General features: G+C 43.2%; 2 protein-coding genes across 6 annotated transcripts; one reads left to right on the top strand and one right to left on the bottom strand.

Moving 5' to 3' along the window:
- Window positions 1–29,995: 29,995 nt before the first annotated feature.
- On the bottom strand, window positions 29,996–96,263 carry LOC115481855 (claudin domain-containing protein 1-like). Of its 5 annotated transcripts, none has more exons than XM_030221313.1 (5): window positions 96,241–96,263; window positions 46,724–47,055; window positions 45,978–46,085; window positions 31,526–31,663; window positions 29,996–30,518 (listed from the first exon to the last, which is right to left on the bottom strand). In XM_030221313.1, exons 2-5 carry the CDS (start codon window positions 47,004–47,006, stop codon window positions 30,298–30,300), a joined length of 750 nt encoding a protein of 249 aa, XP_030077173.1. In that variant the 5' UTR covers window positions 47,007–47,055; window positions 96,241–96,263; the 3' UTR covers window positions 29,996–30,297. The 5 variants fall into 5 exon arrangements, with proteins under 5 accessions (XP_030077173.1, XP_030077146.1, XP_030077181.1 ...); XM_030221286.1 differs by lacking the exon at window positions 96,241–96,263 and adding an exon at window positions 67,254–67,314; XM_030221321.1 differs by lacking the exon at window positions 96,241–96,263 and adding an exon at window positions 67,254–67,274 and having other exon boundaries at window positions 46,724–47,027.
- A 160-nt stretch (window positions 96,264–96,423) lies between these two features.
- On the top strand, window positions 96,424–122,103 carry LOC115481848 (claudin domain-containing protein 1-like). Its single transcript, XM_030221273.1, has 5 exons — window positions 96,424–96,561; window positions 98,968–99,283; window positions 104,439–104,546; window positions 114,893–115,030; window positions 120,347–122,103. The coding sequence occupies exons 2-5, from the start codon at window positions 98,986–98,988 to the stop codon at window positions 120,565–120,567; spliced, it is 765 nt and encodes a 254-aa protein (XP_030077133.1). The 5' UTR covers window positions 96,424–96,561; window positions 98,968–98,985; the 3' UTR covers window positions 120,568–122,103.
- Window positions 122,104–144,179: the final 22,076 nt, after the last annotated feature.

Here is a 144,179-nt window from a genome sequence, read left to right as displayed (position 1 = left end):
GTTGCATTTGTATCCCACATTTTCCCACCTATTTGCAGGCTCAATGTGACTTATAATATTCCATAATGGCGATCGCCATTCCGGCATGAGGAAATACAATTTGGTCTTGCATTAAATATTCATAAGTGAACAAGTAGATTAGTATTCAAGTATAGAGTATTCATTATCGGGATAAGAAATAGAGTGATGTAGTGTTACAGTTCATTCGTGACAAGTTGATGAGGCAATCAGGTATAGAGAGTTCAGTAATGTCCAGTTCTGGTATAGGTTTCGTTGACTGAAATTTAGGATGGATTGTTGTGGTATGCCTTCGTGAACAGGTTGGTTTTTAGTGATTTTCAGAAGTTTGTTAAGTCATGCATTGTTTTTATGATAAAGAGGATGGGACGACTTCCCTATGAGGAAAGGCTAAAGCGGCTAGGGCTCTTCAGCTTGGAGAAAAGACGGCTGAGAGGAAATATGATAGAGGTCTATAAAATAATGAGTGGAGTGGAAAGGGTAGACATGAAGCGTCTGTTTACTCTTTCCAAAAATACTAGGACTAGGGGGCATGCGATGAAGCTACAAAGTAGTAAATTTAAAACGAATTGGAGAAACTTTTTCTTTACTCAATATGTATTTAAACTCTGAAATTCGTTGCCAGAGAAAGTGGTAAAGGCGGTTAGCTTAGTGGGGTTTTTAAATGGTTTGGACAGCTTCCTAAAGGAAAAGTCCATAGACCATTATTAAAATGGACTTGGGGAAAACCCATTGCTTATTTTTGGGATAAGCAGCATAAAATGTTTTGTACTTTTTTGGGATCTTGCCAGGTATTTGTGACCTGGATTGGCCACTGTTGGAAACAGGATGCTGGGCTTGATGGACCTTTGGTCTGTCCCAGTATGGCAATACTTATGTACTTGGGCTGGCTGTACTCTCTATCTGTATCAATATCCCTTTCTTTTAATTTCAAACATATTTTATTAGTGATCAATGCAGAAGTACTCAATTAAGAATTACAGATTGAATATAACCAACTCATTGTACAACAAATAGAAATGTATATAACACAATCTAGACGCTGATCATTTTGTTTTACAATACATACTAAATTACCCCCCTCCCAAACACACACACACACACACACACACACACACACAGCATACCCCCAACATTGCAAAACTGCAAATTAAACATACTATTATTGCAAGTAATCATCCAAACGCTCACATCACTAATTACTACATAATATATTTACCTACTATCAAACTAACCTAAATCCCTGACAACCCTTTCTTCACATTACACCTCCCCACCATAAACCACTCCCTCCCTACATCTCAATTCTACCTTCAGTATGAAACATCCAAACAAGAATAGCAGCAAGGGAACTGGACTCTTATATCCCCTCATCACTAAAACTAAAGCAATAACCAGTGTTACACAAAAAAAGAAAACCCCTCACCCCTAACCCACAACCTAAATTCCCTGCCCTCCCGGGCCACGGGGACATGGGCCCCCACAGATTTAGCCCTGGCCCCCCCCCCCCCCCCCCCGCTGCCAACCCTCCCCCGCCACTTTCGATCCCCCTCCCCCCTTCGCCAACCCTCCCCCGCCACCAGGTACCTTTGCTGGTGGGGGTCCCCAACACCCTCCAGCCGAAGTCTTCTTCAGCGCCAGTCTCCGGCGTCTTTGCTGATCTGTTTCTTTCAGTCCTGACTGCAAACGTCCTGTGTGCACGCCCTGTATGAAGCCCCGTGCAGGACTTGCAAGCAGGACATCAGGAGTCAGGACTAACAGAAACAGATCAGGGAAGGCACCCGAGACCGGCGCTGAAGAAGAGTTCGGCTGGCGGGTACCTGGCGGCAGCTGGGGAGAGTCGGCGGCAGGGGGGGTCGAAAGGGGGGGGTTGGTGGCTGGGAGAGGTGGGCTAAACTGTGCCCCCCACCTCGGGCTCTGGACCCCCCCCTCCTGCCGAGGTCTGGCTACGCCCCTGGGGTAAACACAATAATCACTGTCACCAAATGCCTAGTCATCCACCTGGGGTTACCCCGTGGCCACTTAGAGGGTCTATCTCCAGCACAGCTCAGGTCTGCCTGCACCTGCAGATTATGCTCTACACTAGCACCCTCCTCCCATGGACTGTGTCCCAACTGCCTCTGGGCGAGTCTCCCGTTCTTAAATTATCCTCAGTGATGTCTAGGTTACTGGGGCCAAACTCCCAGGGGTCCCACAGTTCCCAGAAAGCAGAAGGGAGCACCTCGGGGCCTGACATAAGTACCACATACATAGCACCCCTATAACAGCTCTGTCCCCAATCCAAGGCCTGAATATGCAGCTACCCTTGTTACAGTATGTCCACAACCCCATATCTGCTAGAATGTGTTGCAGCCAACCCCCCAACCCATGAGATGACATGAAAAGGGTGGGAGGAGGGGGGAAGCCCTTTGGATAACATCCTCCAGCAACCAATAGAAAAGTGCCCAGTGTGTCACACATATTTACCTAGCACATTGCAGCTGCTATGGCAGGGGAAATAAAACAGTAACCAGATCCCCTGTGTTCAGGGTAGACAGCCCTACACCACATATGTATTTGACAAAGGAGTGTTCAAGGAGGACAGTACACTGATCAAAGAGGGCCGTCACAGTATCAGTTTTGGTTTGGACTGCAGCTTTTTCTGAACTTATCCTACATATGAGAAGGGAGAGGAAAGACTACTTAAAACAGAGGAGTTCAGTAAATGGCTTGAAGCTTGGTGTAAAGAAGAAGGTTTCAGATACACAGGAGGATGGGGCAGCAGGTGGGAAAATAACAGGCTATACTGTAATGATGGGCTACATCTTTCTGTGACAGGGAAAAGGATCTTTGGGGATAAATTCAGGTGGTATGTTTCTAAACATTTATACTAGATACAGATAGGAAGCAAGGGAATTCAAAAAGTCTCCTCCAGCAAAAACATGATAGCAGTGGGGAAGGTAATGTTAATATAGAAAACCATCTAAACTCACTTAACACATGGAAAGCAATGAGCACACATGCTCATAGTCTAAGTAAAAAGGTTCAAGATTTGCAAGCCCTGATGTTTGAGGAAGGTTTGAATATTGTTGCTATTACAGAGACTTGGTTCAATGATTCTCATAAATGGGATGTGACCATACTGGGCTATAATCCTTTTAGGAAGGATAGGGAGGGTTGATGAGGTGGAGGAGTGGTGCTGTATGTGAAAAATAATTTCAGAAAGGCTGAAATGCTGGAGACTTAGGGAAAGTAAGAAGTTATATGGATTGTTCTAGAAAGAGAAGATTGAACCTGTATCCACAAGGGTGTTATCTACAGACCTCCAACAGAAATGTAGAAGCTGGACAATGATCTGATCGAAGTTATCCGTAAGCTGGAATTCGTTGCCAGAGAATGTGGTAAAGGTGGTTAGCTTAGCGGAGTTTTAAAAAGGTTTGGACGGCTTCCTAAAGGAAAAGTCCATAGACCGTTATTAAATGGACTTGGGGAAAATCCACTATTTCTGGGATAAGCAGTATAAAATTTTGGGGATCTTGCCAGGTATTTGTGACCTGGATTGGCCACTGTTGGAAACAGGATGCTGGGCTCGATGGACCTTTGACCTTTCCCTGTATGGCAATACTTATGTACTTATGCACATTCTACTTTCTGCCTTTTTTCTTCTTCCTTACGTCTGTCTTGTTTCTATCCCTTCCCTTCACCTTCATCCATGGGCAAACGTGCTGCATCCACGTTGTCGTTCATGGGAGATGCTTTGAAGGGGGAGGGAGACACTGGATAGAATGGGGAGGGGAAGAGAAGGGGATGGAAAGAAACAGGATTGGGCAGGGGAGTGAGAAGAATTGTTGGACAACAGGGATTGATGGAGGGGACAGGGGAGGGAGGAAAGAAGGGTGAAAGAGCTGGGTTGATATCTCTTACATATTCCCTAAAAAAGCCAGCTCTTTTTCCCTTCCTTCCTTCCTTCATATTAGCATATTCATTTGACTATATATATATATATATATATATATATATATATATATATATATATATATATATATATATATATATATGCAAATGAATATGCTAATATGCTCTGCCCCATTTATGCTCCGCCCCATTTCCCCCCCCCCCCCCAAATGAAACAAACTACGCCCATGATTATAGTCCTGGATAACTGTATGCTGAGTCCCTTCTGTGGTTTGACTGCTGCAGAATTTACTTCTGCTTTGGAGTAATGGCAAACTGCACACTGCTGCATTATCTTCTTGCCAGGACCTCCGCTTCCTTCCCTCCCCACACCACTATCTGCCAAATCTGTTGCTCTCCTCATAGCCATGAACTGCCATTCCACCACATACTCAACGTAAAGGTTGCAAAAGTAACTTTGTTCTCCAAGAGCAGAACTGCTGCCAACACGGTATGATTTGGTGAAACTGATAGTGATGGTCAGAGAGGCAGTAGCAATTATTTATTGGGAAGAGGAGGGGAGACAGTAGGCACAATTCAATAGAGGATGCTGCTTATGTTAAGAAGAGAGAGAGGGGAGGGATGGAGGAGAAGGAGTGAGAGAAAGAGAGTTGGAAAAGAATGGCAGGAGGAGAGGGGAGGAGAAGGGGTAAGAGGATCGTGGGAGGAAAGATGACAGGGATGTGAAGGCAGGGGAGGATGGGATGGGGAGAGTAGATAAGGTGTGAGACTGGAGGGAGAGGACTACGGTATGAGATATTGGGGGGGACTTGTAAGATTTGATCACAATCGTATAGAACATTGGAAATGAGAAAATGCAGAGTAGAGGTAGTTGAGAGGTATAAAGGCACCTTTGGAAAGTGAAAGCTTGCCGTAAGAAAGGATGGGGTAAGGGAAGAGAGTAGAATTTAAAAGAAAAAAAAAGAAAATGAAAAATAGAATAAGTGAAACCATTAAACTGGATCAGCACCTAAATTTTGCCAGCCAAGCTATGTGGCTTATGCTGAAATCTGCTTAACTTTTTCTTTCTCAACCTAACCCTGTTCTTTGGTCTGGGCCTGGGCTTTGTGCATGCTCAATTTCACTAAAACTAAGTATGCGTGCTGGGGGGGGGGGGGGGGGCAGGCAGCATGGCAGCGAACAGCGCTGGAGGAAGGCTTCTGCTGGCAGGGCTTGGGGGCCCCTGCTAGTCAAACCAGCAAATCTTTGGGGTCTCAGGCACCCCCATGGCTATGCCACTGCCGCTGAGGGCAGAGGTTGTTAACCTTTTTTTTTTTAAGTTGTGAGACACCAGAAAAATGATGTTCACATATGTGACACACTATATACAGGACCTCACAGACCTTTGCCCTGATACAGTATAGCAGTTTTTAATATTCAGCCTCCCCCAATAATATTTGTAGATCATTGTTACATAGAAACTATATGCAAACAGAATGTTGCATCTTGGTCACAAATAATACATTCAAAAACACCTAAAATTCCGGAAAAAACTAAAAACAAACCTGTTCCAAAAGGCATACCCCACCGACCCAACATAAAAACCAGAGTACCTACTACACATCAACACCAAGAATGTAATGGACTCACCCCAATTCTCCCTCTTCCTACCTAATGTTCCCCAATGTATCTATCATATATGAACCCTATTCTACCACAACCACACCTTGTACTTTTTCACTTTATATTTCTTCAGACCGTAACCGGCGAACGCCGCTACGGTACTATGTAAGCCACATTGAGCCTGCAAATAGGTGGGGAAATGTGGGATACAAATGTAACAAATAAATAAACTAAAACAACTTTTCTACATGTTCTCCTCTCTCCTTCTGACTCTCCTCTCCTCCCCTCTGTGGGCACCATCTGCTCTGGTCTCTCCTCCCACCCCGTGGGCAGCATCTCCTCTCTTTTCTCTTTCCCTTCCTCTCTATGGGCACCACCTGATCTCATGCTTTCCCTTCCTCTCCTCGGGAGCTCCTGCAGCCTTTTCTCTCTAGCTGACCCGCATTCTTTCCTATCCCCCCCCCAACATACACACACACACACACCAACAACCTTCTTTTCTTTCCTACCACCCCAAGACTCTTTCAGACTCTTCCTCTCGCCTGCATATATTTTTCTCTCTTACCGCTGTCTCCCTCCGTCCCCAATGCTCCCAGAACACAACAATATGAAAAAAATATTCAAACTCATGAACAATCTACTAAAAACACAGGACTTACTAGCGTCAACAGAAACACCACTTACTGCAGACAAATTAGCTCAACACTTCGAACAAAAAATAACAAAGACAAGATCTAACCTCACGATGCCATAAATATCCAACACTGACTTCCTACAAGACTGCCGATTTTTAATTACATGTTGAGTGAAGAAAAATTTTCTCTGAAATCAACAGCACCCATACCATGCAGACAGAATCTGGCCCACATTTGAACCACCACAATAAAAGTACTACTGACTAAATACACGCATGCTAAATGTCTGCTAGAAAAATGCCCCAACTACATGATGTAAAATCCACCAGAATGGTTCATCAAATGCATCACCAAACATATCACATACATGTTAGCAGAAGGCCAATTCCCAAAAGATAAAGGCGAAATCATTCTCACTCCAGTCCTCACGAACACAACCAACAAGATCAGCAATCTCACAAATTACAGACCAGTGGCCTCAATACCACTATTGACCAAAACGATGGAGGAATTGGTCACACAAATAATGGAATGCCTAACAAAATTCTCAATCCTACATAAATCCTACCACACCTCTCTACTCAATCCTACATAAATCCCAATCAGGTTTCAGACCACAACACAGCACTGAAATGGTCCTAACCACTCTGATAACGAAGTTCAGAAGCTTAATAAGCCAAGGTCAGAATATAGTATTAATGAGAATTATCTTACCACATGGCCATTATTTTTTTTTTTTTGGGGGGGGGGGGGTTACTACCTGCGAGAAAAAGGGCCCTGGTGCATGGGAAAAATGACCCCCACCGCTAGCACAGGGCCCCTTTTCCCACAGCTTAGTAACAGGACCCCTAAGGGAAGTGGAGGAGTAGCCTAGTGGTTAGTGCAGTGGACGTTGATCCTGGGGAACTGAGTTCAATTCCCACTGCAGCTCCTTGTGACTCTGGGCAAGTCACTTAACCCTCCATTGCCCCTGGTACAAAATAAGTACCTGAATATATGTAAGCCACTTTTAATGTAGTTGCAAAAAAAAACCTCACAAAGGTAGCGTATCAAGTCCCATTTCCCTTTCCCCTTTAGAACCTAACTTGTACTGTCATAATCACTGCAATTTTGAAAGCATTTAAACTACCTAAATGTGATTAAAGAGTCCCCCCAGTGGCCATACTTAAAAATGCAATCTTATTTTTATCAGTACTCAATTATTACCTATCCCCTCCTTTTAAATCAGGAAATAGACTGGCCGGTATTTCTGTAAAACACATTCATGATGCATGTTTATATTCTAATTTTTCTTTTACATATTTTCTAGACACATCTGTGTATTGCAATTTTTGCTCTAAGTATATAGGAACAGACTGTTAAGAAAACCTCCACTGCATTATAAGGTTTATAAAATATATACCCCCCCTTTTTACAAACCTTTGCTAGCAGCTGCCAGTGCAGTAATGCTGCATAGTCCATTCAAAGTGAGGGGGCTGTGTTGGCATTGCCGCATGGCAGCCGGTACTGTGGCTTTATAAAAGGAGGGGATAGGTAGTAACTGAGTAGATAAAAATAAGATTGCATTTTTAGGTAAGGCCACTTGAGGGCACTCTTTAATCACATTTACTTTAAATGCTCTCAAAATTGCAGAAATTAGGACACTTAACGGTGAATTTATAACACTTTATAAAGGAATTGTGTATACAATTGTGATGTTTATAATATCAGTACAAGTTATATCTTAAAATTATTTTGACTACAATATTCTGGATTGACCAGAGAATAAGTACAAAATATGAATTAATGCCAGTTCCATCTAGTCATAATTAGCAAATTAGCAGCTTAGAATTAAAGCAGCAATTTGATGTAGGGACAGATAAGCTAAATTTATTAAACAAATTTGTTTTTCAGGGTTAAGTTCCCATTTTCTAGATGAATTCAATATATAAAAACATTAGAAATGACTAACGTTTAAAACAGTCTTTTCTGAATAAAAATATGAACTCAATAATACATATTGGAAGAGTTTGTGAAAATCAACAAAGTTTTTGAATATGAATAAAGTAATGAGCACAGAACTTTAAACACATGCACTGGCATTTTTCTTTAGCAGTGCCATTTTTGAATTTCAGCCAGACTCACAGCTGCTCACAGAGCTCTCAAAGCAAGTAGCTCACTTGTTTTAATGGATTTTCTTGAGGTTATGTTTTAGGATATTAACACTATTTTCTGTATATTTTTTTAGAACTGAGTGCCTGCCTTGCTTTCCGGATGACCCTAACAAAGCCAGAATGATAATCCCTGGCAAAATTAGTCCTGTTGGATCGGGAGGAGAGGTTTAAATAACCCTATGCATTTTGCACTAAGGGGCCCTTTTACTAAGCCATGTAGGCACCTAACGCAGGTCAATTTTGAGTTACCACCCGGCTACCGCGTGGCCCTTGCAGTAATTTCATTTTTGATGATCATCCGCTAGGTGCACCAGAAAATATTTTTATTTTCTGGCGCATGGGCAGTAATCAGGTGGTAATCGTCATTCTATGCGCGTAGACCCTTACCGCTAGGTCAGGGGTAGGCAACTCCGGTCCTCGAGAGCCGCAGGCAGGTCAGGTTTTCAGGATATCTACAATGAATATGCAGGAGATAGATTTGCATACCATGGAGGGAGTGCCTGCAAATCTATCTCCTGCATATTCATTGTGGATATCCTGAAAACCTGACCTGCCTGCGGCTCTCAAGGACTGGAGTTGCCTACCCCTGCACTAGGTCAATGGCTGGCGGTAAGGTCTCAGACTCATATCTCAATTTTTTTAGGTATAGGAGACTTTGTTCTACTATGGAAGAATTTAACCAACAGAGTATAGATTTGAAACAGAATTTTTATGATACAGGTTATCCTGCAGTAGATGTGAAAAATGCTTACTGGCGTGCCAAATACAATGATAGAGAGTGGCTACTGAAATACAGACAACAACAGGAAACAGATGACGATGTTTTTATTGTGTAGTGTGTTACATGAGTTCAGCAAGTAAACTAGTAAAGATTTTTAAATAACATTTGAATGTTATCAGAACCCTGTCAGGATTTAACAATAGTAAGCTCTGTGTAGCTTTTACCAGAGAGAAGAATTTAAAAGAACTACTTATTCCAGACAAAAGTTAGGTGCCCTTTAGCTGTGGGTCACGCCCCAAGTTCCTCCTGGTTCTATTTCTGCCATCACCATTACTGGGACTGTATTTGTAAATCCCCAGGACAGGAAGACATACAAACTGAATTTTCAAATTACTTCTCTTACTTCTTATGTTGTGTATTGCATTCAATGTCCTTGCAATAAACTATACATAGGGCAAACTTTGCGTTCTTTTAAAATCCCAATGATGGAACATAAGAATACTATTGGTACACAAAAAGATACATGTCTGGCGAATCATTGCACACCTTTGCATCATGATTTTCATTCTTTGAAATTTATGATTTTGGATCATGTAACATCGTACGAGAGGTGAAGACAAGCATAAACACCTGTTGCAATTGAAGCAGCAGTGAGTGGGTTCACAAATTAAACACTCTTAAACCTAATGGTTTGAATGGTAAAATTGAATGGCACCATTTTTTTTTAATTTAAATGCTGTGACCCCGCCTTCTTCTTTTTGATTGGTGGATTCTCTGCTGGCTTCTGTTTGAAATTGTGGGCGCCTTCTTTGAGACTTTAGCTCAGTCCATATGCAACAGTGAAATAGTGCTGTGCAAGTATGTATTAACATAACAATTATTGTGCGCTTGGATAATAGTTTTAATTTTTTTTTCTTTTTGAAGGTGCTCCAATTCATGCCACCATTCCCTGATGCAGTTTTTTTCAAAACGCTGGTCATCGTTGGTGGCGGATTTGATATTTTTTCAATGATATGAAGAAGAGGGGCATTTCTAAGCTAAGTGCTGCTTCTTTAAAACATTCAAATAAAGTATTTAGAAATTGTTGAAAGTTTGAATAAGTTATCATTGGAGGTTTTTTATGCCCATGATTGCATCTAAACCCAGGATTGACCAAATAATAAAATGGTCAGGGCAGGGGCGTAGCCAGACTTCGGCGGGAGGGGGATCCAGAGCCTGAGGTGAGGGGGCACATTTTAGCCCCCCTCCCGGCACCACCGACCCCCCTGCCATTGCCGACCCCACCGCCACCGCCACCACCAACTTTGCCCCCCCTCCCCCCCGCCAGGTGGCAGGTTGGCAGTGGGAGGGGGGTAGAGAGGGTCGGGGGTCCAGGGCCAAATCTACGGGGACCCAGGCCCCCCATAGCTATGCCACTGGGTCAGGGTTTGCTGTGGCTTTTTCCTCCATGTGATTTTGCAGGATTGGAGTTAATATATACTTGTTTTGAGTTTAGTGAGGATTTTTTTTTATGTTTTATGGGGTCTTTTACTAAAGATTAGCTTGAGTTATCTGCAGCAGGGCCCATAGGAATAAAATGGGCCCTGCTGCAGATACATCAATCTAATCTTTAATAAAAGACCCTGTTAGTGATTTGTAAGTACTTCCTTCCTTTAAATTGATGTCATCCGTGGATTGGTGAGGCAAGATTTCACTTGACTAAATATGTTGGCTTTGTCTTATTAATCTATGCTTATGTACATGCTCTGTAATTTTGTTCTTTATAATAGTCTCTACCATTTTGCCCAGCACTGACATCAGGCTCACTGGTCTACAATTTCATGGATCATCTCTGGAACACTTTTTAAAAACTGGCATCATACTGGCCACCCTCCAATCTTCGGTACCATGCTTGATTTTAAAGATAAATTGCATATTACTAACAATAGTTCTGCAAGTTCATTTTTTCAATTCCATCAGTACTCTGGGCTGTACACCATCTGGTCCAGGTGATTTGCTACTTTTCAATTTGTCAAATTGCCCCATTACATCGTCCAGGTTTAGAGAGATTTGTTTCAGTTTTTCTGTCTCATCAGCATTGAATACAATTTCTGGCACTGGCATCTCTCTCACAATTTCCTCGGTGAAGACTGAAGCAAAGAATCCATTTTAATCTCTCCAATATGGCCTTGTCTTCCTTGAGTGCACCTTTTAACCCTCAGTCATCTAGCAGTCCAACTGATTCTTTTACCAGCTTCTTAATTCTAATATACTTTAAAAAGTTACTATCAGGCTCAATTTTCGAAAGAGAAGGATGCCCATCTTATTTATTTATTTATTTATTTTATTTTATTTATTTGTTTGTTGCATTTGTATCCCACATTATCCCACCTCTTTACAGGCTCAATGTGGCTTACAATACATCATGAATAGTAGGAATACATGAGGAAGTGTACATTTAGTAATGGCAGAAGTGTTTTGGTACATGATAATGAAATAACATGGTAGTATCTTAACAAACAACCATAATAAGAGATATATAGGAGAAGTATAAGAATTAAGGAGAGTGTACATTTAGTAATAACAAAAGATATTTTTTTGGGTGACATGATACTGAGAAAATAAAGATGATAGTAGTTTGGCAAGCAAATATGATTGGGGCATTCCTGGATATATGTATAGAGTTCATGTTTGTTGATCATTGTTGTATGCCTTGTTGAAGAGGTGGGTCTTCAGTAGATTTCAGAAGTTAACTTGTTCATAGGTCGTTTTTAGGTTTCGCGGCAACGCATTCCAGAATTGTGTGCTCAGGTAGGAAAAGGTTGACGCATGCTTTAGTTTGTTTTTGTTTCAACAATTTTTATTGATAAACCAGCATGTTAAACTTTTCCAATACATCAACCTTACAAAATGTGGGATATCCAAACATGCTGCTTATAAACAACATAATATTGTTCCAGATCCAAACTGTTTTACACTTTTCCCCCTCCATCCCCCTCCCAAGTAATGCAGTCCCCACTTTAAACATTACATAATAAGAACCCTATATCTTAACCTGAATTGGTCAATAACTCCACAGATATAATGTATATGGGTCACTTCCCCCTCCCTTCCTCCCCGTACTCTTCCCTTCTATTCCTTAAATCCCCTCCCTCTCCTTGCCCTATCCTACCCGTCCCTCCCCCCCCCCCCCCCCCCCCCCCTCCTGCCTGTTGCCAGTCTCCCAGGGTAGTTTGTTTAGCACATGGCTGCGCGCTCGGGGTGATATCATATTTAGGTATTTCCCCCAGATACTCAAGAAACGCATTTGTCTTTTAGGGGTTAGTCTAGCTCCCCGTGCTTCCCATAGCATTAACTGGTGAAACTTATTCCTCCAATACCAGTAAGAGGGAGGTATGTCCATTATCCAATGATTAAGGACGCACTTTTTTAGTTTGTTTTTAAGACCTTTACAATTTGGGAAGTGAAGATTAAGGAATGTACGGGATGATTTTTTAGCATTCCTGGGTGGTAAGTCTATCAGATCTGTCATGTAGGCTGGTGCTTCTCCGTGAATGATTTTGTGAACTAAGGTGCAAATTTTGAACGCGATACGTTCTTTGACTGGGAGCCAGTGCAGTTTTTCTCGTAGATGTTTGGCGCTTTCATATTTTGTTTTACCGAATATGAGTCTAGCTGCCATATTCTGGGCTGTCTGAAGTTTCTTGGTTATTTGTTCTTTGCAGCCAGCGTAGAGTGCATTGCAGTAGTCTAGATGACTGAGTACCATTGATTGTACCAGGTTGCGGAAGACAGTTCTTGGGAAAAAAGGTCTTACTCTTTTTAGTTTCCACATTGAGTAGAACATCTTCTTGGTTATGTTTTTCGCGTGACTCTCAAGTGTGAGGTGTCGGTCAATGGTAACCCCAAGAATTTTTAGGGTGTCCGAAACTGGAAGATTCAGTTTTGGTGTATCAATGGTAGTGAATTTGTTCGTGTTGTATTGTGAGGTGAGTATTAGGCATTGGGTTTTTTCTGCATTGAGTTTCAACTTGAATGCGTCCGCCCACGTGTGCATGATGTTAAGGCTTTGGTTCATGTCATTGGAAATTTCCTTTAGATCTTGTTTAAATAGAATGTAGATCATTACGTTGTCTGCGTATATGTATGGGTTAAGGTTTTGATTTGATAGTAGTTTCGCCAATGGTATCATCATTAAGTTGAATAGGGTCAGTGAGAGGGGGGATCCTTGTAGAACACCACATTCAGGTATCCATGTAGCTGATGTAGTTGAATTAGATGTTACTTGGTATGATCGTGTGGTTAGGAAACCTTTGAACCAGTTGAGAACATTTCCTCCGATTCCGAAGTATTCGAGGATATGTAGTAGTATTCCATGATCAACCATATCAAAGGCGCTTGACATGCTGAATTGTAGTAGTAATATGTTCTTGCCAGTTGCAGTCATTTGTTTAAATTTATTCATGAGAGTAACTAATACTGTTTCCGTGCTGTGGTTAGACTGAAATCCTGACTGGGAGTCATGTAGTATCGAGAATTTGTCTAAATAATTTGTGAGTTGTTTGGTTACCATTCCCTTCTGTCAGTTTGGTTATTAAGGGTATGGATGCTACTGGTCTGTAATTGGTTAGTTCACTGGCATTCTTCTTTGCGTCTTTGGGAATAGGAGTGAGTAGAATGTTTCCTTTTTCCTTCGGAAAGAGTCCAGTTTGTAGCATATAGTTTATGTGATTCATGAGGTCTATTATGAATTGATGAGGGGCAGATGTCATGAGATTGTTTGGGCATATATCTAATTTGCAATGAGATTTGGCAAATCTTTTGAGCGTTTGGGAGATAAGATCCTCCGATATTATCTCGAAGTTGGTCCAGGTTCTGTCTGCTGAATATACACCAGGGTCTGGATCTAGACAGTCAAGGAGTGCGGCATAATCGGTGGTGCTGGTTGGTATTTTAAGTCGCAGTTGTATAATTTTCTCGTTAAAGTATTTTGCGAGATTGTCTGCTCCTGGTGTGTCTTTATTGTTGGGTTTGCATTTGGTCGTTTCTGAGATGGGCATCCTTGGTTTCCATTATCACCGAAAATTAGCAACGACGAAGTCTAGGGACTAACATCTCTAAGGACGTCCATCTTGTTTCGATAATACGGGTTTCCCCGCTCCTCTACCGGGACGTTTTGCAAGGATGTCCTCAGCAAAACTTGGGTGTCCCTTTTGATTATGCCCCTCTATATGTTTTTGCCTCCAACACAATTTTCTTTTCAAAGTCTCTCTCTGTTTTCCTTATAAGCGTTTTGCATTTCCATATGTTTCCTATTATTTTCCAGTCAGATCCTTCTTCCAGTTTCTAAAGGATTTTCTTTTAGCTCTAATAGATTCCTTCACCTCACTTTTTAATCATGCCGGCTTTCGTTTGTCCTTCCTTCCTCCTTTTTTAATAAATGGAATATATCCGGTCTGGGCTTCCAGGATGGTATTTTTTGATTTTTGAATAGCACCCACACATAATATAAATTTTTGACCTTTGCAGCTGCTCCTCTAAGGGTTCTCTTCTTTTTATCAGAGTCTCCTTTCTGAATGTTAAATGCTAATGTATTAGATTTCCTGTGTGTACTTATTCCAGAGATTATATCAAACCTGATCATGTTATGATCACTCTTATCAAGTGGATCCAGCACCATGACCTCCTATACCAGATCAAGTGCTCCACTAAATACTAGATCTAGAATTGTTCCCCCTCTTGTTGGTTCCTGCTCCATAAAAGCAGTCCTTGATTTCTGCAAGGAATTTTACCTGCCTAGCATGTCTTGATGTTACATTTACCCTGTCAATATCAGGGTAATTAAAACCACCCATTATTATTGTGCTTCCCAGTTTGTTAGCCTCCCTAATTTCTGATAATATTTCTGCATCTGTATTTTCATCCTGGCTAGATGGACAATAGTACACTCCTATTACTATAATTTTGTCCTTTACACATGGAATTTCTATTTATAGGGATCCAAAGATGTTCTTTGTGTCCTGCAGAATTTTTAGTCTATTCAGGACCCTCCTTAATGTGAATGCTACCCCTCTACCAATTTGATCCACCCTATCACTGTGATATAATTTGTACCCTGGTATGACAGTGTCCCATTAGTTATCTTCCTTCCACCAGGTCTCTGAGATACCTGTTATATCTAGCTTTTGATTTAGTGCAATATATTGTAGCTCTCCTATTTTTTTCCTTATGCTGCTGGTATTTGCTTCCTGTGCCTATTAGCTGTGCTTTATACTGATACTATAGTAACTGTAAAATAGCCCTCTTAAATGCTAGCCTATAGAACTTTAACAGAGACTGTATATGCTATGAAAACCTATTCCTTAAATTCCTTTGCTAAGTGAGCAGAATAACTTAAAAGTCCTTGAGGTTACCTATGTAATTCTGTTTATCTTTCCCCAAGTTTAAAAACAATTTCCCAGTAAATTCTCACCAGTGAAGATCTCTCCCTCTCTGGAAGTCCTCTCACACCACTGGAGCATTGTTTCTATGCTCCCCCATTTGGAAGGCACAAAATTGTGGATGGCATATTGATGAAGACAAAATTTGAAAAAATATCCAAGTCTGGCAGTTCCGTATTCATTAAAATCTCATGATCAAACTCTATTGAAAGGACACTAGAAGGTCTGAAGCATGAAATGTGTATAATCACAGAACAATACTTATGTGTTCAGAACCTAGGTGAATCAAAAGAATATAAGCTTCAATTGTACACCACATGTGAGGTGGAATTTGTGGTATACAGCATTCGTTGTCCTAGTAAGAAATTATATATTAGGACAAACTTCCTGAAAATTTAAACTAGGGAACTAAGGATTAATGAACATCATACTTGTTTTAAAAATAAGAGACTGGAAGCTCTGATTGCTCAACATTGTGTTGATGCCGAACACTGTTTTGTCATTGATCATATTCTACCTCTTATCAAAGGGTGGGGGACCAGAAGAGGTTATTAATACAGAGAGAACAATTATGGATTTTTAGATTGAGCATCATGGTACCTGTTGGTCTGAATAGTGCAATTGAATGGCAACATTTTTTTTTTCTAAGAAGAAAGGTTTTTGAAAAGGAAGCTTTCATACAAGAGTTTTTTTGTGTGATTTAAGAAATAATGAAAATCTTTACCGACTGGTTGTTTACTGAGAGCATTTTTCTTAAACCTGAACGCCATTTTGTTTGTTAGTGGGTCAAGAGAAGACAGCAGCATATGTCCTTAGTAAGTGTCAGTATTGTAGTTTTATAAGTTTTCTATAGGAGGGCACTTGTTATTTTATTTTTTGGGATCTTCTAGGGTCTAGCATTTTCCTTGAAGCAATGGTCTAATCCAATTGAACCGTGAAATGTTGGCAATCATTAGGAATCCACATAGTGTAAGAGGAGTATTATTTACAGATAATTTTATGCAAATCCACTCATGTATATTCATTAGGGATATCCTGAACATCAGACCTGCTTGTGGCCCTTGAGGAGTGAGACTGGATACAACGGATCTAAAGCACACTGAACAAGCAGTGTGGAAGGTGTCAGAAGAACTTCAGCCCCTGACTTTTCCAGGAAACCAGATACATCCAGGTTATCAAAACATGGCACATACTACTAACCCTTGGCCTCAGTTGTCTTTTCCCCTTGTAACAGGTCATACATTTTGGACAGGGGGTGGGGGTAGAGGCTTCAGGCACCTTAAAACAGAGTAGCCATACTGGGTCAGACCAATGGTCCATCTAGCACAGTATCCTGTTTCCAACAGTGGCCAAGCCAGGTCATAAATACCTGGCAGAAACCCAAATGGTGGCAACATTCCATACTACCAATCCCACAGCAAGCAGTTGTTTCCCCGTGTCTGTCTTAATAGCAGATTATGGGCTTTTCCTCCAGGAACCTTTTTTTAAACCCAGATACGCTAACTGTTGTTACCACATCCTCCGGCAAAGATTTCCAGGGCTTAACTATTCATTGAGTGAAAAAATATTTCCTCCTATTTTTTTTAAGTATTTCTATGTAACTTCCTTGAGTGTCCCCTAGTCTTTGCACTTTTAGAACAAGTAAAAAATCAATTTACTTCTACTCATTCTACACCACTCAGGATTTTGAAGATCTCAATCATATCTCCCCTCATCCGTCTCTTTTCCAAGCTGAAGAGCCCTAACCTCTTTAGTATTTCCTCATACGAGAGGAGATCCATCCCCTTTATCATTTTTATCACTCTTCTATGAACCTTTTCTAATTCTGCTTTATCCTTTTTTGAGATATGGTGACCAAAACTGAACACAATATTCAAAGTGCGGTCACACCATGGAGTGAAACAGAGGCATTATAGTATTTTCGATCTTATTCACCATCCCTTTCCTAATAATTCCTAGCATCCTGTTTGCGTTTTTGGATGCCACTACACACTGAGCAGAAGATTTCAGCTTATTATCTATTTATTTGTTACATTTGTACCCCACATTTTCCCACCTATTTGCAGGCTCAATGTGGCTTACATGGTACCGGAGAGGTGTTGATAGACTCCAGAGTAAAACAAATACAAATAATGGTTAAGTTGAGGTAGGAAGGGTAGGGACCACATGAAGGAACATGTAGTGGGACCATAAAGAGGATAGCAAGAACAGATGAGATTTTTTGGTGATCAGTACGGACTGTGGTGTTATAGTGTCGCGGAGTTCAGGTATTTAAGTTGGGTTGGTGGGGTAAGCCTTTTGAAACAGGTGGGTTTTTAGTTTTTTCCTGAATTGGAGGTGGTCATACATGGTTGTCACGGTTTTTGGTAGTGCGTTCCATAGTTGTGTGCTGATGTAGGAAAAACTGGATGCGTAGGTTGATTTGTATTTTAGCCCTTTGCAGCTTGGGTAGTTGAGGTTTAGGTATTGTCGTGCTGATGCAGATGTGTTTCTGGCTGGTAGGTTGATCAAGTTCGTCATATATCCCGGTGTTTCACCATAGATGATCTACAACACAATCTAGATCTTTTTTTTTTTGAGTGCTGAACCTCCACGTTGGAACCTAGCATCAGGTAACTATGATTTGGATGTTACTTTCCAATGTGCATCACCTTGCACTTTAACCACTTCAAGAAGGTATCTTTTTAAAAAAATCATTAAGCCACAACTTAAACAGCTTTAGATAAATAGAAAATAGATAGATATAATGTTCATACATCTCTGGCTTGGCTGATATAATCACAAAAATGCAAATGACTGCATTATAATTACTACAACACTGACAGATGCATTTTTCAACTAGCTAGTTTTGTTATATCTCATAAATGATTTGAAAGAAGATTAGAGGGCTGACAACTAATTATGTACATTCATATGAAATGATGTGAGAAATGTCAGCAACATTTCCCATGCTGGCAAACAAAAACAAACAGACCCCCCACACACCACCACCACCATCTCACACACATACACAAAATTTCATGTTTTTTCTTTCATCATCAATAGTGTAAATTCTTCCTAAAGAGTCATCATGCTTTCAAAGGAGTATGCACTATTTGCAAAAAGGGTACACTTTCTGAAAGAGTGCACACTCTTGAAAACACAGCTCCCTTAACAAAAAATTCCCAGAAAGTCCCAAACAAAACAAACATTCCATATCACAGAAAATGACCTGAAAGAAACATTTTTCTGGCTGCACACCTCTACTGCTAATTGGCTTCATTTTCTTATGACATGTTGATTCAGTCCTGGCTTTACCTCACTACACACATGGACTTGTTTTGATTCCTCTATTGCAACCTTTAAGGAAAACAAGACATTTTCCAGATTGCAGTGGGGCAAAATCAGGACTGAATCTGTCTGTCCTGAAATGGTGGAATCAGTTGGCAACCCTTAAAAAAATGTCTTATACTACTAGCTGCCCCTGGTGCTGATTATCTTTTGCACTCTATATCCTCTGCTATGTAAAGTTTGTCATCCTATTATGAAAGAAGAGAATTATGAAACATTTGAGAAGGAGAAATTATGTCTTAACTGATCATTTTCTTTTCTTTAGTCAGAAACACTGTTCAGAACCAATGGTGTTATCCGTTCTTACCAGCTAGCGAAGGTAGAGAAAACTGAATTCTGCCAATGACATCACCAACATAAGCTATGTTGCTCTCTGGAACAATCCAGTATTGTTTATCAGTTTTGCTATACCAATTCAAATTGCAAAGCAATTTCAAAGCAGTTTGCATTTCAGACTAAAATTGATAAAATCAGGAAGGAAAAACACACAACTCACACACAGGAACCTACACTGTAAAATCATGAAGAGAATCAAACAGCCAAGCAAACAAAAAACATGTTCCAAAGGAAAAACTATTTGTTCATATAAGGGGCTAAAATACTCATAGTAATCACTTAGTTGTGCAGGTATTCCACCCGCCACAGAAACCAGCTGGAAAAAAGCAGCATTTAGGAGCTAGAAGGAGAAAATGCTAATTGAAATAGGAGAGTTTTAAGGGCAGTTTGAAATAGTAAGATTTCTCCAATTGTATATATTGAGGCAAAGAATTCCACTGAGCAAGAGACAGAAAATAAAAGGCTGAAGAGCAGTACATTCCTACCTAGCCTTTGAGGGGGGTGGGTATGAGAATTAACCTGTTATCTACCAAAGATCGGAGAGTGTGAGATAGCAAACTTAACCATCCCATATATGCTAAGTATGATGGAGTAGAAGTATGAAGAGCGTTCATTGTGTGTCAGTTAGTACTTTGAACTTAACTGATCAAAGACAGCATAGAAAGAAGAACCCTGTTTTGAGAACCTGAGAAACTTGTGGACCAAATGACAAAAAAGAGTCAACGACTATCCTTCAATACTTAAATGATGAAACAGGAGTTATCTATCAAATAGAGTTGACGTGGAGGGGCATAATCGAACGTTGCCGGCGACCTATTGTGGTGGCGGAGCTACAGTTGGCCGGAACCGTATTATCGAAAAAGATGGCCGGCCATTTTTTTTCCGATAATACGGTTTAGCCCGGCCAAATGGTGTGGATTTCGCCGGGTTTGAGATGGCCGGGTTTGTTTTTCAGCGATAATGGAAAAAATACTGGCGATCTCCAACCTGGCGAAATCCAAGCCATTTGGTCGTGGGAGGAGCCAGCATTTGTAGCGCACTGGTCCCCCTGACATGCCAGGTCACCAACTGGGCACACTGGACATGTGGGTACAGTGGGTTTTGGAGGGCTCCCATTGCCAGCACAAGTGTTACAGGTAGGGGGGGATGGGTCTGGGTCCGCCTGCCTTAAGTGCACTGCGGTACCCACTAAAAGTGCTCCAGGGACAGGACTTGTTGCTGCTGTATAAGCTTGCCACACCAGTTGACACCTGAACACTAATCTCTTTGAAAAAGTCCTTTATTTGAATAAGCACGTTTACTCACAGTTAACTGCAGATCAGAGGTTGTGCCCTACTGGCAAAGAGTCTTCCTGGTACTGAGATTAGCAGTAGGTCAGAGCTGGCAGAATAGTGTACAATGCCCTCTTTCAGTCACATTCAAGGTAAGAACTAAGTTCTCTAACGTGGCTAACGCATAAAAGGGATCTAAAACTGGCTTACAAACATGGCCACTACCTCATGGACTAACGGAAGTAAAACAGGGCACACTCTGACCCAGTTAGCAGGGGGAAAAGCACCATGGGAGTACAGCCCAGTACCCCTACACCCACCACAATGCATTGCTGATGTGATTCTGCAGTGCACCTAACAGAAAAGGTGTCACACTCACCCGAGAGCCACATCACAACCAGGGAAAGGCTGTCGGAGGATAGAACACATTCTGCCGTCATGGAGGTGAGTACAGCATTTGAGGCTGGCATACAGGCTGGCAAAAAAGGTTTTTAATTTTATTTTTTTAGTGTGGGAGGGGTTGGTGACCACTTGGGGGAGTATGGGGAGGTCATCCCCCATTCCCTCCAGTGGTCATCTGGTCAGTTGGGGCACCTTTTTGAGGCTTGGTCGTGAAAATAAAAGGACCAAGTAAACCCGGCGAAATACTGCTTATCACCAGGGGTTTTTTTCTATTATCGGCGAAAGCCGGCCATCTGGTAGCCACGCCCACGCCCGCCCATGTCCCGCCTTTGCTTAGCCAGCGACATGCCCCTTTGAACTTTCACCGGCGAGGCGACGGGAAAGCGGCAATGCTGTCAAAAACGCAGCTTTCGATTATACCGATTTCGCCGCTTTTCCGAGATCGCCGGCCATCTCCCGATTTGTGTCGGGAAATGGCCGGCGATCACTTTCGATTATAAGCTGGATAGTCATAGGGGACGAAAGAATCAGTGATCCTTCTTGATGTATTTTTTTTTTATAGGGGTTTAAGACCAGGCAATGATTCTGAAGCCAGAGGCTACTTCACAGAGACAATCCTTCAATTGAGATTGGATCTGTATAATGTATCAAAAGGAAGTCATCCGTGTATGAGTATGAACTGATACCAAATGTTTGAATAAGTAAAGCCAGGATGCTGGCAGAGATTAAAAAGTGAGGGAGACAGAACAGAACATTGGGAAACTCCGCATGAGAAAGAGCAGGAAGAGGAGGTGATTGATGAATGAGTTACTTTGAAAGAGCGATTGGTCAGAAAAGAAGAAAACCAGCTATGAACTATACCAGTAAATCCCAAGGAATGTAGATGTTGAAGCAAAAGGGCATGGTCAATTAGGTCAAATGCAGCTGACAAATCTAAAGACACAATCAGAACAATCTTACCTTTTCCCAAATTAAAATGTAGCTCACTTAAAAGAGCGGTAATGGCAATCTCAGTACTGTAGCCCAATTTGAATCATGACTGATGAGGGTGGAGAGCATTTACAGCCTCGCAGTGTGATTGAAGTTGTGAGAGGATGATTGCTTCTAGCACCTTAGAAAGAAAAGGAAGGCTTTAGACTGCATGATAATTAATTGATAATAATAGGTCAAGATTACATTTTTTTCAGAATTGGCCTGACCAGGGTTTCTTTTAGAGGCTTAGGAACACCACCAGTTGACAGACTATTGTAAATAATGGAAAACAGAAATAGTACTTTCATCCAACTTGAAGGGAAGGGATCTAAAGAACAATAAGTACTATGCAAGTACAGAAAGATTTTTGAGAGCTCTACAAGAGAAGGGAGGTCAAAAGAACACCATATTGCTGGTGCATAAAATGAATTGACCAGTGAGGTCCAGGCGGATGTTGGAAATGATGCCTGAAATTTTAATTTTCGAAACACAAAAAGTACCTAAGATGTCAGAATTTACATTTTCTACTAGGACATTGCCAAGAGGTATCATAGCCAGCCTATTAAAGATAGAGAAAAGTTGCTTAGTAGAATTAGAGGCCTGTAAAATCTGAGCAGAAAAATAATTTCTTTTTACTAAGTAAAGTTGAGCTGAGTAATACTTTTGGGCTTGTTTATAATTTTTAAGCGAGGTTTCAGTATTTTGTTTATGCCATAGATGCTCAGCTTTGCAACCTGTCACATACATAAAAGTAATCCTAAGTGAAACCAAGGTTGATGTTTCTTGTGCTTGGTGTGAATAGGTTTTAGCAGTGCTACCTCATTTAACGCAGTTCTAAGCGAGAAATTCCAACAGTGGACCTGATTTTTTACTGACATATCTTTGAAATATCAGGGAAATATGTATGAAATGATGGAAGCGCAACAGAGTCTATCCGGTGGAAGTAATGGGAGGTCTGTTTCAAGGGCGCTGTAAAGGTTGAGGGCCGTTTGAGCAAAATTTGAAAATATATAAAGTAATGATAGGACCATGAGACTGGAATAGTTTTAAGGGCAGACAGCAGAAATGGAGAGAATGAATTAGTCATGACCAAGTCTAAAGTATGTGGGAACAAGAATATGCTGACACCAATATCTTCCAGAACGGAGAGTTGCGAAGAGCTGGGATGAGATGAATTATCTATGTATTAAAATCTCCTAAAAGAAGGAGGTTCAGATATTTGGTATCAGTGTCATCTAAAGACTAATGAACACAACTCCCAGTCTTCAGATTTCAGAGAGAAGGTGCATTAAAAAACAAGGATATGACTGTGAGCAGTTGCTGAAACTTACACCAGCAACAGTTCGGGATAAGGTAATCCATGCATAGTAATTTCTTGAACTGAAAAAGCTGAGGAGAAAATGAGGGCTAACCTTCCAATTCTCCCTCCCCTATTACCTACCTGGGAGTAGATAACAGAAAGATTAGGTTGAAATAAATAGGCCTCCTCTTCAGACAGGAGCCATGCTTCCGTTAAACCAAAGAAATCTAAGCGATGAGTCAACAAAAGATCATAAGTACATAAGTATTGTCATACTGGGACAGACTAAAGGTTCATCAAGCCCAGCATCCTGTCTCCAACAGTAACCAATCCAGGTCACAAATACCTGGCAAGATCCCAAAAAAGTACAAAACATTTTATACTGCTTATCCCAGAAATATTGGATTTTCTCCAAATCCAATATAACAATGGTCTATGGACTTTTCTTTTAGGAAGCCGTCCAAACCTTTTTTAGACACTGCTAAGCTAACCACCTTTACCACATTCTCTGGCAACGAATTCCAGAGTTTAAATACACGTTGAGTGAAGAAAAGGTTTCTCCGATTCGTTTTAAATTTACTACTTTGTAGCTTCATCACATGCCCCCTAGTCCTAGTATTTTTGGAAAGTGTAAACAGACGCTTCACGTCTACTCATTATTTTATAGACCTCTATCATATCTCCCTTCAGCCGCCTTTTCTCCAAGCTAAAGAGCCCTAGCCGCTTTAGCCTTTCCTCATGGGGAAGTCGTCCCATCCCCTTTATCATTTTTGTCACCCTTCTCTGCACCTTTTCTAATTCCAATATATCTTTTTAAAGATGCTGTGACCAGAATTGAACACAATATTCGAGATGCGGTCGCACCATAGAGCGATACAAAGGCATTATAACATCCTCATTTTTGTTTTCCATGCCTTTCCTAATAATACCTAACATTCTATTTGCTTTCTTAGCTGCAGCAGCACACTGAGCAGAAGGTTTCAACATATCATCGACGACGACACCTAGATCCCTTTCTTGGTCTGTGACTCTTAACGTGGAACCTTGCATGATGTAGCTATAATTCGGGTTCCTCTTTCCCACATGCATCACTTTGCACTTGCTCACATTAAACGCCATCTACCATTTAGACGCCCAGTCTCCCAGTCTCGTAAGGTCCTCTTGTAATTTTTCACAATCCTCCCGCGATTTAATGACTTTTAATAACTTTGTGTCATCAGCAAATTTAATTACCTCACTAGTTACTCCCATCTCTAGGTCATTTATAAATATGTTAAAAAGTAGCGGTCCCAGCACAGACCCCTGTGGAACTCCACTAACTATCCTTCTCCATTGAGAATACTGATCATTTAATCCTACTCTCTGTTTTATATCTTTTAACCAATTTTTAATCCACAATAGGACACTACCTCCTATCCCATGACTCTCCAATTTCCTCTGGAGTCTTTCATGAGGTACTTTGTCAAATACCTTCTGAAAATCCAGATAACAAAATCAACCGGCACACCTTTATCCACATGTTTGTTCACCCCTTCAAAGAAATGTAATAAATTGGTGAGGCAAGAATTCCCTTCACTAAATCCACGTTGGCTTTGTCTCATTTATCCATGCTTTTGAATATGCTCTGTAATTTTGTTCTTTATAATAGTCTCTACCATTTTGCCCGGCACTGACGTCAGGCTCACCAGTCTATAATTTCCCAGATCTCCTCTGGAACCTTTTTTAAAACTTGGTGTTACATTGGCCACCCTCCAATCTTCTGATAACATATTTCAGCTCCACAGACCTCAAAGGAGAAGGGTAGAAAGTGGGGTTCCCCAGGGATCTGTACTGGGACTGATGCTTTTTAACATATTTATAAATGATCTAGAGATGGGAATAACTAGTGAGGTAATTACATTTGCTGATGACACAAAGTTATTCAAAGTTGTTAAACCGCAAGAGAGACTGGGCATCCAAATGGCAGATGATGTTTAATGTGAGCAAATGCAAAGTGATGCATGTGGGAAAGAGAAGCTCAAACTATAGCTATGTGATGCAAGGTTCCACATTAGGAGTTACCAACCAGGAAAAGGATCTAGGTGTCATCGATGATAGGTTGAAACCCTCTGCTCAGTGTGCAGCGGTGGCTAAGAAAGCAAATACAACGTTAGGTATTATTAGCAAAGGAATGGAAAACAAAAATGAGAATGCCTTTGTATTGCTCCATGGTGCGACTGCACCTCGAATACTGTGTGTACTTCTAGTCATCACATCTCAAAAAAGATATAGTGGAATTAGAAATGGTACAGAGAAGGGTGATGAAAATGATATAGGGGATGGGACGACTTCCCTATAGGGAAAGGCTAAAGCAATTACAGCTCTTCAGCTTGTAGAAGAGCTGGCTGAGAGGAGATATGATAGAGGTTCCATGGTGTTTAAATGTTAAATCCAGAACATTGGGAAGGAGTAAGATGGTCAATAGTTATACATTGCAGATCATCAAAAACATAACAAACGTAATTGCAGTACGTGTCCAATAACTATCCAGGTGGACCATTTCAGGAACGGGTTGACAACAAGTTATATAAATTGAAACATCATACAAACTGTCTAACTCCTAGAGTGATATATCTTATTAAATGTCCATGTAACAAGTTATACATTGACAAGACCACAAGATCACTACATGCGCGCATGGTTGAGCATTGCTCCCGTATCACGCAACAACTGATGGAGCCCCGTTGGTACAACACTGTGTTTGATATGCACATGTTTTTGATGATCTGCAATGTATGGCTATTGACCATCTTACTCCTTCTCAACGGGGAGGTGATATTAACAGGACACTACTGCAGAAAGAATTGTTCTGGATTTACCATTTGAACACCATGGAACCCTTGAGTCTCAACACGCACATGCATTGGGGATGCTACATGTAACCAGGTTGATTCTTTGATACAATTCAGCTGATTTCAGGTTCCGGTTATTCCATCCATTATTTCCAGTTCGTTCATCTTTTAAAAAGTTGCCGCCACCATTTTTTTCAAACAATCAATGGAGCGCATGTTGTAATGAACTGCACCCAGTAAGTACACGCTGTTTTTTTTTGGGGGGGGGAGGGGGGGTTACAAGTTCACTTAGTTTGTGTGGGTTCTCATTATCACTCTCTTTAACAGGACACTACCAGCACGACAGATAGAACCAGCTGTGACCCCTTGATAAAGCGTTCTGCGAAACGGGTGTCTGTCGGGGTCCCGTTGGCAGATAATAGACTGGATAATACAGGTAAGTCTGGCTGGTTTTTTGGATGCTCCAACCTTATTCCCACATAAGTCGCATTTCGTAGAACAGTCTTTTTTGTAATAAATTACATAGAAGTGAATTTGTGCACATCAGGAGAATTTGCAGTGTGCACATCAAGCACTTTTTGGATAAGAAAAAATAATAGCAACATTTAAAAATTAGGTAATTAAAATTTGAAAATATTAAATTTGGTAGGAGGGGGATCAGTCAATGATTATACAAGGATACCACTGGGCAAACACAGGGCACAAAAAGCCATTTGAAAGCCTGTGAGAATTATATGAGACTTGCTTCTTCCCCCTCAGACTAAATTTGAGTCAGTATTACTACTACTACTACTTATCATTTCTACAGCGCTACTTGATGTACGCAGCGTTGTACACTTGAACATGAAGGGACTGTCCCTGGTCGACAGAGCTTACAATCTAATTGCAACACATGGACATAAACTTCTGACTATCATTGGTTCTTAAGCGATTGCTTCTTGGCAATAGATTAGTATTGTGTTTCATACAAATTTAAGGTATTTCTAGGATAAGCAGCATGAAATGTATTTTACTGTTTTGGGATCTTGTCAGGTACTTGTAAACCTGGATTGGCCACTGTTGGAAACGAAATATGGACCTTAGGTCTGACCCAGAATGGTAACACTTAATTTAATAGCACAAATGAAAGACTGGTGTCTAAAATAAGAGGAAAGGAAAACAAAGAATTCTGATAATAGGAAAAGCAATAGTCTTAATCATTGTTAAGTGGACTACTACTACTACTATTTAGCATTTTTATAGCGCTACAAGGCATACAGGAGAAGGACGCTGACCCCACCAAACCGGAACATGGGACATATCTGCTAATGTAGAATTTGCAGACTTGGTCACAATACAAGCCAAGGACAGTGGTAGACAGAGAAATAACACCTAAAGAACAAATACCTCAGGAAATGATAGTGAAACTCAAAGATCACAAAAAAGAGAGGCGACAGTTCGTCCAATGAGCGGACGCCAAGTCCAGGGATACTGAGGAGGAATGGGGCTCGGCCGAACAAGCTCGCCTAAGGAGCATATTCTGCTCCTTAAACATGCTCCTTCGGCACATGCCCATGGCTCAAATGCCTCAGGGAAGCAGATTTAAATAGAAATTTGCTTTGTCACAGAGAGATGACATACAAGTCACGTGACCCAGCTTGGGATTTGGCTTCTGTAGCAATGCAGGGCACGTGACCCAGCATGGGATTCGGCTCTATAGTAATGCTAATTCAGGTATCTGCCTAAGCAGCAGAAGGTCCCTTCTAAAACACCATGTTCCATCAACCACTGCAGCTGTAATGATAATCAAGCGAGCAAAACACAACACAGTGGCACTTGCTACTTTGCATATACCAGGATATAATATCATGGGGACCCATATGACTGCCAATCACAAAATGAATATCTCTTCTTTTATTTTATTTGAAGCACTGAAAAGGAAGCACAGAGCACAGCCAGAACCTCGGGCCAAGGTCTTCCAAGGGCAGGACTTGAGAACAGTATCACCGACTAAAGGAAAACTAAGTTATTTAGCTGTAGCAGATGTTCTCCAAGGACAGCAGGCATATATCCTAACATATGGGTGACACTGCCAAGTGCACTGTCACTTCAAATCTTTGAGGCAGTGCCTCTACCGCATGGTGCCTTCCTGCTTGATGCTTGAGCATGGGACAAGTACTACAGTGTTAAAGCTAAGAAGACAACTCCAAGGGGAGGTGGGAGGGATATGAGAATATATGCATGCTGTCATTACTTTACATTAAAAAATTGTAGTCCACAAATTCCTATTTGGTTCATATGGATCACAATCTATTACTAAGCAGCCCTAGAAAGTTACAATAAGATCCATAATGACAATAACAGATTTGCAAGATCAAAACATTATTTCAATCCTATGGCCAATCGTTATTTGTCTAGTACAAACTTTCTAAATAAATCATTTTTAATACTTTTCTAAAAATCAAATAGTTCTTAGATTGAAGCAATTTTTATTGAACAAATAAAATAACAAATCAACAAAGTCTGAGTTGTTCATTAGTTCACAATATAGTTCAACTCTACATTCCCAACTCCCGCCCACTGAGTAAACCCATACTAAAACAATTGATTGAACACCCAGATAAATCCAACAGACAAAAAAGCATACTTAGATGTTCATTTTCATTTTTGTTGAGAAGTCCAACAGGATCCCTTATAAACCCTCCCTCTGCCCTAACAAAATTTCCCCTCTAAACATACGGGTGAAACTATTAAACAAGCACATCTATAAGACACTAAAGTAAGAAACGGAAGAGTGAAGTCTTATCTCTTCCGTCAGTCTGCTTGAAATGCTAATAAAAATGTTGCAGCCCACTAATCCGTGATGTGTGCAGCACGAGACCCCAAGGAAAAGAAGGAAAAAAACAAGGAATCAGTCTAAAATTAATTAAGAATCAGACTCCTGGTTCTATGAGATAAAGATTGAATATAAACTTCCCACGATGCCAGAAACATCTTTTTCCGCTCAATAGATTACTTTGCTTGTCACTGCTCCAACAACATCAGTGCATGAAATCGATTCCTCCATGTCCAGAAAAATGAAGCACTATCATTGATCCATACTTCCAATTACTCATTTACTCAACAATTCTGCCTCCGAAGAAGATTATTTTTTAAGACAACAGGCTTCATATTTATCTAGAAGCAGTCCTGCCACTGAGAAGGGAGGGCATTGTCCCAAAAGCCTCCCAATATTGCGCAAGATTGCCCTCCAAAAAAGCTTCACTTTCGGGCAGCTAGCTCCAGAAGGCATAGAAAAAAGAAATGATATTTTTAACCAGATCACAGTGGTTGGCCTAACCTACACTCAACAGAGAGTCAGATCCTAATTACATTTCCTTGCCATGTTCAATAAATATGCTTCTTTAAAGTTCTGTATGCCACTAGAAATCTGAACTTCTCCTATAACAGTTGTTCATTTTCTGTTTTCAGCATTATTCAAAAGCTAGAAACAAAAGGAAATGACATAAGACACACACACACTCAGAGAAGGTCAAACCAAAACAGTGAGAAGTAAACAGCAGGGAAAGACCCCACTCCTCAAGTCTCATATACAACTTACAAAATGTATAGAGAAGAGCAACCAAAATGAGAAAGGCTTGGAGAACAGACAGAGGAGAGGAAACATAATAGAGATCTACAAAATACTGAGTGGAGTAGAACAAGTAGACATAAATCACTTATGTACTCTTTCAAAAAGCACAAAAACTAGGAGGCACACTATGAAGTTAGTAAGCAAAATATATTTCTTCACTCAGTGAATGAGTATATTCTGGAATTTGTTGCCAGAGAATATTGTAAATACAGTTATTGTAGCACAGTTGTTTGAACAAGTTCCCGGAAGAAAAGTCCACAAACCATTATTAAGATGGACTTAGGAAAAATCTACTGCTTATTCCTGAAATAAGCAGCATGAAATCTATTTTATTCTTCTGGGATTCTGCCAGGTACTTGTGACTTGAATTGGCCACTGTTGCAAACAGGATACTGGACTTGGTGGACCTTCAGTCTGACCCAGCATGGCAATGCTTAAATGTTTATATCTCTATGGGTTTTTTTTCACAATATGTTTTCAAAAAATGATTTACAATCATTTAGCAATTTATTATGTTATTAATATTATTGGTGTGCATATTATATTTCAGTAACTTATTGTTTGTAGATGTGACTTTTTGTTCGAATTCCTCCAAACATGCACAATGAAGAGCCTCTCCCAACTTTATCCTTTAAACTCAGGTAGCAGACATGTTGTTTTTGAAACATTTCTGGCTGCTGACTGGCGGTTTCTGTTACCTTCCAATAGTAACACCCACGAACATAGCCAGTGAGAGGTGTGGTGGTAAAAAGTGTCAAATGTTCTGCATTTTGAAGATGCACAGAGATAAAATAGCAGTTTTATGCTACATGGTACGCCTTCAGGAATCGGTACTCTTTGTGATTGGTGCACGCAGCCCAGAGGAAGAGAACAGCTGCCATGAACTGCAGTGGGGCAGCAACACAGGCCAAACAGAAGGACCAGCCGAACTCTCCCTGCACATCCTTCGGGACAGGAAGCTTCTGATGCAGGAGTTGCACGCCGGCTGCGTAACAAGCCACAGATCCTAGGGTGCAGATACCTGTCAGGGAAGCAAATACCACAGTCAAAGAATGACCAGACTTACAGAATCGTTCTCCTTCTCCATATCTCCTTTCCATCTGGCTCCAATTAATGATACAATGGGATTGATATTCAAAGGGGTTTAGAGGCTCCTGCCTGGTTACACCCCGCTGAGCTGGCTGGTTGCTGATATTCAGCGGCACATAACCAGGTAGTACCACTAAATATTGCCGTAAAACCGGTCATTCCCTAAACAGCTAAGTTAGGAGCAGTCTGGGGCAGAGTTTGCACAGAGCCCAGTTAAGTTTTGGCTTGCCACACATAGGCATATTCAATAATGGAAGCCACACATGCCCTGGCCTTCAATATGTAGAGGAGTAGCCTACTACTACTACTATTTAGCATTTCTATAGCGCTACAAGGCATACGCAGCGCTGCACAAACATAGAAGAAAGACAGTCCCTGCTCAAAGAGCTTACAATTAGTGTGGCGGGTTGCAGACCTGGGGAACTGGGTTTGATTCCTGCTGTTATCTGATGATTGGCAGTGGGTTAAGATCCTGGGGAACAAGTTCAATTCCCTCTACAGCTCCGTGTCACCCTGGGCAAGTCACTTAACCCTCCATTGCCCCAAGTACAACAGTAGTACGATGTACTACTTAGACTGTGAACCCACTAGGGACAGACCCGGTACCTGTAAAATAAAACTGTAAATCGCTTAGGTCTAAGTTGTATATAAATACTGAAAAGAATGAATGAAATACCTGGGGTTAATTCAGTCCGTGGTTGTGAAGCTGCTTACCACCACGGGCTGAATATTACTCCCAGTGTTTGCTGCTTTCTCCTAGTTCCCTTCTATCTACAGCCAAATGAGCTCTCTAAAACTCAGCATATCTCTGTTCAAACACTGGAGAAGTCTGCAGGTCCTACTAAGGTTGACCTGATGCCTCATAGAACTTCTTGTTCCCCCCCCCCACCCCCCCTCCTCACCACCACCACCACCACCACCAAATCTCAGAATCCTTACCTGCAAGTAAATGGAGTACACCAGTACTGATGGTGGGGTAAAGACTGTGAAAGGTGCATGCACAAATTCCATTCAGTGCCCCGAAACACATCAATCCCAAGCTAATGAGGGGCAGCAGGAACTGACAGCGCCAGAGATCTGAGAGACACAGGAGAGATTAATGCCAATTGCCCAGCGGATCTATCACATCCCACTCTCACACACTCTTTGTACTAATACAGACTGTATTCGAATCACCCTACATCAGTAAAGACTCATCCCGTATCAGCATCATTCCCCTCTCCTTACCCTGCCTGTACATACCCTATTGTAACTACCTACTGTCACTGAAGACCTTACCTGAACCCCCATCATAACCCTCTTTTACTTTGATCTTGGGGAACTGAGTTTGATTCCCACTGCAGTTCCTTGTGACACTGGGCAAGTCACTTAACCCTCCATTGCCCCTGATACAAAATAAGTACCTGCATACATGTAAATCGCTTTGAATGTAGTTGTAAAAAAACCTCAGAAAGGCGGTATATCAAATCCCATTTCCCTTTCCCTTTTATATTTTCCACCACACACTGTGTGTCCAAAATAGGCTTGATTCTGTGTTTTGGCTGCCACAACCTTCAGGGCCAGTCTTAGGCAGGGGAGACAGGAGCGGTTGCACAGGGCCCCGTGCCTCCAGGGGCACCGTGGCGCTCCCTCCAGCTTCCCACCATTGGATCCTCACCTCCCTGCCCTCAGCTTTCCAACAGCCCTCCTTTCCCTCAAGCCTTGAAATCTTTTATTTTACCTCAAGTCGCAGCGGCGGTGGCAGTGAAAGGAAGCAGCAGATTTACCTCTAGCCTTCTATTCCCTCTCAGTGTCCTGCCTTCCTCTGATGTAATTTCCTGTTTCCATGAGGGTGGGACACTGAGAGGGAAAGGAAGGCTAGAGGCAAGCCTGATGCTTCTTTTCGCCGCCACCGCTCCAACCTGAGGTAAAATAAAAGATTTAAATGCATGGTGGTAGGAATGAAAAGGGGGATTTGAGAGAAGAGGGTGGGCAGGTGGGGCTAGGGTTGGAACTGGAATTCAGGGGCTGAAAAGGGGGGCAGGTGGGGGCTGGGGCGAGTCATTGGACATGAATGGGAGGGGAGGGCAGAGGAGAGAGGAGAAATCAGTGGACATGGATGGTTAGAGGAGAGCAGAGGAGAATCGCTGGACAAGGATGGGCGGGAAGGGGAGGGAAGGATAGGGGCAAAGTAGAATTGCTGGACATGGATGGGAGGGGAGGACAGAGGAGAATCACTGGACATGGATGGGAGGGGAGAGAGGAGAGTTGTTGGACATGGATGGATGGGAGGGCAGGAGAAATGCTGGACATGGATGGAGAGGAGGGAAGACAGAGGAGGAGATGACATGGATTTAGGGGAGAGGAGAAATTCTGGACACGGATGGAGTGGAGGGGAGAGAGCTGAAATGCTGGACATGGATGGAGGGGAGTGAAGATAGAGGAAGTGAGATGAACATGGATGGAGTGGAGGGGAGAGAGCTGAAATGCTGGACATGGATGGAGGGGAGGGAAGATAGAGGAAGTGAGATGAACATGGATGGAGGGGAGGAGAGAGAAGATAAATGCTGGACATGGATGGAGGGGGGAGAGGAAAAATACTGGACATGGATGGAGGAGGGAGAGGAAAAATGCTGGACATGGATGGAGGAGAGGGAAGAGAGAGGAAGGAGATGCATATGGATGGAGGGGAGGGAAGAATGAGGAAGGAGATGCATACTGACGGAGATGAGGGAAAGGGAAAAGAGGAGAAAAACTGCCCATGGATGGAGAAAATAGGCACAAGCTGGATCCACTATATACCTCCTCCAGTGAAGTCCGCGGAGGACCCAGCTTTTACCTATGAATGTAGGGCAAAAAATGAAGAAGAAAGGAGAAAAGTAAAGAAATAAATGGAAAGGAAGCCCTGGAAACTGAGTTAAGGGAACAGATAGAGAGCAGCAGAATCAGAGACTGGGACCAACATGATCAGAAAAACAAAGTCACCAGATAACAAAGGTAGAAAAAAATCATTTTATTTTAATTTTAGTGTTTGGAATATGTCCAATTTGAGAATTTACATCTGCTGTCTTTTTTTTGCAATGTATAACAATGTGTTTGTTTCTGTTTTTCTGGTATTGTGCTGCATGCAGAGTCTGTATGCTAATTTGGTTTGTGTCATTTTGGATATACTGGAGCTGTAACAACTTACAGAAATTATTTATAATGGAAAAAAAAACAAGTTATTTTTCTTCTCCTGTACTGAAGTAATATTTTCAATGATTACTGTTTATATATCCGTAGTGTCTACAAGAGTTTATGCCATTGTTTTAAAGTTATACTGTTTATATATGCCATGGCTGGTAAAAGGGGTGTGGTTGAATGTGCCAACATTGTCCAGTTCAGCACACTATTAGCAGCAAAGTACATACAAAGTTAATTATGCTCAGAGGAAAATAAATCTATTGGCTCAGGCTGCTTGAAACCTGAATATTCAATCACTGTTTCATTATTGCTACCAAGTATTACATATTACTACTACTACTACTAATCATTTCTATAGTGTTACTACATATACGCAGCACTGTACACATTATATACAGTTAAGGAGATTCGTTTTAATTCTTTTGTCCAGTCCTTACAGGCACATGATTTTGCTTTTTAAAGCCTAAGGTTTCCTATGATAGCATTTTACATATTTGAATTAGTTTTTCTACACAAGTTTGGCTTGATTTGTCTTTATTTGAAATAAAAAAAAATGTTTAAAACACATCTTGTCACAAGGGGCGGGGCTAGGTGGGACTTGGGGGGGGGGGGGGCACTGAGCTGGTCTGCATAGGTTTGACTCCTGCTGCTGCCTGATAACCAGCAGTGGGTTGAGAGCCTGGGGAACCAGGTTCAATTCCCTCTGCAACTCTGTGTGACCCTGGGCAAGTCACTTAACCCTATGTTGCCCCACATACAACAGTAGTACAATGTGCTACTTAGATTGTGAGCCCAGTTAGGGCACTTTTAGTACCTGTAAACCGCTTAGGTTAAATAAATAAAAATAGTCCACTCCAAGTAAAAGACTGGAATAGAAAAGAGGCGCTGAGTGTCTTGCAACAACAGAAGAGATAAAAGGAAAGCAGACACTGAAAGTACAAACAGGTTTTTTTTTTTTTTTATTCAAACATTTTTATTGCATCAAAAAGTAGACATCAGCAATCTTGGCTTTACAGAGCATGACTTTCAAATCTCAATATAACTATACATCTGCTCACTATCTAACCGGCAGTCATGTAAAAAGAAATTATGCTGTGGAAGAACATTCTAAACCGTGGTAAATGTCCTATCCTCACATCCTTATGCAACAATTTACTTTTTCTCCCCTATCCCTCTATCCCCTCCCCCTCCCCATCCCACAATGCCCTCCCCTCCCTTGGGTGCCAACAGTGTTAAAAGTTTCTACCGGTAGAGAAGTCTCTTTCTCGCCACTGGGTGAAGTGTAATCAAAAATCTGCGCCATACAGTATAGAACTGATGTTTGTTGGTGGCAGAAATGGTCCTGCGCAAGTTACAATGTTCTAATTTTAATAAGTCTATCATGTGTGTTCTCCACACACTCAAGAACGGACCATGCCCCTCTCTCCAACAAAGTAGTATTACTTTTTTCCCCATCAGCATAGAATTATGTAAAAAGTGAGTCAACCCTGATGGGGGCTGGCTCCCCAACTGATATTCATCAAAAAGCATCATAGATGAAATGGGAATGTTCCGCTTCTAGAGTTTAGCTGCTGTGTCTACTACCTGACTCCAAAAAGCTTGGATAACTGGGCAATGCCAAAACATGTGTGCCAGTGTAGCTAGTTCGTGTGAGCATTTCGGATATGTCCCGTCTGAACCCAGCATTGCTCTGAGGGCTCTCCTTGGTGATATATATAGTCTCAGCGCAAATTTGTACTGCAGCTCCCAGTGCCTCGGGAAGACTGCTGGTTTTTGAATTTTGCGCATGTATACTCGGAATTGTTCCTCTGTCAAATTATTTTGTAAGTCCTTTGCCCAAGCACTTGTCAGCTGTTTAAAGTCCAGTTCCTCTGTCGTACCCTTAAGATATCTGTGGTGAAAGCGCAAGGGTATAATATTAGTCGCACCTAGTGTGAGTGCCTCATTGAAAACATCCTGCACATCTTCCGTCAAGGTAGTCCAATCCAAGGATGCAATATAATGGCGTATTTGTAGGTACGCAAACCAGTCTGCATCCAACAGACCAAACGACTGCTTGATATCTAAGAAGGGTTTTATAACCCCTTCTTCTGTGACAAGTTGACTCAGGTATTTTATCCCTTTTGCCTCCCATCGCCTAAATACTTGAGAGTGTTCACTAGCTGGGAAGTCCGGATTTCTGTGTAGTGGTAAATATGGGGTGCTCGCCACCGAGAACCCGTGTCTCCGACAAAGCCATCTCCAGTTTGCTCTGGCAGACAGCAATAGTAGGTTACGCACCAACTCTTTCACTTGCTTGCCAGGTATTGTATGGAGAAGCCAACTAAGATGAATGTCCGGCACTAAGGCAGCCTCTGTTATTCCATCCGAAAAGTGATTAGTCTCCATTAGTCAGTCTCTCATGTGTCTCATGGAACAAGCTACTGATAGGTATTTAACATTTAACAATCCCATTTCACCTTGTTCTTTAGGTGTCTGCAGCACTGCAAGAGGCAACCTGGGGCGCTTTCCCCTCCACAGGAAACCTTGTATTGCTCTATGCAAGGCCTTTTCTTCTTTGCGCCGCAGTGCTAAGGGTAACATTTGAAACATATAAATCCAACGAGGCGCTAACATCATATTAAATAAAGAGATTCTTCCCACCAGTGTTAGAGGGCAATCTGCCCAAAGACCCAATATTCTTTTTGTTTCTATAAGTAATGGCAGTACATTTTTCATATACAATTTGGTAATATCAACTGGTATAGTCACCCCCAGGTATGTAATCTGGTCTGTGGCCCATGTCAAAGGAAACAACCCTGCCCAATTAACCCGAATCTCTTCACTCATTGGCAGTGCTATGGATTTTGTGGGGTTCAACTTGTAGCCTGAGTAAGTCCCATACTCTGTTATCATCTTGAGTAATCTGACTATCGATTCTTGTGGCTCTCCCAGTAGCACTATCAAATCATCCGCATATGCGAGTACTTTCAGTGCTGTCCCTGGTAACCGCACTCCCCATTATGCCCTCATCTGCCCGTATCACACATAGTAATGGTTCTAACACTAAGAGGAACAACAGGGGAGATAGCGGACAGCCCTGCCTGGTGCCAGGGTTGATAGGAAAAGAATCTGTCCTTATCCCATTCACCAGCAGGCTGGCTTGGGGGGTCACAATACATTGTTTGGATAGCATCATAAAACCAGCCCGAGATTCCCAACCACCTCAGAGTCGCAAACAGGAAGGGCCACCCCACCCGATCAAATGCTCTTTCTGCATCTAAGCTTGCTATTAAGTACGGGTTCTGGGTGGCCCTCCCTTGTAGCATGCCAACTAATAATTTTCTTACATTGATGCCAGACTGTCGACCCCGTACAAATCCAGCTTGATCTCTCTGCACTATCTGTGGGATCAATCGTGCCAATCTCTCCGACAATATTCTAGACAGGATCTTAATGTCCACATTGATCAGAGAGATTGGTCTGTATGACCCTGGCTGTGTAAGATCCTTTCCCATCTTAGGAATGAGGCTAATTAAAGCTACATTTGCATGTTGTGGGAATTTTTTCTCTTCTACTACCGTTGCAAAATAATCTAACAGCGGGCCTGCAACCTGGGTCTGTAGAATCTTGAAAAATTCCCCCTATACCCATCCGGCCCGGGAGCTGAGGAGTACCTCAAAGCTTTAATTGTTTTTAAAAGTTCCTTCATGGTAACTGGTGCATTAAGGGTTTCTGCCATATCTGGGGTCAAACGTGGCATGCCAGACTTCTCCAAATAGTCCACCATCTCTCCCTCCGTCCTCTGTAAAGTTTCTTGTGAATATATATTAGCATAATAGTGTCGGAAAACTCGCGCTATCTCAGATAAATCTGTGCAAAGAGAGCCTTTGGCATCCCTGACCACAGGTATATGATGAGACCTTCGCATGCGTTTAACTAGACGCGCCATCATGCCACCCGCTCGCTCGCCAAATTTGAAAAATCTATATTTCTGGTAGAGGAGCATTTTAGTTGTCCTGTCATGTATCAAACTGTTAAGAGCTATTCTGGTTGCTATTAGGGTATCATTTATTGCAGGTGTGGGGCATCTCGTGTACCTTTTTTTTAATGCCCTTAATTTGTTTTCTAACTCTACTAATTTCGCTGTTATTCTCTTATTCCTTCCACTAACATAAGAAATTATATCTCCTCTTATTACTGCCTTGGCAATGGACCAAAACAGCAACGGGTCTTCTAGATGTTGGCCGTTTGTAGATTCAAACACCTGCCACTTGGACTGCAAGTAATTAGTGAATTCCGTTGAAGACACTAAATATGTCAGGAATCGCCAGTTCTGGGTTCCTGGCACATGATTTGCTGTTCCAGGTCCACCCAGATCATCACATGATCCGAGACCCCCTCCGTCCCCATCGTGGCTTCTAGAATATGGGGGAAGATGGTTTGTGTTACAAAAATGTAATCTAATCTAGCTTGTGTTTTATGCGCTCTCGAAATATGTGTGTACTCCTTTTCTTCAGGATGTAGCAGTCTCCATGAGTCCACTATCCCTGCCGCTGTTGTGAACATCTCCAACTCCGTTGGAGGATGTGCATAGCGTTGAGAACCCTCGCCTGTGCGGTCCATGTCCGGGTCCATAACTGCATTCATGTCACCTGCTAGGACTAATTGTAATTTAGGGTAGTCCTGTCATTCTTTTAAGAGATGCGCAAACAAGGCCGATTTAGTGCCCACAGGAGCGTACACTGCCACCAACAAAAAATCTCGTCCCTGCATATTTACCTGCAGCCCCACATATCTACCCTCGGTATCTTTAAAAAGCAATTTCACCGTGTATGCCAGTGTTCTGTTAAATAAAATCGCCACACCTCCCCGGCGTCCACTTGCGGGAGAGTCAAACACTTCCCCCACCCAGTGGCGCTGCAACTTTTGATGTTCCTCAGAAGACAGCCTTGTCTCCTGCAGGCACGCTATGTCTGCATGGTGTCTTTTCAACGCCTGCAGAATTTTTGTTCTTTTCACTGGCGAGGTAACCCCACAGATATTCCAAGACACTATCCTAACACCTCTATTTTTGGGCCCAACCGTATTTTATAATCTTCGTATCATTAGTATGTTTCTCAAACACTTCATGGTCAGTCTCTGGGGTGCCCAGCCTCCCCCCGGTGACCAAATCCCCACTGCCAAACTTACAAAAATCATGGCCCCTCCACCTCCGTAGATCCAGCACTGTCGCACCCACATTCCCCCCCCCCCCCCCACTTATACCCCTCCCTCACTCCTCTTCGTATTTGCCTCTTCCATGTCCCTTTCCCCGCCCACCCCGCCCCTCCCTCCCATCCCACTTCCCACTGCTCTTTACCCCCCTCTTCACTATCCCTTTCTAGCATCCAACCCATAATGAGTCAGATGATAAGATCACGTTTAACACTTGTGACCCCATCCCAGGTTCATACAATATACAATCTGAGCTTTTAAGCAATTAGCATCCCCAACTCTTATCAATATAAGATCCCCCCACATACTCCTGTTTACCCAAACAGCAATAAATCCAACAACATGTCTCTTTCACTTACAAAATATCGTCCCTTTCTATATGTAATAACATTCACTTATTCAATAATTGTTCCACTTAAATCTTTGCAGCAGTTGGGTCTGCATAGGTCTTCCACTGACCATCATTGTGGATTTTGAGGATTGCAGGGTACAGCAGCAAAAATCGTATCTCTTCTCATGTAGTTGTTTGCACAGGGGAGTAAACTGCTTGCGCTGTTCCTGTAATGCTTGGGAGTAATCCTGAAAGATTAAGATCTTATTACCCTTGAACTGCAAATTGTCTCTCTTCATTCGATATCCTCTCAAAATCTCCACTTTGTGTGTGTAATTGTGGACTTTGATCAGGACCGCACGCGGTGTTCGGCGGCCTTCCAGTAGCTTCCCCACGCAGTGGGCCCGCTCTAAACACAATGGGCCACACGAGTCCGAGAAAGCAAGCTCTTCTGCCAGCCACTTCTCTAGTATCGTTGTAAGGTCCCTTTCTCCGACTTCTTCTGGGAGCCCTATGATATGGAGGTTTGCCCTGTGAGATCTATTTTCTAGATCATCGAGTTTCTCTGCCATTCCCTTCACCTGCTTCTGCAGCTTGCCGAGCTCCATCTCCATTACTGGAGCCGCATCTTCGAGTGCTGACACTCTTTGTTCCAGCTCTCCCGCTCTTTTGTTGATATCCGCGAGCATAGCTTCAACATTCACTATTTTTTCCGTGAGGCACGCGAGTTTTGGTTCCAGCGCTATCCCCATAGCGGTTGTAATTTGTTGAACTTGCTCCTCTGTAAACGCTGAACTTTCAGGTTGATGTTTCTCCGCCATCTTTGTTCCAACCACCGGGATCTTTCCTTTCTCGCGCTTCGGGCCCTTGCCCACCATGCCGCTCGGTGAACTCTCCAAGTATTTTTCCATCCACTCCACAAGTTCCTCTCGGTCGGGGTGCTTGCAAAATCAAGTGAAAAATAAGTCTAGGTAACGATTTTTGGGATGAGGCCTCAGAGAGCTAACACTCCACGTCCTGCTCCCTCAAAGCATCACGTGATCTCACAAACAGGTTCTTTATTCGTACAGACCCAAAGTGGCCACGTTTCGCCAATAAGGTTGCATCAGGGGTATCAAATGGTTATACCATTTGATATACCATGTTTGACAGAGAGGTTTGTACGATTTCTCAAGCAGACAAATAACTATTGCTCATTTGTTCTGCCAGATTATTTTTGTATTGGAAATCAATAGACCCCTGACGCAGGCCTTTACAGCCGAAACACGAATCCTGTTGAGTTGTTTTTATTGATTCAAAATAAAAGACCTTGTTTAGGAAAACACCAGCTGTGAGAGGACTCTTTTTTGGATCCACTGTGTGTCGGTGTTGACTTTCATTTCTCCTGTGGTGTTGGCTTCAATGGTAAGAATTGCACTGATGTGAACTCTTACAGAGTTGGTCTTCCAGACTTAGAAAGGTGTAGAAAGTATTCAAGCAGAGTCTATGTAGGGCAAGAAACAGGATCTAGAGCATCATACGGCAAACCTCCTTCATTTGAAAGAGTAGCACCTCTTGATGGAATCTTTCCTGGAAGCCAGCAAGATTTTGGAGACACTCTCTGGAAGATGCAAGAAAGAACATTCTAAGCTCTCAATATTTAGGCCATGAGGGCCAGGGACCAGAGGTTGAGATGCAGAAGAGATCCCTCATTCTGCGTGATGAGAGCTGGAAAACACTCCAATCTAAGGTTCTTTGAATAACTCCAGAAAAAGAGGGAACCAGATCTGCCTGGACAAATAAGGAGCGATCAAAATCATGGTCCCCTGGTCTTGCTTGAATTTCAGCAATGTTTCCCAGGAGAGGGATGGGAGGATACACATACAGAAGACTGTTCCCCAAATGAAGGAGGAAGGCATCTGAAACAAGTCTGTCATGTGCCCTGAGCCTGGAACAGTACTGTGGGACTTTGTGATTGAATGGAGTGGCAAAGAGATCCGCCAAGAGGGTACCCCATGCTCGGAAGATCTTGCAGGTAACGCTCATACTGAATGGCCACTCGTGTGCTTGCATGACCCTGCTCAGTCTGTTGGCCAGGATGTTGGATTTGCCCACCAGGTACGTGGCCCTGAGAACTATCTTGTGCTGTACAGCCCAGTGCCACATCTGAACGGCCTCCTGACACAAAGAGTATGATCCGATATCCCCCTGCTTGTTGGTGTAATACACTGTGACCTGATTGTCCGTTTGAATGAGTACAATTTGGTTGAACAGTCAATCTCTGAAAGCCTTTAGAGCATTCCAGATTGCATGTAACTCCAGCAGGTTGATCTTAAGATCCAATTCCTGAGCTGACCAAGCACCTTGGGTGTGAAACCCATCTACATGAGCCCCCCACCCCAGGCTGAGCAATTAGGAATAGAAGTCTCACAGTCAAATTGGTTTGAATTGACCATCAGAGAAGGGACTGAACCAACTCTGGTGTCATTCAGATGAAATCCACTAGGTTCCTGTAGGCCTGACACCACTGGGAAGCTAGAGTCTACTGGGCCGTTCTCATGCTCGTGCTATGGGCATGACATGCACCATGGAGGCCATGTGACCTAGCAACCTGAACATCTGCCGCTGCAGGATGGCTCGAACCCAAGTGGCGAGTGCAACTAGAATGTCTGTCCTCGGCACAGGAAGATAGGCCCGTGCCTGCTGCATGTCCAGCAGACCTCCAGTAAACTCCAATTGCTGAGCCGGGACTATATGGGACTTGGGGTACTTTAAAACAAACCCTAGTAGCTCCAGCACCCGCACAGTTCTCTGCATGGACTCCTAAGCATCTTCCTTCGATGGTCTCTTCACCAGTTCACGTAGGGAACACATGGACTTCCAGTCTGCATAGATACACTGCGACTACCGCTAGACACTTGATGAAAACCTTGGGAGCTGGAGCAAAGCCAAACGATAACGCAAGGTACTGGAAGTGACATGTTCCCACCCGAAATCTGAGATACTTCCTCTGGTTTGGTAGTATCGGGATGTGACTGTAGGCATCTTTTAAGTCCAAAGAGCATAGTCAATCTTCTTCCTGAATCACTGGGTGAAGGGTGCCCAGGGAAACCATCCTGAACTTTTTCTTTGATCAGAAATTTGTTCGGTGCCCTTAGGTCTAGGATGGGACACATCCCCCCTCATTTCTTTGGCACAATGAAGTTGCTGGGTCTGAGCCTGCTGAGGCTGGTGAGAAGGAGCGTACCTACGCCTCTGTGAGTAGTAGGGAACTCTCTTTGACTTGCCTAAAAATCTCCTAGATGAGGAGAAGGATGTAGAAGGTGCCCAGAGGGAGAGAGTATCAATGGTGTCAGTGTGTTTCTTAATGAGGTCAGCAACCTTCTCCACTTTCTCTCCAAAAAGGTTATTCCCCACCCCCACCCCCCACCCTGAGCATCCACCAATCTCTGTTGGACCACAGGGTCCAAGTCAGAGACATGCATCCATAAGAGTCTGCGTATCACTATACTTTGGGCAGAGATGCAGGACTCCACATCAAAAGTATCCTAAGGCATCCCTGGCCAAGAACTTACGACATGCCTTCTACTGCCTTACCAGCTGGTGAAGAGATTTGACCTGCTCAGGTGGGAGAGAGGCTGCCAAATCAAACATACTGTGCACCAGGTTCTGCAAGTAAAGACTCATGTAGAGCTGGCAAAATTGTATGCAGGAGATGAGCATAAAGGCCTGATACATTTTCTGCCCAAAAGAATCCAAGGTTCAAGCTTCTCTTCCCAGGGGCGCTCTTTTGAGAGTGTATTCCACCACCAGGGAAGGATGAGACAACTGAGGCCTGTCAAAGCCTGAGGAACTTTGGATCCGATACATGGTATCAATCTTTTGGGGCTGAACAGGGATCAATTGAGGGGACTCCTAGTTCTTCACCTGAACATATTTCAGGATCCAGTGAAGCGGGACCTTCACAGCTTCCCTAGGAGGAAAGTCTTAGTCTAGGACTCGTCCTCTGTCTCCAAATGAATTGGAATGGCAGCTGCCATTTCCTTTACAAAACTTGGGAAGGAAAGACACTCAGGTGACTTCTTCCTTTCCTCAGGAGGGTAGGGGTCAGACGGGAATCCCATAAGACTCCTCCTCCAAGAAGTACTTAGGGTCCTCATCAGAAGTTCCATGAGCACTTCTCATCAATGTCAGCAAAATACTCCTCATGAGAAAGCTGAGACTGCGCCTGCCTCAAGATAGAAGAACCACATACATGTCTGGAGGGACACTGAGGCACTGACTCCATTTTCAACTCTAGCGAAGCTTCCTACATCGATGTCAAGAGGGTTCCACCATGGGCAGCAGTTAACGTGGGTACCTCATGCGGAGGCCTCATTGCAGGCTGAGGGCCTTGCAGTGCAGCAAGAAGAGGCATGGCTGGTGCAAGCACCCCAGACACCGATGCATTCTGCTGAAGGATCCCCACCAAATGCTCATGGAGCATGGTCCAGATGAGTTCATCGAGGGCCACCACCAGCAAAGGCTGGAGCATCGGTTGAGAAGCAGCCTACAATGGAGGGAAAGCACTCCTCCTGGTGCTGATGCTACTTTACATCTTTATCAACCACCTAAAGCACTACAATCAGCAGAAAACATCCTGTTAGATGTACCTTCCTTTCATACTATTCGGTTAGAAGAATATCTGTCTACCATTTTCTATATTGTAGGACTTAAATTGTGAAATATGTTGCCTTTGAAATTGAGAACTATGCAAAGTATGGAGAAATTTAAAAAAGAACTAAAAACAGTACATTCCAGACATTTGAATGTTAAAAGACTGATGATTAGCAGAGTTTTACGGTAACAAGATTACTACTACTACTACTAATCATTTCTATAGCGCTACAAGATGTATGCAGCGCTGTACACATGTACAGATGACAGTGGATTTTAGATTACTAACGTATAAGATTTTACATTGTACTGTTCTGTATGCTCTAATTTTGCCTGTGTATGTCAATTCTGTAACCCACCAAGAATGTTGAGATCGCGTAGGTAAGAAATTTTTTAAAGAAATAAATAACATTATCTTTATTTTATTGTAACATATTAAAATATTTGAATACTTTCATTATATTTCTTCATGCCTGCCTTTCCTCCAGTGAGAGTATTTTGAGTTTCTTAAGCCTCTTTTTATAAGATGTGTGTTGCAGACCTTGGATCATTTTGGTAGTGCACCATCTCTACATTGCTTTCATCATTCAATATCTCATATATATTTTGCAAGTTCCAGTGATGTTCCCTGGTCGGCTGCCACCCGGGGCGGTCAACGCTGCGCCCCCCCCCCCCCCCCCCGGTGCATTCTTCTTGCCTGCTGGGGTTAAGGGAGCAGCCGTGCGGCTGTCGGCTCCGCCGGTTCCCTGCTCCCTCTGCTGTTACTTCCTGTTCCGGAGCAGAGGGAGCAGGGAACCGGCACAGCCAACAGCCACATGGCTGCACCCTGCACCCCTCCTGCAGCATGCATCCGGAACAAACCGCCCTCACCACCCCGCCCTCAGTACACCACTGGCAAGTTCACAGAATACCATGGATATATGTACACATTTATGTATCTGTGCATAGGCTGGGTTAGAGGTGTAGAATAAATTCAAGCCTGGGGTGTGCACACACATACATGGGAAGGTCTGTGTGGATCCAGAGCACTTCCAGATACAGAGAAAATCCAGACTACCGTAAAGCAAACACAGAAGTGCCTTTATACACATACACTGTAATGAACTCAGGCTATAGATTCCCTTTTGAACAGAAGAGGGAGTAAGGAAAGGTAGGCTAGAAGCTAGAGAATAAGAGAAATAGGATAGCCCCTCCCCCCTCAAAAAAAAAAGAAGAAGCAAAAAACAGTGGCGTCACCAAAGGAAGAGAAAAGAATGGCAAATTCCCTAACCACCCACCTCTATCTTGTCACCCAGTGTCAATCCTCCAGTACAGAATGGCTAGCAGAAGTCTGTGCACACTCTGTAGATGTATTGAGCAAACATAGTTCAAACAGCCAAGCTTTTGAACTGTATATTATTATTATTATTATTATTAATTACATTTGTACCCCTAACTTTCCCACACATAGCAGGTTCAATGCGGCTTACATAGTAAATAGAATTACAAAGTCTTGAAGGAGAATGTTACAAGTTGTAGTAAACATAGTAGTAGTGGGGTTTTGAGGATATGTAAATTGAGCATGGAGAGGTAAACAAAGATAGGATGAGTAAAAGGAGAAGAGATTGGAAGGGGTAAGGAGTAGGAAGGATGGAGAGGAAGAGATTGAGGAATGAGCATAAGGAGATTGTGAGACACGGTCAAAGGTATAATAGGAAGACGTATAGGAGGAAGACGTACCAGTTGCAGCAAGAGAAGTAAGTTGGATGTGCTAGGACACTGGCTGACCTTTGCTGCTCTGTACAGGAAAAGGAGGGATGCAGAAGGAACAAGTTAGAACTCTGGGGGAGAGGGAAGGAACATTAACTTCAGAATTAGCAAACAGAGAATAAGGGCTTAAAAGTTGCATAGGATAAAGAGCACTGACTGCAGTACATAACACACTGAATACACTATAGAGTAAGTAATCAATAGTTCACTGCAGAGTTAAAGGAACTGAGGAAGCTCAGACTGTGTTAAAAGAGAAGTGACATTTCTGCTTCTTCACAACATTTAGTATATTATCATACACACGTAGCTCATACTCACAAGTCCGGTGCAAATCTGGAGGACTGGTAATGTTCCCAGGCTCTGTGTATTTCTCCATGAACTGGTCAGAAAGAGAGAAACTGACACATTCTGTGGTGAAAACAATATCTGAATCAAAGAATAAAACATTTCTCACTCAATAAGGATTGGAACTGTGTACAACATGCTACCCCACTTTTAATAAAAAAAAAAAAAAGGCCATTATCAATGATCCCTCCAACCCTGCACAGCCCCATATTATTTCCTGCAGATTTCCCTTGCTATATTCCCCTTCCCTATTTCTGTAAAGATATAAAAGACAAACTGATTTATCTCATGCCTTTTCAGCAGTAACTGAAGATGAGTTACATTCAGGTGCAGTAGGTATTTATCTGTCTCCTAAGGGTTCACAATCTAAATTTGTACCCATGGCAAAGGAGGATTAAGTGACTTGTCCAAAATCACAAGGGACATCAGTGAGATTTGAACCCTGGCTTCCCTAGTCAGAAACCACTGCTTTAATCATTAAGCTACTTCTCCAGAGGGTCTACCCTTTTCTATATTGGGCCTGAGGAAGGGAAGAGGATAATATAAACAAAGGGATGCTGAATTTGGAGGGAGTACGAATAATTATTTGAGGAGCAAACAAAATAATGGAAGTTGATGAAGAAAGTGGTAACAGAAGTGAGGTGGAGGAAAAGGAGAGTTAATGAAGAGGAAAATGAGAAGAAGTGGATGAGAAAGCAGGAGGAAGGCATGAACTGTACCTGGCACTGAATGTTTAGTGACAGTGATGCACCTCCGCCATAGTCCCAGTGTACCATTATAGTAGAACAGCACATCCATGTAGGTCTTCTCATTAGCCTTCTCATTTGTGAATTCTTCAGTGAAGTTGCCTCCCCCGGTGATCTCACTGACATTCTGAGATGGTCTTGGAAGGGTGTGATACTCATACCAGAAGTTGGTGCCAATGGACACCGCCAAATAAATGGTGGAGAAGACACTGAGGAGACAGGCAATCACCACTGCCGTGGCAAAGCGGTTATCCATCGTGGTGCCAGTTCTTCAGTACTGCAGAGAGAAGCGGGTTATGATCTACCTATAAAACCATAGACAGATTGAATAATTATTGCTTTGTGTTATTTTTTTACTTGTGTGTATTTCAAATGTATATAATTGCATAAACAAAAATCAAAATCATTAAAAAAAAAAAAAAAAAAGACAAATTAGACTGAAAAGGACTTCATATGGTCATCTACCCGCTGGGCCACCAGGCAGGATCTCCTGTACCTAAATCAACCAAGAAAGAAGTTTGTCTAACCTGCTTTTAAGAACATCCACTAATAAAAATTCCACCACCTTCCCAAGCAACGTGTCCATACTGGACTGGCCTACTTACACTGTTTTCCAATCTTGTACTGGAGGTCCCACCTAGTCAGTCAAATTTTCAGTTTTACCAAAATGAATATGCTTAAGACACACAATGCACTGGGTGTCTAATGCAGGCAAATCTATCTTATGCTTATTCATTATGAATACCTCTCAAAACACCAGAATAGTTGAGTGTACCTCTGGAACAGGAGTGAAAAACACTGCCTTACAGTTAGAAAATACTTTCTAATGTCTAACCTAAGCTTCTCCTGTTGTATTATATCCACTCATTCTTGCTCTGTTCCCAGATGGAGACCCATCAATCTGGTTTTAACCACCCCTTCTCTCTTACACATAAGTGCCCTGTATAAGAGGCCTAGGCCTAGCCCCAAGCCCAATCTTAAATTAAAACCCAGGAGCACACAGGCTGGTCAAGGTGCTGGCATCTTCCCTCTGCCTGCGGTCTGTTCTCCAACAAACTCTTTCGCTACAGGTAACAATACCGGCAGCGATTAAAACAGGCTGCTTCAGGGCCTACCCTCTGCTCTGACACGTCCCACCTGTGTGTGGAAACAGGAAGTGACATCAGACGGTAGACCCTGAAGCAGCCTGTTTTAATCGCTGCTGGTATTCCTACTGGCAGAGATATGAAAGACAGCTATCTAGAAGACAGCTAGATTTAGACCAGCTTACGTAATAATATTCTAACCTTGCAGGATGTAAGTGGAATCTAATTTAGGTGGAATTGCCATTCAAATTTTCACAATTTTTCCCAAAAAGAAGTAGCCAAACTGTCTACTGTTGGACTAACAGATTAAAGTATAATTTGGACTAGGGGTAGTCAGTTTACAAAAAGCTGAAAAAGCTTCTTTTGATCTAAAGCATGATCTTCAATCTGAGCAGAATAATAAGTATGTTTAGCAGATTGTAAAACTGTTTTGTAGTGCTTGAAATTAACCAATTCTGCTTCACAATTTGGTCCCTCTTTCTCCTCCAAAGGTGTTCTAATCTATGACAGGACTTCTTTAAATCAACAAGTTGTTTATTATACCAAGGAACCCAATGTTTTATTTATTTATTTATTTGTTGCATTTGTATCCCACATTTTCCCACCTATTTGCAGGCTCAATGTGGCTTACAATTTTCCATCATGACTTATGTCATTTCAGGATACATATACAATTGGTAATATATATAGAACATGAATTCTAAATGAACAGTCAGGTAAAAAAGGGAAAATATACAATTGGTATCACATATTGAACATGGATTGCATATTAAAATTAAACAATAAACTATAGGGAGAACATAATCCGATTGTTAAGTAAATGATGGTGAATTACAGTTCCAATTACAATTATAATTTACCGGCTTTGATTTGAAATTGAGATAAAGTGTCTACTGTTGAAGAAAGAACATCATGCCAGCTTGCCAAAGGGTCAGATAGGTAGTAAAATCTAGTTTAAAAAGAACCAAGTCCCAAAATTTATTTGGGTCTATTTTACACCTAATTTGTGTGGTACCCAAAACAGAAGTATGAGTAGGTAAAGACAGAGAAAGGGCAAAATCATCAGAACTGGTCTCCAAATTATATCTTTAACATCCCAACATGAGATAGAGCCAGTCCAAGCTATGACCCTTCTCGTGAATTGTCTCTACATTACAGATATGCGCTGAACGAGAGAAAATCTACCACATCCTGATCTGATTCTCTAAATGAAGATTAATATTTCCCATCAGAAATAAAGAATCAAAAGATAATAACTGTTGTGATATAAAAAATCAGCAAATGATTGCCTCACTTTTTCCAGATTCTGGGAGGCGGGGGGAGGGAGGGAGGTTTAAAAAACTTTTTTAAAAAAAAACCCACTAACCCAGAAACGGAGGAATCTAATAGTCTACAAGAGATAGCCTCAAGTCCAGGGATACAAACAGAGCCACATAAAACAATTTTTAAAAAACACCATCAAAATAACTACATTCTAAGCCTCTAGTTTGTACAGCTGCAGAGAAAGACATGCAGGCACAAGAGGAGATTTATGGTACCTGGGATCCCATCTACTAATGAACTCTGACATTCCTGGCTCAGAAGCTTTTCTTGCATTCCGGGCCATCTTGCTTAAGCAGACTTGGCTGGCTGTTAAACAAGCCAACTAGAGCTGAGGGAAGAGTGAATTAACACTTCTATGGTTCAGGTTATCTAGAAAGATCTCTTTGGAAGGCAAAAGAGGACTGATTATGTGTGTGAACTGTATTTTCACTTGTGCTGATGCGAAGTGTATAGTTTTCTCTAAGAAAAAGCAATCAATGTAACTCAGGAATTTTAAGTGCCTTTTACCAGATCAGATCTATTTAGTGATTTATTTATTGCCAGAGAAATATATTTTTGCACGCTAACCTTATTTTTGTACTGATTCCTGTTATCAACAATAAAAAAGATTTATAATCTGTGTCAGAGTTTGCATAATCCAGTCATTTCATCCCGAATCCAGAGGGTTCCAGGGGTAATCTGGGAAATTACAGACCGGTAAGCCTGACTTCAGTGCCAGTCAAAAAAGTGGAAACTATTAAAAAGAATAAAAATACAGAACTCATAGACAAACATGGTTTAATGGGACAGAGTCAGCATGGGTTCAGCAAAGGGAAGTCTTGCCTCACCAATCTGCTTCACTTCTTTCAAGGCATGAATAAACATGTGGATAATGGTGAACCAGTTGATGTAATGTACCTAGATTTTCAGAAAGCTTTTGACAAAGTTCCTCATGAGAGACTCCTATGGAAATTAGAAAGCCATGGGATAGAAGACAAGGGAAAATTAGGTTCTTACCTTGGTAATTTTCTTTCCTTTAGTCATAGCAGATGAAGCCATTACGTATGGGTTGTGTCCATCAACCAGCAGGGGGAGATAGAGAGCACTCAAATTTCACAGTGCCACATGGTCAGCTAGCTCCACTGCCTCTTCAGTATTTGAAGCTTCCAAAGCAGTATAACAAACCGCAATGGGAATAACATGAACTTTCCTCACAGCGAACGATGGCCCCATAACAAGGGCATGAACTCAAAAGGAGGGAATGAACACATCCTCCTGGAGGGAATAAACTTGTCCTCCTCTTTGTATTTATGGAGGGAATACACACATCCTCCTGGAGGGAATGAACTCAACCTCCTACACATGAACTGGAGGGAATAAACTCATCCTCCTATAAGTGAACAAGAATCCTAAAGACTGTTTTCCAACTTTCTCCCAAGGAAGGATTAGAACTTCAGGAAACAAGAACAGAACCTGAAACAGATTCACATCATACAGACAATCATACAGGGAAGGCTCATGGCTTCATCTGCTATAACTAAAGGAAAGAAAATTACCAAGGTAAGAACCTAATTTTCCCTTCCTTGTCATCAAGCAGATGAAGCCATTACGTATGGGATGTATCAAAGCAATCCCTATATAGGGTGGGAACAAGTCACACCACGCGCTAGCACTTGTGCTCCAAAACGCGCATCCCTCCTAGCAGCCACATCCAGCCTGTAATGTCGGGCAAATGAGAGCTTCGAAGCCCATGTTGCTGCACTGCAAATCTCATGAAGAGAGAGTGCTCCAGTTTCAGCCCAAGAGGAAGAAATCGCTCTTGTAGAATGTGCCTTAAAGGCTACAGGCGGAGGCCGGCCGGCAAGCAAATAAGCTGAAAAGATAGCTTCTTTGAGCCAGCGGGCAATAGTGGCTTTAGACGTTGGAGACCCTCTGCGAGAACCTGATAGTAAAACAAACAAATGATCAGAGGTCCTGAAAGAATTAGTAACTCGCAGATACTGCAACAGAGTCCTGCGCACATCCAACAGGTGCAACTGCCCAAAGGATTCTGGAAACTCCTCCTTAACAAAAGAGGGTAGAAAAATAGGCTGGTTTAAGTGAAACGTTGAAACCACCTTAGGCATGAAGGCAGTTAGGCGCTTAAATGCTATTTAACAGGCCAGGAGCTATTCCTGGCTGGTTAAATAGTTTTGAATATCAGGGGAACTGTGTTTCATTTAGAAATCTTTTCACTTGAGACTTCCAGTTTATCTTTCTAGTAAACTAAAGTAGTATACACTGCAATGATTACTCCGTTCATCTCAAAGATGTCTTCTTCAGCTTCCTTCATTAGATGTCATCTGTCAGGCTTGTGAGTTCTTGCACCAAGTAGAGCGCTGCCGGGCCTGGTACTCGGACCAGGTTCTGCTTGGCGGCCGGACAACCCCGGGTTTCACCTGTGCTGACCGCCATTTCCCAGAGGTTGAGCCCCTAGGTGTGGGTGGCCTGAAGAGCTTACGAGATGGAGCAGGAAGCGGGGTGATGAACGTGACGGCCAGACAGGCAGCAGGCAAGAGAGTGATCCAGGTACAGGCAGAGTCAGTAGGCAGGCAGCTGGCAAGAGAGTAGTCCAGGTACAGACAAAGTCAGTATGCAGGCAGCAGGTCAAAAGACTAATCCAGGTACAAGCAGAGTCGGTAGGCAGGCAGCAGGCACGAGAGTAATCCAGGTACAGGCAGAGTCAGTAGGCAGGCAGCCTGCCAGCGAGTAGTCCAGGTACAGACAAAGTCAGTATGTAGGCAGCAGGTCAAGAGACTAATCCAGGTACAGGCACAGGCAGAGTCAGTAGGCAGGCAGCAGGCATGAGACTAATCCAGGTACAGGCAAAGTCAGTAACGAAGAACAAAGTAGAGGAGAAGCACACTACTGAGCAAGTAACACCTACCAAAGTAGAAGCTGAAGCATGGAGTCCAGGGAGAGCTCAGCTGATAAAGTGCTGGCATCTGACATCAGCAAGGACCAGCAGGGAGAAGGGGCACAGCCATAGGACAAGAGCAGGGGAAGGAGGAACCAGAAGACCAATAGGAGAGAAGCAAGGGAAGCCAGGCAGAGGGAGAGCAGACCCAGGTGGGTGGAAGCAAAGCAATCAAGGAGCCTGGAAGCCAGGCAGAGAGGAGAGCAGACCCAGGTGCATGGAAGCAAAGCAATTAAGTAGCCTGCAACCACTGCTCTCTGAAACCCAGAGAAGGACTACACACACATGGCTCAGGCAGTGCCAGTCAAGTGTGCATGTCGATGGGATGCCGCTTGCGTTGAGGTAGGGGACATGACATCATCATACTCTCTATAAACTATAGTAAGAAGCGCTATATAAAGTCAATAAGTCCCATCCAGTCCAATATGCACATACATGCAGACCCCACACATGCACACACAGAGAATGTTTACATAGTGACATAGTAGATGACAGCAGATAAAGACCTGTATAGTCCATCCAGTCTGCCCAACAAGATAAACTCATAACATAAGGTGTGATGCAATACTACATATGCATACTTGATCTTTTTTTTTGTTACATTTGTACCCCGCGCTTTCCCACTCATGGCAGGCTCAATGCAGCTTACATGGGGCAATGGAGGGTTAAGTGACTTGCCCAGAGTCACAAGGAGCTGCCTGTGCCTGAAGTGGGAATTGAACTCAGTTCCTCAGTTCTCCAGGACCAAAGTCCACCACCCTAACCACTAGGCCACTCCACTCCACTCCTTGCCATTTTCAGGGCACAAACCATACAAGTCTGCCCAGCACTGGCTTTGTGTGAAGAAACAGTGTGTTAAAAGCATGTAAAATATATTGGATATTTTCCTATGTTATGTTCTGAAGTATATTTCTCCTCTTTGGCCAGCAGATGGTGCATGTTTATGCTTAAAGCTGTTACAGAGGACTGACTTCTCTTTATTTGGCACACAGATAATAGGAAGTATCTTTAGTGATGTTTTTATTTGAAACTTGACTGTTCTGGGCTCTGATTGGCCTGAAGTTTTGAAAATTACCCAGTAGTTGCTTCAGTCTTAGCCTGGAAGAAGAAAGAGACAGATCTTTTTGCTAAGGCTCTGTGAACAATTATAAGACCTGATCTTCCCAGGTACTGTTCAGGTATATAGATGTGTAGTTAGTTTTCTAACTAATCCATTTTTCAGCTACTTATAACTGTTTGCTATTTGCACATTTTTTGTTCATTGTTCTAGTGTAAGAACAAACACAATTGTTTGTTTGTTCTGCCTGTCTGGACTGATAAAGAATCCTGGTGGTTTGTATGTTGGGTCTGTGAGTGCTTTCTGGGAACTGTGGGACCACTGGGAGTGTGGCCTTCAGTAACCTAGAAATCACTGGGGATAATTTGAGAGCAGGAGGAGACTCGCCCAGAGGCGGTTGTGACCCAGCCAATAGGAAGAGGGTGCTAGTGTAGAGCACAAGCAACAGGTGCAGGTGGACCTAAGCTGTGCTGGGGATGCTGTGCTGGGGATATGCCCTCTAAGTGGCTGCGGAGAAACCCAGGCAGGTGGCTAGGCATTTCATGACACCTTGTTCCCCAGCTTCTAAAACTGTCATGGAATATCCACTCCAGCCCATACAAATCTGTCCAGCCATGATCAGGGCACAGGCCGTAGAAGCCTGTCTGGTACTGGGATTGTTTCCCACCTTCTGAAACGCCACAAGTGCATCACTCTGCATTTCTTCGCATTAAATTTTAACTGCTAAACCTTTGACCATTCTTCTAATTTTTGGAGGTGTCTTCTCATGGTTTTTACTCCCTCCAGGGTATCCACTCAGTTGGCAATCTTCGTGTCATCCACAAAAAGGCACACTTTTCCTTCTAACCCTTCAGCAATGTCTCTCACAAATATATTAAACAGAATTGGCCCCAGTGTTGAATCCTGAGGTACTCCACTACTCACTTTTCTTTTCTCTGAGCGAATTCCTTATACCAAATAGAAGTCCTCAACAAAACAATAAGATTTCAATAACACCTTAAATTTCTTTCAAGACCATTCAGTACGAGGAACGCTAGGGGAGAACATTCTATAGTGTTAGCACTCAACACAAAAACACACTCTTATTTGTGGATTCCCAGTGAATCCTTGAGAGTGGAGGAACTACCAAGTCACAGTTTATCACAAGATCATAGGCCGTATTTCAGCTGATAGCCTGCGCCGTCAGGGGGTTGGTGTCAGTGCCAAAGGACTGAGTTCTTGTATATTTTGATGGTACATGAACAAAGCCAACAAATATAGCAGTAAAAGAGGTACTTCTAAATTACATAAAGCGCATATTTGACTGCTCAACTTTATGTAGAGTAAAGTTTGCTCTCCTCTTGGGCAGCAAAAAACACCCTATCAGATGTGTAAAGGAACAACAAGTCAGCAAGATAGGATGACCTCCTCTTATAGTATACCCCGTGTGCCAACACTAACAACCTAAAATTGAACCTTCAATGCATGGGGAGTCAGTGATAATGAATAAAAAGAGGTGTCACATGATCCTATGAGCTTTCTCCAATGCAGTGTTTGCATTCTTGTCATGTTCGACTGAGTAATCCCAGCATACATCTCATTACCATAATCCATATGCAGAGTATGTACAGCTGCTTCTAGAAAATGTTTAACAGAATTAAGATGGCATAACACAAAAAAAAACTCAGTAACAAAACTCCTAAGAATTGCACCTTTCAAACTATCTTCCCCTCTCAGCTCCTCTCCTGACCAAAGATGAGGAGTTGGATTAGGAAGAATTTTTTTTTACTCTGCTCCAGGCTTACTCTTCCCCTCCTTTTCCCTGCAGGCTGCCTGGAAGGAAAGAGCTGGAGCAGAATACCCCTGCTGCTCAGGAGCCTGAAAAAAGTGGTGGTATTGCATTCCAGGCCATTCCCCCGGAAATTACACAGAATCCCCAGTTCATCTCTCAACAATCGGTGCAGAGCAGAGCTCATTTCCCCATAAAACATACCATACAAAAAATATCTGATTCTAGTGTCATCTCTTTGGAGAAGCACTGTGAAACGCATCTTAGAGCATATGTTTCACTATTCCTTTCAAGTTTCTGCATCTATGTTTTTTGATACACATTATCAGATCGTGTGACCCTTGACGCAGGCATTTCCGCTGAAACACAACTGTGTTGAGTCCTTGATTTTTACCCTATGGATGTATGATTTCAATTTGATTTTACTGGACAATTAATAAAGCAGCTATTTTCATTGGAAGCCCTCAGACTCTTGTTTGTCATCATATCTTCCTGGCTCCTTGTTTGTGCTTTTCCTTCCTGGTTTGCTACATTGCCCTCTTCGTGAGGATCCCGTTCTCTTTTTTTGTTTGTTATTTCAGTTACAGCAACAAAACCCCTCTCACTACCAGGCATATTGTGAAGTAATACAAAACTCAATAAAAAAGTCACTCAGGATCTAGGGCAAACCACTGGAGTCTTGCAGTATGCGTGCCTGAAGAGACTCCAAAGCCTCTGTTATAAGCAGTATAATTTTACCTTATTTCTGACATCAGTAGTTGCTGAGCAGTAATAGTGCAGACGGCCTCAGATGGAACTGCTAGGAGGTACCAAAATTCTAAGGAAGAAAATTTATTCAAAAACCCAACACGGCCCGTGTTTCAGCAATGCCTGTGTCAGTGGTCTATACATACAAAAGCATACATACAACAATTAGACAAGGTATTTAGTTGTTGGGGCTTTTTAAATTAATTTTTGTGTGTCTTTTTGGCTTAATGGGAATTAATATATAAAACAGGATGATGAAGACAGAGTTATATCAACTTTCCTCTAGTGAAAATTCGAATGGCCACACAGGATTATGGGGCTAAACTTCTGCGCCACCCCTTTCCTCAGTGTCTCCCAGAACTACCCTGTGCATGTTGGCATCTCCCTTGCCCAAAGATCATGTACTCTGGAGCAGGAGAGAAAGTTATTTGCTCATCATTATATCATTCGTTATATAAAAAAAGATAATATCTAGTTTCACTGGGAAGGGTGGGGTGCTAATCTTCTGGGATATGAGGCCTACGCCCAGGTTGTCTCTCTAGGTTCTGCTTTCACAACACATTCCAGATATAAGGAAGGATCTGGCCCAGAGCTCCAACACTCCATGCTGTGTCTACAAAGGCACATTGTACTGAAAGGTATCTTCAAGAAAGTGCACATGGACCTACGATTGGTATTTAGAAGTGTTACTGGTACATGTTCAACCTACTTCAGTTTGCTTGCTTTTTAGTGTTCATATCAAATATCCAGTAGAGACAGATAAGAGATACTGCACACAGTCTGCAGACACAGCAGAAGTGAAGCACCATTAATTTCTGAGATATTTTAAATTATGTAATAACATAAAGGTCTTTGTTCCTGAGACATCTTCCTTAAAGACACCAATGAGGACCTCCCCACCCAGCTAGTGTCCAAAAACTTTCTGAAATCTCTACAAACACAATAACCCAACTCACTACAGCTTACTCACTTCACCTATCAAATCTCCCATTGTGTGCATCACTATGAACATTCTATTAATAGGAAACATGGACATTCAGGGCTAGATTCAATAAATGGCCCCAAAGTTCGGCGCCGAGATGATCCGCGCTAAGCTAGTATTCTGTAAAGGATGCTCTGCTTGAAGAATCTTCTAAAGCATATTAGCTTAGTGTGCATTTGAGTGCTTACACCTCCCAAAGGCTGGTGTAAATGCTGACACCCAACTGATAAATCTAATAGGTAGGACTGAAATATTTAATGTGCAGGGACAGCTATAGTATCTTCTAACTTTAGTGATTATCCCAGGCAGCTGTATTCTTATGTACCATGCAATAACAACCATGCAATAACACCCCACCCGTCCCAGTGAAACTAAATTCTCTCATATGATGTATTAATATCTAATTCAGCAAATCTATAAAAAAAAGTTAACAGGATCTTCAAAGTTCACAGCATCAAAGTTGCTTGAACTGAAATGAATCAGAGCAACAGTGTGCATACCTTCTTCGATCCAATTTATTTACCATTGTGCTTCCAGCTTGCACTAACTTTTTAACATTTTTGCTTCAAGGTCATCCAGCAGCCTTCAAGACTTTCAAATTTTAATAAAACATATAATCGAGTAATGCCACTTAACTTGCAAATGATTTCAGGTGGGGGTTCTTCTAGACCTGAAATCATCTGCAAGTTAAGTGGCATTACTCGATTATATGTTTTATTAAAATTTGAAAGTGTTGAAGGCTGCTGGATGACTTTGAAGTAAAAATGTTAAAAAGCCAGTGCAAGCTGGAAGCATAATGGTAAATAAATTGGATCTAAGAAGGTATGCACACTGTTGCTCTGATTCATTTCACTTCAAGCAATTTTGATGCTCTGAACTCTGACGATCCTGTTAAAAGTTTTATAGATTTGCTGAAATTGATATTAATACATCATATGAGAGAATTTAGTAGATATATATATGGTTGTTATTGCATGGTACATAAGAATACAGCTGCCTGGGATAATTACTAAAGTTAAAAGGCTCACAACTGATGGCAGTTAGGTGTACAAATGCAGGTAATCTATAACATCACACCCAAATTCTGGAAATGCCCCTCCCATGGAGTTGTGGGCTATGAAATTTAGGTGCACATGTAAATAGAATAAGGTATAGGGCAGATATGCGCACAACTTCTAATTACTGCTAATTAAGTGCTTGCTAACTCCAATTACTTACGGATCTGGGATCTGCACCCAAATTTATATACAGAATCTGGGGGTCAGTGGGCAATATTGGGAGCTTTGCTGCCATGGGGTGGGGGCGAGGGAAACGTTTCCTGCTGTCATGGCAAAGGGTGCTGGGAATTGTAGTTTTGCAGTGTTTCTGGGATTTCAAGTGCCATGCATTGATCATTCTAGAGACCTGGGTGCAGCACTAGAGCCCCAGGGGAGAGATCCAGCATTAGGATGCAGAAACCTATACTGAGCTTAAATGTAAGAAAACTAGAGATAAAAACTGCATTGCCAATAGGGGATGTAGGAGAAGCTGTAACAAAATCAGAAATGGAGCATTCACTGATCCCCAGGATATAGAGTGTGTGATTCATTATCACGGCACACCCTTGCTGCAGCTCAGGGAGTCAGAGAGCCACGACTCCCCCATATCCTTCTTCAATTTCTCCAAGTCATCATGTATGAGTATTTACTTGCAATCTCACCTTTGCTGGTCTGGGGCCTTTACACGCCTAAACCATTCTGTAATAACAATATGGATACTCCTGCCTGTGGCCTGAATACATCTGTAACCATCAGAAACCAGCTTTTCTACAAAGGAAAATTACTGCTTAGCATACCATGATGACTTCATCCAAGGATATATTATTTGTTGCAAACTAGCCCAGTTATCTCCTGGGAAGAATGGAGGAGAGAGACACAGATGGCTCTAGGAGTATGGGATCCAACAGGGAGGTTTGCATGCCATCAATAACAGTTTCTTTGCGACAACAAAGGCCTCTCTTCATGACCATGAAGCTGGCTGGACATTATTACACCGTCTGTGATTGGTCCACAGATATCATCTGACCCTTGGATGCCAATGTTGGACTAAAGGAAAAGAACAGAAGGAAGAAGACTAGAAGACCTGCAGGAGGATAGAAGGCTCTGAGACAGAGAGCAAGAGACTGATTTCCTAAAACACCAGTGAACTGCAGACCTTGTAATAAACTAACAAGGTTAGATCAGCTACAGTATACGGCCTTACCTAAAGACTGTGCCATCTATATCTAGAATACAGACCTTGGACTTTATTCCTGGACTGAGAGACTCCTGAGGCTTCAGCTTGAGTCTCAGAGGAGGAATCCACTTCTTTACCATTGGAAGTCTTCCATAACAGACAGCAAGGTGAGATAATGGGATATACTATCTATGGTCATGGGGCTAGTGTCACGTCCCTTACCTGCGCCGCCCTGCCCGCTGGGATGCCTCGCTCCGCGAGCAGGAGAGAGCGGGGTATCGCTGGCTATGGGCGGCGTGTGCGGGGAGTTATGCCCGCCTCCTGGACGATGCCGGTTCGCCGCTATAGCGCTGTGGCAGCCGGAGAGCGCCGACGCTGCCAAAATGGCCGGCGCTCACAAACTGGATTGTCTCTTCCGGGTGCGGGACCTGGGAGCATAGAGAATGCCCCTTCTAGGCCCGGATTGGCTGGTCGCGGCTGGACTCCGCCTTCTCTCTGTGACCAGCCTATCCAGAGCCCTGGGGCTGGTTGTTGGCTCCACCTCCCGGACAGCTGATGAGTATCTCCATGATGGAGGGGGCTATTTAAGTGCAGACGCTGGCAGAACTCTTTGCTTCGGCTTCTGCTTGTGGATCCCTGAGTTCTGTGTTTTTGGATTGCTTTTGCCTGCCGCCTGCCTTGAACCTCTGTTTGGACCTGGACTTTGCTTTTGCCTGCCGCCTGCCTTGAACCTCTGTTTGGACCTGGACTTTGCTTTTGCCTGCCGCCTGCCTTGAACCTCTGTTTGGACCTGGACTTTGCTTTTGCCTGCCGCCTGCCTTGAACCTCTGCTTGGACCTGGACTTTGCCTTTTCCGGCCTTGAACCTTTGGTTGGACCTGGACCTTGTCTTTGGCCATCTGTCTGCTAGCCATCCTGTGTTCCGTCCTGCCCTCCTTTGGAGGTTCCTGTCCTGACTCTTCAGGTAAGATCAGAACTGTCTGGCTGCCAGACGTTGTTTGGCACAGGGGCTCACAGATCGTGGTATAGGCCTGACAGCTAGTTAGTCCTTGGCTTTTGTCTATGACAGATTGATTTTATTTCAGGATTTATGGTCAGTGAGTAATTAGCTGCTAACTGTGTATTTTGCATAAGACGTGTGTGGTGTAAGTTCTCATAATAATCATTAGGATATCAGTATTGTGATTGGTTGGGTAATCACTCAATTAGATAGTCCATTTGGATAATCATATATCTTTATATATATTTTGGTGATAATCTATTTTGGTAACTAATCTAGTTTTGTAATCTGCTTTGCAATTTGCCACATATATATAACTATTATTTTTCTATTCCTAATAAATCATAATATATTCCATTTGTGGCATTGTTGCTTTTTCCAGAACAGCTAGCTAGCCTTAGGGCCAAAGAAGTACGCTTCCCCTAGACACAAATCCAGAATAATTGCTATTTAGTAGTGTTCTGTCAGCTAAGTACCTCTGGATATATATTAGGAGTTTGTCCTCCTGAATATACCCCTACAATCACCACAGAGCAAGTGCCCCCAAAGGGACTCAAAAACTTCTTTGAATCCACATCCACTCCCAGTGGTGAAGCCACGACCAACAGCAACCCTTTAAACTGCCACTGAATGGGAAGCCAGATGGACCAGATTATAGAGGACGTTTACCCCAAAAGGCCATCCCAGCTCCAGGCGGGAAATCTGTGGGGACCCAGCAACCACTTGAACCAATGCAGCACAGAGCTACGTAACCACTAAAAACAGCAGCCTGAATGCTGGGCACCCATTGAAAATGCCAGGCGGCGGTGCTGCTCCACATTCTTTTCATGGAGCACCCTAAGGGCCAAGCACCCTTGGACAGGTACAGCAGTCGCATTTGTGACTGACGTAACCAGGGCATCCACTTTCAAGAAGACCCAACACTTCTCAACCTCCTTAGCTAAGGCAAAGAGACAATCAAGAGCCCCGGCCACCCTGAGAGGATCATCCGGACACTCCTACTCCACTATCTACCGGGACCCCCCATGAAGAGGGACCTGGGTGAGCACAAATGAAAAAGCCCGTCACATGACCAGGGATTTATTCGCCCTGTGATTGCATTGAGAGAGAAGGGAAGATTCTAACCGCTAATTAGCCTTGGCAGGAACACTGAGAGGAAAGTATCCATTTACGCTTAAGGAGTGGGGGGGGGGGGGGGGGGGGGGGGGGGGGGGGACACAGCATATGTAAAATGCTCACTGAGAGAAAAGACAGACTGACTGAATGAGCCACATTTGCACACTATAAAAATTAATCAATTATGTGGCTCATTCAGTCAGTCTGTCTTGGCTCTGCAGACCACGCAGCATGTGCCGGCCAACATGCCCTACCATGCAGCAGACATGCGAGGGCCTGCCTAACTGCCTCGGCCTACCTCAGTGCAGGGCTCCAGTATATCACCCCCTAGCTCTCTCTGGGTACACCTAGAGAGAAATTCCCTTAGTTCTTTACAATAGAATTAGTCCCTGACATAGGGCATAAAGCTAGCCAGGTCAACTGAATGAATTTTATTTATTTTTATATATGCTGCTGAAATGAACACTTTTGGAAAGCCAGAGACCTGCAGAGGAAGCCTGTGGGGATCACAAACAAACAGGGTGAATGGGCAAGAAGGGTGGGGGGGATGGGGGCTCAGTTGTGCATGCCATGATAGCATCAAGACTGGATTACTGTAATGCACTCTACACTGGTCTGATGTCAAAGGGTTTGTACCAGCTCCAATTGATTCAGAATGCTAATGCTGCAGCAAGACTGATAGAAGGCTGCAGGCCACGTGACCACATCATACCATTTTTGCATAAACTTCACTGGCTACCAGTACAATATAGGGTTAAATTTAAAAGTCTCTGTTTGACCTTCAAGTCCCTTAAAGGAAACTGCCAAGAGTACTTAAAACAGGATTGCCCTCTACACATCTTCAAGGTCACTAAGGTCCTCCAAAGGAGTTTCCCTAACCACACCCTCTCCAAAGGACACCACACGATGTGATACCCGCAAGCAAACCTTCTCCGGAGTAGCCCTCGCACTCTGGAATGCACTCCCTGAAATGCTCCGCTTAATACAAGACTATCTCACTTCAGGAAGCAGGTGAAAGTTTGGCTCTTCAACCAGACCTTTAATGGAAGAAGTAAATGACACTGGCTGCAAATACAATATATAGCAGGACATGTTTAACCACTCAGACCCTAGCTAAGATAATGTTCAAGCAACTTTCTTTAAACTAATCCCTTATTTTCTTACTTCTGTTACTCTATCATCTATATGTTCCATCTTTGTTTACACCCCATGCTATTAAAATGTTTTATTGAGTATTGTGTTGACATTGTAATGTAGCATACTATGCCGTACTTTGCAGTGTTTTTTGAATATTTTTACTGCTGTAATTGTCTATTGCTTATGTTTGACTTATTCTTACTGTACACAGCCTTGAGTGAATTCCTTCAAAAAGGTGGTAACAAAATCCTAATACATAAAGAAATAAAGATAGCCAGTTAATTGTTTAACCTATTAGTGGAGGTTTTGAGTTAGTCTTCACTGGACCAAACTTGCTTTCACAGTGCCATCACCATCCAGCTGGATAAGCAGTGTCTTAAAAGGGTGGAGGATACAGGATTTTTTTTTAAACATTTTTTATCCCACATTATTCCAAGCAAACTTAGGTTCAATGTGGCTTACATTTGAAAATACAGTGAGATAGAATAATAGAATCCAGTTATATCGTGGGAGCAAATAGATGGATATTTCTGAAACATTTAACAAAGTTGAGCTTACCATACCCAGCTGAGCATTTAAAAGCCTGCTCTTTAATGATGCTACATGTTCAGAAATCAGCCATAAATATAGACAAAAGTAAACAACAACTTCTACAGAGTACATCCAAAATTTAATTTTTATTTTCTCATTTCCAGCTTCCAAACTTTCAGCAGATGTACAGATCAGCAGGACCCAATGCAGTCCAAAATAAGTAAAATTAAAAATAAAAAAAAGACAACACAGTTCATACCCAATTGTTCAACCACCCTTAGGCACCTTTGAGTTTTAAAAGCAAAACTATGTGCATGTATTTTGTTATTTATTTATTTATTAGGATTTATTTACCGCCTTTTTGAAGGAATTCACTCAAGGCGGTGTACAGTAAGAATAGATCAAACATGAGCAATAGGCAATTACAGCAGTAAAAATATTCAAGTAACAATACAAAGTATGGCATGGTATACTACTTGCAATGACTACACAATATGTAATAGAACATTATAATTGGTAGTGAAGGATAAGGCAAAGTTGTAACATATAGATGAGTAAGAAAGTAGGAAGAATTAGAAAGTAAGGTGACTGACTCGAAGAAAGTTGCACTTGAGGCCAGAGAGATGGTTAAACATTATCTCAGCGAGGGTAGGAGTAGATAAACATGTCCCGCTGCAGTATGTGCAGCCCAAGTCAATCCTTGTGTGTGTGTGTGAGTGAGACTAACAAGTTAGTTACTTCTTCCATTAAAGGCTTGGTTGAAGAGCCAAGCTTTCACCTGCTTCCTGTTAGAAATAGACAAACAAATTCAAACAAAGTTTACAGCAAGTGCCCTTAGTATGTTAATACTTGGTATCAATAATGAAACAGTGATTGAATATTCACATAGCCAGTGGCGTAGCAAGGGGGGGCGGTCCGCCCCGGGTGTCAGCTCAAGGGGGGTGCTCCCTGCCAGCTCCCCCCTGGGTGCAGCACGACACCCCCCCACCTCGGCGCATCAACACCCCCAGACCCAGTGCCTACCCTCAGCTCCGTCCAACCAGCTCCCGCACCCTACCTTTAAAGAAATCTCGGAAGCCGTGGCGAGGCGAGGCGCAGCACCTCGCGCCTGCATGTAAAAGAAATGTGGATCGTCTCATCGGGCTTTCCTTTACTCTGTCTGTCCCACCCTTGCAGAAATAGGAAGTTGCGTCAATGCAGGGAGGGACAGACAGAGTGAGGGAAAGCCCGATGAGACGATCCCCCGCCGAGGGGGGGTGTCGTGCTGCACCGGGGGGGGGGAGCTGGCAGGGAGCACCCCCCTTGAGCTGACACCCGGGGCGGACCGCCCCCTCCTTGCTACGCCACTATGTGAATATTCAATCACTGTTTCATTATTGATACCAAGTATTAAGATATTAAGGGCACTTGCTGTAAATTTTGTTTGAATTTGTTTGTCTAGTCCTTACTGCGCCTCGCCACGGCTTCCGAGATTTCTTTAAAGGTAGGGTGCGGGAGCTGGTTGGACGGAGCTGAGGGTAGGCACTGGGTCTGGGGGTGCTGATGCGCTGAGGGGGGGTGTCGTGCTGCACCCGGGGGGGGGGGGGAGCTGGCAGGGCCTGAGGGGGGGGGAGCTGACAGGAAGCACCCCCTTGAGCTGACACCCGGGGCGGACCGCCCCCCCCCCCCTTGCTACGCCACTGGCTATGTGAATATTCAATCACTGTTTCATTATTGATACCAAGTATTAACATATTAAGGGCACTTGCTGTAAACTTTGTTTGAATTTGTTTGTCTAGTCCTTACTGCGCCTCGCCACGGCTTCCGAGATTTCTTTAAAGGTAGGGTGCGGGAGCTGGTTGGACAGAGTTGAGGAGGGTAGGCACTGGGTTGGGGGGGGGTGTTGATGTGCCGAGGGGGGGGGGGGGATGTCATCGTGCTGCACCCGGGGGGGGGGGTGCAACGGCGAACCACCCCGGGTGGCAGCCCCCCTTGTTACGCCACTGCACATAGCAAGCGGCCTGGGCCAACAAATTTATTTTCCATTGAACATAATTAACTTTGTATGAACTGGACAATGTTGGCACATTAGACTGCCTCTGGACAGAATTTCTGCATTAAGGAAGCCCCTATCTCATTATTTAATAAATATCTGTGAAATAGTAGTAGTAAAAAAAAAAAAGCAAGTGCATTTTTATAATATACCACTACATTCCACAAAACAAAAAGGACCAAATTCCCACCTGCCATCTTTTTCTTTTGATGTAGGGCACAGAAAAAAAGATATTAAATGATCCCAGTTTCAACCTAATTAATGCTTTTTTAAATTGTAATTATAAATAGTAAGTCTGATTATTAAGTACTTGATTCTCATAATATAATGTCTGTTTTGGTGGCCCTTTACTAGGTGAAAACATCACTGCTCAAATACAGGTAGCCCCTATAGCCAGCCTCTCCAAATGACACAATGATTTAAAATGTTGAACACCTATTACGCGTGCTCAATATATCTGGGGCCCTAAGGGGAAGGATGGAGAGCCCCCTATGCCGGTAGTGGGAGAAGTTATGAACCTTACTTCTTTCCTGGAAAACTCACTGGAACTTATTACCCATAGGATGACGATGTTGGTCACCTTTGTCTTGGAACCAGACCAGAATGCTGTTTTAAGACTTTCCTTAAGACATTTAGATAAACTGTTTATGGGCTCAAAAGTCAGAGTGTTTCCTGATCTCTCTAGGCCAATGCAGACGAGACGCAGGGCTTTTTTAGCCCTGCGCCCCAGAGTTGAGGCCATGGGAGCAAATTTTGTATTGCGTTTTCCTTGTATTTGTAGTATAGTGCTTGAGGGTAAACAATATCTATTCATGGACTCTAAACAGCTTATTGATTTTTTAGATGCAAGAATGGAAGTGAATGTTGTATGCCCTCCCTGAATAGCTGGCTGGAGGTGGACTAAAAGAGGGGGCAGATGGGGGTTTTTCCCCCTTTATATTTCCTTTTTGTTTTCTAATTCTTGGAATCATATTTCTTCATTTGGTGGACGAAGACTGTGATTTTTCTTTTTCCTTTTGATTTATTACTGATTCTATGTAAAGTTAATGTGGATTTCATTGTCTCAATGTGTTTGAGATTATGTATAAATTTTGAATAAAGGTTAAAAAAATAAAAATAATAAAATGTTGAACACATTACTCTAATTGATGAAACCAGTTTTGTATGAACATAAATGTCATTCAGCTCCAACTGTTCTACTGCTGCTTTCCCTTCGCCATCAATATTCCCAGAACTCACCTATATACAAACACACAGCCAGGAAACAAAGATGAACCCCCCTCCCCCCCCCCCAAAAAAAAACAACAAAAAAAACATGCCTTTAACAACCAAACAGACTTGAAGAAAAAAATAAATATATATCACAGAACTGGAAAATGTTGGTATATGACGACTGACTGGCCTTCTGGATGAAGGTAGCTCTACCTTATTATTAAATATCTCTTTAAATTGTAGTAATAAACAATATTAAATACATTTTTATAATATACCACCATATTCCACAAAACAAAACGAGCAAGTTCCCAGAAACCTTTTAATTTAGGCACAGTAAAAAAAAAAAAAAAAAAAAAGAAAGATTTTAAATACTCCCAGACAGGTTTCAACCTAATTCATGTTTGATGTGTTAAGTAGAGAGGTGTGGTAGCCGTGTTAGTCCACTCTTAAAGGTTATCAATAGAAATCAAACAAACACATTTGCTTATTTCCAATCTGACAAAGGGCAACCTTCAAAAGCTAATCAAGAAATGTATTAAGTTATGTCCAATAAAAAAGGTATCATCTTATTTTCTTTTCCATGTTTTATTTTGTTTGATTTCTATTGATAATGTTTGATTTGGGATGTGTCATAAATAAATAAATAGCAACTCTAATGTTGAGCATCTGATTCTCATAACATGTCTGTTTTAGTGGCCCTTTACCAGTTGAAATAAAATCTCTGCTCGAATATAACACATGCTAGGGAGCCCCTATAACCAGACCCTCCAAATGACTACTACTACTTATCATTTCTATGACACACTGACTGAATACGACTTATAACAAATTCCTACCCTACCTATGAAAAGTTATTCCGTTATTATATTCCTCTGTGTGCAACAGTATGCTGCACAAGCCGGCATGTTTGAAAATATGTGGGATCAAATAAAAATGCTACGAACAATAAAGAACGACAACGTGGATGCAGCAGCTCATAGATTTGTTTGCTTTGTTTTGAGTGTACTAGATGACGGCTGCACGGGAAAGGCGAAATATAGATCAACCTAAGTGGCTTCAACTTTTTTTACATCATGCCAACTCCTGTTTTCAACCTCCTTGGATAAGCACATGGCAGAGTGTGTGTCTCCCCGTACTTCACGAATATATGAAGAGGATGCATTGCAGTGGTCAGGACACAACAGTTAAACAGGACTCCGCCGCCACCACCACTGCCAGCCCAGCTGTACTCTGTCAAATTCCTGCGCGCGCAAAGTGCACCCCGAAGAGCTCCACCCCTTCTCCGTAAGCCCCCACTGCACTGGCCAAATGCCTGCAGTCACCAAGCAGGTCCCTCCCCTTAATACCCTAACCCTTGCTTACCCAGCAGCTCTCCCTGCAGCGCGCTGTCTGATTAGATTACCCAGAAAGCACCGTGGTGTCGCTTCCGGCAAGAAAAGAAAGGCCGGCGCACACAGGGAGGTTTGATGACGTCAAAACGATGAAGAAACTTAGATTAGTATCTGTTTCTCCTTCCGCGCGCAGCCGTCGTTCTGCGTACATTCCAAACAATGCAATATAAGCTCCTGCCTTCGTGTTGTCGGTTTTTTTTATTGTTGGTAGCATTTTTAGTTAATCTCACTTATATTTTCAAACATGCCTGTGCAGCATACGAGTGTACACAGAGGAAGTATAATAACGGAATAACTTTTCATAGGAGAAAGAGTACTAATTTGTTATAAATCGTAATCAGTGTGTCATTTGGAGGTGCTGATTATAGGAACTCTCTAGCACTGTTCGTGCAGAGATTTTTTTTCTTCTTCTGGTAAGGGACATCATGTTATGAGAATCTGCTGCTCAACATTAGAGTATTTATTTTATATCCCACATCAAACATGAATTAAGTTAAAACCTGGGAGCATTTAAAATCTTGTTTTTTCCTATGCCTAGAAAGATCAAAAGAGAAAGATGCTTTGTGGGAATTGCTCCTTTTGTTTTCTGGAATGTGGTGGTATATTATAAAAATGCACTTAATATTGTTTATTACTACTATAAGAGAAAGATTGAATAATGAATATAAATGTGTCCTGTGCATAATGATGGCTAAGGGAAAGCAGCAGTAAAAGAGTTGGAGCTGAATGACAGGAACAAATCTAGTGGAGGGGAAATAAGTGAGCATGAGTTCAGTAAAAGTTTTATTGTGCCATGTTGGGCGGTTCACTGTTTTTTTTTTTCTTGTTCTGTATGAAGCTTATCAACCAACATGTGCTTTGAATAAAGATGATTAAAGCAAAACATAAGTTTTAGATGTTACTGAATTCTATTATTCTGTCACACTGTATTTCTAGTTTTGCCACTATATAAGTCATCACAAGGACAAAATGTAAGAAAACCGATGGACGGCATTAGGGTCTTATACAGACCTGCCAAGTCCACTTCTGTGGGTCATCTCCCACACTCCCGCTGAGGAGCAGGGATCTCACCTGAACAGCTCAGTTTCCAGGGATAGCAGGAAATGCCTTCATTAAACGTTATCTCCTGCTGCCACTGGCGTTTTACAAGGCATCTCCTGCTGTCGCTAGAAAGGGAGGCTGTGCGGGGACGGAGCTATGGGCAAGCCCTCAGTCTGCTCGGGAGGCTGACCCCCTTGGCAGATCTAACTTATTAGCCCATTTAGTTATGTCTAAACAAATGAGAGATCTGCATGAAAGAAAATATTTTTATTATTTTGACTTATGAAAACCACTTGTCCCTGAAACATGCTCAAAACAGAATAATCCATTTACAAAAGAGATGAGGTGAAGATGTGAATCCATGTGCCCCAATGAAAGGAGAATTTATTATTATTATTTGTTGCATTTGTATCCCACATTTCCCACCTATTTGCAGACTCAATGTGGCTTACAATAATGCATCATGGCAAGCGCTAATCAAGAGTAGATAAACAGTTACATAGAGAATAATATAACATAATGGATATAATCAATTCACAAAAAATAATAATAATAAAAAATAAATTAAAATCAGAAAACCGTCAATCTTTCAAGTACTTGGTGATGTGTTAGAAATTCCTATTGTTGATTATTATGGTAGGTCTTGTTAAAAAGAAAAGTTTTTACTTTTGCTTCCCATCTTTATACCACCAGGCTTCCCAAGGCAGATTACAACAGTAGTTAAGATGAACCCATCAATAAACAGGATATCCTCACTGAAATTTGGCCATGTATTACTGTATTGTATAGAATGGTGTAGAAAAATGAGCACAAAATACAGCCTTTATTAGTGCTGTTTCTACCAACTACAATAATGTTTTAAGCTGTTTTAGTGATATTCAGTTTTGATTTCATGATTTTTATATCTACTTATGGGAAGCGTTCAAATAAATTAAAAATCTGTCAAAGTAAAAAAAAAAAAAAAAAAAACCAACTTTTGTCCTCCACCTTTTAAGGCACTGCCTTTCCAACTGGAACAGCTTTTGTCTTTTTACAGATGGACCAGGCATAGGTAGTCCATTATTTCTAATAATCTTTTACTATTGTTTTCAATAGTGTTTGCTATTGTTTAGAATGAACCAGTGACTCTTCCTTCGGTGCCGCCTACAAAATAACGGTACGCAGCCCTGCCCAGTGCATCCTGGGATATGCTGGGCAGGGCTTCACACCATATAAAGCACTACTTAGTTGGAATACCTTAGAAAGCGATTGACCTACCAAAACAGAATAGGTTCTACCCCTTAAAAATGAGGCAACCCAGTCTAATGCTGTAGAGGAAATGCCAATTGATTGCAATCTTTGTAATAGTAAGTCAAATGCTGATGCTAAATCTAAATATTGTTAAGGCAAAAAAGCCCTGATTCAGGGTTTCACTTAAGAAACAACCAACAATTGATTCTATACTGTGCACCTTTCTGAATCCTGACTGTCCCTCAGGGCTCCTTGTTGTCACAATTTCTTTTTAATGTTTTTATTGCTCCATCATTGACTGTTGTACAAGAATTTGGCGTCAGTGTCTATTGTTGTACTACTACTACTAATCATTTCTATACTGCTACTAGATGTATGCAGTACTGTATACATTATATGCAGGTACCTTCTCTGTCCCTAGAGGGCTCACAATAAGTTTTTGTGACTGGGGCAATGGAGGGTTGGGTGACTTGCCCAGGGTCACGAGGAGCTGCAGTGGAATTGAGCCCAGGTTGCCAGGATCAAGGCCTGCTGCACTAACCATTAAGCCACTCCTTCTGCTGCCTTATGCTGAAGATATTTTAATAGTGACAAAGAAAAATCCATTCAATTTAGATTTAACATCTATCCAAAACTGCTTATCAGTTGTAGCCAATTGGCTAAAAGAACATCACTTAGTTTTGAACGTAAGACTTCAATGTACTTGTGGGATTACTGGAAAGGGAGAGGAACCCAACATTATGCCAATATTTGGGGGAGCAGCTATTCCCCCAGTAGATACTTTTAGATACTTGGGGATTGTGGTGGACTCTCAAATTATCTTTTGAGATCATTATCTTTATCCAAACTGTAAGGGATTGAAATATAAATTAACGTATGCATCTAGCTTCTCCTACATATGTACGCAAATCTGGAATGAATTACCAAAACCCATAAAAATAACCAACGACACAGTGAACTTCCGTAAACTATTGAAAACCTATTTATTTAAGAAAGCTTACAATAACAACTCATCCTAAATGCCAACTAACAAAACGCACCTAAACAAAATGTATTCTTTATGTCTTAATTGTTTATGCTAAATTATCCTGATTTATAGTTTAATATTCCTAATTGTTCAAGTTAATCTGTCACGAATGAAGTTTAATCTAATACCTTTCAGTTCTTATCATAAGACGAACGTTCCTTCCTGTAACCTAATCCACTCTGTCTCTTCTTCCTCAACTATGTATTTCTCCTCTCCGGAACTGGTAATCACCACTTACGGAACTACCGGTATGTAAGCCACATTGAGCCTGCAAATAGGTGGGAAAATGTGGGATACAAATGTTATAAATAAATAAATTACCAAATTTATCAAAATGAGTTTTTTGTACTCTAAGATTTTAAGATCAGTAAGACATTTGTTTGATGATAAAACACTCCACACATTGCTTCATGCATTGTTTCCAAATTAGATTTTTGCAATGTAATTTATGCAGGGACATCAACTTCTAATATTAGCTGTCTTCAGACTCTGCAAAATACAGCACTTAGATTATTGGGCAATTGTAGGAAATATGATCATATAGCACCTTTTTATTTGAAATACCATTGGTTACCAGTTGAACATAGAGTGAGATTTAAGGTATTAGCCTTGACTTATAAGGCATATTATTCTTTATAGCCAGGTTACATAAATTAGTTAACTATTCCGTATACACCTGCAAAGGCTTTGAGGTCTTTACAAGACCATAGATTAATAATTCCATCATTACGGAGAGCTAGGTTATGTTCAAGAAGAACACAAGCTTTTTCTATTTAGCATCCTCCCTCTGGAATAATTTCTTCAACCATGTCTGTATGGAGGAATATTTTAAGAAGTTTAAAATGTTATTGAAGACCCTGTTGCTTAAAGAGGCCTTTTATGTAAGACTGCTGTAATAGTGCATAGGTACACTGATGTGTCTGTGAAGGATAATATCAATGGTTTTAATGATTACTATGGATGATCTCTGTATGATTGTATATAGGTTTATCCTACTAATATTATTCAAAGTGAATGGGCTGTGTTGGCATTAGCATGCTGCTAGCTTGGCTTAGTAAATAGGAGGGTAAATGTGCCATAAATATAAACACTGGACTTAGAAGCCTCACACTTGCTATTGCTTTCAGTGCCTGCTTGTGAGAGGGTAAAGGTGTGAAGATGGGCTAGGAAGGAGGTGAAACAATGAGATGGAAAAGTTAGGAGATAGGTGAAAGGTAAAAAGGAGTCTGAGGACCTGAGCGTGAGGAGAACAGGTGAAATCTGAGTGAACAGAGAAGCAGAAGATACATTTTCTCTCATTTCTGTTGTGTAATCATTTTCCCTTTGATTTTTAAACATTTTGAGGGCAATTTTCAAAGGAATTTCCATAGGTATACACCGGCTGTCTCAAAACTGCCTACCTATACCAGCACTGGAGGGGTGGAAGTCCAGCGAGGAGTAAAGTGTTCTAGCATCAGCGCGGTTACTTGGCAGCTTTGGCTGCATTGGTGAGAGGAGCCGGCGTCTGTGAGGGGTTGCTGGGGTTTGGGGTTTGTTTTTGTTTATCCGGTGTCCTGAGAGAGGGAGAGAGCATCGGTAGCGTCAGCAGCAGCAGCGGTGACAGGCTGGGAGAGGATCCCAAGTGTGCAGCCGGCATTTTTTTTTTTGTGGGCCGGATCGCTGTGAGTTTTGTGGCATTTGAAAGCCGCTGCGTGAGAGGAGGGGCAGCATCTGGAGCACTGGCGCAGACGAGAGAGGCAGTGCGGGGCCACAGCAGAGCTGCAGCAGCATGGAGGTGGAGGGAGAAGCCCGGGAAAGGCCATCAAAACTGATTGGCCAAGCGTCAGCATCTGACATCATTGATGACATCGGATGCCCGCCCAGACGCAGGGGAGCAGGGAATCCTGTTTCTTAAAGGAGCAGAGCCATTTCCTGAAGAGGAGAGAGACCATCGTGGGACAGAGACAAGTGGGAGAAGTGCTCCAGTGTACTTTCCCCCGCATTCTTTATTTTTTGTTTCATTGTAATCAGGCGTGTGGTTGGCTGGCATGCATCACAGAAGTTCCGGGAGAAGAGCGGTGACAGCACGAGCCAGATGCCAGCTCATGTCAGAGCCATGCAGCGGGCTTGTGCAGGGGGGAAAATTGAAAATAAAACACTTCAGAAGATTAAAAAGGTATGGGAAAATATATTCTTATTCAATGTTTTGATAAACAACATAAGTACATAAGTAATGCCACACTGGGAAAAGACCAAGGGTCCATCGAGCCCAGCATCCTGTCCACGACAGCGGCCAATCCAAGCCAAGGGCACCTGGCAAGCTTCCCAAACATACAAACATTCTATACATGTTATTCCTGGAATTGTGGATTTTTCCCAAGTCCATTTAGTAGCGGTTTATGGATTTGTCCTTTAGGAAACCGTCTAACCCCTTTTTAAACTCTGCCAAACTAACCGCCTTCACCACGTTCTCCAGCAACGAATTATGCGTTGGGTGAAGAAATATTTTCTCCGATTTGTTTTAAATTTACTACACTGTAGTTTCATCGCATGCCCCCTAGTCCTAGTATTTTTGGAAAGCGTGAACAGACGCTTCACATCCACCTGTTCCACTCCACTCATTATTTTATATACCTCTATCCAGGGGCGTATCTGCGTGGGGCCTCAGGGGCCTGGGCCCCCGCAGATTTCGCCCTGGCCCCCCCTACCGCTGCCAACCCTCCCCCTCCGTTGCTCGCCTACCTTCGCTGGCGGGGGACCCCAACCCCCGCCAGCCGAGGTCCGCGTCCTCCTGCCGCTGCCGGCTGCCTTTGGTCCTTTCATTTTTCCATTGAAGCTGGCGCCGACGAAAGTTTCTTTTGAATCTGACGTCGCTGCACGTTGTACGTGCAGGACGTCAGACTCAGAAATTGTTTCTGAGTCTGACGTCCTGCACGTACAACGTGCAGCGACGTCAGATTCAAAAGAAACTTTTTCGTCGTCGGCGGCGCCAGCTTCAATGGAAAAATGAAAGGACCAAAGGCAGCCGGCAGCGGCAGCGGCAGGAGGACGCGGACCTCGGCTGGCGGGGGTTGGGGTCCCCCGCCAGCGAAGGTAGGCGAGCAACGGAGGGGGAGGGTTGGCAATGGCAGCGGCTGGGGGGAGGGGGATCGGCAATGGCGGCGGCGGCGGGGGGGGGGGCTATAATGTGCCCCCTCACTCTGGCCCTGGCCCCCCCTACCGCCGCAGGTCAGATACGCCCCTGCCTCTATCATGTCTCCCCTCAGCCGTCTCTTCTCCAAGCTGAAAAGCCCTAGCCTCCTTAGTCTTTCTTCATAGGGAAGTCATCCCATCCCCGCTATCATTTTAGTCACCCTTCGCTGCACCTTTTCCAATTCCACTATCCAGCTTATTTTCGAAAGAGAAAAACGCCCAAATTCCGACCTAAATCGGGAGATGGACGTCTTTCTCTTGTGGGTGCCCAAATCGGTATAATCGAAAGCCGATTTTGGGCGTTTCCAACTGCACTCCGTCGCGGGAACGCATAAAGTTGACGGGGGTGTGTTGGAGGCATGGTGAAGGTGGGACTGGGGCGTGGTTATCGACTGAGGAGAGATGGGCGCGCTCGGCCGATAATCGAAAAAATAAAGGCGTTTTTAGCCAGAATTTAGGACACTTTTTCTGGACCCTGTTTTTTCATGAACAGGTCCAGAAAAAGTGCCCTAAATGACCAGATGACCAACGGAGGGAATCGGGGATGACCTCCCCTGACTCCCCCAGTGGTCACTAACCCCCTCCCACCAAAAAAACCCGAACTTTAAACACTTTTTTTTCCAGCCTCTATGCCAGCTTCAAATATCATCCCTAGCTCCATGACAGCAGTATGCAGGTCCCCCGAGCAAATTTAGTTTAGTTGGTGCTGCCCGGACCCATCATGTCAGCTAAACAGCTGTGATTGGCTGACAGAAACTTGGAGGGACTTAATGGAAAGGGAAGGACGTCTAAACAACTGATTCATGTGGTGCAGTGCTTAGAGCACTGGCCTGGGAATCAGAAGGTGGCTGGTTCGAATTTCCCTTTTACTATTTTTTAATTTGGACGTCCCCAACTGCACTTGCATGTTTTTTTTTTCTTCCGGTTTTTGCTCTGTGCATGGGTCCGGGCAGCACCAACTAAACTAAATTTGCTCGGGGGACCTGCATACTGCTGTCATGGAGCTTGGGATGATATTTGAAGCTGGCATAGAGGCATCTCAGGGGGACCAGTACACTACCAATGCTGGCCCCTCCCATGACCAAATGCCTTGGATTTGTTCATTTTTGAGCTGGGGCGCTTTGGTTTCGATTATCGCTGAAAAACGAAAACGCCTAGCTCAAAAAACGCCCAAATCCTATGCATTTGCCCGGCACAAACCGTATTTTCGAAACTAAAGATAAACGTCCATCTTTTTCGAAAATACAGTTCGGCCCGCCCCTTCACGGACCCGTTCTCGGAGATGGACGTTTTTACAAATGGGCGTTCGCGTTCAATTATGCCCCTCTATATCTTTCTTGAGATGCGGCGACCAGAATTGAACACAATACTCAAGGTGCGGTCACACCATGGAGCGATATAACAGCATTATAACATCCTCACACCTGTTTTCCATACCTTTCCTAATAATAATTCCTAATAAAGAGCATATATTGAAGATGTTAAAATGTATACATATGTACTTTAGCTTACTTATGTGAAGTTGTGTTTAGTACAGGGGCTCGTGAGTAGACTTATGTCAGGCTGTGACATAGAAGTTCTAAACTGTATTTTTAGGCAGTTCGGAGGTGAGTTATACTGAATAGACCTGTATTGGTAGTTTCCGTTTAGTAAGATAGAAAAAATTGTTTTAGAGCTGAAAGAAGCTCTTGTGTGAATTTGGAATAACTGAAAAAGTGTTTGGGCTTAGATAATTATCAGGAGAAGCCTCGCGTGTGTTTATTGGCTTCTAGTTGTGTGTATGTAAACTGATTTGTGAGGCAGTGGTTCTTGTAGAGCAGAACCAATATTTTATTTAAATACTAGTAAAAAAGGCCCGTTTCTGACACAAATGAAACGGGCGCTAGCAAGGTTTTCCTCGGAGTGTGTATGTTTGAGAGAGTGTGTGTGAGAGTGACTGTGTGAGAGAGAGTGAATGTGTGAGTGACAGAGAGAGTGAGTGTGTCTGTGAGAGAGTGTGTATGTGAGAGAATGAGTGTATGCAAGTGCGTATGTGAGCCACAGTGAGTATGAGAGTGTTTCACACAGAGTGTGTGTGAGAGAGAGTGTGTGTGTGTGTGTGTGTGTGTGTGTGTGTGTGAGACAGAGTGTAAGAGAGTATGTGTGCGATACACAGACTCTCTGTGAGACCGAGAGTGTATGAGATCGAGAGAGTGTTTGAGAGTGACTGTGTGACACATAGAGAGTGAATGTGATACAGCGTGAGACATAGAGTGTGGAGAGGTTTGCAGGTTTCCTCTGTATGGGGATGAGCGATGCTCCGATGCCTCACCTTTGCTGCTAATATGCTGTGGTGGGGGGGGGGGGGGGTTGACTGACAGAGAGAGAGAGTGTGTGTGTGTGAAAGAGAGAGGTTTGCAGGTTTGCTCTGTATGGGGATCAGCGATGCTCCAATGCCTCACCTTTGGTGCTAATATGCTGTGGGGGGTTTGGGGGATGAGTTTGGCTGACAGAGAGAGAGTGTGTGTGTGTGAGAAAGAGAGAGGTTTGCAGGTTTGCACTGTATGGGGATCAGAGATAATGCCTCACCTTTGCTGCTAATATGCTGTGGGGGTGGGGGAGTCTGGCTGACAGAGAGTGTGTGTGTGTGTGTGTGTGCTTCAAGGTCAATTCCCCCTTTTCCCATCAGGTTCCTCATACTGTGTGTTTTCCTTTTTGCTGGGTTACCTGTTTTTCGCCAGTCTTCCTATTTCGATCAGCCAGTGAGGGCGGGGGAGTTTGGCTGACAGAGAGAGTGCCTGCTTGAGCTGTTTCATTGCCCCAGGGCACTGCTTCTGTGCCAGTCAAGCTGCCTGAGGCCCAGATGCACAAAACCTAACGAGCCCACAACTTGCGTTTTAAACTGGTACCAGCCAGTTTAAAACGCAAGTAGTTCACCCCGGGCATGCACTAAGGGCATTTTCCCTGCCACGGTAGCAGGCAACAAAAACGGAATGCAAATGATTGAAAAGCTATTATAATGAGCTGCACTACCGTTGCAGCCCATTATAATGAGATGCACTACCGTTTTTCCGATTCCCTTACCGTAGGAACCCTAACGAGATGTCTGACCTCTTGTTAGGGCTCCTGTGAGGGAATCGGAAAGGAAAAGGGCCCCCAAAAAAGGTAAAAAAAAAAAAAAAAAAAAAGCAGGGCGCGCATGTGAGGGGCATCCTTTAAGGACGTACTGTCCCTGCGCTTGTGAGAGACGTCTTTTTTTTCGCAGTTTTTTGCTCTGCCGGCGCTCGTGTTTTTTTTCCCCCTTCTATTTAGTCTTCGCCGCGCCACTTACCCCTCCACAGCAAAATTTTTCTATTTTCCTGGTTGCCGGAGAATCGGGACGTCCCTTTAGATTAGGCTCCTCTTCCTGGTCTCTTCAGCCAATCAGAGCGCGTTTCGCTGACAACAGCCAGCTATGCCCGCTTTGATTGGCTGAAGAGACCAGGAAGAGGAGCCTAATCTAAAGGGACGTCCCGATTCTCCGACTCAGGTACCGAAGGACTAGAGAATGCAAGTGAGCTACAACGAGTAGCTCATTTGCATTCCCTATCGTTGATGCATTCCCGTTCCCTACCGATTCGCTATGGAATCGGTAGGGAACGGGAATTACCAATGTCTTTAATGCATCTGGGCCTGAGACTGTTGTGGATTGCTTTATCTCTCCTGCAGCTGTGTTTGTTTCCTTCTCTTGATGTCACCTTAGCTGTTCTCCGAGGGCGGGGCTATGAGAGCGAGTGCAATTCCCCTGGATGGTGTTGCTTTCTTGTGGTTGGTTAGTGTCGATGCTGACCTACCAGGAAATGCACAAATGCCTCAAGGTTTTTGTCCACCCAGTCAGCAGCCAGCTTCAGAACGTTGGAGGTGCTTTTTATTATATAGGATAGGATTTCAGGCAATTAAATCAACTACTACTACTACTTGACATTTCTAAAGCGCTACTAGGGTTACGCAGCTCTGTACAATTTAACCTGAATATAAATAAATTTGATGTGATTGTATAATTTAAAAGTCACACAGGAAAATTAATTTTGAGGAGATTTGGTAAATATAGCTGTCACTGTTCTTTTAAAATTCAGCTGTGAGAAGTTAATAATCTCTACTTTAAAAACAAATAAATACTTTGAAAAAGTAGTTAAGTTATATTGGAGCTTATAACATCTGTATGCTGAGGAGTCAGAGAACTTAAAAGTCTCTGCTTCATAGTCACCATATAAGCCCAATAGGTCGATTGTAATTAAAATTTTGGTATTGAAAGTTTTATTCTGATAAATTATTTGTGGGTGGGTTAAAGTTTAGGGATTTTTTAATTATCAATTTATTTTCTTGGGGTAGTTAGTATAAAAAGATATCAATTATAAGTTTATAAATAGGGAATAGGTTTTTTTCCATTTAAGTTGTTTTTAGGTAGCATAGTAGGTACATCCGGACCAGTTTCCAGATTCTCAATTCATGAATGGTACCCAACGTTAAAGAAAGGAGAAGAGCAGAAGAAAGTCACGAGAGCTTGATATAAAGAAAAGAACTGAAAAATTAAAGAAAATAGAGTTTAGAAATTTAAAATAATAGTTACCTGTTTACAATGAGGAACCTGTAAGAGAAAGAAAAAGAAAAGTGCACACAAAGCATCAATTTCTTTAAAATTGAATTAATTTTGATTAATATAAGCACGCTAAAAATGTTTTTAAACAAAATGTGCTTGTAATATAAGGATAAGTACTTATCTGATAGAATCTGTTGTAGAAATTCATTAGAATGATAAGGTAGTGAACTGCAAAATAAGAATACAATCTTGATTAATTCAGAAGTAAATGTTATAATTGAATTAAGAATACATTTATTGGATTTCATCAATAGACCTCACCTGAGGTCCTGAGTTACTTTTTTTTTTTTTTAGAATTTTTTCCCCCTTCTATTTTAGAAATAGAACGATGAGGCTAGTTTTAATAGTTGTATTTCACCTCCGTTTTGATGAAAGTTTACCTGAGGCATTCAACCGGATATAGTATGGTAAACAATTGTCCTTGAAGGTGAGGTCACAATACAATCAGTATTGTCAAAGCCCAGTTGTAGAAAAGTCACTAGATTCATGTGAAAAGTCTCCATATTGTCTACTAAGTAGTTAAACCCATTTCAGCATAATTAGGAGCTTTTTGAGTTCTGGTTGGTTTAAGGTTAATATACATTGGTGTAGGGGGGGGGGGGGTATTTCACACCCACTCTGTCTCAGGAACACACATACAGGTTCCTCAGATATAAACTCCAGCACCTTCTGACTTTCTCAGACACACCCATGCATGCTTTCTCTCACAAACACAAAACATGTACAGGGTGGGATTAAAATACAGGCACATGTCTAGGACAGTGTTCTGTCAGATGTGCTAATTCAACCAATGAGAGCCTGCATGGCTTGCTATTCTTGTATATGATCTGTTGTTGGCACAGAAAAGTGGCAGAGATGTGTATAGGAGTCTGCAGAAACAGTACCTCCCTACACACAATTGAGCTGCTTATCTCTCACTACTGCTACCTCTCTCCCAGTCCAGTAGCTCAGTTTACTGTCTCCCATTGTGTCACAAATACTAAAGCTTCTGCTGCTTGCCCACTTAGCTCCTGTTTGCCTCCTGTCATGGCACTGTCATATTTATTTGGATTTTGGTCACACCTAGTAGCTTAAGGTGAGCACATTCAGGTACAGTAGGTATTTTCCTGTCTTTGACATGCTTACAATCTCAGTTTGTACCTGAAGCAATGGAGGGTTGAGTGACGACAGAAATGAAGAAGCCATCAAGAGTCCAAAGCCAGAGGAAAGGGGCTGCTACTAAAGGCAGTTTTCTGCTTTGGATAGTCAATCTCAGTAGGGAAGCCCAATTCAAATACCTATGCAACTTCTTGTGATCTTGGACAGTCAATATTCAGCTGATGGCAGTCAGCGTTTTTTAAAGTGCTGACTGTGGCCAACTAAATTAGGCCCAGTCAGTAATGCTGGGCTATGTCCGGGATCACACATTGAATATGTAGGTATGACTGGACATGTTTTGGCTGATAGATCTTATGCAGGTCCCAGCTGATATTAAGCCGGGACCCGCATAAGACACTTATAAAAGTGCCAGCTGTATATTGGCCAGGACCCAAAATATATCTGGCCCCCAAAATAAAGCAAAACACAGTGTTTACAATACAATAAGTATTCCAGACCAAACAATGTGTACCTCCCTCCAAACTCCTCAATACTAAGTTGAGGAAAAAAACTCAGTATGCTTTTGAGAGTCCCTATATAACATTCAGGAGCACTAGCAACAAACCATCACAGGTCAAAAATACTCCATTATTCAACATACTGAATTTATTTGCAAAGTTGCAATGTTGATATACATACTTAGGAACCGTTCAGTGAAGAAGAGAGGTGCCAAAATGTATTTGTATAAAATTTACTTAACTGGCCATCATAAGGCTGTCTTCCCAAAACTTCAGTGTTGCTTATTGTCCATTTCCCTCTGTGGTCCTGCCCAATCCCCCTTCCTGATGTCCCCCAAACCAGTCAGGCACCCCTCCACATGACCCAATCCCCTCAACATCCCGATAGGTCTCCCCAGCTAGAGGTGGCAGCTATTTCACCTATGACTTAGTGGCGTTATTGCTTTCTGTTTGTCTGTGTTCAGTCAGTTCTTTTGTTGACTGTATTTTAAAAATAATAAATATAAATATAAGGATCCATACCTAGGAAAATATCATGCAATATTTATTCCTAGATTAATCATCAAATGGCAAAATCTCCTATAATATCAACATATATAAAGACAAAAAACAACGTATGTTACAATAACCAAGCCTGAGAGAACAAATGTATAATAAATATATATCATGTCCAAAAAGTACAATATGTATATAACACGTATATAATTCTGCTTTTTTTTTCATGCATGCACATCAATTCCTTATAGCTGGTTTGCTCTGTAATTTTATATATGTAGTGTGGACCTCCTGAAACTCAGCAGAGGAAGTTGTGGATGTTTTCTCTTCCTTGCTGTGTTGTGTTGGTTGCTGAAAGTCAGCTGGAAGCCTTGATGGGTGTTCTTGGAGTTATGGAGAGTAATGGAAATTGTGGAGCACTGGTGTGAGTTTTGGCGGTATGGCAGGCAGCCTTATGTTTCGTCACCTTGAGATCTCAGATAGCATCACCCCAAGGTCCCTCTCCTGAACCCAGCTTACCAGTCTCTCCACTCCTATCCGCTACATCTCTTTTGTATTTCTGCGCCCCAGTGCATCATTCTGCAATTCTTGGCATTAAATTTTAACTAATCTTTATATTAAGGAAATCAATATAATTGTGTGCTCATCAAATTATATGTTTAAAATCAGCACACTTGGTTTGAACAAATTACTTTATAAACACCAATTACAATACAATTCCACTTTTATCATGCTATTCTTTATTATACTTGAACAATAAGTTTTTTGGACATCAATATAGTGTTGACTGACCCTGGAGTTTTCAATACTTCAGTTTATCGTGAGGAAACTGATTGAAATATGATCTTACATTATTCGAATTATCACCCCAAATTGCTACGGGATAATATCCCTGTAGGGCAATTTTTAAGATTGAAATGTATATGCTCTACAGTAGAACAGTTCAAACAACAGGCTATGAACCTGTTTTCCTGGTTTGTAAAATGGGGATATCCAAAATATATAATAAAAAAGGCTTATCGCAGAGCCCTGTATGTGGACCGAGAATGGTTGTTAAGATCTTCTACCCCTGATAGAGCAGACACCTTGGTATGTGTACTCCTCTTTTCTTCTCAGTCAAATATTATAAGATCAATAATTTTAAAATATTGGCATGTATTAGGAATTCATTCACCTTTATATGAGAAGCCAAAATTTGTCTACCGCTGGGGATGAAATTTGGGTGAAATGTTGTCCAATCCAAAAAGCTCCATGCAGGAACGGGGAGGTTATTGTCAGTATGTTATAGAGACCACGCCTGTCAATATACTTCATTCCATGCGCTAATTTCATCTGCATTCTAAAACAAATTATGAGTTATCAGGTGTTGTCTATTGTATTGTGTACCCATGTGGGCTATGTTATATTGGACAAACAACAAGGAAGGTTAAGTTGAGAATAGGAGAACACATTAGTAATATTCGGACTAATAAAAGAGAGGCACCTCTGACAGCTCATTGGCTCCAATATAATCATTTGGTGTCTGAATTACGGTATGTGGTATTGCTTCAGGTGGTGGGAATAGGCAGAGGTTTGACAGACAGATTGCTGTACAAAGAGCAATGTTTCATTTATATATGGGGAACCACAAATTGAATGGCATTAATTACGTCTAATAGACGTATGCTTGCCTTTAAACATTCAGTAAGGTAGTGTATATGTCAACTTCCGCTCAGGAAGCATTGCATTCTGGACTTGGTGTCCCGCTGGGAGCAATGGCCGTAACAGGCAGGTAAATGAGATAATGAAAATTGTGTTTAAAAATGTGATATCTAAAGTTTAAATAACATATTAGGCCGCATCAGCATAATTTGAGTGTTCTGTGCTGTTTTTGCAACAGCGGTTCCTTCTGAAGAAGCAATGTGTGAAAATCTGCATGAGCTAAGGAAACACTTTCATGTGAATGCCCGTGTGATTTTTTTTTTAAGGAAAATGCTATTGCAACTTCGTGTAATTACGTATCATCATGGATTTATCTTTTTATTAAGTATTTGGAAAGATCTTGAATACCGTCAACAAGTGACTGTGAACTTTTCATATTGTTGGTAACATATGGTCATTGAAACATCAGACATTATGTAGGAGGGATATGGACTCACCGGATGTTGTTAAGATTTTTTTTGATATCCTGATGCACTAGTTATAATAAAGAACAGCATGTAAACATTTCAAAGGTAAAATTATGTATCATACCTGATAATTTTCTTTCCATTAATCATAGTTGATCAATCCATAGACTGGTGGGTTGTGTCCATCTACCAGCAGGTGGAGATAGAGAGCAATCCTTTTGCCTCCCTATATGTGGTCATGTGCTGCCGGAAACTCCTCAGTATGTCGATATCCAAGCTCCATCCGCAGGACTCAGCACTTAGAGAATTACACCCACAAAGGGACACTCTGCCCAGCTCACCACCGCCGAAACGGGGGAGGGGAATTAACCCAGCTCATCCCCACACAAGTGGGGAAGGGGAATCCGTCCAGCTCATCCCCGCGGAGCGGGAGAGGGACACCACACCCGCCGATGCGGGGGGATCTGGCTTATCCTGCAACCGCAACCGCGGGAGGAGCTGACTGACCCTAACACCGCCAAAGCGGGAGGGGTACAAAGCTGCCCTACTGCCGCACGAAGCGGGAGGGAGCGCCGGCAGAATTTAAGTCTCAATCCAGCCCCGTAAAACGGAGGGGAGAGGAATGCAGCAGCTCACTGTAACACAAATTCGTCTCAACTCTTGAAGAATCCATTGAAAAAACTTGAACACGAAGTCCTCCTGAACAGGAACTGAAGACTAAACTTGAACCTGAAATGCAACCAGAATATAAACAATACAGATATCTGGGAGGGGCTATGGATTGATCAGCTATGATTAATGGAAAGAAAATTATCAGGTATGATACATAATTTTACCTTCCATATCATCATGCTGATCAATCCATAGACTGGTGGGATGTACCGAAGCAGTACTCACCCAGGGCAGGACATAGAAATCCCTGACCGCAACACTGAAGCTCCAAACCGGGCCTCCGCCCGAGCAGCCACAGTCAAGCGGTAATGCCTGGAGAAGGTATGGGCCGATGCCCAAGTTGCCGCCTTGCAAATCTCTTCCAAGGAGACGGACCCGGCCTCTGCCATCGAGGCCGCCTGAGCTCTAGTGGAGTGAGCCTTCAGCTGGATAGGCGGCACCTTCCCCGCGGCCACATAAGCCGCTGCGATGGCTTTCTTGACCCATCTTGCCACTGTAGGCTTAGCAGCCTGCAGACCCTTACGAGGACCTGCAAACAGGACAAGCAGATGATCCAACTTCCGGAAATCATTGGTCACTTCCAAGTATCTGATGATGACTCGTCTCACATCCAGATATTTGAGAGCAGAGTATTCCTCTGGGTAGTCCTCCCTACGAAAGGAAGGGAGACAGAGCTGCTGATTCACATGGAAGCGAGAAACAATCTTGGGCAGGAAGGAAGGCACTGTGCGAATAGGCACTCCTGCCTCAGTGAACTGCAGAAAGGGCTCTCGACATGAGAGTGCCTGGAGCTCGGAAACTCTTCTGGCTGAAGTGATAGCCACCAAAAAGACTGCTTTCAATGTCAGGTCTTTCAGAGATGCCCTTGACAAGGGTTCAAAAGGCGGCTTCTGCAAGGCTCTTAGCACCAGGTTGAGATTCCACGCAGGCACCACTGAGTGCAGAGGAGGGCGCAGGTGATTAACTCCCTTGAGAAAGCGTACCACATCTGGCTGCGAAGCCAGGGAAGCACCCTTCAGGCGGCCCCTGAAGCAAGCCAGAGCCGCTACCTGGACTTTAAGGGAACTGAGCGACAGGCCTTTCTCCAGAGCTTCTTGCAGGAACGCCAACACTGAAGAAATTGGAGCAGTGAAGGGAGAAAGTGAGCCTGCTTCACACCACGCTGCAAAGGTACGCCAAACCCTGGCGTAAGCAGTAGAAGTAGAGCGCTTCCTCGCTCTCAGCATAGTGGCGATGACCTTGTCTGAGAAGCCCTTCTTTCTCAGACGCTGCCGCTCAATAGCCAGGCCGTAAGAGCAAAGGGGGAGGGATCCTCCATCACCACGGGACCCTGATGCAACAGGCCCTGCTCCACTGGCAGCCGCAGAGGATCGTCCACTGAGAGCCTGATCAAGTCCGCATACCAGGGACGTCTGGGCCAGTCCGGACCCACCAGGATTATCCGGCCCGGATGCTTTGCCACCCGGTCTAGCACCCTGCCCAACATGGGCCAGGGCGGGAACACATAGAGAAGCTCCTGTGTCGACCACTGTTGGAGAAGAGCATCTACTCCCAGGGATCGAGGGTCCCGTCCTCTGCTGAAAAAGCGCGGCACTTGGCAATTGGCCGATGACGCCATCAGATCTAGGCTCGGCTGGCCCCAGCGCTTCGTGATGTCCAAGAACGCCTGAGCAGATAGCTGCCACTCTCCGGGAGCTGCCGCCCACTGGCATAGATTCATGGCCTCCTTGGCTAGAGGGGCGCTCTTGGTACCTCCCTGGCGGTTGACATAGGCCACAGCCGTGGCATTGTCCGACAGGACCCGTACTGCCTTCAACGCCAGTACCGGGATGAACTCCAAAATCGCCAACCGAATGGCTTTGAGTTCCAGGAGGTTGATAGACCACTTTGCCTCTGCAGGAGACCAGAGCCCCTGCGCTGTCCTTCCCAAGCAGTGGGCTCCCCAGCCCGACAAAGAGGTGTCCGTCGTGACGACAATCCACTCCGGGGTCACCAGAGGCATTCCTGCAGACAACTTGTCTGTCTGCAGCCACCAGCTCAGCGCCTTGCGCATTGCTGGGTCCAAGGGAAGGCGCACAGCATAATCCTCCGACCCCGGAGTCCAGCGCTGCAGCAGAGCGTGTTGTAGTGGTCTCATATGAGCCCTGGCCCAGGGCACTACTTCCATCGTGGCCGTCATAGAGCCCAACAGCTGCACATAGTCCCAAGCCCGAAGAGGAGAGGCTACTAGGAACTGGTCCACCTGAGCCTGAAGTTTGACAATCCGATTGTCCGGCAGGAACACTCTGCCCACTTGGGTGTCGAATCGAACTCCCAGATACTCCAGGGACTGAGTCGGGCGCAGCTGGCTCTTCTCCCAGTTGATGATCCACCCCAGGGAGCTCAAAAGAGCAATCACCCGGTCCACAGCTTTGCCGCACTCTGCATAAGAGGGGGCTCGGATCAACCAGTCGTCCAGATAAGGATGGACTTGTACTCCTTCCTTTCGCAGGAAGGCCGCGATGACCACCATTACTTTGGAGAAGGTCCGCGGAGCAGTAGCCAACCCCAAAAGGGAGGGCTCTGAACTGGAAGTGTCGGCCCAGGACTGCAAAACTCGGAAAGCGTTGATGAGGAGGCCAGATGGGAATATGCAGGTACGCTTCCTTGAAGTCCAAGGAAGCCAAGAACTCCCCTGCCTTCACTGCCGCTATAACAGAGTGGAGAGTCTCCATGCGAAAGTGCCACACTTTCAAGGCCCGATTGACCCCTTGAGGTCGAGGATAGGCCGGACAGAATCTCCTTTCTTTGGTACCTCAAAGTAAATGGAGTAACGTTCCTTGCCAATCTGACTGGGGCTAGAACTAGGGGCAGGTGGGATAAGGTGGCTGGAACTGGGGGCTGAAAAAAGGGGCAGAGAGAGATAGAGGGGACAGATCCTGGATGGAAGGGGGAGCGAGAGGGAGGCCAGACCCTGGATGGATGGGAGAGGGAGGGCAAATGGTGGATTGAAGGGGCAGAGAGAAAGGGTAGAAAAAGCACTCTGTATTTTGTGCTCATTTTTCTACACTGTTCTATACAGATGGCCAAATTTCAGTGAGGATATCCTGTTTCCTGGTGGGTTCATCTTAACTGCAGGGGCAGACTGACCATTCGGGCAACCAGGCAGTGCCCGAGCGCCCAGAGGCTCTGCCCAGATGCCCGTCGCTCTCTCCACTCCCACCCAATACCCCCTGCCATGGCCACCACTGCTGCTGTTTCAGTAGCGGTTTCAAAAACAGTGAAAAAGATAGCGGGGCTGCAATGTTCCTGCTCACGGCTGCTGGTCCTGCCTTCCTCCAACATAATTTCCTGTTCCGGAGCAGAGCCAGTCATCCACAAGCGGGAACAGTGTGGCCCCGCAATCTTTTCCACTGTTTTTGCCGCCACTGCTGAACAGCAGCAGTGGTGGCCGTGTCAAGGGAGTATTGGTTGGGAGTGGGGAATAGTCTAATGCGGCAGTGGGGGTGGCCAGTAGGGGGGTCCAGACGCTGGATGTAGGAAGAAGAGGAGGGCCAGATGCTGGATGAGAGGGAAAGAGGGGACAGATGTCAGATGGAAAGAGGGAGAGAAGGGACATATGCCAGATGGAAATGTGGAGCAAAGGGACAGACACTGGATGAGGGGAAGAGAGGGGATAGATGCTGGATTGAAGGGGGAGAGAGGATGCAGATGTTGTATGGAACTGGGGAGAGAGAGGGGCCTGAGTGGATGGAAGTGAGGAGAGAGAGGGGCCAGATGCTGGATGAAGGAGGGAGAAAAAGAGGATAGACTCTGGATGGAAATGAGGAGAGAGAAGGGTCAGATGATGGATGGAAAGGGGGAGAGAGAGAGGGGGGCAGACGTTCGATGGAAAAAGGGGGAGAGAGGGAGCAAACGCTGGATGAAAAGGGAGAAAGAGGGGCAGACGTGGGATGGAAAGGGGGAGAGGGGGCATACACTGGATGGAAAGGGGAGAGAGATGGGGGCAGACGCTGGCGAGAGTTAAGAAGAGATCGAGGAAAGAAGAAACAAGAGACTGGGACCAACACAATTAGAAAAAGTAAATGGCCAGACAACAAAGGTAGGAAAATATGAATTTTATTTTTAGTTTATGATAAAGTAGTGTGGTAATTTTAATAAATTTTTGACTAATGTTTGGAGACCCAACCCTCCTTTCTCACATCAGAGATGCAGTATACTGTCCTGGCCTGAGGGAAAGAGTTATTTTGTTTTATTTGTATTTGTTAACCTATAGTATAGTGATTGAAATATGTCAGTTTTTGAAATTTGCATCTGCTGTTGAGACCCACAAGACTACCACAGGAAGTCTCAGCTGCCATTTTGAAAACACGGTGGCGCCGGCGGGCGGGGGAATAGTAGCAGCGCAGTGGACAGGAAAGCAAATGCTCACCCCTGCAGAGGCCACTAGACCACCAGGGCCCTTCAGGTAGGACCGGGATGGCAGGGGTGTCTGCTGCAGCAGTTAAGAGGGACAACAATGAGGCAGCTGGGGGGGGGGGGGGGACATTGGCCAGTGGTCGAGCAGGGGGTTCTGACCACTCTCAGTCAGACCCTACTTAACTATTGTTTTTGTAATCTGCCTTGGGAAACCTGGAGTTATAAAGATTGGAAGCAGTGCTTTTTTTGTGCCAGTATGCGCCAGCACCTTTTTTTCCTAGGCTCACCTACCCGCCCTTAGCTCCCCAGCCCTGCTTTCCTTTCCTGCCACCCGCGACACCCCTTTTACGCCCCCGTCGAGTTCCAACACCCCAGCCCCACCCCCGTGACACGTTTAAATCTTTTATTTTTTTTTACGTGAAGTCGCAGCACCGATGTTAGTGAGAGGACCAGGCTCGCCTCCTCCTGCCTTCCCTTCGTTCCCTCTGTGTCCCGCCCTCGCGGAAACAGGAAACTACATCACAGGAAGGCGGAGGGCTATCATCTCTCGGCGGAGCTGGTGGTCGGGTCGGGGGGGGGGTTTCAGATGGGAGAAGTGAGGTGGGCTCTTTCAGATGGGAGAAGGTGGGGGGGTCTCAGATGGGAGAAGGGATTGAGACTGGGGGTCTCAGAGGGGTGGGGAGGGGAAGTGGGTCTGAGGGAAGATGGGGAGGGGGACCTCAGAGGAGAGAAGGGGGTGGGGAGGGGGTTCTCAGAGGGGAGAAGGGGACTGGGGTTGGGTGGGGGTGTTTAGAGGGGAGAAGGGGGCTGGAACTGGGGTCTTGAGAAGGGGCCATGCAAGAAAATGGGGGCCATGCCTGGGGCTGGTGGGAAAATGGGTCTGGGGCTAAAAAAGGGGTCCCTAATGCAAGGCATGTGGATGAAGGGGGCTGAAAAGGAGGGTAGGTGTGATAAGGGGGCTAGTACTGGAACTGAGGGCTGAAAAGGGGCAGGGGCTGAAACTGTGGGGACTGGGGGCTGAAAAGGGGACAGGGAGAAATGGCTGGGGCTGAAGCTCGGGACTGGTAAGAGAAAAGGGCTGGGGCTGAAACTGCGGACTGGTGGGATAGTGGAGCTGAAACGGGGCTGAAAAGGGAGGGCAGGTGGGAGATGTGGACTGGGGCTAGAACTAGGGGCAGGTGGGATAAGGTGGCTGGAACTGGGGGCTGAAAAAAGGGGCAGAGAGAGATAGAGGGGACAGATCCTGGATGGAAGGGGGAGCGAGAGGGAGGCCAGAACCTGGATGGATGGGAGAGGGAGGGCAAATGGTGGATTGAAGGGGCAGAGAGAAAGGGCAGTGGATGGGAGGGATAGAAAGGGCAGAGTGAATGGAAGGGGGGGATAGAGAGGGCAGACAGGGACAGATGGTGGATGGAAGGGGCAGAGATAGAGGGCAGATGTGCATGGAAGGGGCAGGGAGAGAGGGAAGACACTGGATGGAGGGGACAGCAGAGGGCACACACTGGATGGCAGAGAAAGAAGAAAGACAGTGAAAAGAAGATGAAGAAAGCAGAAACCAAAGACAAACTGTAAATAAAATATATACATAGTAACATAGTAGATGACGGCAGAAAAAGACCTGCATGGTCCATCTAGTCTGCCCAAGATAAACTCATATCTTGAATTTGTACCTGTCTTTTTCAGGGCACAGACCGTGTAAGTCTGCCCAGCAGTATTTCCCGCCTCCCAACCACCAGTCCCGTCTCCCATCACCGGCTCTGGTACAGACCGTATAAGTCTGCCCTCCCCTATCCTAGCCTCCCAACCACCAACCCCTCTTCCCCCCACCTGCTCCGCCACCCAATTTCAGCTAAGCTTCTGAGGATCCATTCCTGCTGCACAGGATTCCTCTATGCATATCCCACGCATGTTTGAATTCCGTTACCGTTTTCATCTCCACCACCTCCCGCGGGAGGGCATTCCAAGCATCCACCACCCTCTCCGTGAAAAAATACTTCCTGACATCTTTTTTGAGTCTGCCCCCCTTCAATCTCATTTCATGTCCTCTCGTTCTACCGCCTTCCCATCTCCGGAAAAGATTTTTTTGTGGATTAATACCTTTCAAGTATTTGAACGTCTGTATCATATCACCCCTGTTCCTCCTTTCCTCCAGGGTATACATGTTCAGGTCAGCAAGTCTTTGGTCATACATCTTGGAACGCAAATCCCATACCATTCTCGTAGCTTTTCTTTGCACCGCTTCCATTTTTTTTTTTTTTTTTTTTATTTATTAAATTTCAAAATTTTTTACACGTAAAACATGTAATTGGAAATACATTGTATACCTTGATCCTTAATCTAAACAATACATTAATAATAATTTGCAAATACACAAATTCACCAAATAAGAGCAGGTTATACAATTAATTAGACCACAACTATAGCTTTCAGGGGAGCGTGAGTTAGATTATAGGAGATCTTTAAAGGAAAAAGAAAATATCGTTTATGGCCTGGCCTATCTTAGCCTTGCTACTATTGATAATCTGGTAACATCAATTATTCTGCAGGTGTTATGGCTAGTTTTTTCATCGCTAAGAATGCTTTAAGATGTTCCGGTTCAAAAAATATATATTTTACTCCCATATATTTAACCAAACATTTACATGGGTAAGCAAGTAAATATGTTGCCCCCAGAGCTCGGGTCTCTTCTCTATATGAAAGAAATAACTTTCTCCTATCTTGTGTTGTCTTACAAACATCCGGGTATATCCACAATCTTTGACCACAAAAAATTTTTAAAGCATTTTTAAAATATAACTTCAACACAGCATTCAAATCCTGTTCAAAAACAAAAGATAACAGAAGAGTCCTGCGCTGTTCAATTTCAGATAAAGATGAGTCTAATATTACTGAAATATCCAATTGTGCTTGAGGATCCAAGATTATATTCCCCATTTCAGTTATTTTACCCTTGTCTCCAGATTCAGCTTGTTGAGGAATTGGAAGGTAATATATCCTATTTAAAGGAGGAATAGCTGAATCTGGATATAACAAGATTTCTTTTAAGTATTTCTTAAACATTTCAGTAGGGCTCAGTTCTTTAATCCAGGGGAAATTCAATATTCTGAGATTCAATCTTCTATTAAAGTTCTCGAACTGTTCAATTTTCTTGTGAATTACCATTTTGTCTACTACTAAAGATTCAGTCACTGATTTTAAAGATTTAACTTCCTGTTGAAGTGCTTCAGTTTGTAAGAACGATTCCAGCTTAGTTTTTTCAAGGGAATGAGTTAAAGAGTCAATTTTACTTACTAACAGAGAAGTCTCTCGAGCAGATTTTGTTACCGTCTGGGTTAAACCTTGCAGTGTCTTCCATATCATCTGCAGATTTATCTCCGCTGGAGGATTCCCCTCCAAAGAAATATCCTCAGCGTTCGGGGGGGAGTTAGCGCCTTCTGAGGTTTGGTCCAACACGCCTTCCGTAGTGGCTTCATCCTCCTCCCTCCGCCCCGAGATCGCTGGCGGCGGAGGTCGATTATCTGGCGGCGAAAGAGAGATTTCCAGTGCTGAGGGAGATATGGCTCCTCCAATAGCTCCCAAATCAGCTTCGCTCGCCTTTCCTAAGATAGGCGTCGTGAATCGGTCCAGTGTTTGTTGGGACGGGGAGGAAGTTCGGGCCGCTGGCGTCAGGCCCCTAACTACCTTGACTAGCCCCTTCCTTTTAGTATGAGGCATTTCGAAGAAAAACACAGGAATTAGGCTCCCAGCAAATCTACCGTGAGCGATCCACAAACGCTCCAGCCGCCATCTTGACACGCCCCCTTTCCGGCTCTCCCGCTTCCATTTTTTTTTTTATCCTTCGCAAGGTACGGCCTCCAAAACTGAACACAATACTCCAGGTGGGGCCTCACCAACGACTTGTACAGGGGCATCAACACTTCCTTTCTTCTGTTGATCACACCTCTCTCTATACAGCCTAGCAACCTTCTCGCTACGGCCACCGCCTTGTCACACTGTTTCGTCGCCTTCAGATTCTCGGATACTATCACCCCAAGATCCCTCTCCCCCTCAGTACCTATCAGACTCTCACCGCCTAACACATACGTCTCTCGTGGGTTTCTACTCCCTAAATGCATCACTTTGCATTTCTTCTATATTATTTTATTTTTTTTGCTTTAGGATAAAGTAGTGTTGTAGCTGTGTTAATAAATGTTTATAATAGAACATGTAAATAAGGTAATCATTTTATTGGACTAATTTTAATAAATTTTGACTAACTTTCGGAGAACAAAACCCCCTTCCTCAGGTCAGGATAGGATACTGTAACAGCACTGTATTGACCTGAGGAAGAACGTTTTAACCTCTGACAGCTAAATGTATTAGTCCAATAAAATGGTATTTTATTTTGTATGGGAAAATTAGGTTCTTACCGTGATAATTTTCTTTCCTTTAGTCATAGCAGATGCGGCCATTACAGATGGGTTGTGTCCATCAACCAGCAGAGGGAGATAGAGAGCACACTTTTTTCAGTGCCTCATACCAGCTTGCTCCACTGCCTTTCTTCAGTATTTGAAGCTTCCAAAGCAGTATGGCAAACCGCAATGGGAATAACATAAGCTTTCCTCACAGCGAACGATGGCCCTACAACAAAGGGCATTAACTCAGAATGGAGGGAATGAAACATCCTCCCGGAGGGCATAAACTCATCCTCCACTGAGACATAACTGGAGGGAATAAACTCATCCTCCAAAACATGAAACTGGAGGGAATTAAGTCATCCTCCTTTAATTGAACAAGAATCCTGAAGACTGTTTTCAGACTTTCTCCCAAGGCCGGAATCTCCAGGAAACATGAACAGAACCTGAAATAGATTTACAGCAGATAGCATCAGACAGGGAGGGATCATGGCTGCATCTGCTATGACTAAAGGAAAGAAAATTATCACGGTAAGAACCTAATTTTCCCTTCCTTGTCATCAAGCAGATGCAGCCATTACAGATGGGATGTATCAAAGCAATCCCTAGATAGGGTGGGAACAAGCCACACCACGCACCAGCACTTGCGCTCCAAAATGTGCGTCCCTCCTGGCAGCCACATCCAGCCTGTAATGTCGGGCAAAAGAGAGCTTAGAAGCCCATGTTGCTGCACTACAAATCTCTTGAAGAGAGAGTGCTCCAGTTTCAGCCCAAGAAGAGGAAATTCCTCTAGTGGAATGCGCCTTAAAGGCATCAGGCAGAGGCCAGCCGGCAAGCAAATAAGCTGAAAAGATAGATTCTTTAAGCCAGCGGGCAATAGTGGCTTTAGACGCTGGAGACCCTCTGTGAGGACCTGATAGCAAAACAAACAGATGATCAGAGGTCCTGAAAGAGTTAGTAACTCGCAGATACTGCAGCAGAGTCCTGCGCACGTCCAACAGGTGCAATTGCCCAAAAGATTCTGGAAACTCCTCCTCGACAATGGAGGGCAAGAAAATAGGTTGGTTTAGGTGAAACGCTGAAACCACCTTAGGCAAGAAGGAAGGCATGGTCCGAACCGTAACCCCAGACTCTGAAAACTGCAGAAAAGGGTCTCTACAGGACAGCACCTGGAGCTCTGACACCCGTCTCGCCGAAGTAATGGCCACTAACAAGACGGCCTTCAGTGTCAAATCTTTCTCTGAAGCACGCCGAAGCGGTTCAAAGGGAGCACTCTGAAGGGCCTTCAGCACTAGCCCCAGGTTCCAAGCTGGACAAGGTGCACGCACAGGAGGACGGAGCCGAAGCACCCCTCTAAGAAACCGTGCCACATCCGGATGAGCCGAAGCACCCCTCTAAGAAACCGTGCCACATCCGGATGAGCAGCTAAAGACACACCTTCAACCTTGCCACACAGGGAGGCCAATGCTGTCACTTGCACCCGCAGGGACCAAATTGGACCAATAGAAGCCCCGGAAAAGCTTCTATTGGACCGAATTGGACCAATAGAAGCCCCGGAAAAAAACGCTGAACTTGCACAGCGGCGACGGGAAAACCACCCAAAAAAAACCGCATCCCGCGGCCGGCGAAATTTTCCCGCCGCCGCTGGCGAAAACCCGCCCAATTGGGTGGTAAAACCGCCCACCTGGCAACTTTGCTGCTAGGAGAGATAGAGAATACTGAAGAGAGGCAGTGAAGCAAGCTGGTATGAGGCACTGAAAAAAGTGTGCTCTCTATCCCCCTCTGCTGGTTGATGGACACAACCCATCTGTAATGGCTGCATCTGCTTGATGACAAGGAAATTTGTTTTATTTCTATTTGTTAATTTGTAAAGTGGTGATTGGTATTCGTTAGTTTTTTCAAATTTACATCTGCTGTCTTTATATTTTGCACAGTACTAGGGGATATTTTCTGTTTCTGTGGTGTTGCATTGTAGCAGAGTCTGGCATCTTGGGGGTTCAGTTTAATTTTTGTCTAAATAGAAAGTTTATGATTACTTATTCTATAGTGGATTAGGGTGTATCTGTGTTTGTGAAAAAGACATGGCTTTCAGTTGGCATTGACTGTGCAGGATCAACGATCTGTACTGTCTGGTTTCAACAATAGGTGAATTGATGTTCTAGTGCTCACTGTAGTGTTTAAGATGCTTTCCTTTTCCTTGTGTGACTCGTAGAAATGACTGCTTATGGTATGCTAGAATTGCTCTATAGGTCCTGAGTGTTTTGTATTCTCAGTATGCCTAGTACTGGATTTTGGAGGGGGATGTTAAAAAATGACCAGCCCCGCATGTCAACTGTCCTAGGTACGCCACTGGACAGAGGATGTAGATGCACATGGATGGAGTGGAGGGGGAGAGGAGAAATGCTGGACATGGATGGAAGAGAGGGAAGAGAGAAGAAGTGAAATGAACATGGATGGAGGGGAGGAGAGAGGATAAATGCTGGACATAGATGGAGGGGGTGAGGAAAAATGCTGGATGTGATGGAGAGAGGAAGGAGATGCATACTGACAAGGTGAGGGAAAGGGAAAAGAGGAGAAAATCTGCACATGGATGATAGGCAAAAGCTGGATCCACTCTATACCTCCTCCAGTCAAGTCTGCAGACGACCCAGCTTTTACCTATGGATGTAGGGCAAGAAATGCAAGAGGAAAGTAAAGAAATAAATGGAAAGGAAGCCCTGGAAACGGAGTTAAGGGATCAGATAAAGAGTCTCAGAATCAGAGACTGTGACCAACATGTTCAGAAAAACAGTCACCAGAGAACAAAGGTACAAAAAATCATTTTATTTTAATTTTAGTGTTTGGAAGATGTCCAATTTGAAAATTTACATCTGCTGTCTTATTTTGCACTGGGTATACTAGAGTTGTAACATAGTAGTAACATACATAGTAAATGACGGCAGAAAAAGACCTGCACGGTCCATCCAGTCTGCCCAAAAAGACAACTCATGTGTGCTACTTTTTGTGTATACCCTACTTTGATTTGTACCTATGCTCTTTAGGGCACAGACCATATAAGTCTGCCCAGCACTATCCCCGCCTCCCAACCACCAGCCCCGCCTCCCAACCACCGGCTCTGGCACAGACCATATAAGTCTGCCCAGCACTATCCCCGCCTCCCACCACCGGCTCTGGCACAAACCATATAAGTCTGCCCAGCACTATCCCTGCCTCCCAACCTCCAGTCCCACCTCCCACCACTGGCTCTGGCACAGACCGTATAAGTCTGCCCCGCACTATCCCTGCCTCCCAACCTCCAGCCCCGCCTCCCACTACCAGCTCTGCTATCCAATCTCGGTTAAGCTTATAGAAATTATTTATAATGAAAAAAAAATCACAAGTTATTTTTTGCTCCTATACTAGTATAGTATTTTTAATGATACTGCTTATATGCACCATGGCTGAAATAAGGGGTGTGGCTATCATGGGGGCGGAGCCCGGAGTTGCCAGATGGGCTGGTTTCCCACCCAATTGGGCTGGTTTTTAAGCCAGGATGTGGGAAATTATCGAAGGTTGCGGGCTGCGGGAAATTGGGTTTCTTTTTCACTGCAGCTGTGCAGGGTGTGGGCTCTTTTTTCGGGGCTTCTATTGGTCTAATTTGGTCCAATAGAAGCTTTTCCGGGGCTTCTATTGGTCCAATTTGGTCCAATAGAAGCTTTTCCAGGGCGGGGTTGACATCAGGGGCGGGGTTTATGACGCCAGAGGTGTCGTTGGGGGAGGGGAAATGACATCAGAGCTGATGTCAGGGGGCGGGGTCGGTGACAGAGGCGGGGTCAATGACATTGGAGGCGGGGTCGATGAAGTTGGGCTGGTTTAAGGCTGATTTTGGGCGGGGAAAATTTTTCCCATCTGGCAACCTTGGAGCCATAGATGGTGACCCCCCTCCATAATGAGTACCAGTACCTTTTTTCCTACAAAAAAAGCACTGATTGGAAGTACTACTACTTATCATTTCTATAAAATTAATTTCCTTTCATTGGGGCACATGGAATCACATCTTCATCTGTTTTGTAGCTTACATTTTAGATACACAAATAGATTATTCTGTTTTGAACGACAGAAAGTATTGATTTACTACTACTACTATTTAGCATTTTTATAACGCTAGTTCTAACCGTATGCTCCACAAGCCTTTACAAATATGTGAGATCGAATAAAAATGCTACTAACCATAAAGAACGACACGTGAATAGAGCCGTTCAAAGTTTTGCTTGTTTTGTTTGAGTGAATGAGGATGACGGCTGCGCGGAGGAGAGGGAAAGGGAGACGATTCATTCAACTTTTTAACGTCATCCCGTTGGGCTACAGCCCCTTTAAGACGAGACCCCGACGCTGCACGTTTACCCGCCGCAAGGGGCGGGATGATGGGATCTGGCTGATGGTCGTCGCAGAGGTGCAGCAAAAAGAGATGCTGTAACGGCTGTGACTGACGCCTGGGGACTCGCCGCGGCTCCACTTCCGCTTTGCTTTTATTGTCTAACGACTGGTGTGGTGAGTGTTGCTTACGTCACGCGCCGGAGGGGGGAAGGGTTAATGACTGACGTCACGAGCCCCTACCCGGGTTCCACCCAAGGAGGAGGTTTTCCCCTGCGGGCTTCTCTCTAAAGAACGTCATGGCGGTGAAGAAGGAACCAGTGCACAATGTAGGCTGAGAGAAGTAAAAGACACCCATGCAAAAGCAAGGTTCCACTTACAAACAAACAAAAATGAGAGTCAAAAGTGCTGTGCTAGTGTTTTGTGGCATTGTGCAGAGGGGCCACTAGTTTGAGCTGGGCCCATGCCAGGGGGTGCCCAAATCTATTTTTGGGGAACCTCAGCCACGTTTTCAGGATATTCACCATAAAAATGCATGAGGTAGATTTGCATACCAAGGAGGCAATGTATGCAACTGATATCCTGGAAGTCTGACTGGCTGAGGTTCCCCCAGGACAGGTTTGGGAATCACTAGTCCATACAGTAAAGTACACTAGGTCAGTCCTTAGAGACCACCTGGCCAGTTGGATTTTCAGGATACCCATAATAAATGTATGAGAGATATTTTAGCAGTGGAGGAAGGAAGTGCTTGCTAATACATCACATGGATATCCTGAAAACGTAATTGGCCAGGTGGTTCCTGAGGACTGGGTTGAAAACCACTGCACAAGGCTTCACGCACACATTTCTCATTTTGTGTACCTATATGGAAATTATTATTTATTAGAATTTAACATACGGCTTGAACTAACTAGCAGACCTGAGCAGTGTACTTAAAATATGAAATAAAATTTAAAAAAAAAGTGGGAAAGAGCACCACCATTTTTAGACAGGAAGATTTACCTCATTCATACAATAACAAGCAGGGATCGGGGAAGGAGGAGCATAACTGGGTAAAGGGGAATGAGTTCTTCACACAATCAAGGTGTGCACATAACAGCACAACACATGTAAATTCATGCTAATGAAGCTATTTGCAGAAGAAAGGGATCAGTACATCAGGGCTTTAATGCAAGGGTTGAGGGCCTGATGCAGAAAGCCCTGTGTTAAAGTTGGTGCCAATGACTGAGGGGCTGATGCAGAAAAAGCCCTACATGGTTACCACGGGTTTAATGCAGTTTTATTGTGGCATAGCAATGCAGAAAGGATTTTAGCATGGGTGTTAACTTATGCAGAAACCCTTATGGCAGACTGCATTAAAATGTATGTTAATGTGGCTATCCCGCAGCTATGCAGACAAAAAATTGTTACACATGGGAAATTTTGCACCAGGTCTGGGGCAGCATAGAAGGGTTTGTTGAGAGGGGTGGATGTCTAGCGGCACCCCTTCTGTCACTCCAACCTCACCATCCTGCCCTGAATTGCTTTCTGCCCCAGCCTCTCTTCTTCCCTCTCTCCCTGACCCAACCCAAACCTTCCTTCCCTGTTCCCCAAGATAAAACATAAAATATTTGGTGTGATCTAGTGGGAGTCCCCTAATCCTCCTCCTTCCTGCCCCAAACCAGCACAAAAATCCCAGGGCCCTGCATTTGACTGTAAAAGAAACCTTCCTGGAGTCTAGTAGCACCTCAGACCCCCCACCCCATAGGCAGGAGCAATGCCCACTCATTCCTGCTTTCGGCTCTGCAGTCTTCAAAATGGTGGGACCCTGCCCCATGCAGTGCATCCTGGACTGTACCGGGTAGGGCCAGTTTACCATCTAGGGAAAAGGCATCCTTCTACTCGGGTATCCTTTGGGGGAGAGAGTGATTCTGTGTAATAGGCCTTACCCTGCCAGAATCCACTGTAAGCCATTTATTTACTGAACTCACTTAAGATGTTCAGATCTGTCTCATGCATATTTAGTGTGCATATGCTAAAAAAACAGAATGGGTGGGAGAACTCCAGGTCTGGCTTGATAAATACAGGGGTAAATGACCTCATAAGGACCCTTTCAGCCTAATTCAGTGCTCCTCAGTGCTTTCCTGGAGGCACACCTAGCTTAGTTGGGTTTTTAAGATTGTGTAATAAATATGCATGAGATAGATTTGCATACAATGGGTCTCCAATATATGCAGATTTATTTCATGCATATTCATTGTGATATGTACTGCGCTGAAAGCTGCATGAGCTGTTTGATTGCAAGTCATTCTACATTTTACATTATTTCTCATGTTGAATAAGAAGATTTACACAGGATTACATCTTGTGTACCCGTATCTGACCCCTGATGCAAGCTGTTGCCGAAACACGGGCCCTGTCAGGTCCTCCGATAAAATCAGCTTCCTTCTGCTGTTCGGCTTCATTGTTCCATTTGTGGCACACTTTGCTCTTTTGCCTTGTACTGTGATTGTATTTTTGTTTCCCTCTTCTTTGCCTTGTTCCCTAGTCTTGAAAACCCGACAGTCTAGGTGTGGTTAAATTGTAACCTTGCTTTCTCTGTAGTAGTGAGGATCTGGCACCATGATGGATAACCGCTTTGCCACGGCACTGGTGATCGCCTGTGTTCTCAGTGTCATTTCCACCATTTACGTGGCAGCATCGGTTGGCACTGACTTCTGGTATGAGTACCACAGCCCTCCGCCATCAGCCATAAATGTCAGTGAGACCACTGGGGAGCGCAACTTCTTGGAGGACTTCATCAGCGAGGAGGCCGACGAGAAAATGTACGTGGATATACTGTTCCACTGCAATGGCACACTGGGACTATGGCGGAGGTGCATTACTGTCTCCAGGCATTCACATTGGTTCCGCTTGCCAGGTACATTCAGTGCTGTCTTCCTCCTGCTTACACAACGTCTTCCTCCCTTTAATTTCCTGTTGTCACCACACTCTTCATTAACAACTGTCTACTCCTTCCACCTCTGTTACAGACCTCCTCCTTCCGCTTTCCATTATCTCCTTTCTCCCTCACGTTGTTCTTCTTTCCCCCAAACACATCCTTTTCTTCATATTAACCTATTCTCTTCCACTGGCACAGTAAGACAGTAATCTGTTTCATCTACTTAAATGTATCTATAACAGTTTTTAAATATCTTCATTTCTTCCACACCAGTCATCAATCAATCATTATATATATATAACACACACACACACACATAACAGGACTTTCAGAGGTGGCACATCTCCAGCACACAGTTTTTTTTGCTATGTGCTATACATCAGTCCCATGCATATTTAGTGTGGATATCCTAAAAAATCAGACTGGGTGGAAGGGCTTAGAAAAAGGTACAGAGAAGATTGACAAAAATGATAAATGGGATGGAACGACTTCCCTATGAGGAAAGGCTAAAGCAGTTAGGGCTCTTCAGCTTGGAGAAAAGATGGCTGAGGGGAGATATGATAGAGGTCTATAAAATAATGAGTGGAGTGGAACGGGTAGATGTGAATCGCTTGTTTACTCATTAAAAAATACTAGGACTAGGGGGAAAGCAATGAAGCTAAAAAGTAGTACATTTAAATTGAATTGGAGAAAATATTTCTTAATTCAACGTGTAAGACTCTGGAATTCTTTGTCAGAGAATGTAGCAAAAGCAGTTAGCTTAGCAGGGTTTAAAAAAAGGTTTGAATTGCTTCCTAAAGGAAAAGTCCATAGACCATTATTAAAATGGACTTGGGGAAAATCCATTGCTTATTTCTAGAGCAAGCAGCATAAAATGTATTGTACTGTTTGGGGATTTTTGCCAGGTATTTGTGACCTGGATTGGCCACCGTTGGAAACAGGATGCTGGGCTTGATGGACCTTCTGTCTGTCCCAGCATTCCAACTTTTTTTAAAGCATTTTTAAAAAATGTTTTCATTTCTTCATGATAACTTAAACATCTCTATATTTCAGCAACTCGACCAGTGTTTCATCAGGGGAATGGTCCGCTGCTTTGTAAATGTAAAGGTGAAAAGGAATGTAGCAAGATGGAAGGTTTTCTCTGTGCTGTGCAGTTCCTGGTTGTAATACAATCTATGCTACTCTTTCAACACTTTTGTATCTCTCAGGAGCCCTGGCAGCTCTAGTGTTTACTGAACTCATTTAAGATTTTCAGATCTGTCTCAGGCGTATTTAGTGTTGATATCCTTAAAAAAAACAGACTGAGTGGGGGGACTCCATAAGATGAAATACTATTGTTACCAGGGCTCCTGAAAGAAACAAAAGTGTTGAAAGAGTGGCATGGACTGTATTACAACCAGGAACCGCACAGCATAGAAACATAGTAGATGACGGCAGATAAAGACCCATACGGTCCATCCAGTCTGCCCAAAAAGATAAACTCATTACATAAGGTATGATGTGACACGTCATATGTATACCTGATCTTGACGTTTCCTTACCATTTTGGGGGCATAGACTGTAGAAGTCTGCTCGGCCCTGTCCTTGTTCTAAAACTTCTGATGTTGTCGTCATCGAAGCCCCTGAAAACCTCTACTCTAACCCATCCACGTATATTCAGACATAAATAGGACACAGACTATAGAAGTCTGCCCAGCACTGGCCTTGTTCTCCAACTTCTGAAGCTGAATCTGTCCAGCCACAATCAGGGCACAGACCATAGAATTCTGCCCAGTACTGACTTTGCTTCCCAATCACTGATGTTGCTATCTAATCTCCACTAAGCTTCTTTGGATCCATTCCTTCTAAACAGGATTCCTTTGTGTTTATCCCAAGCATTTTTTAATTCCGTTACCGTTTTCATCTCCACCACCTTCCGTGGGAGGACAGTCCAGGTCTCTGCCACTCTCTCGGTGAAAAAATACTTCTTGACATTATTCCTGAGTTGGCCCTCCTTCAACCTCAGTTCATGTCCTCTAGTTCTACCATCTTCCAGTCTCTGGAAAAGGTTTGTTTGCAGATTAATACCTTTCAAATATTTGAACGTTTGTATCATATCACCCCTGTTTCTCCTTTCATCCAGGGTACACATGTCCAGGTCATCGAGTCTCTCCTCGTACTTCTTGCTACGCAGACACCATACCATTTTCATTGCCTTTCTTTGAACAATTTCTTTTTACAAAACTGAACACAGTACTCCAAGTGGGTCCTCACCAATCACTTGTACAGGGGCATCAACACCTCCTTTTTTTTCTGCTGGTTATACCCCTCTCTATTCAGCCTAGTATCCCCGTCTGGCCGCGGCCACCGCCTTGTTGCATTGTTTCATCACCTTGATCTTTAGACACCATTACCCCAAGGTTCTTCTCCTTAGCCAAGCTTATCAATCTCTCGCTTCCCCTCTGGTGCATCTCTTTGGGATTTCTGCACCCCCATCTGTATCACTTTGCACTTCTTTGCATTAAATTGTAACTGCCAGACCCTTGACCATTCTTCTAACGTTTGGAGATCTATTCTCATGGTTTCTGCTCCCTCCAGGATATCCACTGTATTGCCTATCTTTGTGTCATCCCCCAAAAGGCAAACTTATCCTTCTAACTCCATAATCAAGAAAATGTTCCACTCAATGTGGAAACTCAAAAGTGTGAAACCATTCTTCCCGAGGGCAACATTCCGCAGCCTAATACAATTAGTGGTACTAAGCCATGTAGACTACTGCAATGGAATTTATGGGGGATGCAAAGAACAACTCATAAAGAAACTACAGACCGCTCAAAACACAGCAGCCAGGCTTATATTTGGAAAATCACGATTCGAAAGCGCCAAACCCCTCTGAGAAAAACTGCACTGGCTCCCAATCAAAGAACGTATAACTTTCAAAATCTGCACCCTGGTCCACAAAATTATCTATGGCGAAGCTCCGGGATACATGACCGACCTTATAGACCTGCCAACCAGAAACACAATTGGACCATCACGAACATACTTAAATCTTTACTACCCTAGCTGCAAAGGACTCAAGTACAAATCAATATATGGATCCAGCTTCTCCTATATAAGCACGCAACTGTGGAATGCACTACCGAAAGCCATAAAAACAACGTATAACCACCTTAACTTCCGGAAATCACTAAAGACTAACCTGTTCGAAAAGGCATATCCCACTGACTCAACTTAAGTGCCTGAACCCAGCAACACAACGAAAACAAAGCCCGTAATGAGCACTATATAACTCTTCTCTACAATTCTCCTAATGTTGTAACACATATTCTCTTTCGATTAATTACATCACTCTGTATTTGTTATCATCACCGGAGATGGCTAACGTCTCATGGTACTATGTAAGCCACATTAAGCCTGCAGATAGGTGAGGAAAATGTGGGGTACAAATGCAACAAATAAATAAAATAAATAAATAACTCTTCAGCAATGTCTCTCAACAAATGTATTAAACAGAATTGGCTCCAGCACCGAACCCCGAGGCACTCCAATGCTTACCTTCCTTTCCTCCAAGCGGATTCCATCTACCACCACCCTCTGCCTTTCGGTCAGCCGTTACCAATGCAGTTCACCACATGGGGACCTAAGTTCAGCCCTCTCAGCTTATTCATGAGTCTTCTATGAGGGACTGTATCAAAGACTGCTGAAATCCAAGTAGATTACATCTAGCGCATGTTCTTTATCCTGCTCTTTGGTCACCCAGTCAAAGAAGTCAGATTTGTTTGGCAGGATTTTCCTTTGATAAAGCTATGTTGCCTCAGATCCTGTAACCCGTTGGCTTCTAGAAAGTTAACTGTTTTCCTTCAGCAGCAACTCCATTATTTTTCCTACCAACAACATGAGGCTTACCAGCCCGTAGTTTCCCACTTCTTCCCTGTCACCGCTTTTGTAAAGAAGGACCACATCAGCTCCTCTCTAATAAATCCTTAAAAGGTCCCGCCAGGACTTCTTTGATCTCCCTCAGTATCCTGGGATGTATCCCATCCGGCCCCATAGCTTTGTCCTCTTTCAGATTTTCAAGCTGCTTATAAATGCTTTCTTCCGTGAACAGCGATTATATCCACTCTATTCCTAGATATACCCTCGGCAGCCAACCGTGGTCCTTCTCCAGGATTTTCCTCCGTGAACACCGAAGAGAAATAATTGTTTAGCACATTCCCTTTATCCTCATCACTCTCCACATAGCCATTCTCATTATCTTTCAGTCTTACAATTCCATTCCTATCTTTACTCCTTTCCCCAATATATCTGAAAAAGGTCTTGTCACCTCTGTTTACATCTTTAGCCATTTTGTTTCCTCCACCTACACTTTTGCTAGCCGTATTTCCCTCTTCTCTTCTTGTAGAGAAGAACCTTCCATCTTGCTGTTTCTTTTCACCTTTACATTTATAAAGCAGCAGACCGCTCCCCTGATGAAGAGAGCGAAACACTGGTCATGTTGTTGGCAGTGGCTCCGACATACTAAGTTTAAGTGCATATTGGATTGTAAAAATTGAAATATAGAGATGCTTAAGTTATCATGAAGAAATGAAAAAATGTTTTGGAATGCTGGGACTGATGATGATTGTTGGTGTATAGCAAAAATGTTGTGTGCTGGAGATGTGCCACCCCTGAAGATCCTGTTACTTATAAATTATAGGATGTTTGATTGATGACTGTTGTTGAAGAAATGAAGATATTTAAAACGTTATAGATACTACTACTACTTAACATTTCTAGAGCGCTACTAGGGTTACGCAGCGCTGTACAATTTAACAAAGAGAGACCGTCCCTGCTCAAAGAGCTTACAATCTAATAGATACATTTAAGTAGACGAAACAGATTGCTGGGATTGTGCTTGAGGTTCTATAAAATTGTCCCCCCAATTATAAACAAGTCGAACTGAAATAGATTTAACAGTATAGACAGGACAGACCGTCTGTAATATCCTTACAGATATAGGGGCTGAGAAATACAGATGCAGATTTCCAGGGAATAATATGGAGCAGTGCAGTCTGGAAGGTTAATTAATAATGCCTTTTACTAAAAGTAGGGTGGCAAGTTGTGCACAGATCCAGTCTGCATCAGGTGAGAGATTTTCTGTTCTTCAATACAGATCCTGACTTTGTTACAGAGTGTGTCAGTTTCTCTCTCTCTGATCAGTTCATGGAGAGATACACAGAGCCTGGGAACCACAACACTGATCCAGACCTGCTTCGGACTTGTGAGTATAAGAAGCTGTGTGTTTCTATCGAGTACACATAAAGACATTTCTGTGTTAGTATGTGTTATACTGGTCTGGATTTTCTGTGCACTTCCCAAGTTTATTATAAGCTTGATACACTGCTCACAGGAAATCCATTGGAGCAGTTTACAATGCAAATTTAATAAATAATTGTAAAAACAGAAAAGAATTCCATTCAAGACAGGAAAGGGAATTGATATACCACCTTTCTGTGGATTTTGCAACTACATTCAAAGCAGTTTACATAGTATATACAGGAGCAATGGAGGGTTAAGTGACTTGCCCAGACTCACAAGGAGCTGCAGTGAGCTTCGATCCCAGTTCCCCAGGATCAAAGTCCACTGCACTAGGCTACTCCTTCTTGTGCATTGCCTTGGCTCAGACCTATTTAATGCCTCTGAGAATTGATTATGCACAGATATCTGTATGTATATGTATGTGACTTGGAGGGGAGGCATGTTATTCTCTAAATTTGCAGAATGAATTAAAGACATTGAGAGGATGGAAGTGGTTCAGAGAGGAGCTACCAAAATGATCCACAACCTGCAACACAAACCCTGTAAAGTGAGAACCTTAAACTGAAAGTGTACTCACTAGAGAATAGATGTAAAGGGTGGATACAATAGAGATATTCAGTAAAGCAAAGTTGCCCACGATACACTTACATTAATGACAACATGTGGCACAACAACCTCTGGACTAGATAGAGCAGACATGAAGAGCTAGGGAAGCACTGAAGCTCTACCTGTACTCCCTGAGCCCATACGCCGGGCCCCCTCCCTACCCATCTTCAAATCATTGCTCAAAGCCCACCTCTTCAATGTCGCCTTCGGCACCTAATCACTACACCTCTTCTCAGGAAATCTCAACTACCCCAACTTGACATTTCGTCCTTTAGATTGTAAGTTCTTCTGAGCAGGGACCGTCCTTATTCGTTAATTTGTACAGCGCTGCGTAACCCTAGTAGCGCTCTAGAAATGTTAAGTAGTAGTAGTAGTACCTGTCTTTCTTCTGGATTTAAAAATAATGGGTGAGAAGGAGCAGACACACATGAACCTATCACAGTGAACTAGCTCCAATCTATATACAAGTGCAGGTGAAAGGAGAAGTCGATGTGTGGGCAGCTGACACAGTTTATTACTTTGGCTGCTGTGTATGGCAGCCAGAACTACTACTACTACTACTTAACATTTCTAGAGCGCTACTAGGGTTACACAGCGTTGTACAGTTTAACAAAAAAGGACAGTCCCTGCTCAAAAGAGCTTACAATCTAATGGGTGAAATGTCAAGTTGGAGCAGTCTAGAACTCCTCCAATTGCTGCTTCTCTCAACACTTAAGAGTGAGTGACATCTAGTATTTAATGGACCCTGAACCAGAAGGCCTCCATTTTAGGGAAGGCAGATTGGTTGATTTACTTGAAAGTGAACAAAATCTACAAAATTCTTCTGGGCCAATCCGGAGCCACTAGGATCACTGGTCCGGGATGATATGAGATCTGTAGAATTACCCTGCCTAACATTAAAAGGGTTGGAAAGATGTAGGGAAAATTGTGTGATTGCCAAGGTTGTAAGAGTGCATCCAGTGCCTTTTGATCCTGCTTCCTTCCTTCAGCTGAAAAAGCTGAAACTTTAGCATGGGCCTTTGTCATCATGAGATCTAGCAGTGGATCGCTCCACTGTGCTGTTATTAGTCGAAAGGCCTCCTGTGTCAATTCCCACTCTCCCAAATTGAGAGAATGTCCACTGAGAAAGTCTGCCTGAGCAGTCTGGACCCTGAAGAGGACATTCTTCTCTGCCCAATTCAATGGCAGACTTGCTTCATTGGCTACCGTCGCACTCCTGGTGCCCCCTTTGCTTGTTTATGTATGCTAGTGCTGTTGTATTGTCTGAGAAAACTCTCGCCACTGTGAGAAAAAAAAGACTGAAAAGCTAATCAAACTGAGCTTAAAGCAGTTGATCAACCAGGATGCATCTCTGTGACCAAACACTCTGTACCATCTGGCCATTGCAGTGAGCCTCCAACCACAAAAGACACATCAGTTGTTTACTACTAACCAGGCTGGGGAGAGTAGGCTCACTCCTCAATATATTTTGCTGTGCTTCAACTACCACCTCATACTGTGCATTGCCTGAAATGTCTACGGCAAGCAAATGTTGTAATCCTGAACCTGTGAGGACCAACAACTGAATAATGCATACATTAATGGTCTCATGTGCTTATGTGGAGGAGTGGCCTAGTGGTTAGGGTGGTGGACTTTGGTCCTGAGGAACTGAGTTTGATTCCCACTTCAGGCACAGGCAGCTCCTTGTGACTCTGGGCAAGTCACTTAACCCTCCATTGCCCCATGTAAGCCGCATTGAGCCTGCCATGAGTGGGAAAGCGCGGGGTACAAATGTAACAAAAATAAAAAATGTTCATGGTACGAGGTATATCATTGCCACCATGGAGCCCAAGACCTGCATGTGGTCCCATGCTCGCAGAGATTTGAGCCTGAGAAGCAATTGGATATGAGACTGCAGCTCGTCTTTACAATGGTGCGCTAGCATTTTTAGCTCATGGTAAAAATTCACATGTGATAAACGCTAAGATGCCCTTAGGAATAAAATGGGTGTCTTAGCAATTAGCGTACATGAATTTTTAGTGTGAGCTAAAAACACTACCACATCGTTGTAAAGGAGCCCTTTAATGTTGAATCTTGCTCCCAAAGACTTGAGATCCTGAGAGGGCACGAGTTTGCTTTTTAAGAGATTGACAGCATAGGAGCCAACTTTTCGTAATTATTGGGGGTGCTAAGCCCAATGGAAATAACCCCTCCCTGGACACATACAAGGAATTTTCTCAATATTGGGGGTGCTCAAGCACCCACAGAGTCAGCTCCTATGATTGACAGTCCAACCTACGGTCTGCAAGTTGTAAAACTTGCCATTATTTCCTTGTTCTTGCTGAGTTCTACAAATCAGCCAGTAGTCAAAGTAAGGATGAACTCTGATCCTTTCTGGCTGTAAATATGCTGTTACTACCATTATCACCTTGGTGAACTTTCTTGGTGCCAAGGCCATGCCATGCCAAAATGTATGGCCAGTGGTGTGCTGGTAAATTTTTAACAGGCTCTCTCCCCAGTCCACCTCTGCGCCCCCCCCCCAAAAAAAAAAAATTGCAGAGCTGGCTATAGCCGGGGGGGGGGGGGGGGGGGGGGGGGCAATGCATTGCTCTCTCCAGGAAAAAAACATTAAATGATCCCAGATTCCAATCTAATTCATGTTTAATATGGGATAAAATGCCATAAATAAGTAAATAAATATAAACGTTTAACGTTCAGCACCTGATTCTCAAAGTGGACGTATTCCAAACACTATAATGAAAATAAAATTATTTTTTTCTACCTTTGTTGTCTGGTGACTTTGTTTCTCTGATCATGCTGGTCCAGTATCTGATTCTGCTGCTCTCTATCTGTTCCCTTGACTCCGTTTCCAGGGCTTCCTTTCCATTTATTTCTTTTCTTTCCTCCTTTCTTCTTAATTTCTGGTCCTCCGCAGATTTGACTGTACAGTGGATCCAGCTTCTGCCTATTTTCTCCATCCATGTGCAGTTTCTCTCCTCACTTCCTTTTCCCTCATCTAATCTCCTTCCTCTATCTTCCCTCCATGTCCAGCATTTCTTCTCTCTCCCTTCCCTCCCCTCCATCCATGTCCAGAATATCTCTTGCCCTCCCCTCCATCCATGTCCTGAAACTCTCTTCTCCTCCCTCCCCTCCCGCTCCCATCCATCTTTTTCTATCACCTCCGTCGAAGCGCCGCGGTATTTAAAGCCCTGCTGCCTGTCTCTAGCCTTCCCTGCTTGCTTCTGATGAGTTCGTTCGTTCCCTCAGTCCCGCCTTCACGGAAAAAGGAAATGACATCAGAATGACGTCAAGGCGGGACTAAGGGCACAAACTCATCAGAAGCAAGCAGGGAAGGCTGGAGACGGGCAGCAGGGCTTTAAATAATGCGGCGCTTCGAGGGAGGTAATAGAAACTGACGGATGGGAGCGGGAGGGGAGGGTGGGGGCGAAGGACATCGCTGGACATGTTTGGGAGCGGGAGGGGAGGTAAGCATGGCCTGTGATGGCGCCCTCCTGCCATGCTTACCTCATGCAATGGAGCCGGCTCGCCCGAAAGAACAACCGGCTTGCAAGAGCTGTCAAAATTTAACAAGCGGCTCTTGCGAGCCGGTGCGAGCTGGCTCCAGCACACCACTGTGTATGGCTCAAAACTGTTCCTAGTATTGCAAATCTAATCTAATCGAAAATGATCATTTCTATTCCGCTTAACCCAAAATGGCTTAAGGCATAATCCCAAGAGATAACAACATTATAAATTGCTAGTTATGAATTGCTTATCTATTAGACAAATAATGTTCAAATAATCTCAAGAGTCTTTGATACAGTGACAAATTTGAAAATACGCTTTCTTGAGATCTAAGGAAAGTAAAAATTCTCTGAATGAACAGTTACAATCACCAATCAGTGTTTTGTGATAACCTTGGGCTCTTTCAGCCCTCTGGGTGGTTGCTCTACACTCCCAGCCTTGTATTTTCCACAAGTCCAGATCATGACAGTAAAGTGATCTGGTCTGGATTTTTCCTCTTTATTCCAGCCAACAAGTGTTCCAATAATTCCAGCAAATAAAAGAAAGCAAAAAAACAAAATGCACAGTCCAGTAATCCAAAATCATTCTGGAGTGTTTGATGCCCTGTGTGGGCTCCATCCCCTGGAAGGGCTATCCTGTTCCAAGGTTCAAACACTCTGCTCTCAGCAATTTGCCCTTCCAATATAGTGGGGCTAGCAACTGCCCTCCCGTTCCACAGCACTAATCTGGCTATGACCTCCCACAGCTGCCTTTTCAGGATCAGGAATTGTCCTTCAGGAGACTTCCCATTCTATTTCACCTCCTTCATCTCCCCCAGTAGAGTTAGGAGTGCCTTTCTGTGTGTAATTCGTAAGTGCCATGCTTGAGAAAGAGCCACCACCCTCTTACGGTTTAAGCCGGTCTGTGTTCAGCTGGGCTGAAAGCAAAGTTGCCAGATGGGCGGTTTTCCCGCCCAATTGGGCGGCATTCCGTGACCTGCTGCAGGAAATTTTTGCCTGCTGCAGGTCGTGGTTTTTTGGGTGGTTTTTGATTTCGTTGGGCGGGTTGTTTTTTCTTTGCCGGCTGCGGGTTTTCTTGCCCCGCGGGGGGGGGGGGCGTGGTTAACGACGTGTTAATGATGTCGGTGACGGGGCGTGGTTGGTGACGGTGGGGTGGAGCTGATGACGGCGGGGGTGGGGTTGATGACTGCGGGGGCAGGGTTGATTATGGCGGGGGTGGAGCTGATGACGGCGGGGCGGGGTTGATGATGGCGGGGGCGGGGGTGTGCGGTTTTGGGCAGGTTTTCAACTGGTTTGTGGTCAGAAAATTTATTTAAACCTGGCAAGGAACGTCTCCCCTTCCCTTCCCTTCCCTTGAGAGGAAGCATCACATATTGTTCCTTTACCTAAGAGAACTGGGCTTCATCCCCGGAGCCCTCCCTAGTGACCACCTGGGGTAAGTTCAGTTCTACTCCTGAAGGGTTACCCTGTTACTTTCTCTCTTAGGGTACCCTAGGACATGCATTTTCAAAGCACTTAGACTTCCAAAGTTCCATAGTAACCTATGGAACTTTGTAAGTGCTTTGAAAATGAGCCCCTAGGTCTTCCTTCTCTCCCTTGTATCTGTGGCCCAGAGCTGTTTCTTAGGAACTTTCCCCTTAGAGGGGATCACTAAGCCTGCCTCATCACAGTTTCCATCTTGAAGTATGTGACCTTTAAGACGTGGTTTACTCTTTTGAGATCTATTGGTGCCCTAAAGTATATCAAGTATCTCTTAGCCTCTCTATACCTTTATCTCAAGAAAGGTTTTCTGAACAACTTTAGCTAAATTTCAGAAAGACTCTGAGGCTAACCTCCCCCCAACCTTTTAAGAAGTTTTTCTGAATCTCCAGTAAGTAATTTACCCCTCAAGGAAAGCCTACTAAGATGAGTTTTGGAAGCTGTATTGGCTGACTAGTCACCTCGCAGGAGACTACTACTGTCATTTTCTTCGCTGAAGCTTTATTAGGGCATCTGTGATGTAAGACACACATTTCTCTAAATGAAACGCAACTGCAGTCTCCTCTTCAATCCGCAAGTGGGATGCCTTTATCCCATTGAATTCATGAATGAAGCTCTGGATACATGTGTGCTACAGATCGCTGTTTGGAAGCTTAAGTCTGAAATATCAAACACCTGTTTAAGTAAAGTTTCCAACTTGTGGTCCTTTTAAGGCCAAGCCTCCTCCTATCAGAATTATAGGCTTCTTGAGGGTCTTCAGGAAGCAAAGGATAGAACCAGGACATAGCTTTTCCTACTTTAAGAGTAGCTTTTGGAGTTTCCCACTCAGCCACGATAAAATCATCTTTCTGAAAAAGATGGACCACCATTGGATTATCTCTATCCTCTGCAGAGAGCTTCCTTTCCTCTAACAGTTCTGAAACTGAATGTGACCTAGATACAAGGGAACCATGGTTAAGAGACAGGGGAACAGAAAATCTATGCTGACAGTCTTTCACTTCCAACTATGGAGCAACAGGTGAATCCCATGCGTGGACCATAGGGAAAGGAATACCACCTTGAGTATTCTGATAGGCTGATGTTCAGAAGCAAACACAGGTGCTAGAAGCTATTAGCGCCATTCTAGTTCTTACGTTTTCTACTGCCCCATAATCAGAGCCCCCGAGCGCGTGAAACAATGCGCTTGCGGGCTCTGAACACAATTAGTATTCAAATGCATGCTAAACAGGGCCCTTAGCGCAAGTAGCATGCAAATGCATGCTAAACATATTCCTCCCCAATGATCAGCGAGCAGTGCGCCAAACCCTGTGCCAGCTTGGAGCTGTATTTACGGTTTGCAGACCATTGGAGAGGAATAGTGAGCCCTGTCCAGCATGCATTTGCATGCTAGCAGGCCCCCCAGTACAAACCCCCCCTCAGGAACCCCAAGCCAACCCCCACCCAATGATACGGAGGCTGGAGGTCCAGCGGATCTCCAGTCCCTGCCCCCCCAACACAGGTTCAGGGGGGCTGGAGATCCGGTGGGCTTGCATCCCCCCCCCCCCAAAAAAAAAAGCCCTGGTGGCCCAGTGGGCTGCAAATCAACCCCTCCCCCCAACCTGGTGGTCTAGTGGCCCTCTTCCCCGCCCCCCCCCCCCCCCGGTACCTTTGTTGGAGGAGGGAGTTACACTCCCTCCTCTTCCAGCAGTGCCATCTTGAAAATGGCAGCACCCAGCCCTGCCCAGCACATCCTGGAATGCGCTGGGCGGGGCTTCACACCATATGGGGGTGGGGAAGAGATCCACTAGACCACCAGGTTGGGGAGGTTTGATTTGTGGCCTACTGGGACACCAGGGCTTTTTTGGGGAGGGGTTAGGGGGGCTGGAGATATAAGTACATAAGTATTGCCACACTGGGACAGACCAAAGGTCCATCAAGCCCAGCATCCTGTTTCCAACAGTGGCCAATCCAGGTCACAAATACCTGACAAGATCCCAGAAAAGCTCAATACATTTTATGCTGCTTATCCCAGAAATAAGCAGTGGATTTTCCCGTCAACTTAATGGTCTATGGACTTTTCCTTTAGGAAGCCTTCCAGACCCTTTTAAACCCCGCTAAGCTAACCGCCTTTACCACATTCTCTGGCAACGAATTCCAGCCCCCCCCCCCCCGAACCTGTGTTGGGGAGAGGTTGAGGGGGCTGAAGATCCGATGGGTCTGGAATTCATTGCCAGAGAATCTGGACCTCCAGCCCCCATGTCGTTAGCTTGGGACAGGGAGTTCGGTGGGTGCACTAGGCCACCAGGTCCATGCTGTTTGGGGTCTGCTGTTTGACAGGTCAGGCACAATCCTCCCATGCTCTGAACCTTGAGAGGAAGGTCCCTCAGAAGAGGGGGACTCCTCCAGCCCTGCACTGTGAACAGCACTTTCCACATTCCAACTGGGCCACCATAAACGCTGAAATCAAAAGTCACCTCAGGCACGCTGGATGCAAATAAAATTGAAGCTGGTGTTGCAACCTTCCCAGCACAATGACACAGCCGCTTAAACACGAGAGCCGAGCTGACTCGACAGCGGACAGCAATCCCAGTGACCCTTTAAAGTCCAACTAGCAGAAATAAAAACATTCCACTACAGTACCAGCCTGAAGTCTCTCCTCATCTTCCATGGCTGTCCTTTGTCACTGAATTTAGCTGAAAATCAGGTTATAGGGAAGGAGGGGGAGGGATCTCAGACTTCTCTGAGATATGCCCTTGGCTCTGCTGCTGCTATTATTTTATTTGTTTATAGCTCTACCAGAAAAATCTAGTACCATTTATTCAACTGAAACTTGGCTGTCTGACCAGCTCAAGCGCTAACAGCAACCAGTTCAGGAGCTGCAGAGTCTGCCATCACCATCTTCTGGAGACAGCAAAAAACTGAACAACTGAGGCTGCACGGTGCCCTTATAGCACAGTGTTCATAAGTCTTTTGTCTTTGTCTCCATTTGTTGGTCGGTGGGCATAACCCACATATCCTGAACTGGTTTGGTAAAGACTTTAAGGAAAAGAGGGTTGTGATAGAAATACAGGTAGAGACTGTAGTGACACAGTACTCAGAATGGGATGTGTGTTGTGGGGTGGCAGTGAGGCTGCTATGGGATGAGTCCTCACAGATGTAAAGTAATTATACTATGGAGCTCATTTTCAAAAGAGAAAAACGTTCAAAAAGTGGCATAAATCTGCATTTGGACATTTTTCTCACAAAAAGGTCCAAATTGATATTTTCAAAACCAGTTTTTAAATGGTCTTCTATGAAGTGTGTCAGAAGTGCGTTCAAATCACAAGGGGGCATGTCAGGGCTGTGTTAAAGGTGGGATCTGGGCGTTCCTAACACTTGGACATTTTTCAGCCATAATGAAACAAAACAAAACCATCCAGGACTAAAACTAAGACATTTTGAGCTATACCTGTTTTTATAATGAATAAGGCACAAAAGGTGCTCTAAATGACCAAATGACCACTAGAGGGAATCAGGGGTGACCCCCCATACCCCCCTAGGGTCACTGACCCTCTCCCCCCCCCCCCCCCCCCCCCACAAACATGAATAGAAATATGATTTAGCAACCTCTATGACAGTCTCAGATGTTAGATCCAGGTCTGTTACAGCAGCATGCAGGTCCTTGGAGTAGTGTAGTGGTCAGTGCAGTGCACCTACCTGTCACATTTGTGGTGGAAACTGTGAGCCCTACAAAACTCACCAGAAACCCACTGTACCCACATATAGGTGGTTCCCTTCACCCATAAGGGCTATTGTGTACAGCTGTGGGCAGTGGGGTTTGGGGGGGGGGGGCTCAGCAGACAAGATAAGGGAGCAACGGTGAGATGTGTACCTGGGAGCATGCTTTTGAAGTCCACTAGGGTGCCCCATTTATCTCCTGGGATGTCTGGGAGACCAGTCTACTAAAAATGCTGGCCCCTCCTACATCCCAGTGGCTTGATTTTCTACGTTTTCTACGTTTTTCACTTTTTTCACATTTTGTTTTTTGGTCCATTTAACAAAAAAAAAAAAAAAATCAAAAACGTCCAAAGCACAAAACCTAGGTAGGAACAGTATTTTTGCAAACAAAAGATAGACATTTTTCTTTTTGGAAAATTAACTTCTTTCTTATTCAGATTTTGGACGTTTGTTTGCAAAATGTCTAAAGTCGGACTTAAGACATCATATTGAAAATGCCCCTTCACCTTGTGTATGTTTATGTTTGTGTTTTATTGGCACTTGGTATACTGCCTTTCAAACAGTGCAATCAAATCAGTTCACATCACTACAAACAAATATTGAAAAGAACTACAAATTATTGATAGGTCAGAGAAAAAGAAAAGCCAGGGTAAGAGACAGAACACATCTGCTCCTGATCCGAACCCCATGCAGCTCCTGAACTGGGCAAACAGATGAGTCTTCAGCCCCATCCTAAACTTAGAATAAGAAAGTTCAGCAAGTAGTCAAGAGTGAGTAGGAGATTCCAAAGAGAGGGAGCTATGTGTAGAAAAAAAAAGCACACTGATGGGTAGAAGAGAAATGTGTACAACAAACTGAGGGGAAAGGCAAGAAGTATTGAAAATTAGACCTCACAAAACGGGTGGGTTGGTAGGGGATAGTCAGCCAAGTGTAAAGTGCGTGAAAGCAGATTAGAATGAGATGTGGGAGTGGGGTATGATGGATCCTCTGGGCGATTGGTATTAATCTGTCCTGTATCTCTCAGATCTCTGGCGCTGTCAGGTCCTGCTGCCCTTTGTCAGCTTGGGGTTGATGTGCTTTGGGGCACTAATCGGAATCTGTGCCTGTGCCTGTCACAGTCTCTACCCCACCATTGGTACCGGTGTACTCCATTTTCTTGCAGGTAAGGATTGTGGTGAAAAGCTCAGATTTTCCTGGACAGTTTAATAATAATAATAATATGCTGGACACAAGCTGATTTAGATAAACTTAATGGAAGATCCAGGAAATTGATGACAATATATCATGCTTTATAGCCATGAAGTGACATTAATAGATTAGGGCCTTTATATTAGTTTGGTTTAGTTTACTTATTTTATATTTCACAAAAGAAATTACAAAAAATACATACGTAATCATAAAACAGCTTAACAATAAGGGAAACAACAATAAAACAAATTCTATTATCTCCTTTACAGAGTAATTTATGTCTCCAGCCAACTATAAAAAATAAGTACTTCTCCATAAATAGATGCGTTTTCAATCATTTCTTTAATTGACTTGTTTTCCTTGTTACCCTAATCTGCTCTGGCAACCAATTCCACAGTCTTAGTCCTTCTATTGAAAATGATTTTTGCCTCATCTCTTCAAAATGCATCTTCTGTAAATCTGGAATAAATAGCAAATCAATTCCCACTGATCTTAATGACCTATTAGGTTGACAAATCCTAAGCACATTTTTCAAATTGTAATCGGCATCAGAATGTAATGCTTTGTGAATTAGAAGCAAAATTTTAAACTGGATTCTCTTTTCCACTGGCAACCAATAGAACTTCTTCAGTACTAGAGAAATATGATGAAAATATGACAAACCAGAAATAAGACGTACTGCAATGTTGCAGACAACTTGCAGTGCTCTAATACTACACTTCGTCAAGCCCAGATATAGGGCATTGCAGTAATCCAGATCACTCACTACCAAACTTTGAATCAACAGCTTAAAATCTTCTAAAGGAATACAGCTCTTTAACTATTTAGCATCTTTAATTTGAAAAACGAACTCTGCACTGCCTTTCTAACATGAGGTTTAAAATTCAGGTGGATGTCTAAAATAACCCCCAAATTATGCACTTCTTGTATCAGGCAAACTTCGTTCTCACAAAGTTTAATCTTCTCTGGAACCTGATGTTCACCCTGCTCACCCAAGAACAAAGTCTCCGTTTTATCTACATTTAGGGCCAACTTGTTACTCGTCAACCATTTTGCTATGACCCCAAAGATAGATTGTAAACGCACAATAGCATTCTCAATGGAAGTATCAAAAGGGAAGAAGCTCTAAAAGCTTTATTCACAATCTACATGTATATATTGAACAATTATTGAAAACCCAGTTATAGAAACTAAGATTTACACTTGTAAATATGTATTACATGCATATGGCAAGAGGTTGCAGTTTGGGCAGGACAGGGGTTGTACCAAAATATACAGGCCTCTTCCCCATTTCAGAAGGGGAATGCACATTAGAGAGCTGCATGGGAACGGGGATGGCAGGATTCCCGCGGATACTGTGGGAATCCCACGGGGATCCCCTCCAGGACTGTGGGGATCGACAAAGGTCCGCGGGGATGGACCCATGTCACGGAACGGAAGGGGAAACAGAAACTGTTGAAATTATACTATCCTATCCTGTGTACCCTCTCTTATCCTAATCATACATTATCAAGCTCAACTTACCATTCACTGCCAAGCTCAACTTTACAATGTTTCACTACCGTTTTGAAATTTCTGTTATACGACTTTGTATTTCAAATTACTATGTAAGCCACATTGAGCCTGCATTGTGTGGGAAAGCGCGGGGTACAAATGTAATAAATAAATAAAACTACCCTGTCTTCAACTCCCTCCCTCCCATCCATCTTTCTGTGGATGGCCTCCCCACACATAACCTTGCATCACCCTGGTGGTCTAGTGACTTGCTTCGGGGCAGGAAAGGTCTCCACACTTTCCTGCCTGTTGCCGCTGATCCTTTCACCACCACCGCTTGTTTAAGATGGCTGCCGAGACTTTGTTTTAATTTGTTTATCCAGTCTTTATATGCACATGGTTTTGCTTTTTATACCCAAAGGTGATTCCTAAGGGCAGTTGGACAATTAAGTATAAACTGTGTTGTTTCTGATTTTACTTGTTTTGGACCGCTTTGGATCCTGCTAATCTGTGTATCTGCTGTCTTAGCAGAGTACAGAAGAAAATGATTTATTTTACTTTTACTAGAAGTTTTACTGCTTGTAGAATCTGGTTTCTTGGCGGGGGGGGGGGGGGGTCAAAGTGACTGCAGCACAGCAAAGGCTGGGCTGGCCGGGAGCTGGGATGGAGGAGATTACTTGCAGCGGGGATGGGCAGGGATGGGTTAGAATCCCGCAGGGACGGGTTAGATTTCTGTCCCTATGCAACTCTAATGCACATTTATGTTCATCCAGATCAATGTAGGGATATTCCAATGCTCCTGGGTATGTATAGGTTTTGTACAAGTGCTTGTTTTTTGTCAGCACTCTGCAGGATGGTTTGGGACAAGCTATCCTCTTAATCCCCCAGTGTCCGTCCCCCCCCCAGCCCCACTCATTGGATTGTGCCTCTTCCCCATTTCAGAAAGGGAATGCACATTTATGATCACCCAGATCAATGTAGAGATATTCCAAAGCTCCTGGGTATGTATATGTTTTGTACAAGTACTTGTTTTTTGTTAGCACTCTGCTCTTAATCCCCCAGTGTCCCCTTCCCCCCCCCCCCCCCACACCCATTGGATTGTGCCAAATGATTGCAGGATGTGCATTTAATTTGAGCATTTCAACGTGCAGGTTTCTAAAATAGCACACATACATGTATAGAGATGAAAATAGTAATAAGTCTAGGAAGTGGAACTTCCTTAGAGGATTGGGCTTCCACTAAAAAAGTATAAAGAAGCAAGTGAATAGGCCCTACTTCTTGACATGGCATACTACCAAAGGTCAGAGGGTATAATCTTTCCAACAGAAGAGGTGGAGGAGTTAATCTCGCATCTGTGGAGGGATTATGCTGCTTGGTCAGCCACAAATTCCTCTCTCTTTTCTTGGAGCAACTGTACACATTGGTCCATGTGGCCCTGAATGCTTCCAGAGGCTTCCAAAGCTCCCATTTTCTTTTTTCTTTTTTTTATTTATTTCTTTATTAGTTTTTAACAAACATATTGGTTTATGATTGATAACACACAAATTGCACAATATATCAAGAAGGAAACAAAAATAAACTTAATTACTCCATTAATATTTAAACCATCGACCACAACAGTAAGAAACGGATCCAAGAAATAGGAAACTTTCTCTACTTACTATTAAGCATCGAAATCAAAAAAGCTGTATCATTCCCAAGTGGTTTACTCCAGCCTGTCATACAGTGTTACATAAGTGACTAAACTTGTACTTTTATTTCTTCTCTACATACTAAAAAATCCTCCAACTGTTTCGGGTCAAAAAATTGATATTGTTTAAGTTGAAATTTTACTCTGCAAATGCAGGGAAATTTCAGAAGAAAATCGGCCCCAATGGCTACCACCCTAGGCCGTAGCAATAAAAAGGCCTTACGTCTCCTCTGTGTTTCCCTGGATAAGTCAGGGAAAACTCTAATCTTTGAACCCAAAAACATGGTATCCAAGTGTCTTAAGGAAAGTCTGAGTACTGCGTCCCTATCCATTTCCAATGCAAAAGTTACAAGCAATGTAATTCTTTGTGTTATAACCTCAAGAGAGGATTCTAGGAATGTAGTGAGATCCGTTGCTCCCTGAGTTTGTAAATTTTCTGATTTTTTAACATCAGGTTGAAGGTAAAAAGCTCGAGTTATGGGTGGCAATGAGTTCTCCGGCATTCCCAGGATCTCAACCAAATATTTCTTCGACATTTGAGTTGGGGAAACCAAAGGCGATCTAGGAAAATTTATGAAACGCAAAGTCAATCTCCTCGATTGATTTTCCAAGTATTCCAGACGTCTTGAAGTAAAATTCTTTTCCTTAACTAAAGTTTGTACCACAAGTTCCATTTTTTCAGTCTTTTCGGTCAGTCTTTTAACTTCAGATGCCTGGAATTCATTAATATGCAATTGTTTCAACGTAGACTCAGATAAAACTGTTTCCACATTTTTACAAATTAAAGTTTGTAGAGCTGAGTAAATTGTAGAAGTTTGGTCCCAGAGTGACTCTAAAGTCACTACGGCTGGTTTCACCATTTTCCCCACTGAAAAAACCGGTAGAGGGGCCTTGATAGCTTGTTCCAGGATACTCACTGTTTGAATAATAACGTGAGCAGATGAAATTTCTGGCATTTCCAAGCCATCAGCGATGTTCCCCGTCGTATGCAGGCTCCCTCCCTGCTCGCACTGCTCTCCACTTCGGGCTGAGGCGTCAGGGCTTGCACAAAGACTTTCTCTTCCGGGTTGTGGGGGCGCCAAACGTTCAACAGGGCTTAGGGAAGCCCCGTCTACACTGTTGTCCAACGGCAGCGCGCCGGCTCCGACAGAAGGGGTAGAAACCATCCCAGGACCCGATGCCAATCCGAATTGCTCCAGCGTCGTCTGTACAAGCGGAGGCACACCGACCGGGGTAGAGGGAACTTCCCGGACTTTGCCTCTCCTTTTGCCCATCCTTCCGACCGGCAAAACGCTCGATACAGCGACTAAGGTAACTACTTCAGAGACGCGTCGGGCGAGACAGCTCACACCGCCACCATCTTGGATCCCATGTCCAAAGCTCCCATTTTCAATTACATTTTCCTTTTCCCCACAAGCCTTGCCTCAATATTAATTCTATCTAAACACCAAAGGGAGAGCCTAACCGAAACCAGGATCTTCAGTTTTGTCTGAAACTAAAATTGTGAGGTAAATTGGCCACTCAGTTTCAGCAAAAAGTGGCCCCAGACTCCACTCCCTTCTCCCCACCTGATCAAAAAGAGCCCCCCTTCTGAAACTCCTCCCCTGGCAGCAGCCCCCTCCTGGGCCTACCGTGTCATTAATGGGTACTAGGTGAGAAACGATCTCAACTCGCTCCTGTCCATGGCCAGTTCCTGCTTCAAAATGGCTTCCGGGACTTCCAGCGCCAGTCTTGTGAGATTGCCCCTGGAGGCTGTGGCAGCCATTTTGAGATTGGAACCAGCACAGGCAGGAGTCCTGCACATAGGGGCCCTAGCTGCAGTTTCTTTGTTTATTCTCTTGTTTCCATAGATCAGGCTGGATTTGGTTGTCAGGTGGAGAAGGGTCACAGTATCACACTTTTCACTGTTCAGTATTCAGTTCTGTATTTTTCCAGTTGACAAGTTTCTTCAGTTATCTGTTTATCCTATTACATGCAGTCAGATGTTTCAGATGTAGGTTATAGTTCAGCACAATATATCATTCACCTTCTGAGATGAGAGAGAGGCTGAATCTTAATCCTGTAAGTGCACTTATTCACAGATACTTGCATTTGCTTCCTTGACAGGTATCTGCACCCTGGGATCTGTGGCATGTTATGCAGCCGGTGTGCATCTCCTGCATCAAAAGCTTCCCATCCCAGAAGATGTGCAGGGAGAGTTCGGTTGGTCTTTCTGTTTGGCCTGTGTCTCTGCCCCACTACAGTTCATGGCAGCTGCTCTCTTCATCTGGGCTGCACGCACCAACCGCAAGGAGTACACATTCCTGAAGGCGTACCGTGTGGCATAAAACTGTTGGGTGTTTTCTCTCTCTGCCTCTTCATAATGCAAAACCATTCAGAACTCTTTTCACACTACGTTGGCTGCGTCTGTCAGCTTTATCATTGGAAGCAAACACAGGTTGCCAGTCATCAGCCAGGCATTTTGCAGAAAGAATATGTTTAGCACCTGAGCTTAATGGGATTGTTTTTATGGAAAAATTCAGGATATAAGAATTGCGTTTTTATACAAACAAGCTAAGGATCCGATTTAAGAGCCATGGAGAAGTGCTGACACCTAGTGGCTGCTAGATTACATGAAGGTAATTTACTGTCATACCCTACAGAAGCTCCAAGTGACTCCTACAGAGAAAGCGTTCATTTTGATATTTTTGTTGTGCAGCGTATTTTTCAAATTTAATTTAAATATTTCACATTTAAAACATTTTTCTGTAGCATAGAACCTTATAAGAGAGCTCATGGGATTTGTGGTGGTTTTCTCCATCTTTCTTAACCCCCTTGTTGGGGAGTTATCAGCTAGTGACAGCGGGGAAGGCTGCTTCTTTATCACAGCTGGGCCAGTCTGAACTTTATGATGTGCATACTTTAATAAATGTAGGCCCTTACTTTAGAGGCATTTCCATGTATAAATAGCAACAGTTACATCTACACGTGTAGATTATATACATATGTAAATGCTGACTTCAGAAAGCCACTTTTCACAGTGGGAGGTCCACACCAGACAGAGATTTCATAGGGGTATGAGTTGGGTGGAGCAAAATCTGTCTATCTATCCCCCATCTCACAAAGGGAATACATGCCTATGGGAGGAAATATACCTGTCCAGTTTTACACCATCTCATTGCTACACATAGATTTTTTAAAAGTGCTCATTTCAACCAGGGCTTTAGAAGAAGGATTAAGGGAGTCATTCTCCTTCATTCCTCATTGTTTAGTTCTGCTTACAAAATGAAAGGAAATTAAAATTGCAGTATCACTACTTAATTGGTGGCGCTTAGATATGTAGATTTGTAAAATGGGGAATTGTCAACTCTTACAGCTGGAAGTTGCGAAATTACTGCTTCCACATAATGTAGACGTGTTGATACTTCCACGTGTAAGCTGCTGATTCTGCGGTGTTTTAGAAAAGGCACTGCAAAATCTTCCCCCCGTCCCCCAGAATCGAGTACATTCTAACTTGGATGTTTCAGTTTCATTCCCTATTTAAAAAGGGGTTGCAGGCTTTAAAGCCTTACATAATATGGGCCAAGTTTTGTTTATGGTAAGCAAGTTATCAAAGCACTGTGCCCCCTTTCAGAGCATTGTATTCTGTAAATGAAAGTTTCTTGTCATTATGTTTTGTATGGGTAGGGTGGACTGGGAGTTTTTCATGTCACCTCATCAAGTTGGGTTGCATTTTTGTTATGTATTTTATTGTACAACTTTTATATTTGATAATTATGATTTTTTATTTATTGCAAACTTTCATAGGTTTATGAATTTTGTGCTTTGCTGTAAGCTATTTTCAGATAGGGTGAAAAGAAATGCATGTAAATAAAATTATATCACTAGAGCAGGTGCAAAATGTGTGTCTGGAAGCCTTCATGGCAATCATACTGCAAAGCCTAAAAATGGCTTCCTAGCTTGTGCTGGTGACAGTAAGAGGGAACTGGATAAAACACTTGGGTGTCAAAAGTGAGGACTGGTACTGGGACCATTTGTTAAACCAGCTGCAAGGAAAACACTCTAGAGGAATTCAGTAAATGGCTCCCAAAGTTAGAAGCCAAAATGATTGCTGCTGAACTAGTATTCTGCAAAAGCTCTGTGTGGGACAACCTATATACAGTGGGGGAAATAAGTATTTGATCCCTTGCTGATTTTGTAAGTGTGCCCACTGAGAAAGACATGAGCAGCCCATAATTGAAGGGTAGGTTATTGGTAACAGTGAGAGATAGCACATCACAAATTAAATCCGGAAAATCACATTGTGGAAAGTATATGAATTTATTTGCATTCTGCAGAGGGAAATAAGTATTTGATCCCCCACCAACCAGTACGAGATCTGGCCCCTACAGACCAGGTAGATGCTCCAAATCAACTCGTTACCTGCATGACAGACAGCTGTCGGCAATGGTCACCTGTATGAAAGACACCTGTCCACAGACTCAGTGAATCAGTCAGACTCTAACCTCTACAAAATGGCCAAGAGCAAGGAGCTGTCTAAGGATGTCAGGGACAAGATCATACACCTGCACAAGGCTGGAATGGGCTACAAAACCATCAGTAAGACGCTGGGCGAGAAGGAGACAACTGTTGGTGCCATAGTAAGAAAATGGAAGAAGTACAAAATGACTGTCAATCGACAAAGATCTGGGGCTCCACGCAAAATCTCACCTCGTGGGGTATCCTTGATCATGAGGAAGGTTAGAAATCAGCCTACAACTACAAGGGGGGAACTTGTCAATGATCTCAAGGCAGCTGGGACCACTGTCACCACGAAAACCATTGGTAACACATTACGACATAACGGATTGCAATCCTGCAGTGCCCGCAAGGTCCCCCTGCTCCGGAAGGCACATGTGACGGCCCGTCTGAAGTTTGCCAGTGAACACCTGGATGATGCCGAGAGTGATTGGGAGAAGGTGCTGTGGTCAGATGAGACAAAAATTGAGCTCTTTGGCATGAACTCAACTCGCCGTGTTTGGAGGAAGAGAAATGCTGCCTATGACCCAAAGAACACCGTCCCCACTGTCAAGCATGGAGGTGGAAATGTTATGTTTTGGGGGTGTTTCTCTGCTAAGGGCACAGGACTACTTCACCGCATCAATGGGAGAATGGATGGGGCCATGTACCGTACAATTCTGAGTGACAACCTCCTTCCCTCCGCCAGGGCCTTAAAAATGGGTCGTGGCTGGGTCTTCCAGCACGACAATGACCCAAAACATACAGCCAAGGCAACAAAGGAGTGGCTCAGGAAGAAGCACATTAGGGTCATGGAGTGGCCTAGCCAGTCACCAGACCTTAATCCCATTGAAAACTTATGGAGGGAGCTGAAGCTGCGAGTTGCCAAGCGACAGCCCAGAACTCTTAATGATTTAGAGATGATCTGCAAAGAGGAGTGGACCAAAATTCCTCCTGACATGTGTGCAAACCTCATCATCAACTACAGAAGACGTCTGACCGCTGTGCTTGCCAACAAGGGTTTTGCCACCAAGTATTAGGTCTTGTTTGCCAGAGGGATCAAATACTTATTTCCCTCTGCAGAATGCAAATAAATTCATATACTTTCCACAATGTGATTTTCCGGATTTAATTTGTGATGTGCTATCTCTCACTGTTACCAATAACCTACCCTTCAATTATGGGCTGCTCATGACTTTGTCAGTGGGCACACTTACAAAATCAGCAAGGGATCAAATACTTATTTCCCCCACTGTAGAATGCTAGCTCAGCCACAAATTTTGGGTCCTAACTTTGGGTGCAAGCACTTACGCCTGCCAAAGGCTGGTGTAAATGTTGGCACCCAATTTATGGCAGCCTAACATCTAGGAATCTCCTGATCCACCTATGCCCCTCTCATGACCACGCCCCCTTTGGAGTTTCATGGTATGAAATTTAGGTGCCCATGCTATAGAATAGGGCAGTGATGGCGAACCTATGGCACGCGTGCCGTTGCCTCAGCCAGTTCCAGCTGCCCCGCCCTCCGAGCACCAGGGCCCACCTCTGAAATTTTAAAAGTCATACCTGGTCGGGGTTAAGGCGGCGTCGGCAGCAGTAGTGAAAAGCGTGCTGACTGCGTGCCTTCAGCCTTCCCTTCTGTCTCTCGGGCTCTGTGGTCCCGCCCTTGCGGAAACAGGAAATGAGGGCGGGACCACAGAGCTTGAGAGACAGAAGGGAAGGCTGAAGGCGCGCCGAGTCAGCACGCTTTTCACTGCTGCCGACGCCACCTTAACTCCGACCAGGTATGACTTTTAAATTTCGGAGGGGGGCCCTGGTACTCAAACGGAGGGAGGACTGGCCGCTCAGGAAAAGCTTTTGTCTGGAACTGAGTGGGAGGGAGAGGGGAGGGGGCCCTGGAACTCGGGTGGAGGGGGGCGAGGGAGGGGGGACGGGGAATGGCACTTTGCGATAAATAATTAGATTTTGGGTTGCTGTTTGGGCACTCGGTCTCTGAAAGGTTCGCCATCACTGGAATAGGGCATAGTACAGATGCACACGTAACTCCTAATTACTGCCGATTAATACAAATTATCGATTTTAGCACCCAATTAGCTAATTAATTTGCTTGCGGATTTGCAGTTGGTAACCTATATGGAATCCAGGGATGTGTGTATAAATTGTCAGCAACTGTTGGGCTTAAGAAAAGCTACAGACAACCATTCACTAGGGAACAGTTCTGAATTCTCAGGATCTTAGTATCGTGGCAGAAAAGGCACTGACCACGAGTTACAGATTTCTGCCAAGGAAAAGGTAAGTTTTTTAAACAACCTGATGCACATTTTGCACATCAAGCTGTGATAAAAGGGGGCCTGTGCTGGCGTCAGCATGTGTTTTTGATGCGTGCTGAGGCCCCCTTTTACCGCAGCAGGTAAAAGGCTGTCTTTTTTTTTCTCAAAAAGAAATGGCAGTGCGATAAGTGAACCACTTGCTGCATGGCCATTTGGGGGAGGGGGGAGGAGGAGGGAGGGAAAGCACCCACCGCCACCCATTGAGATGGTGGTAAGGGCTCCCACGCTAACCTGGTTTTATCTTGGGCAGACTGGATGGACCGTACAGGTCTTTATCTGCCATCATTTACTGTGTTACATAGCAAGCCCATGCTCTTTTCAGCCACATGCAAAGAGAACTCAAAGCAGACAGGTAGTTGCTTTGATGTTGAAATGTGTATGTACACATTATATAAAATTACTCTCAAAGTGAATAGCATGTGCAAACCTTTGAACACTTCCATTTTCTCCCAATACCAACCAGAACAAACCACAACCCCCACAACAAGCCAGGGACCAAAATGCTAACCAACAACAAAAAAGGTAAACTCAAACACCAATCAACATGACTGAAAGGCCAAAAAGGATAGAACGCAGAGACAACTACAAACTATTAGGCATATCGACATAAAGCAGGACACATATATTCCCATAGGCTACATAAACGCAAGATCAGTAGTCAATAAGTCCTTGATAATTAGAGACTGGATAGAAGCAGAACATCTAGGTCTGCTGTTTATAACAGAAACATGGCTGCACCTTAAAGATGACCCAATATTGCATGACCTATGCCCACCGGGATATAAAATAATACAAATCAACAGAAACAAAGAGAGAGGAGGCGGGATCGCCTTAATATACAAATCCCTCTTCACAGTGAAACCTGTTACTGAACACATGTCCCCAACAGTTGAAATTTTGGCGTGCAAAATAACAAATACAACACTAACTGGCAAGCTATGCTGTGTACTTTTCTATTGCCCACCCCCCCCCCCCCCCCTCTGGAAATTGGTCCAGTGCCCAAGACGACATCATGGATTTCATATCAAACATTTGTAAAAAAAAAACTTCACTGAAATCCCTCTAGTAGGAGATATTAACCTACACTTAGAAAAACAACATGACTTCAACAGTAGAACACTAACAGATTTCCTGAACCAATGGAACTTTAAAACAGCGCAAGCCACCTCATCTCACACAAAGGGTCACCAACTAGACATACTAGCTCACAAATTCTGAGCCAATAACAACTAGAAGTAACAAACAACCAAACCCCTAACGATGAACTCCTGGAAATGAAAAAACTTTGCAGAAAACTGGAAAGAAAATGGTCCAAAAACAAATCAGAAATGAACAAAAACCTATGGAGGAAAGCCTTATAAACACAGCATAAAGAAAGTAAAAACAAAACATTATAGCACACATGTGAACCCAGAACAGAATAACACACACACAAAAAAATTATACAAACTCATGCACAGTCTACTAAACACCCAAACCTTACAAGCATCAAATGAAACACCTCCAACCGCAGACGAGCTCGCACAACACTTTGAGCAAAATATAGTAAAAATAAGATCAAATCTCCCTACAATACAAGCATCCCTCATAGACTTCATATATGAATATGACACCAATAATGATCATATCAAGGCAGACAGAATCCGGTCCTCCTTCAAGACACCCACAACCAGCTCAGTTAATGCACTACTGATAAAATACGCATATGCAAAATGCCTACTTGACAACTGCCCCAATTATATGATGAAAACCCCATCAGACTGGTTCATTGAATGCTTCACTGAACACATAAAATATGTGCTTTCCAAAGGCCACTTCCCCTCTGACATGGGAAATATCATACTCACCCTAATCCCTAAAAAACGCCACCAGCAAGACCAACAAACTCACAAACTATAGACCGGTGGCCTCAATACCACTGTTGACCAAAATGATGGCGGGTCTAGTAACACAACAACTAATGGACTACTTAACACACTTCTCACTTCTTCATAACTCACAATCAGGATTCAGACCATCATACAGCACTGAGACAGTCATAATCACCCTAATAGCAAAATTCAGAAGGCTGATATGCCAAGGACAGAACATCCTAATACTCCAGTTTGACATGTCAAGAGCATTTGACCTAGTTGACCTCACAACATTAATGAACCTACTTGACAATATAGGAATTTGTGGTACAGTGGCAGCCTGGTTTAATGACTTTTTAAGGACTAGATCCTTTATTGTAAAGATGTACAACCAACTCTCAGCCTCCTGGATTTCTGACTGCAGGGTACCACAAGGTTCTCCAATATCGCCAATACTGTTCAATGTAACTTTGGCTCCACTTGGCAAAAGATTGGAACAACTGGGATTTAACCCATTCATATAGCCGATGATATCACTATCTACATACCCTTCAACAACAACATCACAGAAATCCTGGAGAAGATCAAAAAAGGTCTAGACCTTACGGAAAACTGGGCCACAACCTTCAAACTCAAATTAAACAAAAATAAAACCAAGTTTATTTAGTTATTTCTGACATTTATATCCCATATTTTCCCAAACAAGTTTGAGTTCAATGTGGCTTACAATAAACAGTATAGGATACATGACAAAGAATAATGCATAAGAAAGTAATTTGTTGTAAGAATCCAATTTTACAATATAATATCATAAACATATTGGGATAGCTATGGATGTTTAACATTTAGAAAATCTATTATGAATGAGAAATTGTACATGAAGCAAAGAGAAGTTAATGGTAAATAGAGTAATAACCAAATCAGGTAATAATTAATTGTTTGAGATATGGTTGTTCTTTGTGAGGGTTTGTTTGAATAGAAATGATTTGAGGATTTTACGGAATCTAGTATATTCCTGTATATTTCTTATTTTGGGTGGTAAGAAGTTCCACCATTTGGTTCCTAGGTAAGTGACATCTGCAGAGTGGACAGTTTTGTAGATCACTTTTTTGCAATTTGGGAGGTGTAGTCTGAGATAGTTTCTTGCCTCATATTTAGTGTTTCTTTGAGGTACGTTTATTAATGGTACCATATAGTCTGGAGCTGTGCCATTTAGTATTTGAAAGATAAAGGTACATAATTTGAAGGTGATTCTCACTTTGATGCAAAGCCAGTGTAATTTGATTAATAAAGGGGAGGCACTTTCAAAACGAGAGATTTTATATATGAACCTGGCTGCAGTGTTTTAAGCTGTTTGGAATTTTTTTCAACAGGTACTCCTTACAGCCAGCATATATGGCATTACAATAATCGAATTGTTCCTTATACTATCCAGCCCACATAATCACGCTTCCTACCAAAACTTAACAAACAACAAACAAACATACCAAATCGAAACACAACTAAAAATACTAGGAATCATTCGCAATAAACACCTTACCCTGGAGAGCCAAGTATCAGCAATCACATCAAAAAGCTTCAGAAAGCTATGGAAACTGAGAAGGATTAGAGACTACTATCCCAGACAATCATTTCACCTAACAGTACAATTGTTGATACTGTCACAACTAGATTATTGTAATGCAGCATATATAGGGTGCAAAGAAAATATACTGAAATCGCTGCAGACCGTTCAAAACACGGCAGCTAGACTGATATTCAAAAAGTCAAAATACGAAAGTGTAACACCACTACTCAAAGCACTACACTGGTTCCCAATCAAGGCAAGACTAATTTTCAAATCCAGCATCATTATTTTCAAAATTCTGTTCGGCATGACTCCAAACTACATGCTAGACCTGATTGATCTATCCCCAAGAAATGCAAACCCAGAAACCAGAAGCTACCTACTACTTCATCTACCAAATTGCAAAAACATAGCATACAAATCCATCTACACATCTGGATTTAGCTATCTGGGATCCAAATGCTGGAACTCAATACCCAAGATCACAAGAAGCATTACAAACTACCTCCAGTTCAGAAAAGATCTAAAGACCTATCTTTTTAGAAAATTCTATGGCTAATCACATGTATTAGTAACTCTCATGACTAAATTCAAACAAATGATTGCATCTGGTAAGAACATACTACTTTTACAATTCGACATGTCAAGTGCTTTCGACATGGTTGACCACGGAATTTTATTACACATCCTTGAATACTTCTGAATCGGAGGCAAGGTCCTCAATTGGTTCAAGGGATTCCTAACTACAAGATCATACCAAGTAACATCTAACTCAACTACTTCAGCCACATGGGTACCTGAATGCGGAGTACCACAAGGATCCCCCCCCCTCTCGCCGACTCTATTCAATTTAATGATGATACCCCTGGCAAAATTACTATCAAATCAAAAGCTTAATCCATACATTTATGCAGATGATGTAATGATCTACATCCCATTCAAACAAGACCTAAAAGAAATTTCCAATGACATCAACCAAAGTTTCAATATCATGCATTCCTGGGCGGACGCATTTCGGCTAAAACTCAATGCAGAAAAGACCCAATGCCTAATACCTCCCAACACAACAAGAAAGAATTCACCGCCATTAACACACCAACCCTAAACCTTCCTGTCTCAGAAACCCTAAAAATTCTTGGAGTTACCATTGATCGACACCTAACACTAGAGAACCACGCGAAAAATACAACCAAGAATATGTTCCACTCAATGTGGAAATTAAAAAGAATAAGACCTTTCTTTCCAAGGAGTGTTTTCCGCAACCTGGTACAATCAATGGTGCTCAGTCATCTAGACTATTGCAACGCACTATATGCCGGCTGCAAAGAACAAATAATCAAGAAACTCCAAACAGCCCAGAACACTGCAGCTAGACTTATATTTGGCAAACCAAAATTTGAAAGTGCCAAGCCCTTAAGAGAAAAACTACACTGGCTCCCACTTAAGGAATGTATCGCATTCAAGGTATGCTCACTAGCTCACAAAATTATCCATGGAGACGCATGATTGACTTACCACCTAGGAATGCCAAAAGATCATCCCGCACATTCCTTGATCTGCACTTCCCCAGCTGCAAAGGAATGAAATACAAACTAATACATGCGTCAAACTTCACCTACCTGAGCACGCAGTTATGGAATGCACTGCCGTGCAGCTTAAAATCGATCTACGAAAGAACGAACTTCCGCTCATCACTGAAGACCCATCTCTTTAATAAAGCTTACCACAAAGATTAACCAATGTGAATATGCACAACTCGCCCATCTATATTCAGAATTGTCTCTTAATATCTGCTTGTATACTATTACTTTGCTTTATTATCATCATGCTGACCAAAACCCTGCAATACTAAATGTTTATTAACTAACATTCTTCCACTACTCACGATGTATTGTAAGCCACTTTGAGCCTGCAAAGAGGTGGGATACAAATGCAACAAATAAATAAATAAATAAATGTGACACCGAAGGCCTACACCACCTTGTAATTCTAACACACCAACTGAAACGCGTCTAATTGAAAATTGTAAGCCACTTTGAACCGAAGCTGCTTTGGGGTAATGGTGGGATACAAATTGAATAAATAAATGATGCCAGGATCTGTGAGGAAGAGAGAGAAATACTGGACGCATGGGGTGGGACCAGGGCTTTATTTGAGGGGGTACTGAGTACCGGCACTTTTTCCATTGTCTGATAAAATTGACCCATGGACCCCATGTTTTAATGAAAGAGTTCAGTCTCTACACACCAATTCTGCCTTCACATAGATTCTGTGACTAGTTGCAGGATCCTGGCTATTGTGGGGTGGGTCCCTCAGTGCTCACCCCACCCCTGAAGGATGGCTTAGCATTTGAGTACTGGCACCTTTATTGCTAGAAAAAACACACTGGGTGGGACTCAGAGAAGACAGAGGAAAGCAGAATCAGAAACTAGGACCAAAACGATCAGAAAAGTAAAATTACCAGACAACAAAGGTAGAAAAAGGTAGAAAAAAGTGTTTTTATTTTCTATTTATTGATTACAATATGTCAGTTTATGGAATGTACATATGCTAGAGCTGGTTTAAGACTTGAGAGGGGCCCGTGAGAGAAATCTCACTCTACTGGCCTTAAATCTCCAGCATTGTGGTGGTACATCTCCAGCTTTGGGATGGACTACCCTTGGCATTTCTATATTGGGCAGATTGGATGGACCGTTCAGGTCTTTATCTGACAGCATTTACTATGAATCCACCCTGGAGGAGCTACTGTTAGAAAACCAGTCCCAAAATAGTACAGCCTATAAAAACTGACTGTTTTCAGTTTAAGGTAAAATACTTTTCAGAAAAAAAACTTGCTGGAACTATTTTCTTGTTCAATGTTGCATTTCTGTGTATTTTTTTCTTAACTGTGCTTTATTTCAGTTGCAGTTATAATACTGTGCAAACACAGCAGAGGGCAGCAGTGGACCACTAGCTGTAGCAAAGGACAGGAGTAAAGGAGGATTTTGAAGACATGCCACCCAATATTCAGCAGTGTGGCTAATTCCGAGATAACTGGCTATCATAAACCGGTAAACTATAGCCCCGGACATTCAGCCGTGAATCTTACCTGGCTATAGTTCTGAATATTGGCGGATATTTCTCAAAAAAAACATGGCCGCTTACATGAACATAACCGCAATAATAAATATTGCTCAGTTTTCAAAATAACAGTCCAGATAGCAAACTGGTGCCCAGTCATCTTTAAATATCATTTAGGATTGTAAGTAGTTCTGTGATATGTGACAGTACAACAATTTGCTATTCCACACAACCCACAGGCCACAACTCAATGAAATCTCCAGGTAAGTAAGGTCCTCTGCACGCCTGTATGCGGGGGCTGATGGCAAGGTGGTCATATTTGACTGACCATGTCCTTGGCCAATGTCGCCATTATAGGCGGATACAAAATTCATACTAACCGGATATGTCTTGCTCAAACCGGGTATGATGCAGGGGCGGACTGAGAGTACTCTGGGCCCCCCTGCCATGCTGCTGTCACTGCCATCAGTGACTCCACCCCCGCCATGCTGCCTCCCTCCCACTGTGTTGCCGCTGTCCCCTCCCCACACACACCTTGAAGGGCCCTGGTGGTCTAATGGCTGTGGCTTCTTCGGGGGCAGAAAAAAAAAATCCCCTCTTTCCTGCCCACCCGTTGCCTCTACTCTGCTGGGCACCAAGCCATGTTTACAAAATGGCTGCTGAGACTTGGTAGTCTTGGCAGTCATTTTGCAAACACAGCGGTGCAACCAGGGAGAATAGCAGCAGCGGCCACTAGACCACCAGGGCCCTGTGGGGGTTGTAGTGTGCAGTGGTGGGCAACCGAGCAGAGCCTCTGGGTCCCCTAGACACTTTTTTCAACTTGAGAGATCGTGAAGCATAACTGTATACGTCAAGTTGATGACCCCTGATGAAGGTTGTTTAGCCGAAACAAGGACCGTGTAGGGTCCCAATAAACTTTCATTTGGTGCTTCTAGTACTGTGGTTTCAGAAGTGGTCATTTTTGGTTTCTTGGCATCTTCCACCTTTGTTCTGTTTGTTTGTGGAAGTTTTGGACCTCCGTTTTTTTTTCATTTCAGTATCTACCTCAAGCCACTAGCTGAGCTGATTTGGTCAATGGACACTCAGTTCTACATCTATGCAGATGATATGCAGCTACTCATACCCATTGAACCTGACTTACCTACAGCCTTGAATAAACTGATCACTTGTCTAACATCAATTCAAGAATGGGCTAAACACAACAAACTTTGCCTGAACCCAAGTAAAACAGAGCTTCTCTGGGTCCCTAACACAAGTGGATACATACCTGACATCAAAATCCCTTTTGGGAAGTATGAACTCCCCCTCAAATTACAAGTCAGGAACCTTGAAATACAGTTAGATTCAACACTTACTCTGATTCCCCAAATCCAAGCAACCTTCAAGAGCTGCTTCTACTATTTGCGACAGCTATGCTGCCTCTCTCCTTACATCGAGAAGGTAAATCTTATCCCAGTTGTGCATGCCATGGTATCATCAGGAATGGATTACTGCAATGCACTATACAATGGTCTGACTACAAAGTCCTGCACCAGCTCCAGTTGATTCAGAATGCAGCAGCAAGACTCATAGAAGCAAGCGACGTGACCACATCACACCATTTTTGCAAAAACTTCATTGGCTACCAGTACAATACAGGGCTAAATTTAAAACTCTATGTCTGATCTTCAAGGCCCTGAAAGGAAATGGCCCAGAGTATCTGAAGAAAAGGATGATCCTCCACACACCGCCAAGGACACTAAGGTCTTCCCAAGGACTTTCACTAACTACACCCTCTCCAAAAGACATCACACGATGTGATACCCGCAAGCGAGCCTTCTCCGGAGTAGCCCCCACACTCTGGAATGCATTGCCTGAAAGGCTTCGCTTAACACAAGACTACCTCTACTTCAGGAAGCAGGTGAAAGCTTGGCTCTTCAACCAAGCCTTTAATGGAAGAAATAACTAACTTGTTAGTCGCTCTCACACACACAAGGATTGACTCGGGCTACACATTCTTAAGCGGGACATGTTTATCCATTCCTACCCTAGCTGAGATAATATTTAACCATCTCTCTGACCTCACGTGCAACTTTCTTCAAATCAATCACCTTACTTTCTAATTCTTCCTACTTTCTTACTCATCTATACAGTGGGGGAAATAAGTATTTGATCCCTTGCTGATTTTGTAAGTTTGCCCACTGACAAAGACATGAGCAGCCCATAATTGAAGGGTAGGTTATTGGTAACAGTGAGAGATAGCACATCACAAATTAAATCCGGAAAATCACATTGTGGAAAGTATATGAATTTATTTGCATTCTGCAGAGGGAAATAAGTATTTGATCCCTCTGGCAAACAAGACCTAATACTTGGTGGCAAAACCCTTGTTGGCAAGCACAGCGGTCAGACGTCTTCTGTAGTTGATGATGAGGTTTGCACACATGTCAGGAGGAATTTTGGTCCACTCCTCTTTGCAGATCATCTCTAAATCATTAAGAGTTCTGGGCTGTCGCTTGGCAACTCGCAGCTTCAGCTCCCTCCATAAATTTTCAATGGGATTAAGGTCTGGTGACTGGCTAGGCCACTCCATGACCCTAATGTGCTTCTTCCTGAGCCACTCCTTTGTTGCCTTGGCTGTATGTTTTGGGTCATTGTCGTGCTGGAAGACCCAGCCACGACCCATTTTTAAGGCCCTGGCGGAGGGAAGGAGGTTGTCACTCAGAATTGTACGGTACATGGCCCCATCCATTCTCCCATTGATGCGGTGAAGTAGTCCTGTGCCCTTAGCAGAGAAACATCCCCAAAACATAACATTTCCACCTCCATGCTTGACAGTGGGGACGGTGTTCTTTGGGTCATAGGCAGCATTTCTCTTCCTCCAAACACGGCGAGTTGAGTTCATGCCAAAGAGCTCAATTTTTGTCTCATCTGACCACAGCACCTTCTCCCAATCACTCTCGGCATCATCCAGGTGTTCACTGGCAAACTTCAGACGGGCCGTCACATGTGCCTTCCGGAGCAGGGGGACCTTGCGGGCACTGCAGGATTGCAATCCGTTATGTCGTAATGTGTTACCAATGGTTTTCGTGGTGACAGTGGTCCCAGCTGCCTTGAGATCATTGACAAGTTCCCCCCTTGTAGTTGTAGGCTGATTTCTAACCTTCCTCATGATCAAGGATACCCCACGAGGTGAGATTTTGCGTGGAGCCCCAGATCTTTGTCGATTGACAGTCATTTTGTACTTCTTCCATTTTCTTACTATGGCACCAACTGTTGTCTCCTTCTCGCCCAGCGTCTTACTGATGGTTTTGTAGCCCATTCCAGCCTTGTGCAGGTGTATGATCTTGTCCCTGACATCCTTAGACAGCTCCTTGCTCTTGGCCATTTTGTAGAGGTTAGAGTCTGACTGATTCACTGAGTCTGTGGACAGGTGTCTTTCATACAGGTGACCATTGCCGACAGCTGTCTGTCATGCAGGTAACGAGTTGATTTGGAGCATCTACCTGGTCTGTAGGGGCCAGATCTCTTACTGGTTGGTGGGGGATCAAATACTTATTTCCCTCTGCAGAATGCAAATAAATTCATATACTTTCCACAATGTGATTTTCCGGATTTAATTTGTGATGTGCTATCTCTCACTGTTACCAATAACCTACCCTTCAATTATGGGCTGCTCATGTCTTTGTCAGTGGGCAAACTTACAAAATCAGCAAGGGATCAAATACTTATTTCCCCCACTGTATGTTACAACTTTGCCTTACCCTTCACTACCAATTATAATGTTCTAGTACATATTGTGTTGTCATTGCAAGTAGTATACCATGCCATACTTTGTATTGTTGTTCGAATATTTTTACTGCTATAATTGCCTATTGCTTATGTTTGATCTATTCTTACTGTACACCGCCTTGAGTGAATTCCTTCAAAAAGGCGGTAAATAAATCCTAATAAATAAATACTAAATAAATACTTGTAAATTATGAGTATAATAAACTACCTGAGTATAATCAAAAAATCTTTATCATATTGCAAAATAATAAGCTGATTAATGTGAGTTCTAATACATTTTGTTTTGTCTAAAGTTTCAGCATCAATAGCCTTTGTTATCTCTACACTTGTACCAAAAGCTCCTAACAATGTATCATACCAAGTTCATTTTACTCTACAATTAAGGCAATTAAGGGTACTACAGTATTTACACAGGTCTTCATAGGTGTAGTGTTCACACAGGAAGAATATAAACATGTGCTAATAACACATTGGTGGTGTAAATGTCAACAATGTCCGCATTTTTGGGTCAATGATGTTGTATTGTCTGTCTCTGACTTGTGCAAGTCATATTAAACTCATTCATATGGCAGGACTCCTTTCCATATTTGTGTGTTGTTAACAGTTGCCACAGGACACATCTAATAAGCTGAACATGTGTAATTATCTTGTTGTCAGATTTCACTATGATTCCTCCATCTCCCAATCAGCTTGCCCTGACTCTCGGCTGTGAGTCATAAATGTCCACTGAGGATAATAGCCATATCCAAAGACACCATAAGAAGAAGGATTACAATGATTCTTACAAGGATCTATAATAAAGCATATAAACAGATCAGTTATTCTCTAAGATAACACTTATTTGCTGGGACATAAGTCCATTCTTCTTGCCCAGATCGGAAGATCAAGACAAGAATATATTATGACTTAAGGCATATTGCTGTACTAATTAACCTTCAAAAATGGGAACCATTATCAATTCTAAAGTTTTAATAGTGTTGCCTGCAAGGATGTGCAATTACATAGCTAGAATAATTATCTACTGCTGTACACACATATTGACATCCTTGCAAATTAGGTAAAGGTCCTATATAATCCATCTATCAAATTTGTTCAGGTAATTTTCCCCTTTATAATTGACCCTTAGACATGTGGGGAACAGATTGCCTAGTCTGGTATTAAAAGACCAGACATTCAACAATAACAGTTCTAATAACATCCATAATTAAACTAATACCACGATCTGTTGCCCACTTGTAAGTGGCTTTTCTTACCAGATGTTCACATTTTTGGTACACCCATTTTGCCAAACCTGAACAATTATCTGACTCTTCCACGGTTTTTCACCTTGAGGGGTGTGATTTTACTTTATTCATCAGCCACTGCGGTGTAGAGACGTTCTAAAGTATCACCCTTGCAATGAGTATCTACATAAAAAAAAACAATAACATTAGTATTTTACACAATTACAAATATCTTGCCACAATTTTCTGCCCCACAAATCCTTGATATATTTTCCAATTATTTTTATACCAAGTAGGTAGCCACATGGCTAATCCATTTTCCATGGCCCATGAATCAGTATATACATGACATTGCCCTAAATTCTCAGTTTTCAAAGCCATATAGGCAGCATATAACTCTGCATATTGACTACATCCTCCATCTCCACTATATTTATTTATTTGTTACATTTGTATCCTACATTTTCCCACCTATTTGTAGGCTCAATGTGGCTTACATAGTACTGGAGAGACGTTTGCAGACTCTGGTGAGAACAAATACAAAGCGATGTTGTGGTAAGATGAAGTTCATGTGGCATAGCCACATTAGGGAAACATACATCGGAAGAGTTGCGTTTTGTCATTATGTACTTTAGTTTTGTTGTGTTGCAGGGATCAGGCATTTAAGTTGGATCAGTGGGGTATGCCTTTTTGAACAGGTTAGTTTTTAGTGATTTCCGGAAGTTTAGGTGATCGTACGTCAATTTCAAGGCTTTTGGCAATGCGTTCCATAGTTATGTGCTTATGTAGGAGAAGCTGGATGCGTAAGTTGATTTGTAGTTAAGTCCTTTGCAGCTTGGGTAGTGCAGATTTAGATATGATCGTGTTGATTCTGATGTGTTTCTAGTTGGTAAGTCGATCAAGTCTGTCATGTATCCCGGGGCTTCACCGTAGATAATCTTGTGGACCAGGGTACAGATTTTGAAGACAATGCATTCTTTGATTGGAAGCCAGTGCAGTTTTTCGCGGAGGGGTTTTGCACTTTCAAATCACGTTTTTCCAAATATAAGCCTAGCTGCCGTGTTTTGAGCAGTCTGGGATTTCTTTAAGGTTTGTTCTTTGCATCCTGCATAAATTCCATTGAAGGTCTACGTGGCTTAGCACCATTGATTGCATCAGGTTGCAGAATGTTTCCCTTGGGAAGAATTGTTTCAGGCGTTTGAGTTTCCACATTGAGTGGAACATTTTCTTTGTTGGCTCTCTAGTGTTAAGTTGCGGTCTATTGTAATGCTAAGGATTTTGGGTTGTTGATACTTGTGGGATTGTCTGCACTGTGTTGGGATGAGAGGATGAGACAATGAGTTTTTTCTTTATTGAGTTTTAGTTGAAATGCATTTGCTGAGCTTGAACATCATGGACTCATGATGTTCTAATGAACATTCTATTTTTGGATTGTAGGCTACTGCTTTCCACATTCTCTTTCCTCCAACATACTTAGCAGAACCATCTGTAAACCACGCATGTTGCTGCTCCTCATTAGTTAATTGATCATAGGCTTTTCCCCACCTGACTGGGCTCTCCACCCATTCCAGGGGTTCTAACCCAGTTTGTCCTGTTTCTGGAAGGGCTGCCCCCTTTTCATGCAGTGAGGGAATCCCCACAATCCCTGATTTTGTTCTTTCCTGAATATACCACTTCCATTTAATTATGCTAGCTTCTTGTGCATGCCCTATCCGATGAGTTTTTGGGGAGCTATGTATCCATTGCATTATTGGTATTTCAGGTCTCAGGACAACCACATGTCCTGTTAACTGTTCGGTATCCAGCAGAGCCCAATAACATGCTAATAGCTGTTTCTCAAAAGAAGTATATTTTCTTTTCTACTTCTAAAAAAACCTATGGCTCTTAAAACCCCAGTGTTACCCAATTCCTTTGTTTTTGCTAAAAGCTCCAATAGCATAATTTTCATTCACTGAGACACTTAATTCTACTTCTAGTTGCACTGGTCACAGATCTGAAACAATCTGTGCAATTAATAATTCCAAATGAGTCTAAACATAATTTTAAATCATGATATAAATGTACTTTCTTTTTTCTAAATTTTCTTTCCTTATATTTTATACTGCACCACTCTTACAGCGGCACGCTCAGTTATCGTTTTAACTGCATAAATCACACATCGTTCCAACTGCGCCACTCTTATAGCAGCACGCTCAGTTATCATTTAGTAACGTATTCTGGCAAGCATCTCATTTTAACTGTAAATCACACACTTATCATTACAATTCTGTACTTTTCCTATGCTGTTTATCCTGGCTCTAATGGGTTTTCAGATAATCAATACTGTTACATAGTAACATAGTAAATGATGGCAGATAAAGACCTCTACAGTCCATCCAGTCTGCCCAACAAGATAATATGATACTGTTACCTCATCATGAATCATCCCACCAGAGTTGCCAAAATGTACTTTTTACAGCCTGCTTCACTGACACAGACTACTCAATAATTACAGTGGATCTTTTGGATTTATATTAGGTAAATGAGACCTTTATTAGAGGTTCTAAAATGTACAATGATTAAGATATATACAATTGTAAACCCCTCCCCCACTCCTGAGTTCAGAAGGGAAAAAGCACCTGGAAAATATCCGGAACCAATTTCCCCGATGTAGTCTTAACCAAGTGATTCACCCAGGAATGAAGAAGAGGCACAAAAAAACTATAAGATTATAATTGATTTTAAAAGGTTTACTTTATTCAAACATTAACTTTATTAAACACAATAGGTTTCAGCCCACAATAACTGTCAATTTCTATACCTTTGTTTTCACAGGCCACTCTATCAACTACAAGAACCAACTTCTGAATACTCTTACATCAGATAAGTAACAGTTTAATTTTCTAAACCTGGAGTATAAGCATGCATGCAAAAGAAATTATGATTTAATGTGAGTCTCTTATCAAGAATTGATTCTTTGCTTTATTTTCCTTTTCAGGTTCTTCTTCCGGAGATCAAGGTAAGTACAAATTATTCCCTTTACTCTAGGAGTGTTCAAAAGGATACTTTTGTTAGGATCTATCCAGCCGGCTTCTCGTCCTTCTGATTCTGATGAACGTTGGGTACCATTGAGCTTGATGCAGCTTTGATCCCTGGCCAGGGTACGGGAACCAGGAACTGAGGCACCTACTACACTAGTCTTTAAAAAAACAATAACCCTAAAACCTAACTAAACATCAAAACTCAGGTGCCTACTGCACACACTTCCTATCTATCTTTCCCAAATAAAATAACATATAATTGGTAATCCCTACTCTGTTTTCCCCCCACCAGAACTTAATTTAATCAGAGTGTGCAAAGTAATTTTCTTCCAAAATTACTAACTTAAAGTTCCCAATTTTAAGGAATCCCCTCACAGCGTGACAGATGCACTGTCACCCCTTTTTCTTAAAATTATTAAAAACTTCAGTTTTCTGGATAGCTTTTCACTCTTCAACTCTTCCTAAAACCAACTAAGTTTTATAGAGTTCTGAAGTGCTTTACAGCTACCACTGTGACAGTATCCCTTTACTTGGGAGCACATTACACATTAATATTGTATCAAGATTGATAAGATTATTTCATCTCCAGCACCAGTTCACAATCAGCCATCAAACTTCCCACTAAAGCCCTTAAGAACGTGTCGGGCTTTCAGATTAAATTAACAACTGTTAACCCCTCACAGCACACTCATAAATCACCCCTTTAGACACTTTTCACTCTGTTTTAACACAGATTTTTCCTCTAGCCCAGCACAGCTTCTGAACACAGCTCTGCTCAGCTCCTCACTCACCTCCTAACTGCCAGGTTTAGAACCCACGCCCCAGCTTGTGTCAGCAGCACGAGCCCAACACTCCAAATTTCCCCAGCAACCTAACACAGCATCCACAGTACAAGATAAACACTTTTTAAACATGTATGTAAATCCAGCCTTACAAAAAAATAAAAATATCAGTACCTTGAGTGTCCCTGAAGCCTGAAAAATCTTCTTTTCCGTCCGTGCATGAGCCTCCTGCCACTCCGTGCATGAGACACCACCGGGACACGCGATCAGCTGTTCCCCAATGTTTCCACAGCGCGTGCCATCTGCTTGCGCTGCAATCTGCCGCCTTGAAATAAAATAAAAACGTTGGGAGAGTGCACCGGAGCACTCTCCTCAAGCTCTCCGGTCCGACTCCATTCTTCATTTATCTTCAGAACCGTCTCTCCCGCTTAATAGAGCCGGTTCCCTTTAAAATTAAGGGATTCCTAGGCCCAGCGTCGGATGCGTGTGTCTGACGTCATGACGCAACGTCGGACACCGACACAGGGCCAATCAGCGCCCAGACTTCCTTTGCTCCACCCCCGACTGCCCCGAACACAGTCCCAGCTCTTCTGCTGGCCCCAAAAACCTCCAGTGTCTCCCCTCTCCTACCTGCGCCGCTGCCACTCCAAACCCGCTGCTCCGCCCCTCTAAAATAATGCGCCGCTGCAAACAACGCGGCTGAAGATCTCGTAAACTGCAATAACGCCGCCACAACCCACAGCGACCCAAAAGAATCCCCAGGTACAAACTTCTTTAACCCTCTATGGGTTACATTCGCCCTTGCCTAGTAAAAAAAATGTATGCAATAAACATTTTTTTCCCACTTCATATCATCCCATTACAGTAACAAAACATTTCCCCATAAACTCAAACTTTCAAGTTACTTCTATTCTTTTACATCTATTACTGCATAATGAAATGCTCTTTTAAATAATTAGGTATTTTCCCTTTTGTTATCCTCTCTGACATTCGCACTTCAGGTACATGTATTTCAACACTTTCTCTTTCTACATGCTCATTTCTCTGAAAATTATTGCTCTTAGTAATTATGAGCCAAGATGTGTTGAGTTCATTAGACAATTGTTCATTCTCTGTGAGCTTTTTGTGTTCAGTTTCAACCATGATATTCTCTGCTCCTGGTATCTCAGTGTCAGGAATATCCCAATTGATAAGTTTCAATTGGTTCCTATGTAATATTTTCTCTATACCCTTATTTGTACGGAGTTTGTACACATTATTTTCAGAACCTAATCGTTCTACCACTTGATAAGGTTCTTCCTCCCAGATATATTCCAACTTGTGCCGACCTAGGAAGTTCCGTTTCCTTATCAGGACCCACACACCAGGCTCCAGAATTTGTCTGCAGGCGTGTAGGTCGTATGCCCTCTTAATTCTCATACCACTTCTCTCAGATGTTCTTCTAGCCACATCTCTTAGTTCACATAATTTCTTCTCATGAGTACTCAACCATTCATCAACAGGAACATCAGTTTGATTTTCTTCGGTCGCCATCTCCCATTCTTTACATGGCAACAGCGACTCCCTACCCAGGAACAAATGCGCTGGTGTATATCCTGTCACCCCATGTATTGTGCTATTATATATCTGACACATCTCCGAGAGATATTCAGACCACCTTCTCTTCTTTATAACTTCCATTGTCCGCAGTACATGATGCATTGTGCGATTAAACCTCTCGCATCTACTGTTCCCTTGAGGGTGATACGGGGTTGTTCTGGACTTTTTTATATTGTATCTTTCACACAGCTCTTTGATTATAGCGGACTCAAAGTTCCTTCCTTGATCAGTGTGAATCCAACCTGGGTACCCATACACTGTGACCCAGTTTTCAATTAGCATCCGTGCTGTGGTTCTTGCAGTTTGATTCTTGGTAGCAACTGCGGTCTTGAACCTTGTAAACATATCCGTTATTACTAACACGTTCTCATAACCCCGGGCATCTTTTTCTAGTACTGTGTAATCCAAAGCTACTACTTCCTGTGGCTGGGTTACATTAAAGAGTTGCATTTGAGCCTTCTCCACCGGCACTGACTCTTTTGCATATGCACAAACTTTACAGTCATGAACCCATTCTTGTACATCTCTCCACAGATGAGGCCAGAAATATTTTCTCCGAATCTGTTTGCTGGTAATTTCAGCTGCAAAATGCCCTTTTCTATTGTGATACAACTCCAATATTGACTTTCTTTTTGATATTGGCACTATTATCTGATCCACCTCACTACCATCTCTGTGGTCCTCTACTTGGCGGCATAAGATCCCATTCTTCACTTGCAACTTCTGACAAAGCTTCCATAAATCTTTTGTCTCTGGTAACCAGCTTTCATAATTTCCAAACTGTGCTATCTCTAGAGCCGTCAATACTGGCTCAAGAGTAGGATCTTCCCTCTGCAACTCGGCCAAGTCAACCTCTGAACCAAAATCTGGTACCTCTGAATGAACATACTGACTTTGGATCCTGACTTCGGCCCGATACTTTTCCAGGATCTTCTTCGAGCCAATGAATGCTTCCCTGCTGCTCAAAACAAAAAAATCTTTCTCCTCACTCGAATCATTATCATAGTCCAAGCCCTCTGGTAATCAAGACAATGCAACCGCTGCACAATTTAACCTTCCAGCCTTATATATTACATCAAAATCGAGTTCGGCCAATTGTGCCAACCACCGCTGTTCAGTGGCTGGAATGTTGGCTGTTTCCAGATACTTTAAGGGGTTGTGGTCCGTACGTACTGTAAACTTTTTATACAGTAAATATTCCCAAAACTTGTCGGTAGCTGCCCATTTTAACGCTAGTAATTCAAGTTTAAAGGCACTGTATTTGTTGTCATTTCGCTCTGCACGTCTTAAGCCACGACTTGCATAGGCAATAATCCTTTCTTTTCCGTCCTGTACTTGGCTTAACACTGCCCCTAATCCCTTATAACTAGCATCCGTGGTTAAGATGAACGGGAGCTCGAATCTCAGGAAAGTCAAAATAGGTGCGGTCATCAGTTTCAATTTAAGGAGCTCAAAGCTCTCTTGACACTCCTTAGTCCAGACAAATAGTACCTCCTTCATATTTTTCTTCAGCTTCCCCATTAGTTTGTGTAATGGAGCAGCTATGGTAGCAAAATTAGGAATGAATCGCCGATAGAAACTAGCGAAACCTACAAAACTACGCACTCCCTTAACATCTGTGGGCACTTTCCCACCTCTGCATAGCTTCAGTTTTATCAGGGTCTGCCGATACGCCTTCAGCGGATACTATGTAAGCCAAGAAACCGTACCTTCGGGCACAACAATTTACATTTAGATGGTTTTAGTTTAAGCCCACATTCTTGTAACTGTTGGAACACTTGTTCTAGTCGTTCTAAATGTTGCTCAAAAACTGGTGGCATATATCAAGATGTCATCCAAGTACAGCATAAGGTCTTAAACACGTGGAGGGGCATAATTGAACGAAAACGTCTATCTCCATGGGCGTTTATCTCCGAGAACGGGTCCGTGAAGGGGTGGACCGAACCGTATTTTCGAAAAAAAATAGACGTCCATGTTTTATTCGACAATTTGTGAGCTCAAAAACGAATAAATCCAAGGCATTTGTTCGTGGGAGGGGCCAGGAGTCGTAGTGCACTGGTCCCCCTCACATGCCAGGATACCAACCGGGCACCCTAGGGGGCACTTTTACAAAAACAAAAAAAAAGGTAAAAGAGCTCCCAGGTGCATAGCACCCTTCACTTGTGTGTTGAGCCCCCCAAATCCCCCTCAAAACCCACTGCCCACAAGTCTACAACCATTACTATAGCCCTAAGGGGTGAAGGGGGGCACCTACATGTGGT

This window comes from Microcaecilia unicolor, chromosome 1 (genome assembly GCF_901765095.1).
Source record: "Microcaecilia unicolor chromosome 1, aMicUni1.1, whole genome shotgun sequence".
NCBI classification, from domain to species: domain Eukaryota; kingdom Metazoa; phylum Chordata; class Amphibia; order Gymnophiona; family Siphonopidae; genus Microcaecilia; species Microcaecilia unicolor.
The sequence above is the reverse complement of the archived record's forward strand: the minus strand, read 5'-3'. Positions and strand labels throughout refer to the sequence as shown.

Bases quoted from the DNA above. Each gene is read 5' to 3' on its own strand.
- LOC115481855 (XM_030221313.1), bottom strand. From the start codon at position 47,006: ATGGATAACCGCTTTGCCACGGCAGTGGTGATTGCCTGTCTCCTCAGT. The intron at 31,664-45,977 runs GTGAGTATGAGC...TGTGTCTCTCAG, and splicing joins TCCAGATTTGCACCGGACTT to ATCTCTGGCGCTGTCAGTTC. The intron at 30,519-31,525 runs GTAAGGATTCTG...CTTCCCTGACAG, and splicing joins TGTACTCCATTTACTTGCAG to GTATCTGCACCCTAGGATCT.
- LOC115481848 (XM_030221273.1), top strand. From the start codon at position 98,986: ATGATGGATAACCGCTTTGCCACGGCACTGGTGATCGCCTGTGTTCTC. The intron at 104,547-114,892 runs GTGAGTATAAGA...TGTATCTCTCAG, and splicing joins TCCAGACCTGCTTCGGACTT to ATCTCTGGCGCTGTCAGGTC. The intron at 115,031-120,346 runs GTAAGGATTGTG...CTTCCTTGACAG, and splicing joins TGTACTCCATTTTCTTGCAG to GTATCTGCACCCTGGGATCT.